We start from the raw sequence: 144,179 nt of genomic DNA on the forward strand, positions 1-144,179 counted from the left end.
TGTTTATTTGATGAGAATTGTAAAACATAAAGGTGTTCACCTCATCTCATGAGAATTTTAAAGCATAAAGGTGTTCACCTTATCTCATGAGACTTGTAAAGCATAAAGGTGTTCACCATATCTTTAATCTTTTAATCATGTCTTTAGCTATTAGGGCCTCCTATTACCTTAAATTCTTCATTTTCATACCAAAGGTGTGGAGCTCTGGGATTAGTCTATGTAAAAGACTCATGCACTGAACCTTCTTCCATACTTACTTTTTGGCTTTGCTTTTTGTCAAACAAAGCCTTTCAACACTTTCATAAAGCACTCCAAGTAAAAAAACCCTCTATAGACTTGCAAATTCTAATTCATGTGGCATGAGAAGGAGTGAATGCACCATGGATTCAAAGAAGTTTCTAGGGAAGTCTTCCTTGAGCATATGGAGTGTTGATTTGTGGTAATTGATGTCTATTAACTAAAATTTTTAACAATTAATGTTCTTATAGCAAATTTGTTATAAAAACGCTCAAATTGAATTAAAAATGGCTAAAAGTGGTAGAGGGGCTCAAAATACGAGTAAAACTTAAATCTAGCTTGTCTTTGTCCTTGAGTATGACACCTTTGTAGCCTAGTGGTACAATATAATATTTAAACATTCCTTGAACTAAAATGCAAAGATAGAAATATCAAGCCTATATACCTACCTGTAGCATATTATACAAGTTGCCCACTTAACTTTCCCTCCTCTGTGAAGCTTTTGAAAGTGAACGAGCATAGCTAGTAACAGAGTGTCAGAAATTGCTCTATATAGAGCTTGAAGGTGTTGAATGTGAAGAAGAAGATATGGATCATGGAAGGGGATGATTGGAAGAGACAACCAAGAGATCCATGGACACTAATAAACCACAACTTAGCACATGTAAAAGACACAATAGAAAAGCTTAAACTATGCTTTCAAAAGCTTTACAAAGGAGGGAAAGTTAAGTGGACAACTTGTAAAATATTCTACACTAACAAACACAACTTAGTACATGTAAAAGACACAATAGGAAAGCTTAAACTCTAAAATCGTGGTTTCACTCTTGCCACACTAGAGTCGTACTAATCTACAAGCATCTTGCTATGTGGCTTCAAGAAAGTGCAAGCAAAGTGAGCTCTGGCGCCCTACAAAAATTGTGGTGCCACTTTTGCCACTTGTGTGACTAGCATGGATGTTGCAAGCATTTTACCACGTGGCCTGGAAGACAGAGTGCCAGGAACGACGTTCGGATGGCTACAATGTTGCAAGCATTCCACCATCTGGCCTAGACAAAGTGTAAGTGACTAGTTGTGGGCGACGAAGTGCATGAGCATGGGCTCGATATAAGTCAAGGCCCCAAGGTGAGACCGGCGCATCATGAAGTGTGCATGATGATGATGATCATTCATTCTCAAAGGATGTTTGTTGACTAGGTAGTGCATGAAGAAGGCATGATGATGATGATGATGATGATGATGATTCTCAAAAGGATCATTCCCCTTTGCAAGAGCTTTCATGTCCCTTTGGCTTAAGAGAAAGAGCTTTCACTGCACTGCATTTGCTTCATCTCTCACTCTTGGCAGAGCAAAGCTTTGATTGCTTCTCATGGCCAGCGTCCTACACATGTAAACTTCTCTCTTCCCTTTCTTCGCCTTCAATTTCTGCTCTTCGTGGTCTCTTCCAGGGAATCAAACAAGCGGAATTCTCAAAATCTTCACCTTGATTGTTTCGATGCTGTTGCCTGGAACCCATTTTGAACCTCTGGTCGGCCGCTCTCTTTTCAAGGAGCGAGCATCTCATTTTGGGCACTTCCAGATCCTGTTTCGTCGTAAATACAACAAAGCAGATTTGGGTTTTGGCTGCTTGTACGCGGCGAGGCCGTCCCCCCTCTCCCTCTGTCAGATTGTACCCTTTTTGGGTCGATTTTTATCTTAATTGTAGTTTGCTTGTAATCGTACTTCTTTTGGAGCCTGGCTGATGTGGCAATGATCATTTTATGCTACCCAGACGCAGGTAAGAGCCTCGGATACAGAATGGACAGGAAGAAAAAACGTGACAAGTCTTTAGCTAACGGGGGTGAAGCGGACAGCACAGTCGGACAGGTTTGCGCTCTCTTCTCTTGCTTCGCTATGCTTGTTCGCCTTTGGATTGGTACGTCGTCTGAAGTCAGAGACTATTATGATATACGGTTTCGTCAGATGCAGTCTTAACTTTTGTAACCTGCAGTTTATGTGATAATGCTATGTAGCCCACTCTCTATGGCTTGAACCAGTGCCGCAAGTGACCTTTGCCACGACTGTTCATCTTGGTTCAAATTTCAGCGTACTTCTATGCATGTCCATCTGTATGCTAAAGGACTTGGAGACAAGTGAATGAGATATCTGACGTGCATCTAATCTGTCTTTCTTTTTCAGCTTGGAGATGCGCATCCGTGGCAAAGGGAAACTGAGCAGGGATATCCGAAAAAGCTTGCAACTGCTGGTGGCCCAAACTGTGACAATCCCCTCCAAACCCCTCATCCATCTTTGAATTGGTCATACACGCAACAGCAAACAGTTCAGCAAACATCACAGCAGTCTGCACATGCGTCCATGCCCCAACCTCATGTGCCGGTACAGCAGCAACCAACAGCACAGCAGGGATTCCAAGGGGGGACTCACCAACCATTGCCACAACCAGCAGCAGGGTTGCAGAATCCTGAATTTTCTGGACAGAGTTCAGGAGCAGGACACTTCCCTTTTCATCCGGGATCTGCAGACTATGGTGGTCCACAGGGCATAGGGGGTATGGCAGCACCTTACAACTACACGGGTGGGTTTGGGTTACCACCGCCCCCTTATTCAGGTATGGTTCTGCAATGTAGCCAAAATGCATTGCTCGGTAGTGCAGGCAGAAGCTTGCTGTATGGAAGAATAATACACTTGATATAGCTCAAGTCTTTTGCTGAAAGGATGCATGAGTTGGTTCTCATTATGAGCAGATTTTAGTAGCCTCTTTAGCATGCTTTCTGTGAGATGAAGAGTGTTTCGTCAGCCTTCTGTCATAAACACTTGCAGGGCTATGGGACCCAATGTCTTGGTGGGTGCATAATGCACATCATCAAGCTGTCTATCCATATTCACTTCCTGGGTATGGGAATGGCTATGCATACCCTCTTCCTCCTACCCCCCCGGGTGGGACGAGTCAGCGGGGTTTTATCAAGCCACCTCCTGGTCTCTCCCAAAAGCACCAACGACTTTGGGAGGCGCAGGTAACCTACATGTTTTCGATTTCTGTGTTCTGCTTTCTTTTTTTGCAGATTTGTTTTCTTTCCCATTTGAACTTTTCTAACAGTGAATGTTGTATGCCGATTCCTTGGCAGTCGATGGAAAATGTGCAGCTTTGGGCTACTGTTATGCAGCTTTGGGCTACTGTTGCTCGAGCAGAAGCCGAAATTTCTTGTCAGCGGGGGAAAATTCTTAAGATGGAGGGTGACTTTCAAACACTCAAGGCACATCATGACAGTTTAATGGAGGCATCAACAGTCGCAACCGCCCCGCAGCCTGCAAGGAAGGTAAGACGGAGGAAGCCTGCATTGGGTCCTATTGCAATTGTTGGCTTACCTGCTTCCCAACCCACTCCACTGAGAGCTCAAGGCAGAAAAGCAACTGGTTCAAAAGCAAGTGTTAATAAGGTTGACCTTGGAAAGAATGCAAAGGAATTTGAGCCACAAGAGAAAGAGAAGGCTGCATGTATAAGTAACATTCCAGAAGTACTGAACCGGGTCCCAGAGGATCAAGATGAGAAGAGTAGCTCACTAACAGTAGGTCTTACTAGAAGTGAATCTGGGGCTGAGAGAATCTCACTTAAATACACTCCAGAAGGACAAGGTGCAAGTCATGAGAATCACAGGCACAGTGGTGGAATTGATAATTTAGATTACAGTCGTTTAGATGAAAATAGCTGTTTTAGACCAAATCCACCTATACTAGTAGGAAAAGATAGCAATTGTGAGCAAAAGATGGATATGAAGGAGGCTCCTAGTGTTGGCTTTCTAAAAAGTGCAGGTAATGTGGATAAGCAGGCTGTGATTTCTGGTGATTCTACTTTCAGAAGTGAGACTTTAGGTATGAGTAGAAGAGATGATTGGTCTGGGGCTGATACTCCAAGAAACGCTATCCTCAGAGCCCAAATGCAGGCACATTATGACACTAATGGTGTGGGGAGGTCTAATGCAGTTAGCTCAGGGAAGAGCATCTCTGGTTGGCAATATCCTGGGGATGATGGCTCTGATGAGCAAGATGATGTGGTTGCCTCTGTACAAGATGAGGAGGCTGATGACGATGATGATGAGACCACCCTGGATGATGTGACTGGTGGAAAGGTAGGCAACTATATGGTAGTTGCCTCAACGACTGCAATGTCAAAAGAGATTACAGCTTTGAGTAGGTGGTAGAGCCATTTGGTTGTCTACATCTAATGGTTGCTCTCCAGAACCAAACAGTTTTGCTTGATAGGTTTCTTTTTTATTCACATACCTAGGAAAGTAGTTTTAAGTTATGACCAGCAAACGATGTGGTGCATTGCTTTCACCATGTAAGAAAGAAATATTCAACAGGAAATCAGACTTGAGCTCTCTAGGCTTAGAGGAAATACCTCCCTGCATGAGACTTTTGTTGGAGAATAAGAATAAAAGCCCTCGTGAGTTTCAGATAGACTGTATTTCATCAAATTGCAAGTTGTTTATACGCATTTTTTCCTTCAATGTTGGTCTTTTCTAGAGGAAGTGCTTTTTGAGGCTAGTTATTAGAGCCTGAACGTGGCAGAGTATCTTCTCATTCGCAACCGTCACAACTTACTTTTGTAAGCTTGTCAGTACAATTGGCAAGTCTCATCCAGTCCTGTGCATGGTTAGTTACAATTGGGCAGCCAGTTATTTCTGCAGACATGAATATACATTATTTGTACAATGGCATTGTGTGCCACAATAGTCCTATAGGGCCTTAACACAGGCGAATTGGGTTACTTAAGCATTTTTGAGATTCTACAATCTAGATCAAACCGTTCATTACTTGACGATGATCAAATGATCTGTTAGTAGTGCAGTACTGATAACACTCTTTGTCCAAAGCAGGCATAGTATAGACGTTTTGTTGGACAGTTAAAATAATCAAGCAGCCCAAGCATCCCCGTTTGTGTGCATCGCATCACTATGCCATAATTGTGTTTGTGAGTGTTGTGGCTCCCAAAACCTGACAAGCTAATGAAGTAAGTTATCTGCCTGCTGATGATTCAAGCCCTGAGTGTGCTGTAGATGATGTGATCCATTTGCGTTTGAAGAGCTGCATTCTGACAATTTGCTGGTACTGTGTTTTGACAGCTCAATGATATGCACTAGGTCATTTCAATGATATGCATTAGACAGTTTTCCTGTCATTGTGTAGGAGTTGGTAATTTAAATGATAACGCCATTTGGAGCATTGCCTCTTCTCAAGTATTCTGAATGCTTGGTTTGAGGATTGAGAGAGACATGATGTGGCATACACCATTATGATGTGACTTGTTGTCTACATGCAATGGGCACTTGCATGCCATGGATTGACAACAGTGTAGGAGGAAATGCAGACACAGGCACATAACTACTATGTGTATGCATGAATGATACATGTTTATTCTATATTGGAAATTCAACTTTTGTCTTGTAGAATTAGGATAGAATCCATGCTGGTCTTCCATGTTCGATTTTAGTTTTGCGTTATCAAGCTGATGGTTCATTTGGACGCCATGATATTGGGACCTATTGGTTTGGGTAATGCTTTCCAAAAACGACTTTTGAGATCATTGCCTTTGGTGTATAAACCTGTTTGGAGAAAATTGCTATGAATTTCAATATGAAATGAGCTTGGACAGCCCCAAAAGACCTTGAAAAAGTGTTGTGAAATAAATCTTTGCATGAACTTTGTAAGGATGAAACAAGATGGGGATCCCACTAAGGCCCTACCTTTTGGAATGTTATTGTAAGTATGCGAATGAGGTACCTTCTTGTTGGTTGGGGTTATCAAGGTTGCTCCATATATGGTTTAAATGAGAGTCGTAAGTTGCTGGTTCTTTGAATTCTAAGTTGAAGCGAATGTAGTCCATCATGGTTTGTAGATTTGTTGATTGTGGTGTTCTTTGAGAGGTATCTATGTTGCAGTCACCACACGACCTTGCTTTTAACAATGTGGCACAATCACAAGTCCCCACTTAGAGAAAATGTAAAGTAGCTCGAAAAATATTACAATATAATTTTGCAGTTCTTTTAGAAGGGAAATGAAAAGTGTAAATTGGAATGAAAGGAAAAGAGAAAAATCCCAAAAGGCAACAAGTTCTTTTAGAAGGGAAATGAAAAGTGTTAATTAGAATGAAAGGAAAAGAGAAAAATCCAAGCACAACCAAAAGGCAGCAGATTTGGCTACAACAAGATGCATAACTATACAACTACATGCAATGGTAAAACTCACACAAAACCAATGACTCAAATGAGAAGTGCTTAGCATCTACACTAGCAACTATACCTTACAACAAATGCAAGGCAATGCCTAGAACCACTGCTACAAGTGACCTATTAAGTCACACAACACAATACATTACTCTACAGTAATGCTCAATGCAACACAAGTTTAAGTAGAGAACGAGTAGCAATAGGGCAATTGAAGTAGCAAGATGATACCCTACACAAGTAATATACAACATGCAAGAATGACAAAAGTAAAAGACTTCCAGTACTAGAACGACCACTAGCTCATGTGATAGTAGTACTCTGACAAACCATAAGCTCAAACAATAGTACTAGATTGACATAGTACTAAGAAGAAGAAACGACGACGTACAAGTAAAGAGATGACTCAATGACAAGATAGCTAGAATCATTGCTATACTGCCTCCTTAGATTGCCTCTGTCATTGCCATCTCATCCATCTCTTCAGTTTTACTACACACACTTTCCTCTATACAAACCTAGCCAAATGATATAATTGCCATGTGGCAAATAGGGTAAAAGTAGGATAAGTCCATGGATAGGGTTAGGTCATGTGAATGAATATGATTAGGTCCCTTCATTAGTAGCTAGCCACTACCATGTCCGTAGACACATCATATGCCATGTCATTAAGTCGCATCAATAATGCCACATCAACATGCCATATCATTCGTGCACCTAAGCACACAATGCCACATAGGCACACTTTTGTAAGCAGCATGTAAATGAACACATTGCCATATAATCATATAGTGTCACATAGTGATAGATCATCATTTTGACCCTTGTTCTTGATCGAAGTTTTGCTAGCCATACTTTTTGATTCAAAAAGAATTCGCATGTGGTCCAAAAAGGAAAAGCCATCAATTTTTCAAGCTCTACATGTTCCGCACATCCCCATTCCAATTAGATATTGCCAATATGAAAGGTATTAAATTGGTAATACCTTTGCAAATCACATTATGCACCTCATCTATTGAGAGGTTTAATGGGGTGGAGATACACTATGCAAAGTACCTCACACATGGATACATGAGTAAGCATACACATCTTAAGCATGTCAAGGATTAATTCACATCAAGTCTATGTATGCCTAAAGAAGAAGTGCATGAGATGATCATTGCACATAACATGGCATCCATACAACGCATCAAAGGCACATAAGACAATCAAGAACAAGGCATCATGCAACAAGGAGCACATCAAATGATTTATCAAAGAGCCAAGAGTTAAGCCAAAGAGCAAAGTCCAAGAGCCAAGGGCCAAGAAATAGCCCATAAGAATATGGAAGAAACCAATAGCCGCGACAATAACATCAACAAAGTAGAAAGAAACAGCATGAAGCTAGCACCAAGAAGTCTTTATCAAGCAAATAAAATAAATCCAACACCAAGGGGTCTTGATTAAGCAAAGAGAAGAACTCCAAAAAAGCAATTTTCTTAAGCAAAGAAGCAATAAAAAAACCTTACCACCTTAGCCCATGGTTGTAAAAGGTCACCACATGAATAGAGCTAGTTTTCTTCTATTGGACCTAACATGTCGTGTAAAGAAACTCGTACTATGTACTTAGGTAACATGGAAGGGAAATAATCATTAATAGTAAACATTGTTGAAACGAATTCTCTTTCAATAAAAATGGTGACAATAAAAATTTGGAAAAGCATTGGTAAACCAGTAGCACTTGGCATGCCGTAAAATGACCTGCATTACGACACTTTTTTTAATAAAAAAAGCATCATTTAGCAATACTTTTATACTAAAATTTTGAATTGTTTCATGAATCCCTTGGCATTCTTTCCTCTCGATGTGAATTGCGACGAATCTATGATATCTTCTCCTAGCCAGCTAATCCCCATCTCATCATGGAACCTCCTTTGCATCTCCATTTGCTATTGGAGTGCAGCTTTTACCATCTTTTTCTTTTAGCTTGTAATTAATTTGATCATGAAGGCATGCCATTAAATTGGTAAAGTAACATCTTTTGGAGAAACCTATTATGAATCATTATGCATGTATCATTAGTAATACGATGACAATGATTGCTAAACTGAAATCTAAATACCTTAAATGAAAAAACAACGCATTATGCCATGCATTGACCTTGGTAAAGATGAGATGTTAGTGTGACCATCCATATGTCACTTCTAAGTTTAGGTTCAAAAGGTAAGCCCATATCTTTGACATAGGCATGCCATCATACGAGGGGGCTGATTGTAATTGCCTCATGATGCTCTCATCTATCCTCTCATCTTTGATGTTAGGAAAGCTATTCTCACTTGCATCCCTCGGATAGTATTTCTTCTTTTGCTCCAAGTGTGAAGTCTTGATGGTCAATTGACACTCAAACCAAGCATAGTTATAGAGCTCTTCATATGTGGGTTGAAGAGACAAACTCATATTTTTTTGCCAAGGGAAAATACATTGACACTGGTGTGGGGGTTAAAGGCCACTCTGCCTTAACCCCGGTTATGTACAATACTCAAACACACATATATATATGGATGACATAGATGATTAGGGTGTTCTGCACCCACCAAAACTTGTGTGGCTCTCTTCTGACTCTCCTTCTTTCTCACCCTCTTCCATTCCGCTTCCGTTGAGAGCACTCTCAACTGGTATCAGAGCACAGGTGGTCTATCTGATGTTTGTGGGTGGTCTAGTTGAGCCCGTATGTGTGTCTGGAGCTTGGAGTCTACTGCTACAGCTCTGTGGGAGGATGAAGCAAGCCTATGGGTGCTTGCTTGAGCTACCCAGGTGGTATTGGAACCTTATAGAAGCCTGCAAGTGGTTTTTGGAAGTCACTGAGTGTTTTTTTGCAAGCTTGTAGGTGGTTTTGGAGCATAAAAGACATTTTTTGCTAATTCCCCTGTTCTTTTTGACTACGATTGAGAGTCCGAAATGACTTGCAGAGGCAACCATTGCTTGCTTTTGGTGTCCATTGCATTTAAAGAGTTCGAAAACCCCTTCATTATTGTATTTGGGATCATTGCGTTGGATTTTTGACTCACTGTGTTTTCTACCGGTGTGTTGGAACTCAAGTTTGAAGCAACCATTCGCAGATCTATCAGTTCCAATGGACTTAGGAGGTCATAAAACTTCTATGTTGCTCATCATTTGCACTTCGGTGGAGTTTATGAACAGATCATTTTGCAAAAACGTTTTCTGTGTGTGGGACCCAGTGTTGGAACCACGGTTTTCGAAACCGTCTATTCCATTGTGTTCCGGAGGCCCAAAAATCACTACCTATTAGCTCTTGCATGATTTCACGGAGATTTGGAGAAGTTTCGTCTCTCTGAGACATCGAATCATCTATTTCTCTGTCAAAAATCCATTCGAAGGTTCAAACCTTTGATTTTTTGAGTATAGGTCAATTATTGCAAGGGTTGAGTCCCTGTTTCCCATTCATTGATTGGAATTTTGGAGTTCCAGCAGAAGAGAGATATTTGCAGATTGTCTTGCTGAGTCTAATTATGCAGTGATGCCCATGTTTTGAGGCATCTTAGGTCTTATTTTTAGTAGCGGTCATTGCTGTGGGGCCATGATTTTTTTGGATATACCTTATGCAGATCACTCTGGTTCCTTGTTGGACGCACTTATAGGCCCAGATTGCCTTGTGCGATGCTTTATTGATGGATGTTTAACACACAGATGCTATTTTATGTTGAGGTATAGCTTTGACACATTGTAGTTGAGGCACTGATAGTGCTATGCTCTCTTGGATGAGACATTATTGATGCTTATGCCTATGGATGGTGTTGATGCTTGAGGCATTTGGCACTGAGTTTGCCATTGTTTTTGTCATTGCAGGTTGACATTTTCTTTTGGGCTAGATTTACTCATATGGATGCATAGTATATGCACATGAGTTAGATGCATTTTGATGCTTTGAGCTTTGAGTTCTTTGGTGACATTACCCTCCATTATGGCAGACATATTTGGGTGCACCTGGTATTTGGTGTGATTCTTTCTTGCAGGCACTAGCATTTGGGATTTTGCTTTATTTGCATCATGGCATCCTCTTCCATGTCTAAAAAGGAGTTTTTAAGCATTAAAAAGTTTGATGGGACAAACTTTTGTCTGTGAAAGAACAGATAAGGGATGTGCTTATTCAAAAGAAGCAGATTAAACCCTTGGAAGGAATTGCAGATAAGTCAACAGCCATGTCTAAGGATGATTGGAATGAGTTGGATGTATTAGCAAAGTCTATTGTTAGACTTCACCTTGTAGAGTCAGTTTATTTCATAGTAGTAAATGAGCGGACTATGGAAGATTTGTGGAAGAAATTATGTGCCACTTATGAGAAGGAAACCGCCTCTAATAAAGTTTACCTCATGAAGAGGTTGTTTGAGCTGCAGATGGAGGGGGTCTCCATTGCTTCTCACTTGAATGAATTCAATATTATTTTCAGCCAGCTTCAGGCTCAGAAGATGAATTTCAATGCAGAGACTAAGGCGAGATTCCTCTTGTGTTCATTGCCATTCTCATGGGATACCTTCCATATAGGTGTCAATAACTCTCCACTTGGTGGAGTACTGAAGTTTGATGATGTTGTTGGTAGCTTGTTGGCCGAGGAGATTAGATGAAAGTCTATGGAAGGCAACAAGAAAGATATATACTTAAATGTGCAAAGGGACAAATCACAGTTTAGGGGGAAGCCCCAAGAAAGAGGGAAGACTCATAGCAAATCCAAGGCACATAACATTGAGTGTTACCATTGTGGCAAGAAGGGTCACATGAAAAAGGATTGCTACAAGCTAAAAACAGAGCAAAAGGATATGAAAAAGAATGCAAATTGGGGTGCAAATAAGAAGGAAGAGAGTCCAAGGAAGGACAAAGGAAAAAGTGAAGATTGAGGAGATCAATGTAGTCACTAATAATAGTGACAATGACATTCTCTTCATGTCTAGTCTACCTGCAGAGTTGCTTACCACTTCAGATGATGCATATTCCCAAGATTGGATTTTGGATTCTAGTGATTCATTCCATGTTACACCCCATAGGGAACGATTCTTCACTTATGATAGTGGAAAGACGGTTTGTGTGCATCTTGGAAATAACTATGCATGTGACATAGCGGGAGTAGGTGACATAAAGTATTCTTTTGCAAATGGGTCTACATTTGTTTTGAAAAATATGAGACATGTCTCATTTCAGCGGGTCAGCTAGATGATGTTGGTTTTCAGACCACCTTTGGCTTTTAGAGTTGGAAAATTTAGAAGGGCTCTATGGTTTGGGCAAGAGGTGCCAAGTGTGGGACATTGTATCCCTTACATGTATCTGGGGTGTCTAATCATGTTGTGCAATAACCAAGCAGCCAAGTACTCCTTTGTGGCATTGCCATTTGGGGCACATGAGCCAAAATGGAATGAAACTCTTATGTTGTTTGGATAATGTACCACATTTGAGTTTTTCTGACTTTGAATTTTGTGACCATTGTCTCGATGTGAAGCAGACTAAATCAGCCCATAAAAGAAGGGGAAGAAAGAGCTTGAAAAACTTGATTTGGTGCATTCAAACATATGTGTTCCCATGGCTACACGATCATTAGTAGGTGGGGCTAAATACTATGTGCCATTCATTGATGATGCAACTAGGAAATTGTGGGCTTATGCTATGGATCAAAAGAGCGATGTGTTCTAGGTACTTCACAAATGGCTAGCTTTGGTTGAAAATCAGTTAGGTAGAATGCTTAAATGCCTCCGGACTAACAATGGTGGAGGGTATCTCTCTCATGACTTTCAGCATTTCTGTGATACACATGGGATCAAGAGGGAGCTCACCTCCCCTCATACTCCAGAGCAAAATCCAGTTGCAGAAAAGATGAACCACACCATTCACAAAAGGTTGCAATGTATGTTTTCCAATGCAAATCTCTTTCTGGTGGTTTTTTGGGCTAAGACAATGAAGACTGCAGTGGATGTGATAAATATATCACTTAGTAAGAGTTTGGATGGTGGTATTCTTGAAGAAGCATGGAGTGGCAAGAAGCCCTCTTACTCTCATTTGTGGGAAATGCATCTTTTTGGGTTATGGTGAAAGTGGAGAGATGGGCTATTGTCTTTGGGATCTAGAAGCAAAGAAGATTATATGAAGCCATGATGTGGTATTCAATGAGAAGAAGAGGCATAAGACACCCATGAGGGATGTGGAAATAGGAGAATCACTTTCCAGGATGTGAATCCACTTGCATATGTTGGTAGATAGCAAGCTATCCATGCATTGAATGTGCAGGAGCCCCCAGGTACTCCCATAGCTACACAATCAAGTGTAGATGATGGATCATCTATTGGTGGAACTAATGAGCAAAATGTGGCCGATATGTAGGCGAGACAGCAAGCTGAAATGCCCTTGAGAAGATAAGCTAGAGTGTCTAGAAGAACGGCTAAGAGATTTGTTCCAGGGGCAGACTATGTGATGCTTATTGATTGTGGGGAGCCTTCTTGCTACACAGAGGCTATGATGCGCGAGGATCAATGCAAGTGGGAGTACGCTATGCAATCAAAGATGAGTTCACTCATGAAGAATAAGACTTGGGACTTTGTATCTTTGCCACATGAAAAGAAAGCATTGCCATGTAAATGGGTTTACAAGATGAAGGTCACAGGTGAAGATGTGCCAAAGTACAAGGCCCATTTGGTTGCTAAAGGATTCACGCAAGAGAAGGGTGTAGACTTTGATGAGATATTCTCTCTGGTTGTGAAGATGACCACACTTAGTGTGAGGGTTAGAGGTCAACGTGCCTTTAGCCTGATTATGTACAATACTTAAACACATATATAAATGAATGAAAAAGAAGATTAGGGTGTTCTGCACCCACCAAAACTTGTGTGGCTCTCTTTTTCTCTCTCTCCCTCTTCCGTTCTTGCTTCCGTTGAGAGCACTCTCAACTGGTATCAGAGCCAAGTTGATCTAGCTGAGCATGCGTGAATGCCTGGAAGCTCAGCAGCTCTGTGGGAGGAAGGAGAAGCTCTATGGGAAGCTTTGTGGGTGACTTTACTTGCATCCGAGTGTGTAGAGACCTTGGAGGAACCTTTGGAAAAGTCACTTTGGATTTGTGAAGTGGTTTTGAGAGCCTGTTAAGTGTTTTCAAAGAAAAAGTCGTTTTTTAAGATTTTCCCTGTTCTGTTCGACGACAGAGACTCCGTATTGACTTGTAGAGGCAATTATTGCTTGCTTTTGGTGTCCACTTCACTTCAGGAGCTTGGAAACACCTTCATTCTTGAATCTGGGATCATTTCATTGGATTTTTGACTCACTGTCTCAGTTCCTACGTTTTTCTGCCCGAGTATTGGAACTCAAGTTTGGAGTAACCATTTGCAGATCTGTCAGTTCTGGTGGACTTAGGAGTCCTAAAACTTTTATGTTGCTCATCATTCTCACTCTGATGGAGTTTACAAATAGTTCTATTTCCAAAAGCATTTTTCAGTCTGTGTGTTGGACCCAGTGACTGAGACCATAGTTTCCAAACCGTGTGTTCCATTGCATTTCGGATGCCCAAAAACCCCTACCTGTCAATTCTTGCACGATTCGGTGGAGTATTTTCAAAGTTATAGATCTCTGTGTATTGGATTTCGTCTCTCTGTTATGCATTTTTCATTCTAAGGTTTTGAAACCTTAGATTTATGACGCATGGTAGTGGATAAGTGTTGACTCCCATTTCTCACTCATCGGTTGGGATTTTGGAGCTCCAGTAGAAGAGAGATATTTGCAGATTTTCTTGCTGAGTCTGATTATGCAATGGCGCCCATGTTTTGAGGCATCTCAAGTTCTATTTTCAGTAGCGGTCATTTCCGTGAGACCATGATTTCTTGAGCATACCTTATGCAGATCACTCTAGTTGCAGTTTGAGCCATGTGCGCTCATTCGTGGTGTGCATTGGGTTGCAATGGATGATTTATAGGCCATTTGGATGCATTGCGATCTTTATTGGATGCGCTGATAGGACCAGATTGCCTTGTGGGATGCTATTTTTATGGACGCTTTGCACATGGATGCTATTTTATGCTGAGGGACAGCTTTGACACATTGCAGGTGATGCACTGATAGTGTTATGCTCTCTTGGATGAGATATTGGTAATGCATATGCCCATGGACGGTGTTTATGCTTAGAGCCATTTGGCACTTATTGGCATTTTGGATTGCCATTGCAGTTGGCATATTCTTTTGGGCCAGATTTGCTCATATGGATGCATAGTACATGCACATGAGTCAGATACATCTTTTGATGCTTTGAGCTTGAAGTTTTGGTGATATTTCACTCTATTGTGGCATACACATTTGGGTGCACCTAGTATTTGGTGTGATTCTCTCTTGCAGGCACTAGCATTTGGGATTTTGCTTTATTTGCATCATGGCATCCTCTTCCATGTTTGAAAAGGAGTTTTTCAACATTAAAAAGTTTGATGGGACAAACTTTTCTTTGTGGAAAGAACAGATAAGGGATGGGCTTATTCAAAAGAAGTAGATTAAACCCTTGGTAGGGATTGAAGCTAAGCCTGCAAATATGTCTGAGGATGATTGGAATGAGTTGGATGCATTAGCAAAGTCTACTATTAGACTTCATCTTGCAGAGTCAATTTATTTCACAGTAGTAAATGAGCAGACTACGGAAGATTTATGGAAGAAACTGTGTGCCACTTATGAGAAGGAAATTGCCTCTAATAAAGTTTACCTCATGAAGAGGTTGTTTGAGCTGCAGATGAAGGAAGGGGTCTCCATTGCTTCTCACTTGGATGAATTCAATATTATTTTCAGCCAGCTTTAGGCTCAAAAGATGAATTTTGATGCGAAGACTAAGGCAATATTTCTCTTATGTTCATTGCCATCCTCATGGGATACCTTCTGTACAGCTGTCAATAACTCTGCACCTGGTGGAGTACTGAAATTTGATGATGTTGTGGGTAGCTTGTTGGCCAAGGAGATTAGACGGAAGTCTATGGACAGCAACAAGTAGGATGCATCCTTAAATGTGCAAAGGGGCAGATCACAGTTCAGGGGGAAGTCCCAAGAAAGAGGAAAGTCTCGTAGCAAATCCAGGGCATGGAACATTGAGTGTTATCATTGTGGCAAGAAGGGCCATATGAAAAAGGATTGCTACAAGCTGAAAAGAGAGCAAAAGGATAAGAAAAAGAATGCAAATTGGGGTGCAAATTAGAAGGAAGAGAGTCCAAGGGAGGACAAAGGAAAAGTGAAGATCAAGGAGATCAATGCAGTCACACATGATAGTGACAATGACATTCTCTTCATGTCTAGTAAGTTTTCTTTTGCAAATGGGTCCGCATTTGTTTTAAAACATGTGAGACATGTGCCTAAGTTGACCAAGAGTCTTATTTTAGTGGGTCAGCTAGATGATGCTAGTTTTCACATCACTTTTGGCTTTTAGAGTTGGAAAATTCAGAAGGGCTCTATGCTTTTGGCCAGGGATGCCAAGTGTGGGACTTTGTATCGCTTACATGTATCAGGGGTGTTTGATGTTGTTGCAATAACCGAGCAGCCAAGCACTTCTTTATGCATATGAGCCGAAATGGGATGAAACTCTTATGCTGTTTGGGTTATGTACCGCATTTGAGTTTCTCTGATTTTGAATTTTGTGAGCACTATCTCTATGGGAAGCAGACTAAATCAGCCCATAAAAGAAGGGGAAAGAAAGAGTTTCAAAAGCCTGATTTGGTGCATTCAGACATATGTGGTCCCATGCCTACACGGTCATTAAGCGGGGCTAAATACTATGTGACATTCATTGATGATGCAACTAGGAAAGTGTGGGCTTATGCTATAGCTCGGAAGAGTGGTGTTCCACGTATTTCAAAAATGGCTGGCCTTGGTTGAGAATCAGTTAGGTAGAACGCCTAAATGCCTACGGACTGACAATGGTGGAGAGTATCTCTCTCATGACTTTCAGCATTTCTGTGATACATGTGGGATTAAGAGGGAGCTCACATCCCCTCGTACTCCAGAGCAAAATCCAGTTGCATAAAACATGAACTGTACCATTCAAGAAAGGTTGCAATGCATGCTTTCCAATGCAAGTCTTTCTGGTGGTTTTTGGGCTGAGGCAATAAGACTGCAGTGCATGTGATCAATAGATCACCTAGTAAGAATTTGGATAGTGGTATTCCTGAAGAGGCATGGAGTGGCAAGAAGCCCTCTTACTCTCATTTGCATATATTTGGGTGTGAGGCATATGCACATGTGCCAAAAGAGCTTCGAAAGAAGCTAGATCCTAAGTCTAGGAAATGCATCTTTCTGGGTTATGGTGAAAGTGGAGAGATGGGCTATCATCTCTGGGATCCAAAAGCAAAGAAGATCATACACAGCCATGATGTAGTCTTTAATGAGAAGAAGATGCATAAGGCACCCATGAGGGATGTGGAAATGAGAAGAATCACTTTCCAAGATGTGAATCCACCTGCATATGTTGATAGATAGGAAGCTGTCCATGCACCAAATGTGCAAGAAATTGTACCACCAAGTACTCCCACAAGTATACAATCAAGGGTAGATGATGGATCATATGTTTATCTCTTGGCTTGCATGTTTGCTTAGGTACATATACAACACATCATGGTACATGGATGACTCATATTTATCATTTTCAAGATTCACTGTCTTTAGACATTTTGCTTGCCCTTTATGTGGAGATAATTTTTTGGCAATCTTGAGGAGTCTAATAATCCTCTAGTCATGAAATCAGAGGATTGGTTGTGACTTTGGATAAATCGTCGCATCTTGACACCTCTACTCGACAGTCTAGTCTTCTGATTGGAAGCATTTGAACGTCATGTATCTTTTGGATCTGATGCATATATTCGAGAATGTGGCTAGAATTTTATGGAGGCATATGATTTGCGATAGAGGAAATTATGGCCAACAACAACAAATGGCAAGGGGATGTCACTGAAGGCACCATGGGTCCTTACCGAATTAGAGGGGAAATATGTGAAAAGAGTTATCTCTGTATGAAAACCACAATAGGGTATATGCATTCCTTGAAGGGTGCGTTTATTGCTACAAAGTGGAAACTTAGTGGTCTCAATGGGAATAAGCTATTGCATGTTTCCATATTTTGTTCAAGGCTTATGCTTACCTTTGAATTTATGTTAGGCTCATAATTATTGATATTCAATATAGCATTCGTGTACAACAGTATGTACTCCCATTTGATTTTGAGGCTATTTAACTAAAGATGTTAGAAATGATATCAATAATTAAGTGTTTTTGTGAGTTATGTGAGAGTATAATCTTATCCATGTAGAGGACTCTTGGTAATCCATTTCTTTTGAATGCAAGTGTATATCCTCAAAAGAATTAAAAAAAATTCTCCATTGAGCCAATGAGGATCCAAGCCACTTGAATGGTATGTTTTTTAGAAGACATTCCCAATGATTGTTATGGACATGCATTTAATTGTGCACTTATTTTGGATAAACTTATGCAAGATTGCACATAGTCGATGGATGTCTTTTAAAGAAAGATTCATGAAGGTATTGAAAGGGTATGTAAGGAAAAAAGCAAGAATAGAGGGTAGCATGGTTGAAGGATGGCTTGTGCAAGAATCAATGTTTTATGCTGTAACTAAACTTTTAGCAAATTGAATCCATCCATGCCTCGAATTTGGGATGATAGAGATGATTCAAGACTGGAGGGAGAGATTGCACAAGGGAAGGGGAAGCAAAGAGACATGGGTGTTTCCTTGGAATGGAAAACACCATTTGTTTGTACAATTATGGAGAAATGGATTGGAAGATATGAGGAGGCGACAACAAGAGGATGACATGAGGAATTTCAAGAAAAGAAACCATGGAGGACCTTATCCCCTAGAATTATCTATAATGCATGCTAAATGCACTATCGAATGGTTGGAGGGAGATCTCATGGAATTCTCCAAATGAATTTTAGGGAATTCCAAGTATTCATATTTGATGTTGTAGACGCCCTCGGTGCTACGCCGAGGAAAGATTTGAATGGTTTTTTGTCCATTGTCTCTACAAAATTTTGTACAGACATTTGTTCTACCTATGCATTGTGAGAAAGTAAGCACCTTTTATCATATGGATGCATTCTTTTATACAACCATGTGAGCCATGAACTTATGATGGACTGTTCTCTAAACACTTAGGCCCTTTTTCAACTTAATCACATCGACAATATGCGGTGGTATGTGATTCAAGTAGCACCTTGAAAATGCCATGTATTCGAAGACTGGAGGTGGAACACTCCATGCAAACAGAGAAATAGAGGACATGGAAGCTAGTATTTCTAATACGTCTCATACACAAGTTTTTGAGAATGAGGATACTTTGAGCTCATCCCAAGATTTCTTGGTGGATGACTATGACTTGGGAGATCTGCATTTGAATTCACAAGATGCATGGGACTTGGTTATGGATGATAGAGAATCATTTGACACTTCTTTGGACTAAATGGTGAATTACATCAAATATTTCCAAATGACCCATATTATACACATGAGCCACAATTTATCTTCCAAAAATCTACTTATGAATTCTACCCCCTACATTTATATAGATGCTTATGTTGCCAAAATATCGGTCCTTATTTCGACACCCATCAAAGCCAAAAATTATTTTGACATTTAATATGGTGTGTATCTTATGAAGGTTCCAAACAGAGCTAAAATGTGTATCCCAAAACATAGGCTAGATACATGGCAGGAAGAGAGAGAGAGAGAGAGAGAGAGAGAGAGAGAGAGAGAGTTGACCAATGAGTGTGCAAGGCATGGATTTGAGCTTGTGGTGATTTCACACAAGCATTAAAGTCCGATTGCCTCTATAATTTAACCATGGAATGTCCTATACAAAAGGAGCATTATTCAATTGATTGGCCTCCCAAGGGAAGTGCACTTTACTCTTTTGTCCATTGCACCATTCTTCTACCCATGTCTACCTTCCTCCTAACATATGTAATGGGGAGGTAGTGATGGAATGTGATGCATGAATATAGCTAAGTTAGAGGTCTAGTCCAATATTTTAAGCTCTGCTTGAGCACACCGTCACATGATGTTCGAAGATTTTTGGGGCTTTTCTTGGACCCTCTTTAATCATAGCATTGTTTTACTTTTGTTAAAAACAAGGTCAAATAGGCTCCCAAAGCGTAGATCAATGTGGCCCAAAACTTAAATTGTAGATATTGTCTTGGGTCAGATCGCAAACAACGCAGGGACGATGGCCCTAACATGCCCATTGTGCAAGCATAAAAAATTGGGTACTACCCACCAAGCTTAAGATGGTAAACTTGCCATTGCTTATTCACCTTTATTGCAAGCTGACCTCATGGATAAAGCTCCTCCTACATGCTTGAATCTTCACCTAACATCTCTTTTCACTAGATAACCTTCTTGACTAGATACATACAATATGAGTATACAGTGATCCCAATCGATCAAGTAGGTGGCACCACTTTAAACAATAGTAAGGTAGACATTAGTATGGACCAATGTTAGATTATTGAATCCATCACTTTCTCTAAGAAGGAAGGAAAACATTTATGGTAAGGTATGTGACTTTTGAGGAGCAACAAAATTGTTTAACAAGATAGTGATGTTGCAGCTTGTATAAACCAATAACATAGGAAGGTAAACAATTTATGGGCTATAGGGACAACTAATGCCTATATTAGGTGACGATCGATGTGTAGCTTGTATAAGGTAAACAATCTGCTATAGGGACAAATAATGGCTAAATTACATGGTGAGGTTGATGACCAATGTGCTTGGGTTGGGGAATGATATTACCGATGTTAAAGAGGAGTGTGCTAAGTGCATTGTTTTTTGGAATGCACTAGCCTTAGGCTTGATAGGATCATGCCACTCATGTTGATACAATTGCTATCAAACACTGAACTTCACACGTTTTCACATCGTGCCCTACATGCGAGTGCATAGATGATGTAAATGCCAATCTATACTGAGGCATCATCACAAAATTGGTTGTCGATTGCCGTAAGTCTTACTACCATGTATACCTCATGGTCATCGACTAGTGGAGTCATGTGGGTGTCTAATGAAGGCGTTTACACGTTGGGCGCCCAGTTTGGGCAACATGGGTGTGCCTTGAACTTGGTATCTTGTGATTCGAAGGGGCCCCAATATCGTAGGTAGTCAAGACCCCCTCCCCCCTCCGCCTACCCCTGCCCCCTTGCCCCTCCCTTCCACCGCGCTCCTGTGCCATCCCTCCCGCCCCCCCAAGTTGACAAATGGTCCAGACAAATGCGTTCGGCAATAGGAAGCTAGCTCCCTTGTCAATTCAGCTTTTTTTTAAAATTGGGCATACGCTTGGTGTGTAAGCACACACCGCCCACCCCTTTTCTTGCAACGGCGGGTATTAGGAGTGTGTATTCGGAGTGGCTTAGAGCCGTGGGTCAACCTTAAAAGTCTCCACCACACAAAATATCATGCCATTTGCGTGTGAACATATGTGAGGGTGAAATGAAGCAAATGTTCAAACGGAGAGGCACCAAGCCATATGGGTTCCAGAGGAGAAAGGGCTCCCCAGTGGCCTTTCCGGAGGTGAAGTGAGAACAAAGTCTTTGAGGGGCTTTCGTGTTGATCTCTTCTCTTTGGTTTTGTTGTTCTCTTGTTTCTTCCGATTGCTTTTGGATCACTATTCATCTCTCAATTTTGCGCATCGCAATCCTCCTTCCTCATCTCTGTAGGTTTTGGTTTGCCGTTCCGTCTTCATGCCTCTGCATCGCCGGATTTGGCTGCCTTGAACTGCACAAGGGGAATTTCGCAACCGGTACAATTTGACGCTGTGAAGCTGATATGGCTGAAGAGAAGCACAACCTCAAAAATCCATCCGTTAAGCGGATTCTCCAGGAATTGAAAGAAATGCAGAGTCATACCAGTGATGAATATATGAGTCTCCCGTTGGAGGTAATCTTCTCGGGCACACGAAATTTCGCTTTGTATGAGCATTACGATACTTTGTGATCGGGAACCTATAAACTCACTGTAATCCGACGAGTAGTTTTGCACAGTGCTTCGCATCTGACCGTGTCAACCGGCAGCAGTGGAGAATTGCATGGAATTAACAGCTCTGTGCTTATGGACATCTTCCAGGATAACATCTTCGAATGGCAATTTGCGATCCGTGGGCCCCAAGATTCAGAATTTGAAGGAGGTATTTATCATGGGCGCATCCAGCTGCCCCCTGAGTACCCCTTCAAACCCCCTGCATTCATGCTGCTTACGGTAATTTATGATAGCTTTCTGCTCTATCCGAAATTTAAACGCCAATTTAAGGCATTGTCGGCCGTCAACACGGTACCATTAAAAATTCCGCCAGCACAAAAATGGAGCCGTGATTGCAAGCATGCTAGCTAAAGTAGTTTGAATTGATATTAGGATTGTTCGCAGCGTCTGAAGCGGTCTTCGTAGGCATCCCTATTCGTATTTGGAGGAAAAAATCTTTGTTTTCTTTTATGACGTGCATATACTTCTGACTTGTGAGAATTCTGTAAAATTCTCGAATTCAGTCGGATCTCTCTCTATGTCTACGTTTTTCCATCGGGTTGCATAGGTTGCACTGTTGTTCATCCTTCTCTTTTCTACGAAGGAATACAAAGTCAAGCCATTTTCTATGTGAGGGCTACCCCTCACGTTTCTATCGGGATTATCTTGGTCTCTTGTGTGTAAGGGACGTACTTCTACATTCTTGTGGTACATGAAAACAGTGATTTGCAACTGTGGCTGCTCACATTGGTGGAATTCAAAGCTTTACGGTCTAGCAGATGCATAAATTGAAGTGCAAGAGCGTCATGTTAACGAATGTGACATATTCTTTATCAAACTCTTATTTGTTCAGGCTACATCCTGGCTAACAGCAGAACAGGAGCACTGGACATATCTGTTCCTCTAATTGTGTCTAACTGAGAGTGCACCTGTTCACTGGTGACATTCATCTGTACATGAAAGTATGCATTTTCTGTAAAGGCATACAGATGGACATCTGTGTGCACATAGACTTGTTTTCCTCGAGTGAAAGCACGCATTGACATCTGTATCCACATAGAGTCATGTTTATGTGAGTGGCTAGAGAAGGAACTTTCACTGGCTTCAGGTGGCTTAAGACCTTCTATGAATCTACGCTGTTGAAGGCTGCAAGGAAGCTTCTGCCATTGCTAAATAGAATAGCAACGGTTGAAAGATTGTACACTAATGGAGGAAGCAATGAGGATAGAGCATTCCAGATGAGCAATGAAACTTGAAAGAGCTATTCTCCCTTCTGGACAATTCCATCGAGTTATACAACTTTGCACAGCGATGGTGTATAACTCCCTGTGCTTTCTGCTTGTTGCCTTGTTTAATCAAATAAACTCAAAGAATACAAAATGCGTAAGCGAGTTCTCGTGCATAGTGGAAATTAGCAGAACTGAACTTGAAATTTAGTTTGATATAAGACAGTAATGGAAGCATTTACAAGGGTAACACACGAATGCTTTATGTAGGGGCTCCTATTCCCTCTCTTGCACTCATAACTGTGTCAATCAAAATCCCAGAAACATCACTCTTATGCAGTTGACTTCAAAACATTCTCTGGACTTCTTTAAAACTCTGAGGAGTCCGTTGCAATGTTGGAATCAGAGCTGTTTAAAGAGAAAAACGGGGCAGTAGATAGGGGGTTATGGCTGACTGAGTTTACTGATCAAGAGGGGAAGAAGAGGCAGAGGCAGGAGGGGTTGCACATTGCTTTAGAATGCATGGGCAAAAGTCCATGGGGAAGAAGAGGGCTCAAGCAAGGGGTTCAGGGAGGACAGTTCCATGAAATTGCAAGGTGGGAAACCTGCAAAGGAACGACCCTCCTTTTACAGCCCAAGGATGGGCTGGGCATCACCCCCAAAGTGGGGCGTGGATGCCAAGGAGGAATGCTTTGAGTCTAGAATCAGGAATTAGGTGAGTAGCCTGAGCCTTGATGGGTTTCTTTGCAAGTTTGCGTGGATCCATTGACTGGATGGACACTTGGTCCACGAGATGACGTGGGTGCCATATGCTCCAAGTGACCCTGCCACATGTCTAGAGGATGGTACATATGTTCACATGCTGCCTTGTGTACCTTGCCACCTCATGCCAAATGTACATTGTGACATGTCATAGGGCTGCCACATCAGCATGTTTGACATCATGCCACATTAACAAGATTCCCTGTGTCATGCCACATCAGCAAGCTGCCTAGCCATGTAACTTTGGGATTGTAAGTCAATATTCAATCTTGACTGGCTTTCAGTATTCCTGGACTTAAGGTCTACAAGAATGTCCCTATTTTAGTAGTTCTGTGGTAAATTTGTAAGCACGTGTCTTATGTATATCTGCAGTATCTTTTTAGGGAAACTTTTTCAGAGGCTCTTCTTGAGCAGAATAGTCTTTATGGTTGAGGTTTTCTATGTATTTTTAAAATATCATTTGTTGTTCAATAAAAGTGTTTTTATTTGGAGAGGTGACACTCCCTTATTTTTAAAATATCATTTTTCAATGAAAGTTTTTGTGTCCAGAGAGGTGACACTCCCTTTGGCCTTAACATTGAAGTTGTCCTCAACTTAGAGCCAAGTAAAATGTATATCTTTCACTAAAATACAAATTGAATCAACTTGGGGTCTGGGTTGTTCTCTTAAGCAATCTTGTTGATGTATATCTTTCACTAAAATACAAATCGAATCAACTTGGATTCTGGGTTGTTCTCTTAAGCAATCTACGTAAATTTCTTTTCTAGCAGTGCTATGAGTGGTCTGAGCTTTACAGTCAACAACATAGCCTGCTTAAATACATAATCTATGTGCACAAACTCAATCATTTACCAGAGGTTCGTGGGCTGTTTTCTTAAGCAATCTTGTTGATGTGTGCAAGAAGACCCAAATCACTCAACATAAATTCTTTAGCAGTGCTATGACTGATCTTTGGTAATTCAATCATGATTTTTGTGTAATATTCATAAAGGTTGTCAAGAATCATGCTGTTATGAGTTGCATACATATTTCACAATATCGATAGGTAAAACACCCTCTTAATGGTGGCTCTGAAGACATCCCACTGGACAATCTGCTTATATATAGAGTCCACTACAATTTCCCCCGTCATTTGAGATATAATGTGGCACATGCTACTATTGAATTCTCAAGAGTATGTGGATTGAAAGAAACTCTTCCATGTTTCAAGCCATCCCTCAAGTGCCTGTGCATCCTTGTTTGTTGACTTAACTAGTAAGGCAAAATGTGGGCCCATATTTTAAATTAGACTCTGCAACAATTGGATGGCGTGCCGGTGATGGTGCATATGTGATGCTCAAGGTCACCAACCTCTGCTGTGTGAGCTGAGAATCTCTTTCCATAATTTGGGTTTGTCGACTGTATCAACGTTTTTGATGTGTACCAACTTAAATTGATTCTCACTTGACATCTGCTTAGATTCGATTTCCTGTGCTGTAAGCCTAACAATTTCACTTAGAAATTGCGTTTAAAGTGTGATATAGTCTACTTTACCAAGAAAAAAGAAGATTAGCTTGTTTTAATAGTCTCTTAGAAAATCTTCTCCCATCCAACAACCTGGATGACGATCAGGAATCTCTGCTTCCTCCAGAGATCCTGAAAATTCTCTGGGGAACCCCTTCCCTCCTTGGCAGAACAGGTTTGCCTACAGAGGAAGTTTCCGAGCAAGAAGAGTTGCAGGATGAGGAGGAAGATGAAGATGAGTCGAGCATGTTACTCCTTAAAAGAACAGATGAATGTGTTGAGGGTGATTGAGGCTATTGTGGAAGATTACAAGCATGGAGTTCAACAGATGGAGCAGCGCGAGGCCATGCTTATCAAATATTCAAGAGCTCTTGCTAGCAGGAGACTCAAGGTCAGCATGCTCGCACCCACTAATGGAAGACAAGGTTCTGTGATGAAACCTTGAGGTATGCAGTGGCAGAGCAAGGGTGGATCCTCTGAGGTCAGTGTTAAAGTTTGGCATCTCATGGTGAGAGAGGGCATAATTGTGGGTGTGCCCACCTGGAGTGAGGAGTAGGGTTAGACCCATGGTCAGGGCTGAGTTGGGGCCTCATTTGGGCTCCCAACCAGGTCGGGTTACCTGATCTGACTGGTTGAGTTGACCTCACCTAACCCGCCTTGGTTGGGTCGGTCAGCCAACTTGCTGGTCGGCTCAGGGTTGACCTGAGAAGAAACAGGGGTCGGCTTGTGGAGAAGGCAGCAAGCCCCCCCCCCCCCCCCCAAATTCTGTAGTGGGCTGGTTTTCGCCAGGTGTGGAGTTTGGTCTAGTTCCATGGGACCCCCTTGTACGAGCAATGAGGACAAGCTCAATGGCACGAACTATGCCCGTTGGAAGCTCAATCTAAAGAGATTTGGTTCATACACAAGGGCCTTTGGGAGATAGTTCAAGGTTACTAAAGAAAGCCCGAACGTTCAAAGAGCTCTATTCGTTGGGATACTGCTCGAAAAGACGCCTTCCTGGAAGAGCTTTAGGATGGGAAGGACCGGGACTCAAAGGCACATTCAGCATTGGTCCAGATGATCACTAAGGAGGTTTGTCCAGCTGTCCTGGAAGAGCTTCAGGATGGGAAGGACTGGGACTCAAAGGCACATTCAGCATTGGTCCAGATGATCACTAAGGAGGTTTGTCCAGCTGTCCACAAACGTTGACAAGCGCATTCGAGGTATGGTCGAAATTGGAGGATCTTCATGCTAGGGGTTTGGCGATGCAAGCTATCACTTTGCAACAAGGACAGCTGTACAATCTTGAGGTCCCATAGGGAGTACCATACAGCCATTCTTGATGAAAGTTAAGGTCATCCATGACCAGCTTAAGGCTATGGGTGCTGCCCTCACCTCTCTCCAGTTGGTGGCCCTCATCCTTACCAAGCTTTCACCAAATTACGACATGGTTTCTCGAGCATTGCGGTGCTAGGTCATGATGAATCAGCTGAAATTTGAAGATCTATTCTCCCTTCTCATTGAAGAGGAGTCAGTCCTCTTGTCTCAGGGAAAGCTTCGGGTCACTACTATGAGTGGTGTTGAAGCACTTTTGATAGTGCACAGGAAAAAGTGGAGCAAGTGCCACAAATGTGGGAAGCAAGGACATTTGGCCAGAGATTGTCGGTCCAAAGGCAAAGCCAAGGACCAGGACTTGGAGTGCGACTCATCTTCCCAGTTAGGTGGCTCCAAGGCAGCAACTGTTGCCAAGGAACACCAGATAGTACCTGCCTTCTGACTTACCTCCACAGGTCGCAGCTAGAGAGGATATGTGGCTGGGTATGCGGGCTGATTACGGCCCCTATCAGTTGAAAGTGTGGCAAGCAAAGCAAAAGCTGTAGTGCACCAAATGTTTCGATGTTCGTGGCTTGATGGTGCAGAGTATGGACACGGTGTGTTCATGTGTTCATTGTTCGAGGTTCCTGTTTGTGATTTGTTGACTGGTGTGTCCCGACAGATTGTTATATTCCATTGGGAACTCAGTGCAGATGACTATCAAAGCCAAGGAAATCTCTTTTGCTGTTAGAGGTGGCATTCTGCTTCAAGGATCCAAGCTCTCAGGTGCTATCCCCAAGGTGAATCTAGTAGGCGCACTGTTGGAGGGTCCATGGTTGGATCTTCATCGGCTTGCTTCTTTGGATTGCTCTGCCACCATGATCTGTAGAGAGGGGTGTTAAGGTTTGGCATCTCATAGTGAGTGGGCTTATTTGTGGGTGTCCTGCTCGGAGTGAGGAGTACGATTAGAGGTATCCTGGCCCATGGTTAGGGCTGAGTTGGGGCCCATTTCGGCTCCCAACCAGGTTGGTTACCCGATCTGACTGGTGGGGTCAACCAACCTTGGTTGGGCGGGTCAACCGCCCCGCTGGTCTGTCCCTACCCTTGTTGGCCAACCAGGCTGGCTGGAGGCTGATGAAAGGCTCCCCCCCTCTCCACTTTGCAGAGTCGTTCTCCGGAGTCCCTTGGTTTTCTCCTCAGGCTGAGTTGTATTTCTTGAAATATTGCTATTGCCTCACTCCTGTGTCATTTTCTCTCGCTCTGCATGCTTCCGCACATTGTGCAGCTCAATGTGTATAATTCATTTGCAATTGACCTCAATGTACGTTTGGGATTGACTTCTCAGTGTTTATTTTGCACAATAGTCTTAATCAGCAATCCAATGAAATCTGCAACACTCACTTGCTTTACATCTGTGTTGTGGCCTGAATCGAATGTTTTGGAGATTGGTGCTACCAATGGTGTATGATATTTATTGGAATAATTGTCTGAAATTTTCTTTTAAGTGAGCTCAAGCGATTGTGCATGCCAATAGTGAATGCTCATAGAGGCAAGCAATTTGGGAGGCATATATATATATATATAGAGAGAGAGAGAGAGAGAGAGAGAGAGAGAGAGAGAGTATAGTAGGTCTTCGAAAGATTGAAGGGTCTATGAGACTGAAAGAAACCTGATACAATGAGCTGAAAGGGTGGAGCCTCTAATTGGGCATCATCACCCACAATGAATACAACATAATGAAATCTCAACAGATCTAATACATGAGAAATCTGGGTGGAAGCTCAAGGGGAGGTTGGTGATGAATGAGGCTGCAATGAATACAACATAATGAAATCACAACAGATCTAATACATGAGAAATCTGGGTGGAAGCTCAAGGGGAGGTTGGCGATGGATGAGGCTGTTATGACAAGAAACCTGTGATAGAGTGCTGACAATGGTCTGTGCGTGTGGTCCGCTGTGGTCTCCTAGCATCTGCCCTATGTCTGATGAGCCACTATTAACCCCATCAGTCGTGTCCCCAATCCAGTGAACATGGAGGGAGGATCCCCAAGTGTGATCTGTGCGACAACCCACTGTCGAGTCTGTGGTGTCCCCAGCTCTGGATCTTGGCCTCGCCGACTACCCCATGATCTGCTGGTCCATGTGATCTGGATGGAACAACTTCGTGAATCGTGATCATGCTCTGGGCAGAGTCTGTATCGTGACCCTGTCTCTGTATCCTGAGCAAGTGCGCTCTTTGTTTGACGATCTCATGAATGAAAGCGGCAAGGCATCTCTGATTTGGGTAAGAGAGGAAGCTGGCTTGAAACCATCTTTGAGTAGATAGTAATAACGACCTCGAATCTCATAGTAGATAGGGCATTGGAAAGCAAAATGCTCCTCTGACTTCATCTGATGGCAATGACACAGGGTGCATATGCGGCTGTCCCGAGGAAGGCCTTCAGCCCCCGTCCACTCTCAATATGAAATCAGTGCGATGAGACACGGAACTCTTTGATTGATCAAATATGGGAGTTGGATCTGGTGTATCCTGGGGGATCAACGCCTCCAATGAAATCCGTAAAAAGTGGTCCCTGTAGAAGTTGAGAGTCATTGGAAGCTCGCTGGGTGCCAATCAGTTCCTGAATGCATGTAGCTGTAGGAGGTCCTCTTGAATGACCTAGTTGACCTCGTGATATGTGAGTGGGACTGAAGGAGCCTCGTATACTAGAAAGGGGATAATATATCCATGGTAGTGCCAAACTCTCAAACCACCTGCATGTGTGCGGATACCAACATCTCTGGTCACCCTCAATTACTAAGTTCATGGAGGAAGATAGGGCCAGCCACGGTAGTCTACGTCTTCCTGAGGTGCAAGAGCCATACTTCCTAATTCGGTAGAGGTATGTGATGACTTGAAACGCTGAGAGAGAGAGAGAGAGAGAGAGAGAGAGAGAGTTTTGTGTGCTTGTTGAACTTATTTTTTCAACCAGCTGTTGCTGGATCTCGTTTGCATCGATTTGCGTAGAGAGAGAGAGAGAGAGAGAGAGGTTTGAATTCCTTGCTTTTATTGACAGCCCAATGGGAGATTTGAAACTCAAACAAAAATTTGTCTGAGCATATCTCAACACCACCCAGAACATTGGCAACCATCATGGAGTGGTCAGTAAATTAAAAACTTCAGCTCTAGCTACAAATCACACTTTTAATATGTTGAGAAATGCCCTGGATACTTGTGAGCTCTTAGAGTAACTTAAGTGCATTTTACTGACATCTGGTTCTTGATTTGTGACTCATTTTCTTGCCAAGGATAGAGCTTTTGTTAAGTGATGTTGGAACTTGATGGCTGCAGTCAGAACAGCATTGGTTGCTCTCATAGCTTTCATGCCCACAAAACCTGATGGAGCTATTGGCTCACTTGATTACACGAAAGAAGAAAGGAGTGCTCTTGCTGTCAAATCACGTGCTACACCGCCAAAATATGGCAATGCAGAGCGTCAACGTGTAATTGATGAGGTAAGGGTTGGTAAGAGAAGTCTGTTCCTGCCAAATTCTTTTATCCTTGACAATGATATTCTGTTCTCACAAAAGTGAAATTTCCTTTGTAGCTGCATTACCTGACTTGCCAACTTGTGCTTTAAGCTGAAATTGACTGTGCTCTTCAGATCCATGAACACATGTTGAGGAAGGCCCCACCTGTGCCTGATGGTTCCCTTACGTCTGCTCCTCCTGTTGAGGAGGAAGCAATAAAAGAGAAACCTGTTGTGGAGGATGCTATACTTCCAGATGTTACGCAAAGACCAGAAGACAGTTCTCATTTAGAGGGAGAGATTTGTTCAGAGATTGTACATAATGTTCAGAATCTGCATGCCGATACAAATACTGGGCCTCTAGCAGACAATTTCAATGTAGATTATAAGCTTACATCTAATATTCCTAGTGATCAGGAAGCTCCAATTGCTGTTCCCCTTATCAAAGACGCGTCTCAGCCAGTTGAACAGATGGAGCCTATTCCAAGACCTGTAGCCAGAATTCAACCTGCTGATGATCGGTTTCTGACAGTATTGGCAGTTGCATTGACTGTGGCCCTTGTGGCTGTTATTGTCAAAAAATTCATGAAGTCTTTTTGGTGGTTTGATGCTGGTAGCATTTGAGCTAGGAGGGTGTTGCTTTCTACTCATAAGTTCCAGTGCCCAGACTAGTGCCCCTCTACCCATCTAGAATAAAGCTTGCAAGATCAGTTGCTTCCAGCACATTCATTGAGATCTTTAAATTCATATCATGACTTCTTGTAAGCCATTGTGTCTTGGTATCTAGATAATTTCAATCCTGATTATAGATATTGAAGGTATAGTGTGTTGACTTTTTAATTATGTTTTTACCTTGTGTTCAGAATTGACACAGTAAGGGCCTTGCCAAATGGTAAACGAGCTTATGTGGTGACTGTTCTTGGGCAGTGGTTGTCAGAGTGCTCAGGTTTGTGACGTCTTGCGGTTAAGTAAACAAGGGTTCAATCTATAACGTTTTCAATGTTGGGCAATCAAGTGGGTGTGTAGGTGGACTATGGGGGTGGGCTGGGGTTTATGATTTAGTGGGTGTGTGGGGGTGTGTGCATGTGTGGGTGCAGGGGTGGTAGTGCATGAAGTGTGCATGTGAATGTGCTAATGGGTGTGGAAGAGAGAGAGAGAGAGAGAGAGAGAGAGAGAGAGAGAGGAGGGGGGGGAGGAGGGAGGGAGGGAAGGAGATGATGATGATGAATCGTTCTAACGTCCATTAGAGGTTGAATATGACTTATGGAACCAAAAGAATCATTACAAAAGGAAGATATGACAGAATCTATCTTGTTCAGCAGAGTATGCTGGACACTCTGGAAGGGCTTGCTGCTCGGTCTCAACTGATGCTTGGCTGTGGAGTAAGCAGAACCATTCCTCCCACGGTATCTAGTCCTGTCCCCCCATGTGCCAATGGCTTCTCTCACATCTGAATTAATGTAGGCATGTCCATACGGAAGCTATTATTCTGTGTGTCTACCTACGCACTGGGTATGTACTAGCTCAATCAAGCATGTGCCCACGATTTTGAAAAATGGGAAATTCCCATGTTGATAAATGGGAAATTCCCATTAGTTAGTTCCTCCCCCTCGAGGCACAAATGGACACAGTTAAGCTAACTTGAGGGCCTCCCAAATCATTAAAGTAAAATTAACCTATGATGAACATAAAAAATGTTACAACATCCCCTCTTGGCTTGTTCCTCTTTGCTTCCCTTACCTGTCCCAAGCTCTCAAACGATTCTCTAATTCCAGTTCCTTCCCCATCTCTTTTGCTCAACTACATGAGAGGAAGCGAGCATAGCCCTTGGGGTGGCACCTTCTACGCAATTGAACCTACCGGAGAGCACATGAACGTATCTTTTTAGCGCTCTGCCTCACCCCAAAAGTGTTGGATCTGTTGGCCCTCCCAAAGTTCAGCACCATGTTTCAGGTTCCAAGCGAGTGGTCAAGTTTAGGCCTCCTGTGAACAAGGCCCTCATTGAAGATCCGGAGGACGATGATGAACCCAAAGGCTAGCAGCTCTCTCCTCTCCTTCTCTCCTCCGCTCTATCCTCTTACTGGTATGGTCCTCTGCGTGTGGTAGAAGCATCGGTCTGGTCTCTATCGCCTCCCTCACTGTCGGCGTATACTCTCCTTTCTCCCTCTCCCTAGCTGCGGTGATCTCCACTGGCGTTGCTCTGACAGGGCTTGGTGGCGATGAGTGACTATGGCAAAAGGGCATGGCAGCTTGGCTATGGCGGCCGGTTAGGTTAGGTCGAGGTCACGTTACCGTGTAGGGTTAGGTTGGATTAATATTGTGTTAAATAGGCTAGTTAGGTTAAAGTGAAGTTAGGATACGTAGGCTAATTTAGCATTGGCATTACTGTTAGTACCTTAAGTATCATTTGATCAAGATTAGTGTGAATTTCAAAGAGATTAAATTCCATTTTTAGGATGTGATTTTGGTTTTGATTTTTAAAAAAATCTCGTCTTTGTAAGTGCGCCAATTGGAGTTTAGTGTGTTAGATATAGATTTTTGAAGGAAGGAGAGCTAGTATGCTATGTTGGATCTATCGGCCCTCCCAAAGTTTTTCATCTTGTTTCAGACTGCAAGCGAGTGGTTGAGTTTAGGCCTTCTATGAACAAGGCCCTTGTTGAAGATCTCGAGGAGGATGATGAACCTAAAGGCTAGTGGCTCTCTCCTCTCTTTCTCCTCCTCTGCTCTATCCTCCTACTCATGCCTATATCGCCCCCCTCCCTCTCCCTCCACTCTATATGTGGCAGTGGCAAGTCGTCCCTCATCTTCTTTCATCGGCCGTGCTCCTCCCTCCTCTATCTCTCCTTCCCCCCGCTATCTCTAAGGGCAGGTATGGTCCTCTACCTATGGTAGAAGCACTGGTCTGGCCTACATTGCCTCCCTCACGCTCGGTGTATCCTCTCCTTTCTCCCTAGGTGCGGCGACCTCCACTGGTGTCACTCTGACAGAGCTTGGTGGTGATGAGTGGCTATGGCAAAAGGGTAGGGCCGCTTCGCTATGGTGGTCGGTTAGGGTTAGGTCGAGGTCACGTTATGGTATAGGGTTAGGTTGGATTGATCTTGTGTTAGATAAGCTAGTTAGGTTAAAGTGAAGTTAGAATACGTAGGTTAATTTTGGCATTGGCATTACTGCTACTACCTTAAGTATTATTTGATCTAGATTAGTGTGAATTTCAAAGTTGTAGATTAAACTGAATTTTTAGCATGTGATTTTATTTTGATTAAAAAAAAGTATTGGCTTTGTAATTGTGCCATCGGAGTTTGGTAGTGTTAGATATAGAGTTTAGAAGGAAGAAAAGCTAGTAGTATGTTAGTCCACTACCTATGTACTAGGTAGGTGTTGGCTTAAGCAAAATATAACTATGTTTAGAGCCCGCGTTCAGTTAAAAGCTTGCCCTTATATAAGGGTTTATATTGTGTGTATAGTATTGGAACTCTGTTTTGTGCTCACTTCTCTCCCATGAGTTGAAGGATTTGCATTAATTCGAATAGGATGTCCTTCGGAGGGCTTTAATAATGATCTCAAAATCAGTGTCTAGTATTTCATCCACCTAGCTATAGGAGTATTGCTCTTGCTTTCGAGATTAGCTTGGTGAGGGAGCTTGTTGGTTGGCATGGCATGCCTTGCACCTTGTGGATTTATCTAACCACTCTTTCTATCCAAGGCTCAATGAGAAAAATGGGGAATACGGATCCCAAAGAAGTTGGTTTAGTATTGTTTTGGAAAATTTCCACCTTGTTCCAAGTGTCTTGTGAGAGCTCCCCAACCTCACCCCCATAGGTAACACTGGTGTGACAAGTGTATCAAACAAAGGCTTCTTGAGTCCCCTATATCATATGTTGGTTGGCCTATATGTGTTCTTAAAGCTGGTATTGGTACTACCGTGGCTCCATTCTTTTCTTTACATATCTATGCCACCTCTTATTAGTATTCAAAAGTGACAACCTCCAGCTGGTGCCATTGTAGAAATGTGATGGGTCGGTGTCCTTGTGATTCTTTACCAAGATGATCTTTGTCTATCCTAAATTCACTATAACCCATTATGTTGGAAAAGTTTCGAAGTCATTCTCTATTCCCATCATTCGTGTGAAGTAAGAGCATAATGGATGTTTGTCCAATCTTTGATTCAGAGATTCCCTATTGCTATGCATATTTGCTTGTCATTTGTTCCAATTACTCTATGCATAGGCCAAGGAGACCTTTGAAACCCCATCTTTCATCTTGACACGACATAGTACATGCTCATCTATTCCACTGGTGTTGCTAGTGTGGCTATCGCAACTGTGTTAGTGTTCAAAGGAGGTTGAGTAACAGCCTACCGAAGGAGAAAGCAGTTTTACAAATATGACCATATACTTGCTAATTTCCATTTGTTTTCAAAGGCATACCACTTGTGCCAGTCTGCCTCTATTCTTCTTTGCATGCATTTTGTGCCATTTGACTTGGAAGAAACCTCCAGCCTCAGGTATTAAAAAGTGAGCACGAATCAACTTGGATGCCCCCATAAGATGAGTATACATTGGGTGCCTCTATCTTTGTGAGTATTAAGTAAGATGATCTTTGTCGTCCCTACATTTATTGAAATCCTTCCACGGTGTGCATCTTCTTGAGAGCATTACATCATCCACGTATGTCAAATCATGCGCTCATAATCTCCTCTTTGTTCTAGATTTTTTATGCATAGACCAAACAAAGTGGGAGAGTGTAGGTAGCCTTGCTTGGCTTCAATGCCAATTGTGACGATGCTTGATGCCTCCTTTTTTATCTTGACATGCCTACATGTTCTTGAGGTAATTCCATTCCCTGGACCCCCATCCTCTTCCATATATTGAGTTTATTGACAACGTTAATGGCCTTCTCAAACCTTACAAAGCAATAGGTGGGGATGCATCCTACTAGTCAAGTCTCTTCCATGCGGAGTAGCGTCACCAAGAGATTGGTGGTATTGTGCTCCTTGCGAAAGCGCCCTAATTGGGCATGCTATGTTTTTTACATTAGGGATTGTGCAAGCACACTAATAGGAAGCACGAATGTGAGCTGACTAGTTTTCCCATATAACAAATAGTTTGATGAGAAGTGCAACACAACAAGATAGAAAGTGAAAGCTTCGAGGAACTTGATTGAACGAAGAAAGTATGAAGAGATGAAAACCCTCTCATCAAGGAAGACTCAAAAGTACAAGTTGGAGGTAGGACCTGTAAAGACCAACAAGTTTATTCGTTATCTGCATGGATCCTGGAAAGTACACAAACATAGACATTCAATGGTAGAGCAATCATTTGTGCATACAAAAGCCACTTATAAGACAACAGGATATGAATTAATGCCTAAAGTTTGTGGTAAGAGCTTGAATGCCTATTTTTCCTCTATGGATTATATAAATGAAGCATTACAACAACTAGAAAATTAAGGCAACTCAATTATGGGACCTCTATATTTGTGACTTGTTCAATGCAACCATGCATGAGAGTTGAATGAATATAGTAACAAGTCATATGGGTAATGATAGGACCAATATGGTTAGCTTGGATTGGCCAAGCTATCTCAGGCTGTCATGGAGGAAAATAAAGCAATTGGGTTGACGATTATCAAAAGAGGGTGAAGCTACAAGTTGGTCTTTACTAGCTTATGAAACTCCCCTTTGCCTCGCCAAATGGTATGATGTCACTTTGAATTTAATTGCTTCAACAACACATGCCATGTAACCACTATGGAGGGTTGTTTGTTCGCACAAGTCTTTCTAGTTGTGTAGCCTTTAGTTGAGATACCAAAGAGATCCACTATACAATGTCGTGTGTCTATGTGGCATGGTTGTAGTCCTCATTAGCATTATCCATTGACAATGACTTACCCAGATCTCCTTCGTCTTTAGCAAGACTTTTCTATGTTTGCCTTTATAGCATTGCCATCTAAAAAAGGCCTATCCCACCCGTGTTCTTTGGCATCTTTCTCCATCCTTCTTTAGGGAAGTGGCACTTGCCACTAGGTTAGAGAAAGAGTCATCATGGCTTACACTAGTCTGTTGTGTGTAGTATGATTATCAAGAGTGTGGTTGCAATAGCAGTTCAATAACAAAGTGGATCACCCAATAGAGGTATTTCAATCGAAATACACCCCATGTCGGCATTTAGTTCAACTACTTGCAATTTGTCAGATAATGTCTTGCAAGTGAAGCAACCTACTTCAACTCCTTCTATAATGTGCACTTGTTTTTGGCACCCAAACTAAGTGTGCCTCATAGTCATCATTTGATGTTCCAAGTAGATAATGAAGGGAGTATACCCATGAGATCCATTTGGCAATGAAATCAAGTCTCATCATGGTGTCCTCTAGGAAAACCTAGTCAACTCTATCATATGCCTTCTCAAAATTGGAAAGTAGGACTGCAATATCCTACTAATTGAGCTGTGCCCAATGTGTGACCTCCCAAAAAGTGAACACATTGTCCAAGATGCAACGATCATGGACAAAGACTATCTAAGTGGCTCGAATGATATCAAGAAGAAGGGGTCTAACGCATAGAGCCAAAGCCTTGCGAGGATCTTGTACACAATCTCAATAAGCGTAATGGGTCTCCAGTTCCTAATAATTGTCTTGTATCCCCCTTTTGGGATGAGACTAATAAGACCAATACACATGGGATTGCCTAAAGATCCAAGCTGAAGAGTCTCTAAGAAAGAAAACAAAAGTTGTGGTCTGATGATATCTCATAAGTTCTTTACTAAAAGAGACAAGCCATCCCCCCTGGTGGGGGGGAAGTTCTTGTAGTGCATGTGTCACCCTCTTGAAGAAATAGAGGGCAATCTAGTATCTTACACATATTGTCTGGAGTGACTTGTAGAACATGATCCCAAGCTCTATTGAATAGAGACTAGAATAGAAGTCATATGCTATCTCCATGAGATGATGGGAGTTTTGCTATAATACACCCACATCATCTCTAAGTATCCACAAGCTATTGAAAGTTTATCTCTATCCTTTAGCTTTGAAAAATTCTGTAGAGCATTTGTCACCCTTATGTACCAAGGAATTTTGTTTGCACATAGAAAGAACTGAGCTCTCCTACATTGAAACTCCTCCAATCTCTCCCATTCTATCAGTTGGCCTCTAAATTTGGCTTCCTTAGCATTGCTCTCACACACACACACACACACACACACACACACACACACACACACACACACACACACATGCACCCACACACACACACACACTCTCTCTCTCTCTCTCTCTCTCTCTCTCTCTCTCTGCTTTACTTTCTATTAGGCATTTTGAAACTTTATCACTTTCTACTTATCAAAATTTGTCACAATATTTTGATCACCACTTTCTACCACTTTTAAGCTCTTTTTTACACTTTTAACTACTACTATTGCTATTATTGCCTTGCCTGCTAATATTTTGATCTCTAGCTCTTTTGAACACTTTTAACTATAGTGCTATTGCTATTATTGTGCTGCCTATTAATTGCTACCTATTTTTAGCACTTCTAAGCACTTTTAAGTGACATTGCTATTATTTCCCATTGCCTTGCCTTTCGCTTGATACCACGTTTTAGGACTTCCAAGTATTAGACTATTATAAAATGGTCTTGTGCTACTAACCCCTACCACTTGGTAGTGTGAAGACTTTCTACCACTTTTGAGCAATTTTAAATGATGTTGCTATTGTTTCCCATTGGCTTGCCTATCATTGCTATTGGTTTGGTCATGATTTTCTATGCAAATTTTAGTCTTTAGTCTTGCTACATAAGATAAATATGTTTTGATTTGATGTCAATTTGTTACATGGTATTTTCAACGAAAAGACTCCCAGAAAGCCATCCCAATGCATGAAATCTTCCTTTCTACTTACGTATCAACACCCTCATTGACGTAGTTTGTGATGAAAAAATCCCCGAGAGAAATACTCATGGCAAAAGCATGGTTGAGGGTGAAAATTCCACCTCAAACCTGTGGTGGACTATAAGAAAAAAGGGGAGCTAATCCAGTCCTAGAGGAAGATAGTTCTCTTGTCACAGAGGCCATGTAGGAAGACCCCTACATGCTCAACCAAATGTCCATTAGAGTGTGTACAATGTTTGTCCAAATACTGGCCATTGCATGAGAAGGGTGGACTTGGGAGCCTTCATGTGCCTCTGTGCATTTGGAGCTTCATATGTGCCAAGCTAAAATGCTTGCTAAGAAGTATCCAGTGAGGCATATGCAATCATGCAAGGAGAATGGGGAGAATTAGCTACGTAGCATGACTCAATTAAGTGTTGTCAAACCATCAGAGCCCAAGAGGAGCCATGGCTCTCATAAAAGATATGATGCCCTAAAAGCGAGCGAAGCTTGTGAGCCCCAAGTCATGAGGAAGAGGGAGGGAACCTTTGCAAATCTTGCCCAATCTGCATGCAGGGACCAACGCCTCCGACTCCAACACTCGCCAAATCCACATACAACTCCGCTACAACCACTGCCCCCAACAATCCTCTACCCCGAATCCTCCCCTGAGATTCAATCACTCCCTTTCACTCCTCCACGCCACAACATGGCTAGATGCTGCTGTGACAATGATGGGGATATCGACCTTGATGCAGAGCCTGACAATTTCTTTAATCGAAGAAATAATAACACTCAAGGCAGGTACCCCTTGGGAAAACTAGAACTTCCCAAATATAATGGTAGGGGAGATCCAGCCTGATTCCTCTAGCATTTTGATGCCGCATGCCGAGCAAGTGGAGATCAATCCCATGAAACCAAGGTGGCTTGGTTTCCCATGGCCTTAACTGATGAAGTGTCTGAATGGTACCTAGACCTTCTAGTGGAAGAGCGCGCCACATGGGACCTACTGCAATTAGAATTTAAAAGACACTTTCAAACGGAGAGGCTACAAGATGATCCCGCTCTCCATCTAAGCAAGATCGAACAAGGCCGTCGAGAAGATGTATGCACGTACCTGGGTAAGATGAAAAGATTAATTACCAAATGTGACCCATGTCCCGATGCAAAGTACCTCACGGCCTGGTTCATTGCAGGACTAAGAAAGAAAATCCGAAAGGATATAAAAAAGATAAGCAGTTATGAAACATTCAGTGCTGCTCATGCGGCAGCCATTGACATCGAGGTGGCACGACCGACCGGTAGATCTAGTACACGAGATAAGCGCTCAAAAAAAGGCAAATCCAAGTCCACTGCCGAAACATCAAATGAAGATCGCCTAGAGGCCATGACCATGAAGATGAAAGAGGACATGATGCAGGCCATGGAACAAAAACTCCACTTGTCTCAGCCACCAACTTAGACATATCCATAGCGAGAAAATGTCTAGTGTCCACACTGCATGGCCAATCATTCAGCAAATGAGTGCCCGGTCCTAAGAGCTAGGATCACTGCACAAGCAAATCCACCACCAAGGTTGCGGTGCCATATCTACGTCGTCGGTAGCCATGATGAAAATAGTTGCATCTTCAACATGTGCAACAACCCACCTCGACCTCAATAATACCAAGCGGCATCCATGCCAGTGTACAGGCAACCAAAACTTGCACAAGCACCCCCAGCTCCGAGGCTAAATCCTGTTCTCATTCGGACATAAGTCCCACAACTTCTCAGGAATCCGAATCCATGACCATATCCAAGAGTACCAAATCCAGCTCCTCAGGCAGTCCCAATACACATCAATTACAGGCTGAGGAAGTAGACTCGTCATTTGAGTATGAAATAGAGTACCCAATGTACTATGTAGAAGGTGCAAAGGGCCTAATACCAGTTTATGCAAATCAAAGTACGTCCCAACACATATCGAGCACCAATGAAGTGCTACAGTTGTGGCAAAAATCACTGGATCGTAGAGTGCCCTCATCGTGGTAGCCCTACTACTTCCCAACCACTCTGCAAAGATTGTGGCATAGGACATGCTTGTATGGATTGTCCCATGAAAAATAAAGTCCCATAACAAACAGAGGTTAAGCGTGATGTCCCAATCGACGTCATTGGGGTGGACCATCAAAGTCTGGGTCCGGCAAGTGTAATATCAGAACCTGTAAATGTAATTACACACCAACAAAAAGAGACCACCAATGACCCTAAGATTCCAATCCAACCAAAGCGACTTCTTTAAAAGAAAGCACAAGTGCCTCCACCTCCGCCAACCAATGAGCAGCCGAGCTCATCCACATCAACTCCTGAGCCTCAAATAAAAGAAGCTCCATACCCAAATGCAGAGGTGGAGAAGGCTCATTTTCAAGCACTTCAACAATGGGTACAAAAGGAACAAGCTCAATTTGAGGTTGAGAAACAAGCTTAAGATCCGATCCATGACTTGGCCCCACAAAGTATTGATACTATACTCGAGCCTCTGTTCCAACAACAGACTCCACAACATAATGTACCGCCATGTCAACTTGAAGAAGCTGCACTTTTTAGCATCCTGAGTTGCCCTGTGTCAATTCCCATTAGAATCCTCCTACGGAATTGTCCCAATCTCTGGGAAAGTTTTAAAGGATGGATTGAACTCATAAATCCCCCTCCACCTATGAACAACATCGAAGATATCCCTATGCAGATGGGTGAGAGAGATGACATATGCAACATTACTATGCCTTTGATCCACAAGGCATATGATGAAGTCCAAGCCATAGCAGATGGTGGAGCAGGTGTAAATGTCCTATCAAAGGAGCTCTACAAAGAATGGGGTCTCCCACCAATGCAAAAGGCTAATTTCAACATACGCCTTGCCGATGATTCACGGGCTAAACCCTTGGGAATAGTAAATGGCGTGTCCACAAAGGTCGCAGTTGTCCACTTTTCCCTTCAATTCACAATCTTGGATCTCCCCAAAAAATCCTATCAAATCTTACTGGGACGTCCTTGGTTACAGGAAGCATCAGTCCTCCATGACTGGGGAACTAATAGACTGACAATCCAGAATTGCGACACCGCAGTCAAGGTGAATGTGGGGACAGGAGCTATAAAACCAATTGTGTCTAGAGCTTTGGATGACACATCTTCAGCAACAATCTCAAGCATGCTGTAGCGGGCGATTCACAAAGTAATGTAAATAATTGGATACAAACATTGGCAACCATCGACAACTGCCATTCATTAGACCCCATCTTCTTGCACATTGATGCTAAGGTGCTACAGGTAGATCCTCCACTCACACATGAAGAACCAATCGATCTAGAGGTGCCATTATTTATGGCTGACCTTGAGTGGGATAATGAACTTGAAGAAGGTACCCATACCAATGATGATTCAGATTTTCCTTGGGACCTTGAAATTGAGGCTAAGAATGCTGAAATTGAAGATCAAATCTTTGATAATGACAGCCATTCTGAATGCCCTAATGGCAGTTGAACTCCCAAAAGTTGAACCTCCAAAGTTGAATAGCAGAAGATCCTGCAAGAAAGCTAGAGGAAATCACAGAAAAGCCAAGGCCAAATACTTCAATGAATTCGAACGAGTCCAAACAAGGATCATCAAATTGTACCTTGCAAAGCTAGCTCCCTCAAAATTAGAATCACCGCCTCTTGGATGGTCCCCTGAGGGACTGGAAGGAGTATGCACAACAAATGAACCCTTACTTGAAAACACCTTACCAGTGGAAAAGTTACCCCACAACTCCCAACGTAAGAAGTTTTGGAAATATAAGCCATATGTGCAGATGAAGCTTGATCAAGAGACTTTAGAAAAAGAAAGTCAAAAAGAGCCTAACAAATTGGTAAATAAAACTATACCACCCAGTACACATGGCACATGTCAGGCTAGTTCAACACCATCAGAGGCCGATTTCGAGAAGTGCCAGAATACTTCAAGAATTACACAAGTGGCAATGCGCCAATAGCAATACCAAGACCACTAAGAGAATCTGAAGTTTAAGAAACCGATAGCATTGGAGAAACTCCAATCTATGAGGGACCGACAAAAACATGCACAATAAACCTCCCCTTGAAGGGAAGGAAGAAAAATTGGTTTTCATTGAGAAACAGCTTCGACAAGAAGATGAAACCAAACTCAAAGCACTCCTAATGTAATACCATGACTGCCTAGCATGGTCATACAAAGAGATGAAAGGAATTTCACCAGACGTGGCAGTACACACGATACCTATAAGGGAAGGTGCTCACCCTAAGGTATGTGGACCTTATCGCACAAATCCTAAATATGGCACCATGGTTTATGATGAGCTTAAAAAACTCCTAGATGTCGGATTCATCTACGAGATAGAGCACACTGATTGGGTTTCACCCATCGTCATTGTGCCTAAACACAACAAGAAGCTTAGAATATGCGTAAACTTAAAAAATGTGAATGCCACCACAATTAGGGATCACTATCCCCTACCCTTAACAAAAATAGTGTTGGAAAAGGTGGCAGGTTCAGAAATATATAGCATCTTGGATGGCTTCAATGGCTATAACCAAGTGTAAATTGCTCTTAAAGACTAATCAAAAACAACATTTGCTATAGAATGGGGTATTTTTGCATATAGAGTCATGCCATTCGGCCTTTGTAATGCCCCGGCCACATTCTAGTGAGTCATGTTCACAGCTTTCAAGTCATTTTTGAATAAGTTTTTACAGGTATTCTTGGATGATTTGTGCATCCATTCAAACAAAAACGACCACTTCAAATGTCTTGAAGCAGTACTAATCAAATGTAGGGAGTATGACATCTCCCTAAATCCAATAAAATGCCAGTTCATGGTCACCCACGGAGTTGTTTTGGGACACATCATCTCTCAACATGGGATTGCAACTGACATGGACAAAATCAAAATCATCATGGAATTGCCTCCTCCTACAAATTCCAAAGGTGTACAGGTCTTTATGGGACATGCCGGCTATTATAGAAGATTTATATTGTGGTATACCATGATAGCTAGACCACTTTACAAATTATTAGTGGAATTCTTATGGACCAAAGAGTGCGACCAAGCCTTTGAGCTTTTAAAGTGGCACCTAATCACAGCACCCATCCTTATATCTCTCAATTGGGATATTGATTTTCATGTTCATATTGATGGATCCAAGTATGCAATTGGGAGTGTGCTTTGTCAATCTGGTGAACATAAGAAAGACTACCCATTCTACTTCACCAGTCGACAACTCAATGATGCAGAGATCAACTATACTACCATAGAAAGAGAAGCCCTAGCAATGGTGTATAGTGTTAAGAAATTTCGGCACTATCTATTGGCAAATGATTTTGTCTTCTACACCGACCATCAAGCATTGCTTTATCTTATGAACTGTCCGTGTACAATAGGAAGAATAACCAGATCGCTCCTCTTGCTTCAAGAATTGAACTTCAAAATAGTGGTCTGCAAAGGTGCCCAACACTACATTGCCGATCACATGTCTTGTGTCAAGTCGAGAGAAGAACCCACTTGGGTAGAAGACGACTTACCAGATGCCATACTATTTCAAATAGATGCTATTCCAGAGTGGTGTGGAGATATCATTGGGTACTTGATGGCAGGAAGACCACCCCCAAAATGAAAGCAGTAGATGCCAAAAAATTGATCCTAAATTCTGCACCCTATCAACTCATTGCAAGGCAACTGTACAAGATGGGCAAGGACTAGATATTAAGAAGATGTGTAATGCATCATGAGATCATGCCAATCCTGAGTGAAGTCCATGAAGGCATTGTAGGCTACTAGTGGCCAACACTGTGGGTAGATGCCTATGAATATGTAAAAGGCTCTAATTTATGCCAACGGACTACTAAACCACAACACAAAGACTTCAATCCCCTAACAACAATTGTTGCATAAAAACCATTTGAAAAATGGGGGATTGACTATGTGGGTCCCATACATCTAGCAGTAAAAGGAACACAGGCACGCTACATCAATGTGGCCACTAATTACTTTATAAAATGGGCTGAAGCTAAAGCAATCAGAAAGGCAGATGCCAGAAGCACAACAAGATTCTTATATGAAAATGTGATCACCCAATTCGGATCCCCCATGGAAATTGTCAAATAGAGGCGCACATTTTGTCAATGAGGTAATCCAAGAACTCTTGTCTGGCTTCATGATAATCCATAGAAAAAGCACACCCTACTACCCCCAAGGGAATGGACAGGCCGAATCCACCAACAAAATAATATGCATTATCCTTACCAAGATAGTAGAACCACTACGTTTCTGATTGGGGCAGAGAAACTAAATGCAGCCTTATGGGCATACAGAACTGCACTCAAGGTCAGTACAGGGAACACACCTTTTCAATTGGTGTACGGCCTTGAAGCTGTGGTCCCACTAGAAATTGTAATACCAAGCCTACGCAAAGCAGTACAGAAATGCATGGGAGACCATGAATCCTTGAAAGAAAGACTCTATCAGTTGGAGAAGCATATAGAGACAAGACTGGTCACCTACCATGCCATGACAACAGAAAAACACAGAAGAAAGGCATCGTTTGACAGAAATCTTAAAGCTAAAGACATCAAGGAAGGCGACTTAGTCCTATTATACGATGCCAAAGTACACAAGGGGAAACTAAAATATCTAGGTCAAGGACCCTACCGAGTACGAAAGATGAATCCCATCGGAGCTATGCTACTAGAAACATTGGATGGAGTCCAATTCAACACAACAATAAACGAGAGCCAATTGAAGCGCTACTACATCAACACGCAAGCCATCCTCGACAAAAATGAAGATTTGGGAAACCAAGTCTTCCTTAGATTGTATCACGAGCACTCACTTGCATATGTACGTCTTCGCACATATACGTAGCATCAATCAATTTTAACCTAGGGCTCAGAAGTGATGCCTGAGTTCTAGTTGCCCTATGAAAATCCTAGCAACAAAATGTATATAGTTAGTCCCTACCTAGCTACAACTAGGTCACGTGCACTCACATGCTTTCGCTTAGACACATAGATGATTGCATGAATAATTGTACCACACACTTTCATTCCACACTCTCAAAGCATGTATAAAAATAAGATCTCTCACACACACACAGAAAGGTCATACCACCATGCCAACCAATCTAATGATCAATGGTACACCACATACACATGGATGCAGGTTCAAAAAAGATGCTGCCACTAAAGATTATCTTCACTTGTTTCAAATCCCATAAAAAATGCTAAATGGACTCCTTAGAGAAATGCAGCAAGGGCAATTAGGGGTTGATCTAACATTGTAGTCTTCCATGAATAAAAAGCCAAAAGAAAATAGTGATTATTTTGTTCCACTGAGACTTCAGAGTGTTCTCTCTATAAGTCTATACAAAATTTTAAAATTCTCCCAATGAATTTTAAAATTCTCCAGAGTGTGCTTGGTGGGTTTGCATCCCCTAAGACTAAGTTGAAACTTTCTAGCATTGCTAACTATGTAGTGAAAGAAAGGGAGGCTCTTTGAATGGTGCCTTGCATCAATCCACTCCTAGTCCCCAAAGCCACTCCTAGCCCCCAAAGTCCCATTGCAAATATTTTATGTAGGGATGCCTCCATAAAGCCAAACCCTCCATGAACTTAGGTAGATGTGATTCATGCTTGGATCTAGGTACCCCAACTCGAAGCTAAGAAACATTACTCCACATAACCCAAAACTTTGAGAGGCCCAAAAATAACATCCACATTTACTCCACAGAACCCAAAACTTTCACATGTCCAAAAAGAACGTCCACAAGGATATCCTCATCTCTGGTGGACTTGGGGGTGACTTGCCTTAAAATGGACATAAAAGGCCAGAGCATTCCCATCTAAACCTCATCAAAAGGCTATGACTTGGAGTAGAATACATGACCTCATAAGAGCCCGAGACAAACATGTCTACAATAGGGCCTGCCATTTTGCTACTAGAAACTAGTTCAAGGCTAGTGCTACATCAATTTGTTCGATTATTATTTCAATTCTTGTGAGGTGACTTACCAATTTAATCTTTTGGTCATCCAAAAGATTTTTGCAATCCTTCCAAGTGCCAACAAAGAAAGCGAATCGTCCCTCCAGTCGGGCCACTACATGTAATTAGATGTTCCAAGATGTTTGCCATGATCATCAAGTATGCTTTCATTCCACATGATAGACTATCTATAAATATCTTCTAGGGGAGAGGGAGAATCCTCCAAACATTAATTTCTGGAGCTGCCCCAAGCTTTCATGATGGTAGCCATGGAAATGAAGGTGCTTCACTACAAATTTGGATTAAGGTGTTGAGGCCCCTTAGGTTTTTCAAGCCATTTTGGCTAGACTAGTGTCTACCGAACCATCAAGTCCCCTCCACAAGAAGTTCTTTATTGACCTTTTGAGTTGAGTGATGCAACCCCTAGAGTGGCACAAGAAAGAATAAACGAACTTGGTTGTGGCTCCAGCAGTACCTAGTTAACAACTACCATCTAGATGCAAGGTCAAGTCTAGTTGAACTCCAAAAGAGGAGTTTTTGTTGATACTCTCAAGTCTAGTTGAACTCCAAAAGAGGAGTTTTTTTAATACTCTCAAACATAAGAGTAAATTGAAGGAGACCCATGCCAACCTGATAACCCAAATATTTGATAGAGACACCACTATAAACTCAAGTGAAACCTAATCAACCCCCCAAATTTGGGTCAATGTGGGGTGTCCTTGTTGTTAATCTAGAAGCAATTCCTCATCCATAGTCTTAGCGGAAGCCTTAGCCTGATGATGTCAGCCAAAGATCTCAAAAAGATGCTCATGGCTTCAGCCACAAGTAAGTACAAGAAATGTGGAAGAGGACATCCTTGTCGGACTCACCTCAAAATTTTTTATCTCTCTCTTCTCATGCCCCTATGATAAGCACTTGGCTTTGGGTTGATATGAATAATGAAGAAACCCCTTTGATCCAAGAATCTAGAAAACCAAAGCACAGAAAGGTGCCCTTTAAGAAACTCCAATCTACTTTTTCATGGCTTTTGAAGAATGGCTAACCTTTGGACACTTTGCATAGCCCACTATCAAGCCTGCCAAAGGGATAAAATATTATAAAAAATGCATCGGCCATGTAGAAAGCCCATTTGTGTATCATGAATAAGATATGGGAGAGGGCGCTACAATGGCAGACTAATAGCTTTTGCCAAGATATTATACAAAGTCCCCAATCAGGAAAAATTTTGCACCCTCCCTTTGGGGTGAGATGAATGAGACCCTCTATAAGTGAATCAAACATAGCACTAGAGTCCTAAATGCCCTACATGGCTAAAGCAACATGGTTCCCAATCATGTTTTAAAAAGAAATAAAGGAGAAGGGTTTCAATCCATCTAAGCCAACAACATTTTCCCTTGTGAAGGAAAAAATTAAATTTTGGGTTGGTAAAAGGTCCATCAAATGAGACTCTCATATCTAGTTTCACCAACACTAGAATAGCTTGTCAAACTCTATGTTTGACATCATTTCTAGCAAGTGTGTTAGAATTTATAGAAAGAAGGGAGCCATTATAATCAAAGGCAATACACAGAAGGCATCAGAATCAAAGTATAAAACCTTGTTAGAGTCAGGTAGCCAAGAAACACTTTCTCTACCATGGCTCGAGCCAAAAGTAGAGAAGCAATGTTTATTGACTCTTACTCCGATCTGAATCCAATGAGACCCCTATGCATGGAAGACATACTCTACTCTATGATATAAAAGAGCCTATGAATGATCCCTTGCTATATCAAGGCACTCCTAAATGCAAACATCTACGAGTCACATTTGCACTTCTCTCCACAGGGCTACTAACTCTTGTTGAAGGCCGGCAATAGAGTGATAAAAATCACTAATATCAATGATGGTTGGTTCCACAAGAAAAGGAGAAGGCACCCTATTTTGCATATGAGAGACCCAAATCCATAACACTACCTTTGTAAGTCTCTCCTCTACATACAAAGCATCTAGAATTCTAATAATGGTGGGAATAGTCCCTCAAGCAAGGCTTAAAAACCATCAAAACTATGAAAAAGTGATCCAAGGTGGAAACCCCTGGAGAAATGCAAACAAAGCCACATCTATCATCAACTTACATACATACATACATACATACATACATACATACATGCATGCATACACACACACACACACACACACACACACACATCATATAGTTGGACTACTCTAGCTCTACACATCATGGTTGTGAGGGGGGGAGTTCCCCACCAAGATCCACTTCTACTACAACCACTATCATTCTATCATTCTATAAATGATACATTAGCATCATATCAATATTATGGATAATGGAGTGCAAGGTTGGTAAAAAAACATATAGGCGGTGTATATAAACACCTTGATATTGAAACATAATTCCACTATAACTAATCCATTATCAGAATTCCAATTAGACAAAGAATAAACCAACATATACTGTCAGCCTAACATAAACTACTCTAGTATTGGAATCCCAAGAAAACCAAACAAAGAATACACCGACATATATTGTTAACCTAACATAAAGTATTCCACTATGAAAATTTCAAGAGAAGAAACCAAACCAAAAAATAAAACAACATATATCATCAATCTAATATAAAATACATGCTCAATGTAATTAATGGAGTCAATCCACGTTTTTTTTTTGTGGAAATAAAGTATTGATTAGGAAATTATTTCAAAAAGCAATATAAGCTTCTTAATGAACTAGGAAAGAGTCACTTTGGCATAGTCTCATAGATCTACACATGCTTTTTTCTACTTTCATATCCACATGTTGTCTCTAGACTTGAATTCATCACTTCCTTCTTATTGTTGTCATAGATTGTCAAGGGCTCTTGAAATCACATTGGGGGGGGAATTGTGATCTTTTGTGGTATTTTATGGTCCCTTTTTAGCCCATGCAAATGCAAATGCTATTGAGTCCACAAATTCCCAACAAGCAAGACCTTTCTTACTACTCATCCAATACTTATTCCAACACTTTGTATAAAACTTCCCAAAAACAATTTGTATAAACCTTGGCACGACTTGCATTTTTTCCTTTACATTTTGGTGCCCAATATCGCATTAAGACATTCTTGTGGTTCTTAGATGTCATATTCACAACAACATTGCTTTGAGCTATGCATAGCCAAGTTGGGTACATTGGCCCTATCGGTTTGTGGACAAGGACAATGGCACCCTTTTTAACATCAACATGGGCTGAAATACTTCCTTAGGTCTATTTTTGTAGGATAAGAATGGTGATTTTATCAAGTTCTTGTAGATCTAAGAAGTCATCACCAACATTCTCATTGATGTGAGCTATGTCATTTGCATGTACATGTTCATGGAAAAAAGTTTCCATCTATACTTCCATCTTGGACATTAGGTTTTTCTATCTCCTCAACTATTTTTCCCAATACTTGATCATAGGGCTGATATACTTACATGTGGTCCTTGCACATCTACTCACTGCTACCAATAATTTAGGTAATGCTTGATACCGTTTATCACCTCTAAGTGATTTTTGATGTATTCAAACATCAAGACCATATGTGGATCCCTTTTTGGCAAAAAATTGGGTTCCTCATGTATTTCAATGCCGCCTTCTTTGGGAGGCCACTCAATGGATTTTGGATGTATCTTATATTGCATGACTAGTATTTCATCTTGCACAAAGAGTATAAATTGAAGTTGCTTGGAGTGTCCCACTAATCCACCTGGCCATCCAATAAGTAACCATCAATGTATGCTCAATCTATGCTTTGAAACTTGGAACTTGTATTATAGGAGCTAACATATGGCATTGCTTAAAAACATTCATGAGATGTGAAAAGGGTAATGTTTGGCTAGTCCTCAATTTCTTAGAAAACCTACTTAATTTCACATCAATATCCTCATTTATACCTACCCTTAAGAATCCCGCTTAGACCATCTTGACTACTCTTCTAGAAGCAAAAATGAAAGATATGAAAATGTATACCAATTCTATCTAACTTCAACATTAAGTTTTCTTGGAGCCTCTTGAAGTTAGTAACTTTTTCATGCTCCATTGTTTTATTACTGTTACCAATTTTGGATCATGTAGGTGTCATCATGATTGGAGGAACAATGGTAATCAAGTGCCATTCAAGTCAATTCATTGAAAAATGTGTTGTTTGACCTCTTTGCATTACATTGTATGCAAGGTCTCTGTATTCATGCTTTTCACATCATTCTAAGTTTCTAAAGAACAAGAAAAGTGAACCAATTTGAAAATAGGTTAGATGGCCACAAGACAATAACAAAGTGTCCATAATGTCCCTATCCATGCCCATGACTTATCATGCCTATCAATGACACAGGTGATTGTGTTGATTTAATTGTTTCCTTTGAGCATACTATTGATACATTAGGGGAATTTTGGACTCAAAAAGGACCTCATAAGGAGTGGATTAGAAAAATAGATTAAGAGCTAACAAGGCCTATGGAGGTTTCCATCACCCCCATATGGGGACAAAAAGGTACATCTCCCTCAGCCCTTGGGGGTCCCAAAAAGTGTACCTTCCTCTCCCACTTGAGGCCCCCCCCACTTACTCAAAGTTGACTCTCTTTACACCCTTGTGGTGGTCCTCATCCCCAAAAAGTTACTCGTGGGTATGCTTCCTCCCAAAAAATTGATTTTTTTCAAAAGTTAAAAAAATGTCCCCAAACCCTTCCAAAACTTCCCCCAAACCAAACCTATGCACCCAAATCACTACCAACAACTAAATCCTACTCCTCCTTACCATAATCACCTCCCAACCTCTAAATCATCCTCTTTCTCACTGTAATCACTTTACAACCCCTAAATCCGATTTCTTCTTACCATTTTGTTTTCTTGTGATCCCAAACTTGCTTCCATTTATCTGATTCTACATTGTACTAATCTAAATCCAATTTCTTCTTACCATTTTGTTTTGTTGTAATCCCAAACTTTCTTCCATTGATCCTATTCTACATTGTTCTAAACTTAAATCTTTGATTCTTTGACTTCTGGTTTAGGAACCTATTTTTGATCTCCTCTCATGGTTCCATTAGAAGATCACACCAATAAGCCACGTGAAAAAGCACCTTGCACATTGAAGTTATACCAGAGTATGCTACAACTAGTCAATGCTATGGCCACATAATTGTTGACAACAATGAGACCCTAGATAAACTATGACAACAAGGAGCAAGGCATGTGGACTTGTGGAGTGTTGGTGGGTTTTATCGAATGGATCTTTTAAAAGGTTCTCCTCTTATGTTTGAAAATGTGACAAGTTTGATTCACAATATGTAGGAGATGGTCTTCAAAGCTTACTTGGCTATTGTAAATGCATCGACCATTCCAATGCTGAAGCACAATTTGCCAAAGTTCACTTGTGGAGGATGGAAAAAGAGATCAAAAGACTTAAAGACACCATGTGAAATCTCCATGAAAAACTCACCAAAAAACAAAAAAACTTGGCGATTCTGAACTTGCAAGATCAAGGTCACAAGAGACAATCACAAGGTTAATTGATGATAAAAATAAATTGTTAAAAGAGACTTTGTCTTTCCAACAACAACCTGCCACATTGACTAGGAGATTAGAAAAAATATCCTCTTGGTTACAAGCATAGGATCAAGCCTGTGTAACCAATGGAGAGCTTGGCATATGGTGCTGGAACAAGGAAATGAACAAATATGGAGAGAGGAAAGGAGAAGAATGGAGATGAGGAGAGAGGGAACAGCTAGAGAGCACACCACAAATGACTAATTGTACACTAGATTTAGTTGAAAATGTAGAATAGATACAAACCCTTTTAGGGTTAGGGTTAGGGTTAGGGTATCTAACCCTTTTCTTTATAGCACTCTATGTGCTAGTGCTATGTACAATATTGAACACATGATGTTGAGATGGTTTCTCAACAACTTCCCTCAAGATCAACATCATGAAGTAGGCCTTCGCTCAAGATGATGATTCTGGGGAATCAAAGAAGGATTGAGCATTACATTCCATCACACCCCGTTAATGGGAATGTCCTTCCTCTACATCAAATCAAGAGATTCTCAGTGTATCTCGAGGAGATCTTTGCCAGTGGTTTGGAAAAGATGTCTGCAACATTCTCTTTGGTATTACAATGATGCGTGATGTCACTAAGTAACACTCTTTCTTTGATGAAGTGCTCTCTGACATCAATGTGCTTTGTCCTGGAGTGATATACTGGATTCTTGGCCAATGCTACAATATATTGTTGTTGGCTTTGATTCATCAAAGTAATCTATTTTTTACAATAGTCTTCTAAGCCATATAGCCTCACATGCACTTGTTGTGAGTGCTCTATATTCTACTTCTATTGAGGACAAAGAAACAATGGGTTGCTTGTTTGATAACCATGATATAGCACCTTGACCAAGGAAAAAAACATATCCCTGTGTGGGTCTCCTGGTCACATGATCTCCGACATAGTCACTGTCATAGTATCCATGCAACCTTGGACGACTTCCTTTGTATTCTATTCCAAAATTTTTTGTACCTATGATGTATCTCAAGACTCTTTTGGCTGCATTCTAGTGAGAATGTTTTGGATTTGCCATAACTGTGCTAGTGAGCTTATTGAATAACAAATATCTGGCCATGTGATAGTCAGATATATATAAGAGATCCGATGAGCTGTTGTGAAGGTAAGTTGGTGTTTGTTATCAAATTAGATGAGTGTGAAGTTGTAAAAGGCCACAACTTGGAGAGGGCTAATATTACTTTAATGAACAAAGCCCTTAGACATGCCAAAGATAAGAAAGTTACAAAAAATGTTAGTGTGCAATCGAAAAGGCACATTTGGTGTCTTGTTGCATTTGAACTTTCTGAAGAGACACAATCATTCTTGAAATGGGACTTGGATAGATCTCCAATTCCAAGTGCCATTTTGATGCCCAGACCAAAGGAGAGTTGCTTCAAGTTGAAGGGTTTGGATCCTTCAAAGTTGAATGGAACATGGCAGGAGCCCTTAAAACATACAAATGTATGTTTGGAATGGAATTTAGTTCAAACGAAGCATTTTTGAATGCACTCACAACAAATTTAAGCGAGTAATGACATGAGCACAGAACAACGTAGAGCAAAAGGGCAAATAAAAAGAGTTGCAAAAGATGTGATGAATGACATCATAGATGATGATGCTAACAAACACATGTATTGGAGCAAGGGAGTAATGAGTTGTGATCAAGATGCTACACCCAATAGAGATGAAATTGATTAAAATTGGCATCCAATTTTAAACATCCCATTATAAAGAGTGCATTGTTGTGTGTTGCATGCTGAGATGCGACTCATTTATATGTTGCACATTGTATATGTATGGAACATGAAACCAGAAGAGAGGGCAGCATCATGTGTAGCAAGGGTTGAAGCTCTTCTCTTGAGCATGGGTCTACATGGAGGGAATGTAAAGCTATAAAAAGACATATAACTCTCAAGAAATCAGGAAATCTTCCAAACAAAGTGTCCATGGGAGGCTCAAAGGCACGACAAGTTTTGTCCAATCATTGAAAAACTTGACTAAATATGCATTGGAATTATTGGAAAGAGTTATGTGATTGTACCACCAATTTGGAAGCTAATCCTCATGTGTGAACCCTGAGAGTACGTGTTTGGAAAGCGTTGGACAACATGGTGAAGATATTGAGAAAGCCTTTCATAGATGATGAGGATTTACAACTATATAAAGTCATTGTGAAAGAGTTCATTGAAGCCATGGTCAAAGGATGGGGCGAATCACACATTGCTCATTACATGGTTTGTTTGGTCGTCACTTTTTCCAAAATTCATTTCTTAGGTGTTTACCTCATGTTCCTTTCTTATGGATGTAGCACTTTTTTATGCTCAGGGTCCATAGTAATGCTCTTTGTGAGATGTTTGATTGGTTTTATCATGGTATAATTGGGTCATGCTATGCAAGGAAAAAGCCTTGTGAACAAATTTATAGCCCAACCGGTTTGTCAGACTCAAATGAGTAAAAAAAGGAGTTTATGGAAATTTTTGCAAGCTTTCCAAAAACATGAAAGGTGGTTAGCAACCAAAAGTTGTGTGGGAAAGCATTGGATTGCCGAACAAACTATACATTGATGTTAATATGAACCTTAATTTAATATTTATTATAGTGTTTTCAAGACACATTTTGGCTCATTTTTCTACTTTAAAGAAGCGTTACATTCAACCAATAATGTTTGATTTGTGCATCATTCTCTTTTTACAATCATGTATATTCAAATAATAATCTTTGATTCATGCACTAGAGTAATAAAATGTTCAACATGGGACTATAATTATCAAAATCTTTTGAGACAAGTTTTTGATTGTTTTGAGAAGAACGCGGGGGGGGGGGGGGGGGGGGGGGGGGGGGGGGGGGGGGGGTAATGATGATACTTCAAATAAATGAGCCCTATATAAAGGTCAACATCTTCATTACCAGAATACCATAAAACTCTCATTTCTTCAAGTCTATAGCCCTACCACCACCCACATGGCAAGGAGAAAGCAATCCATAAAACTTTTATATAAAAGAACTGGACGCTCAATCCCCAATGAGATATACAAGAAAATATCGAGGAATGACAAAAGAGGAGACAACAAGAGGAGGAGGAGGAGGATAAAATAGTCACAAACGATGAAAAGGAGCAATGGGAATCATCAAACCCTCACGGTCCTCTAATGGTGATGCAAATCGAGAAGATCGATGAGGGCTCTACACGCACCTTGACATGGCTAGTTGTAGCTAATATGTCTATTTTGTATAGATTATGAGTTCTTTTAGCATTTTGTGTAGTTGATCTTGCTACCTTATACATTCATGTTCCCTCCAAGAAGTTTTCATAATGCATCTTGCATTACATGTTCATGCCCCTTCGAGGGTTCTTTTTATATGTATCTGGTTACTAATTTATGCTGACTTATGGTGGGGTGGAATGGGGGTAACAAAGCCGCATTTGCTCTACCCTCAAAAAGGAGATTACACTGCATCAACATTTGTGTTGATGTCTGAAGCATATAGGAATGGATATACCAAGATGATTTCATACTTGTAGTTATACCGATGCTGCCACACTTATACAAAAATTTGTTTCTTCATGAATTCCGTTAGGGTTGGTGTTGGAAACTACCCAATAGTATGTAGTGATGGACTATTTTTTGAATTCCGCATTGGTTTCTTGTTCGTCTCATCTCCTAGCTTGCCTACATTCTACTCTTGCAATGCCTCTCCCTATCACTTCACCTACGTCAATCCCTCTCCCACAATGTTCTTCTCCCTCACAAACACCCTATGTGACTTGTGCAATTGTGGAAGAGGCATCTCACTTTCCACTCTCAAGGAAATACGCTATGTGAATCTCCCTGTGCCTCTTTGGCTCCCCCCCCCTACAAAAAAAGAAAAAAACACAAACATAGACACACACTATAAAGTGCATGAAGTTAAAGAAGGTGATAGAATTGAACTCGTGACATATTAAAACATCAAGTGTAGCTACGAAGTATGTGTTACTTTTGGTCAACCACGTTGTAAAAATTCAAGACTACTAGTCGTCAACAAATGTAACACGCATATACAAACGAAAAGTTCAATTCTTTTCTTTACCTATAAAATCGTGAAAACAACCCTCCATAAGAGAGAGACAATGTGTGTGTGTGTGTGTGTGTGTGGGTTTTTCATTTCTTCAGAGTCAGATTCCCATCCTTGAGAGATTACATACTGAAACTAATATTACCCTGCGCAGAGAAGTTAAAGCACCAGCTAACCTTTTTGGAAGACCTTCTTTCACTTCGTTTTCTTGAATTTCCTGCTCTCTTCATCGTAGCTGATTTTCAAATCTCCTCCGTCGCTGAGCTCATCAGTGTCGACCTTAATCCGAAGATCCTCGTCCGTCCCATCAGCCCGTCTCCGAAAAATTCCCATACTGTAAAAGGTGCAGGGAATTTGCAGATCTAGCTCCTTGCTCTTGTTAGGAGGCAGCAACAACCGATCCTGTCTATAAACGTAACGGCTCTTCTCCTTCAGGACGATGGTTTCACCTGTTTCGTTGCAAACGATGGTTAGCTTAGTCTGGCTTCTTTGGGTTCCTGGTGGGCGGGGCTTGGATTGAGAGCTCGGGTTTCCACCACACAAGCACCAATTTAAGATGCGCATCCTGGGAGCCTCAATAACTCTGGAGAATCAAACCAGTAAGCTCAACGCGTTAGGCGAAAAGGTGTGACGACTAGATCACAGAAGAGCTCGGCAAGAAATGGGAAGAATTACCAGCCAAGCTGAGAAGTCTGGACCTCGCAAGAAAAGAGAAGAGTCACGGGAAGCTTCCGCTACGTCTCGCACCAGCTTCCTCGTTGTTCGCAGTCAAGGGTGGTGTCAACTTGACTTAACCTCAGCCTTATCCATCTTAGTCAAGTCAAGATGTCCTAGTTAGGCATGGTGACAGCCACTTATCGCTCTCACTATTGTGCATCCATCTGGTGCACCCTCAGATTTGCAGAATTTCCCGACACCAGGTCCGCCCAGATTAAATTTGGGCCGTTGGATGTTGGCGCTTTCATACAAGGAAAGTACTTGCTACTGTCAAAGGCCCACTGTCGCAGAATTGCAGAACTGCGGCCCACTATTGCAGAATTGCAGAACTGACAAGGACTATTGTCCTCCCTCATCCCTCTACGCCGGGGAAGGGTCTCTGCAATTAGACTTTCTTTGGTCAAAAAGTATGCATAATTTGGCGAGCGAGGCCGCTTGCTAAATTCTACAGACTTTCCTTCTAGGAAAGTCGTTCGGCAGACCCTTCCCCTATACATGAGTTTCCTCCAAACCTTTTCCTCCACCCCACAAAAGTTCATGGCGTGTACTTCCCTCATACAAGGGCCCTCCCACACCCACATTGTGCGCTTGATGGCACCAACAATCCCATATTGGACACCGATGATATTAGCTCAAATATGGGGAAACCCTAATTCCCACAAAATGAAACATAGTCACTTTTATTTGGATTGAAATCCAATACGTTGGATTCGTTGCGAGGGTTTAACACTATTTTCCAAGTGGTGAAATAATTGACCCAATGCCTAGAACCTTGGTAGTGCCTTGCTTATGTTGGCCATTTGGAGCCTACATTGTAGCATTCAACAAAGGCCTACTAACCATGATGAGAGCTTTGGCCCAATGGCCAAAACATTTGTTGGTTTTACTAATGTAATCGAATGTGTGTAAAAAATATTTGTTGTTTTCATATTGGACTATGCGGCCACCAACTTTAAAAGCCAAAGCGATGTTGCATCAAGAAGATTCATTAAAGTAAATAAGACTTAGAGATGACACTTCATTTGGTAGAGGGGTATATCAAAGTAATACCAAACATATATGTTTATGTGTAAACGATGTATAATATCGATCTGTATAATAGGACATGTTTCATTATTGTAGAGCTTTGAAATCCATCAAATAACTATGTTGTTTTAAAAACATCTTTCTTTTCAAATGTTTCAAATGGGTTGCAATATCAATATTTGCAAATTGTGTACATAAAGATACACTCCATCGTGTCAAGCCTTGACTTGCTTGGCATTTTAGGTTCATTCGGTACTATTGTTGTGTGACCAGCTTGGCATTTGGGATAAGAGGGATCTGATGCTGACAGACTTCCAGGGGTACACCTTGAAATTCGTGTGACTCCAGGCAAAAACATCCTTGTATTAAAGGGAGTTGATCACCAAGTAAGTATGCATTGATAACAACTAAGCATGGATCTGCTTTAGTTCCCACATTAAGCTCCTATGTTGCTTTTGGGATCAGGCATTCTAGAAATCAATACGCAATGTAAATAGGACTATGGTCAGTCCAATATGCCTAAGTTGTTCCACTATAACTGTTGGTAATTGGTGCGTTGTCCAGATATGATCAATTTGAGGCCCATAGATGGTTGTTGGGTCTTTGTTTACTAAAGTTATATGATGTTGTTCCATAAGATTTGCTATTTGCATTTGCTTTGAGAATGTTCAAGCAAGTTGATGTTGAAATCTCCTAAAGCAAAAGTTGGGGCTAGATGGATTTGTAAGCAATACTTGTGCTAGGTGCTCTAAGAAAGTGTGAAGGTGACATGCCTCGGCTTGATATATTGAATAAACATGGATTGCCTTGAATTTGGTTGGAAATGTATTGTAATCATTTCCAGGGACTATAAACGTTTTATGTGAGGATAAGGAAAGCCTACATTTGCATAAGAGCGATGTACCCATTCCCTTGAATGTCGTGATTGTAGCAAACTTTTGTTTGTGTATAGTTCTACTAGATGTGTGGTCCTAGTTTCTAATTATATTCTATTTATATATTCTACTGGATTGTAGCAAAATTTTGTTTCTTTACATATTCTGCGAGATGTGTGGTCCTAGTTTTAGTGAGATAGAGTTAAGTCAGATGCTTGGAGATTATAATATGCATTTAAATCGATTGCATGTAATTGCAATGTGAACATGTGTTCAATGTTTGTAAGATAATATGTGTTTTACTCTAATTTTCAAGATGAGGTACATTGAATTGCCAAGCTGCAGTTGTAAGAAGTCTTTGCATTTCTATAGCAACAGTTGAGCCTACGTGGAAGTGAGTATTGTTTAAGGGTGTTATGAGGTAAAGATTTTCTTTGGCACATACTCTTGAAAATGTTGTATACGTGATGTCGTGTTGTGGCCTACCGATGGGGTCAAAGAATAGTGATTCTAATGTTGAACCCTATGCATGATGCATTGTTCTCGTCGATGCTGGTTGGATTGGATACTGTGTACGTATGACAACATGGCTTGTATTATGTCCTACTTGGATTTCTTTTGTAATTGAAATTATAGTAGTCCATTGTTGGTCGATATGATCCTTGTATAAGTGCTGGGTTTGTTGCCATGTTTGTGCTCCAATGTTGGGGTTTGAAAATTGTATCCAAACAATTGCAAGTGAATTAGAAGTTGTCATTGCTTTAAATCAACCATTGGCTCCATTTACAAGACCATCAGATGTGTTGTAGTTTCCAACACATTGCTCAATGACCATGCCTATTTTTAGTCTTATTTCTTTGTGGAGGCTTAGCAATGTTATTAAGATCATTTAAAAGGGATAATGAATGAGGAAAATTGCTATTTTTCCTGTCTATAGCTAGGAAAATGTAAACATCAATGTCAATATGATGGAATAAATATTTGTTGTGTGCACATACCGGTTTGTTGTACAGAATAAGTAAGTCAACGTCAAGTATAGCAACAACTTGTGGTAGCATACAGAGTTGATTGCACTAATGTATTATGGGTGCTGCATGTTTGTTTTGAATTTGTTTAGGATGCTAGTGAAGAAGAAATCATCTTGGTGCTTAATGGTGTTGAGTTGGTAACCTCTTTCCTGAAACTTTGCTTTAAAGGGTTTTGTTCTTGGAATACCCATTTATCATATGTAGGAGGCAATTGGTATAAGTCACGTATTATTATGACATCCAAACTACCGAATGGTAAATTATGAACATTTTATAGTCTTCTATTGATAAAGTTCAACATTCTCTCACCAATTAGTGATATCTCATCTAGGACTATTGTCCGTCCTTTGTGAGTTTGTCTAATCTTTTGGTAGCTAACTCATGCATGTCTTTGCAATTTACCGGTATACCTAATGTTGAATGTAGTGTTGCATCGTTTATGCTGTATGTAGCTCTTCTTGTGTATGCCATTTTCAATATTTTCACCTTCAATAGATCCGAATTGGGTCTTTTGTTATACCAATGCAATAGTTCTTGATTGAGAGCACATACGATAGTTGTTTTACAGGTTTCAACTCCTTCTATTAGGAATATGTAGATGGGCTTGTTAAAGTTGTTCTTTTTTTTCCACATCATGTCGTCAAATACATGTCGGATTTGTGTTCTCATTGTGAGGACAAAAAGAAACTTCTCCCAGAAGGGATGGCTTGCAATGTGAGTTACTACCATATCAAGATAGGAGTGATTAGTAGATGCCTCTAGAATGCCTACGTGTGCTATTTTGAGTTTTAGTTATAGATATAGAATGTTTACTTATGGCTGTACATAATTATCATGTGGCAATATCCCATATACAAAATGTTCTCTTGGTTGGACTACTACATGTCATGTGTAGAAGCATTAACAAATTTATGCCCAGGTGTAGTACTATAGAAACAAATCTAGTAGTATATAAACACCCGGGACTTCGTTAAAATCATCTTGGAAAAAGCATGCTATTGTTTGCATTACAAATCCAACAATGATCCTTCTCCCTTTTCTCTCTCCTCTTTCCTCTTCTCTATGTGGCTACCTTTTGTTACACCAAGGCTATTTCCTCTCTTTAGTTCATTGTGCTTCCTAGTAGTAGTGGCCTTTCTCAATGTAATGCACATGCTCCCATGGAACTAAAGCCATTCCTAGCCTTACTACAAGAGCACTTGACCATACATACAAACCAACTTGTTTGTAACAAAGAGGAAAAAGGACTAAGCTAGAGAGGGATAGTTTTTTCTCTTGACATCGCTTATCTAATCTGCACTCCTCTCTCTCTCTCTCTCTCTCTCTCTCGGGATATATTTGGGGCATCAGCCCATAGGAAGGAGATGAGGAGAAATAGTGGGATACAGGGCTTAAGAGGAGCGGCTGTCCTTTTCATATCACACTTGAGACCACTTATATCTGTGACCACACTTGAGACCACTTATATCTGTGATTAGGAGAGAGGAGCATGCATGACACATGTGGGTTTGGGTTTAGCTACCAAATCACGGTGTGTTACTTCACCTCAGACACATCATCTTATGCACGTGAAGTCACTACCAAGGGACAAAGTCCATATGATACTATTCATGATGACATCACGGAGTTGTCTAGACAAGGGCATACCCTCCTTCTTGGTGACTTGAGGTGATTGGATCCTTTCGTGGAGGGGATCCTATTCTTGGTTGGGGGATCTTATCGGCGGAGGGGAAGCCACCCATTGCCATTATAGATTCAAATGTCAGGCACACTTATGCATGCTTTCTTTATGATGTCCTAGGAACATTATATTGGAGAATTTGGGAATCTCCCAAGTCCCACTTTCAAGTAAGGGGTTATGATTTGACCATGTGGCCAAAATTTAAACCCTTATTTGAAAGTGGAACTTGGGAGGATTCCCTAATATGGTGTTTAGGATGGATTCCATTTTCAAGTAATGGGTTTAGATTTGACCATGTGGCCAAATCTTAGTAATGGGTTCAGATTCGGCCATGTGGCCAAATCTTAACCATATTGGAAATTCCCAAACAATTTAAAAATTCCCAAATTCCCTAATATAGTGTTTAGGTCAGATGCCACCTGATGTGTCCTCTTTGCCCAGGCCCACTACATGTCACTTGTTCGCTGCAGAGAATGTACATGCTGCCCTTCTCCGACTTCATAACCGGCGAACACCAAATCATGAGGGGCTCTGCACTAAGCACTTCGCACATCAGAAGATCCTACTCTAGTTCTAGCACAACCATCTTGTATGCCACAGCTTCCCACCTACCTAGAGTGCTACCACCATTGTACCATACACAAGACAGGACATCCCATGGACACTAGGAACTACCATCCTCTTATGATTGGCCACATTCTGGCGAAGATATATGGATCAATACTAGAGAGGGAGATCATCAACCACACAGAGGGTCATGGGCAATGGGCTCTTGGGCAGGTAGGTTTTCGGAGACAACACTCCTTGGATCACATCTTCACCTTGAGGGTTATCATTAAGGAGGCGAAGTCGAGGCATCAGAAAGTCTATACTTGTTTTGTAGACTGTCGAAAGGTCTTCGACACTATTTTGCGTTCTCGCTTGATCAAGGAGATTAGAACCACAGCTCATTTGTACCAAGTTTTCCACATTATTGCCACCTATTGTTGCCATATCATCACCTGACCCTGGTCAACTTGACCTTGGGTTAATGAACCAGATCTAGGTTATTGAGTCTCACCATGGTTGGGTCAACATGACCTTGGGTTAGGTCAATCACTGCCACATCATCACTACTCCACAGGCATAATCCCTACTAGGCACAGTCACTACATGTGACCCCCTGACTGCCACATCATCATTAAGCATGTTTGCACTCCTGGAAGAATGTGAGGGTGCTCCAAAAAGGAAAAATGATTGCATGATACGTTCTTTGAATGAAGCAGTTGTAGGAGCTTCTTGTTGCTTGTATAAGGGAGAACAATGCACACATAGATCACTGATGATGTGGTAGTGATGACATGGCATAGGTGATGTGGATTGCTGACGTGGTAGATTGCTGATGTGGCAGATAGGATGACAAGGTGATGATGTGGTAGCCGGCTACCACGTGTCAGAATGTTGACCAAACTACTCTATGGTGGGGGAAATCTTTGAACATTTCTAGGAACTCGTCTTTCTCACTTGGAGTGAGGTCTGGGGAAAGCATAGATTCAAGGTGTTGAGGACTAGCTATTACCTTTTTTGCAGATGGCGGGGTCGGAGATACCCCCATCATGTAAACTTCCTCCTCTGAGGACTCCCTTAACACTAGTGACCCCTCTTTTTTTAATTGATTATATTTGCCTGTATTAAATTTGTTGCATCTCTCAATATATGGCTTTATTCTAATTAATTTTGCCTTCCTTGCTTATTTCTTTCACATTTTATCTAGAACCATTATTGCTTAGTAAAAATAGGTAAATTTCTTTCTTCTAACTTGTCTTTGTACACCTTTATGTAAACATTTGTGATAATGTTTAGCTTTACCTAACATTAAATTCTATAATATCACTCTATCTTTTTTAGTGATGTAAAAAATCCTAGATGTCATCTTATGACCATTTAATTAATCTTTGTTGTCAATTAAGTTTGATAGTGTATGTGGATTTTTTCTAAGGGTGTTGGATACCCTCCTTGTTGACTAATCCTTTGTATTTATTTTGAGGGGTGTGGTTTAACCCCCTTAGTTTTTTGTTCCTTTATTAGAATTCGTTAGAATGTAAGACCCCACTCTTTTATAAGGGGCCCTTTTATAACCTTTTTGTCCCCTCCTAATGTTTAATCCCTTGGCCCCTATCCCAATGGCCTTACTTAATTTAAGCAATCAATGATCATTTTCAATATATTATGCAATTCTTTGAAAAAATTTTCCCTGATTAAATCAAGTGATTTATTCTAATTTATTTATTATTTTCAATTACTTTAGTTAAATTGCTTAAATTCAATCTTTTACTTATGGGAGTGGATCACCCCCCTTCAATTGCGTATGGTATTTTTTACTTGTGAATCTAGATGATTGTCTATGTTCCTAGGTAAAGCAATAACATGCCAGGGGTTACAGGCATTACCTGGCTACCCATTTGAAATGATGATGTGCTAACACCTCGTTTTTCTTGGATGGTGGCAAGGTAAGTGGACCCTGACCTTGGAACTTGGACTACCTGACGGATTCGACACTTTTTGTACCAATTTTATGTGCACCCATAAAATGGAAAATGTATTATCCACCCTTATTTAAGCATCGTGTGCCATGTTGTTCATAAGTTTTATTTTTTTAAACACACACACAACTCTCTCTCTCTCTCTCTCTCTCTCTCTCTCTCTCCCCCCCCCTCTCGCTCTCACTGTGAATGTGTGTGTGTGTGTATCCAGATGCATACACCATCGGACATGTCCTCTATGCCCTAGCCCACCACTTGTCACTTGTTTACCACATAGAATGTGCGGGCTACACTTTGTCGACTACATAAACGAAAAGCATAGGATCATGAGGGTCTATGGAATGAGCACTTTGCACAAGGTCAGGAGGTCCTAGCTCTGGTCTTAGCACACATGTTCAACTGGGCTATTTGTCATGGCTTCCCACCCACTTGGAGTACCACCACTATTGCACCAATACATAAAGCCGATGACCCTATCGAGACTAGAAATTATTGCACTCTCATGATTGCTAGGGATTGACCATACTCTGGCCAAGATTTATGGATCAATTCTAGAGAGGGAGCTCACTAGTCATATAGAGGCTCAAGGGCAGCAAGCACTAGGATAGGCAGGATTCTAGAAGCAACATTCTACATTGGATCACATATTCAATTTGAGAGCTATCATTGAGGAGGCGAGATCTAGACCCTAAAAATTCTACACATGTTTTGTAGACTTTTGAAAGGCTTTTGACATGGTCCCGCATTCCCACATGGTCTAGAGACTATAGGAGATTCAGATTCCAGAGACACTGATTTGGGGGGTGGTGAGCTTATATAAGTCATGTTCGAGACAGGGTATGTGCTCTAGGGAGTCTATTGGATTAGATCAAGAGCACGATTGGAGTGAAGCAGGGTTGTCCACTCTCACCGACCCTCTTCAGACTCTACATCGATGAGATCACATCTTTCATGGATCGTCGAGGAGGCGAGGGTTCACTCTTAGGTGACCTCATGATATAGATATTGTTATATGCTGATGACATAGTCCTCATATCATCTTCGCAAAAGGGATGCAAAAACATCTAGAGGCACTAGAGGTGTTTTGCAGAGAGAGAGACTTGACCTCACATGCGATGACTCATTGATTTAGCTTCAATATCATGATGAGCTAGTGGAGATAGTGTAGTCCTACACATATCTTGGGGCAGTCTTCAGGCAGTCTTCACAGGACCCCTTTTCATGATGACCCATGCAGCCTAGGCATGACTCACACAAGGATGGGGTGCTTAGGCCCGACTAGAGAGAAAGTGCTTCTAGGCACACTTTCAGGACCTACCAATGAAAAGCTAGCTCTTTGACACACTAGTATGACCAACGGTCATGTATGCAACACCCTTCTAGGGATGTGACTTATTGAAACCCGAATGGAGGAAATTTGAGCGGCTACAGGTGACTATGGGATCCAAGATGTTTCAAAGTAAGCCCTCAATTACATATGAGATAGTACAAGAAGAGTTTGCCATGACTCCCCTATAGATTGATGCCATCTTACTCATAGTGACTTTCATCCCTAGAGTTTGGGACTAGCCTCAATGGAGATTGCCAAGACTAGCCTTGGAGTCATCCAAATGACTAGCAGTTGAGCAGACACATGGTATGCATGGATATCCACATGGGTTAATAGGCACGGTGGACAAGCTCCCTCCTATTGTCTCTGTGCCAACATGGACTTAGGCAGCACAGAATGTGTGTGTAGAGTAGCGGCAAAGCTCCACTTGTACTTGCATAAGGCTAGGAATAAATCTTTCTTAGGAATCCTCAATATGCAAGTTCTACTTGCAACTCCTACATGCATGTTCTACATGCAAGTCCTACATGTGATTCCTACATGCATGTTCTACTTGCAAGTCCTACATGATGCAAGTCCTACATGCGATTCCTACATGCATGTTCTACATGCGAGTTCGACATGCAACATGCAGCATGCAACTCCTACATGCAACATGGACTTAGGTACCATAGAATGTGTGTGTAGAGTAGCGGCAAAGCTCCGCTTGTACTTGCATAAGGCCAGGAATAATCTCTCTATAGAATGTGTGTGTAGAGTAGCGGCAAAGCTCCGCTTGTACTTGCATAAGGCCAGGAATAATCTCTCTTAGGAATCCTCCCCCCTCTCCACCCCGCCCCTGACCCCCCCATCTCCACACCCCCTCGACTCCAACCCCTCACAGCCCCACTCCATTTGCCACCGCCCCTAACCCCTCCCCCTCAACCTATCCTACCTATCCTAAGGGGCCTGGGGCCTTAGAGTCCCCTGCTCTGCATAGCCTACCCATTAGGAAAAAAGGGAGCTCATTTTGGGGCCTTTAGGCCAAAATGAAAAATAGCTCTCAACCAATGGGCATAGAGCCAACGTAACGTGGGGAAATTATGAAAAATTTGAATTGTATCTGGATTGTTAGAGCAAGAAAGAATATTTAATTCATGTACAACTATCAATAACAAATAAAAAATTTGGTTGAGCTACTGACACGATTCTACTATATGACAATGTCTCATTTAAAATACATCACCAACTGAAATGTGCTTTCTCTCCCAAACTACTCTCCCCTCCCAAATTACTCTTCTCGCTCTCTCTCTCTCTCTCCCTCCCTCTCCCTCTCCCTCTCCCTCCTTCTCTCTCTCTCTCCCTCCTCCTCTCTCTCTCTCTCTCTCTCTCTCTCTCTCTCTCTCTCTCTCTCTCTCTCTCTCTCTCTCTCTCTCAGTTGCCTCCTCGTATATATTCCTTCAACTTGTAGATTGGATTTCCTTCCACAAGTTTTGGGTGGCGATGGCAAACCAGAATCTAATCTATGCTTGTGCAAAACTGTGTGTTTATCAAAATGTTGTAGACTAGAATATAACTTTTGCAAGTTTTTCATGGGTATAGCAAACCATTGACAGGACCTCGCTCTTTGAGAAGCTTTCTTTCTCAAAATATCAAGGAGAAAGGTACAACATCGAGCTCTTTGCTTTTTTAATCTCTCTTTTTGAGATTTAAGATGTGAAAGTGTTAAGTTGGACAATATTCTTTCAATTTTTGGTTAATAAGAGTGTATTTATAAAGATGCTGTAGAATGGAATATAAATTTTGAAAGTTTTTCATGGGGATAACAACACAATGATTGGTCTTACTTTTTAAAGAAGCTTTGTTGATCATAACATTGAAGTGCAAGGTACGAGAACGATGCCATTTCTTTATCAATCTCTCTTTGATAATATTCTTAAAGTTTTGAATAAGAAGATCATGCTTATGCAAGACTAGAGTATAATGTGTGCTTTTTTATATGTCCATTGAGTTTTTAGGTGTTCGAGTAAAAGTTTGGAACCTAGTCTCAATGGCATGCATCAATAATCAAAACCGTTCTTGTGCCAAATGTCGTGTTGATCAGACTATCGAGGACGAAGCTATAGTAGTGAGCTCCCTCACTCATCGACCTCTTTCCTATATATCTTCCATCAATGTTCCCAACAAGGTTACTGTGGATGGCTCTTGGCAAAGTTTGGCTGTATCAAAAGGAAGTTGGGTGCTCATAGAACCAAATATGAGGAAGAAGCCACATTCAAGTAATCTCTTTTTGGCATCTTGGAAGGGTAGGGTGAAAGATTTTAGAACCAAGGAGGGGATGAAATCAATAAAGGAAATATTTGTTCAACATGTATACATGCATAGAGAGCTTGTGTTGCAAGAGAATGATCCAACTCATCTTCCACAACATAGACCAAATTGTAAGTGACTTCATTGAGAATTTATATTTCATAACAGAGAATTTCCTGAACCTCAATGTCTTTATTTTTATTTTCATATATATATCCATCTTATGAATAGTGGCAGCCCGTCGAATGCATTTTAGGATTCATGGATGTGCTACATGACTCCATAGGAGAGTTGCAATATCAATGCAGATCAGAAGCATAGTTAGTTGAGTCAGGAGTCTTTTTCTATGATCATTTTTACCAACTATGGGACAAAGCCAACACACATGGTGTGTTGAAGAAACTAGCTCTCCCAGCATGGAATACCATTGATTGGCCAATTCCTCATGGTGTTGTAATAGAGTCATATAGAGCCAGGTCATTTTCAGTAGTACAACAATCCTTACGGCCATGGATTTCTAGTAGAATCAACAAAATAACTATTTGCATACCAATAACAGTCTTTGTAGATCTATTCAATAAATTTTCTATCAAGATTTGCAAGACGATGCTCACTTATAATGCAAATGGTGCTGAAAGAATTCCTGACTTCTTGGATTATGGTTGGGACATGATAACATCCAACCAAGTATACTGTGAGGTTGTGCACAGCTCCATTAAACTTAAGTACATGATTGCCAATCAAAATATCATATTAACATTTTACTATAAATGCAGTAGAATGATTGGGAACCAATTGGTTCCAATGGATCAAGATTTGAACTCTTTTGGTCCTAAGAAAGCACTGGATATCACCATTAATGAGAATGACAATTTATTAGGAGTTATATCACTCAAATGGTGTTGCACACTCGCTCAATTATGCCAAGACATTCAGGTAGAGATAGAGGGTAGTGTCCCAGAAAGATTCTCATTCATTTTGAATAATAAGAAGGTAAACAAAGGGTTGAATATGACTCAATGTTTTTTATTTATTCTTGAACGAATCATTGATTAACACTACATGTTGATAGCTATTGCAATGAAGGAAAAGGAGAATTTTGTGTAGAGATATCCCAAATGGAATTATTGAGATAATTCAAAATTCATGATTACATGTATAAATGATGATTTACATAGTATACAATTGTGAGGCAACAGATAAATTATACATTATAATGTCAAACAAACTGATGATTCTCAGACAATCACTGCCGTTCAAGTGATGGTGGATGCTATGAAGAGTTGGCATCCAATGCCTATGATGATCCTATGAAGAAGGTTGACCAAGGAGCTTCTGTTGAAAATTTTCCTCGTCCACCACCTTCTCTTCCATGTTCTGATCTCGCCTTTGCTCTAGTAGTTGAACCTTTCTAGGCTCGTATTGTTGGAGTCGGAGAAGCTCTACAATAGGTTTGGCTCTAAAGTTACAGCCATAATCAGCATTGTAACTATATTTTTTATCATTTACAAACAACAATGTAGAATCAGTTTCTTTGGTATTGTAACAATTTGTCATTAAAAGTTTGTAATAGATACATCTATATTCATGAGTCAAGTCTCTCTCTCTCTCTCTCTCTCTCTCTCTCTCTCTCTCTCGCTCGCTTTGAAGTAGTTAAAGGATTTTCAAGTCCAAGCTTAGTAAATGGATGGGGAAGGGGCTCACGATCCTCAGGTCCAAGCTCAGTAGTTTGAGGGGCTAGATGAGGGTCCTCATGTCCAAGTTCATGTCCAAGTTACACAGGCATTTGAGGTTGGGCCTTAGGATCCTTTAGTCCTATCAAAGGGTCCTCATCCTGCTTTGGAGTGAGGTCCTCCATCAATTTTGAGCTTTGTCCCTCATCTAATGTCTTCGAGCTTTCCTCCTCCTTGCTTTTCTCTTGTGGTAACGAGGAGGCATATTGAAGGACATCTACGATCATCCTAGCTCTGAAGTTTAACACAAATTGATCATCATAGCTTTCTTTTGTCATCCAGAGAAACACAAACAAAACTTTAGTTTCAAGTTTTGTGTTAAGATTTTTGCAATGTATACATTTTAAATGCACCAATAATGGTACTTATGAGAAGTGCTATATCTCCTGACAAATAAGCCTCCAAAACATACTTGGTGTTTATAAGGACCCTCCATCCACAAGAGTGGGCACCGTATTGTTGTGGTGTTTGTGAACCATCCAGTCGCTTGTAAGACAAAAATTATTCTAATTAATTTTAAAAAAGTAATGAGAGGGCAAAGGATTTTATGTCTTATGTCCAAGTGCAACGATTCAATTGCACCCAACTTGGAAATCGATTGCAAAAGATAGTCTCTTCAGACCACTACAAGTTGCATAGGTGAGTGTGAATAACTTTCTACAAAATAAATAATTTGTTATTTTAAAAAATTACAATACTTATTTCAGGCATTGCAAATTCACTTACAGATCGATCTCTCGATGAGTATGTGTAACTAAATTAAAGCAAAAGCATCCTTTTGATGGCAAACGTATTATAGCTAAACTCCAACGTCAACTTCATTTGACAAATGCTGTAAAGATTAGCATTTGTGGATTGAAAATAACAATCTAGCTCCTTCTACAATGTACTTGCTAATCACTGCCTATCATGTCTAAGGAAGACTAGAAAGCTTCCTTGAAAGGGTTTATATACACATTAAAAATTTGTTTTGCGGTTTCATGGAATACAATGATTTGCATCATTCATGTGCAAGTTTGAATCTCACCATGGGCAAGTTGGTCCTTTGCAGGGTCCTCTAGGGCTAGCTCATGTAGAGCAAGGCTAGGGCCAATCAAGGTAGAAAAGGGGCATAGAAAAGCCAACAGCCAAGCTCTATCTGTCTCTATCTTTGTATGTCTATCTCTCTCCCTCTCTGTCTCTCTCTCTCTCTCTCTCTCTGTGTCTCTCAGTTCTTTCCCTCTCTCTCTCTCTCTCTTTCTCTCTCTCTCTCTCTTAGTTCTACATGTGCATAACTTTAAAGCTCTCTATGGGCAAGTCGGAGAAGATTTGCAAGGTCCTCTAGGGGCGAGCTCATGTAGAATAAGGTGCCCCAAAAAGTCCTTATAGTTGGTCGTTCTAATCCACTCTTATGTAGCATGCATTCTAAGAAGGTAGAACATACATTCCCCCCCCCTTCTCTCTCTCTCTCTCTCTCTCTCTCTCTCTCCCCCCATCATCACCTTGAAACTTTACAAAAAGAAGCTACACTCGATTATGCATTGGCCCAAAATGCATACAATCTATCAAGTGATTGATAATTGGTATGCACAGCCAAGATTCCTGTCATTCTCTTAGTTCTCGATCTATCTCTTAGTTCTCTTTCCCTCTCTCACTTCTCTCTCTCTCTCTCTCTGTCAGTTCTCTGTCTGTTTGTTTGTTGTCAGTTCACTGTCAGTTTGTCTCTCCATATGCATCGGCACATTTCTCTACTCACAGGGGACAATCCTAGGCACATTATTAACACAACAGTCCCTACCACAATATAGCATCTCTAACCCTCCTAGCACACATACATCAACACTGGCACTTGCAGCAGCAAAGGCACCCATTCCACCTCTTGCCAAATCTGCATGCAACTACGCTCCTGGCGAATGCCTCTGACAACCCTCTGTCCTGAATTCCCCCCTTGAAATTCAGCAAATCCCTTTGACTCCTCCACAACACAACATGGCTACATGACATCGTGATGATGGGGACCTTAAACTCAAAGCAGAGGGGAACAATTTATTTAACCCTCACAAAACAATTTTTGCAATAATATTAACAATCAAAGCAGGCACCCCTTGGGCAAAATCAAACTCACCAAGTACAATGGTAGGGGTGATCCAGCCCGATTCCTCCAGCATTTTGATGCCACATGCCAAGGTGGTGGAAATCAATCCAATGAAAACAAGTTCGCATGGTTCCACATGGCCTTAACAGAAGAAGCCTCAGAATGGTACCTAGACCTCCTAGTGGAAAAAAGAGCCACATGGGATCTGCTACAAACAGAATTCAAGAGGCACTTTCAAACACAAAGACTACAAGATGATCCTGCTCTCCAACTAAGCAAGCTCTAACAAGGTCAGTGAAGAAGATGTACGCACGTACCTGGCAAGATGAAATGCTTAATTGCCAAATGTGACCCACTATTTAGAGTTGTGGCCCGCCATGAGCACATAGATTAAAGGCTCAGGTATGGTATAGGAAAGAATTAAAGTAGCCACCCTAGGATGTGGACTACAAGATGTAAATATGTGGATTGAGGATATCCACCAGGATAGATGTGGATCAAAGGATCCCACAAGTCTCCCACAAGTGTTGACTATTCAAAGGGCACTTTCTATAAGAATCCTATCATGTATTGTTAAGAACACACATTGCAATAGAGGAATGCACATTCACTCAAGATTTTGTTTATGAGTCCAAGAAGCTAATCTATCTTGGAGCCTAATTGACTTGAGGTACATGTCATGAGCATTCTCTTCATCTTATCTCCACACAGATTCCAACCACCTTAGAGCGCTCCATAGATCTTGAGGCGCACATGTTTTCTCATGGTATCAGAGCTTGGGTCTAGTCTGCTAGATTAATTGTAGGCTTGCCTTAGGAGCACATGTTTTCTCCTAGGTTAGTTTTAGTTTTAGATTGAGAGAATTCCGTCCATTCATCCATTGAATGAAAATTCCATCCATTCTTATTGTGAGAAAGAGGCTAAGCATTGAGAGAGAAATAGAGGAGATATTCTTTGAGTTGATTGTTCTCATACGTTGAGAGCATTTTAGGGGTCATTCTTTCCTAAGTCTGAGAGAGAGTGACGTTTTTTGAAAAGACCTTTGAAAGAGATAGAGAAATAGGTCTCTAGTAACTAGCAGCCTGACCTTCTGGTAGATGCAAAGCAAGAGCATAAACAAACCTTGATGTCTACAATGAGCACTTCAAGCAACAAAAGAAGCACCACTCTCAACAAATGACTCGCCTCAATGTCTTCTTCAACGAGCTCCTGCTTTGCGACACCGCCACATCACCATAGATGCTCTAGTAGACTCGGTTGCTTGGCTCTCCATCCCGCAATGAAGAATAGTGCCCTCTACAGCTCCTACTATGGCTCCCGCAAAACGGTTGACAATCTGCATGCAACATCAGCCAAACTCCATTGAAGACTTCCACTGCACGAATGACTAGACCGTGACTCCTTCTGCCTCATCGAGTGCACAAATGGGTCTACAATAGCCTGAATGACCTCTTGCTCTACAAGCCTTGCAGTTCAGCAATGCTCCAGTGAAAGTCCTCCCCAACGACAGCTAGCATCGAAGCTTAACAAAGGCCTCAAGCCTCACGAGCTTCAGCACCAATGCTGTCTCCAAAGCCTCATGAGCTTCACAACCATCTTCACAGCTCCTCTGTAGCCTCAAATTTCAAGTGCTTCCATGAAGTGATTCCATATCTCCCATGCTCTCAACGGCAGAAGCTCTAGCCAGCTCCTCTAGCACGCATGGCCTTGTTGGCCTAATCCACGGCTACAGCAGACCTCAGCCCATGGGAACCCACGAATTGGTCACTCAGACACCTTTATGCAATGCATGAGCCATTGCTCCACCCCCTGCTATGACTCTTTGTCCACTGAACAAAAGCTTTGCACATAGCTAGGCTAACTCCGTTAGGGTTAGTTATGCCACATCAGCATGCACAATCAACAGTGCCTTCTAAGCACACAGCCTCTTGTTAAGCACATTTTGAATTCTACATGTGAATCCCTATGCCACATCATCAAGGCCCCTCTTCTTCACAGAATCTTTGACAAGCCGTAACTTCCAATCCAAGAAGAATTTACATGCACTCTTAAAAGGAAAAGTGATCGTCTTTTCAAGCTCTACGCGCTTGTTAGATCAAAATCATTGTTAGCAATTATACACTACCAATATTGAAAGAAATCAATTGGCAAGACTCTTGCAACAAATGGAAAAGCAATGCATGAACGCAAAAAGCAAGTCAGAAGCACAAGTGCATGAGATGACCATAGCACAAAACATGGCATCCACACATAAAGCATTAAGGCACAACAAAGCATCATGCATCAAGATACGTTAAGCAAAGAAGACAATGACATCAACAACATGTATTGAGACACAACAACCTTGCCACCTTCAGCCCATATGTTTGTAAATCAAACCTGACCACCTGAGAATAGCCATGTAAGCATCCAAGGGAGGATTTGATCTTGTAACTCACATTTGACCACCTTGCAATAGCCAAAGGATCATGGCACCAAGGGGAGGTGTTGAGAGTTGTGGTGCCATGAGGACATAGATTAAAGGCTAAGGTATGCCATAGGAAAGAATTAAAGTAGCCACCTTAGGATGTGGACTACAAGATGTGGAGATGTGGATTGAGGATATCCACAAGGAGAGATGTGGATCAGAGGATCCCACAAGTGTTGGCTATTCAAAGAGAACTCTCTATAAGAGGCCTATCATGTATTGTTAAGATTCTTCTCTCTACTATCTCAGAGGACCTCAGCAATTCCCTCCCCTACACCGACAGCTGGACGTACTGCCCAGCCATCGCCTCGTGCCCCTTTGACTGAGGGGTCATCACCTGCGCATGCCTCTCATAAGGAAAGAAAGAGTAGGAGGGGCAGCTTATGTTGTGCTGACTCGGGAGATGTAGACGAGTCAGCACACTCACATCCCTATAGGTCTCCACTTGGTCCAAAGACACAGTATCAGTCAGGTCCCTTGCCCTCTCCTACTCCCACTGCTACTCCTCGCTCCGGAAACGCTTGCACAGCTTCCACTCCTTCTGACTCTGCTACCATCAGTTCTCCTTACTCATCAGGGGATCTCTCCTATCAAATCACGGCTACCGGAGAGATAATAGAAGATAGAAAGGGCAAAGTAGTGATGGCCACCATGAGGCGGTTGATGAGCCATCACTTCAAGAGCGGCATTGCTACCAATTGGTGGTATCAAGATGACCAAAAGAAGCAAGCGGTCATCGATGAATTAAAACAAAAATACCCTAACCCACCAAATTGGGAGTTTAATGAGAATTATATGCGAGAGCACATGGGTTTGGTCTTGAAGCATCATAGATCAACCTTGCGTACTTCCATCACAAAGGGGTTGGCTAAACCCAGCTAGGCAGACAAAGCTGATTGGAAGTTCTTCAAGAAGCAGAATAGGGACCATACCAAAATGTTTGAGGGTCAGAGGAGGGCTACGAAGAGACAGCTGGACATCGTAGGTACTTCGCACTTTGGTGTAGGCAAATGGTTGGCATTCGAGGCAACCGTGGTAAGTCTACTTATTCTCATTTAATGTATTGTTCTATTTGTTTTACTACATATAATATTACATGCACTTTAGCTAACTCTAACTCTCGTAAATTGGATCCACAGCAAGCTGCGATGGGTCGTCTTCCTACAGATGCAGAGATGCGACACGCATTTCGCATAGGAACAAAGTCGTGGTTTATTGAGCAAGAGGCAATGGGAGCGATGGTCGATTGGGTTGAGGTGGCTGCTCGCACGGTATAAGTCTACTTCTACTTGTAATCTCACTTTTTAAATTGTTTTATTCTTTAAGTTCCAATCTAATTTTCAATTTATATGGTTCACTCTTAGGGTCAAAGCTCAAGCATCCCATTACCGAAGGCGAGCGATCACCAGGGCCAGGGATCAGACGCATGTGACGAGGATCATGGAGAAGGCGCAGCTCACGAGGACCAAGGATCAGGCCAATAAGATGAGGACGAGGACAAGGATGACAAGGACGATTCGAATGAGTAGTAGTAGTAGTAGTAGCAGTTTGCATTTTCTTCGCCATGTATGTTATTTTTGTATATCCGCTCGTTTGAGCAATTTTGTATCACCCTTTCGAAAGGGTAATTTTGTAACAAACAATGTTGTATATGTTCGACATGTATATGCTTTTGTTGCTCGATCATTCCATTTGAGCGATTTTGTATCACCCTTTTTGCAAGGGAAATTTTGTTATAAAAAACTTTTTTTTGTAATTACAAAAAACAAAGCATTAGTGGGGCAAAACAGAGCTTGCTATGGCCCTGTTTAGCCCCACTAATGCTTTTTTTTTAGTTCTGTTAATCGTCGCTATATAGCGATGTTTACTAGTGTCGCTATATAGTGACAATTATCAGTGTCGCTATATAGCGACGTTTAACAACGTCGCTATATAGCGACGGTTCTTTTTTGATGCTTTTAACGACTTTAATAACGACGTTTGCGCCCGTTTTAAAAAAAATTAATGTAAAAAGCGTCGGTATTTTCGCCGAAAAAGGGCCTATGTCTTGTAGTGTTTGAGATGCTTGGTGAAGGTAATCTGACTGTGGGAATTGAAAAGTATCATAGTGACGTATCAGGCATCGATATCATCCACTTAATAAAATGGCCCATTGCACAAATAACCTTTTTAGATGGAACTTCATTAAGAATCGATGATACCATGAATTTTCCAAGTGGTTCTGAGCAAAAGCACATGGAAGATGAGGACCCAAATATAAAATCCACAAAAAAGAGGCGTTACTGCATGATAAAGAGGAAATCTAAAAAACATGGCATGCCATTAGCATCATCTAGACTCACAAGGGATGCAGGCACAAAAGTATCTATGATTGATTGTTGTAAACAAAATTGTTGTCAATTTGCCGATCGTCAAATGATATCCAAAATATGCATAGAGTATTGGGGCCAAAGTTTGGAGGCTCGCACCAATTATGTGTATGACACTCTTGGGGTTGCTTGCCAAAAAGATGACAACGGGAGTTCAAATATGTCTTTTCATTGAATGGTATTCAAGTTTGTTGTAGAGCATGGTATGAAATGCATGGTATTCCAAAAACAACATTTTATCGATACATGGACCAATTTGAAATCGGTATACGAAGGTGCATGCATGGTAATAAAGGAATCATGCGGAGAGGTTGGGACCACATAGAACTGGGTAGAGCATAATCTAAGATTTTGTGGATAACAATTCTGAGTGTATGCCACGCAAAAGTAGAACACTTCAGGATGGATCTAGGGAAACACGGTTGGTGATACCGGATGTATACAAGCAGGTTGATATTCTCTATGAGGTTAACATCATGGAGTTAAAGCATCGTTTGGGTTGTAAGGAGATGTCAACTTCCACATTCAACCGCATATGGAACTCTGAATTCAAGCATGTAACTTTGTCAAAAACAAGTGAATTCTCTAAGTGTGGTTTATGCAGTACAATCAAGGCTCAGCTTGTAATGACAAAATGCCAAAATGAACGTAATAAGTTGATGGAAGATAGAAGAAAGCACATGTTACAACAAAAAAGTTGTAGAAATGTGTACTACACATGGTGCAGATTTTCTGAAATGTATCCTCAAACATACTTGTGCATTATTCATGACAAGATGGACCAAAAGAAGATAGCCATCCCTATGTTATGCAATCATTCAAAGGACACAGACAAATCCTTTCAGCTCCCAGTGGCTTTGACTGGCACAATAACACATGGACATGGTCAAGGACATTATGGTCACTTTTCTTTATCCTTGTGGTTGTTGGATCCTAACTTCACAATTGGTTTGACATTGGCTTTGTGTTTGAGGAATCTTGAAAGATTTGATAACCATGCACTTGAAGATTTGGTACATGATGGGATGCCAAGGTCTGACAATGATGTACTAAATGCACTAACCTCAAGAGAAGCATTGGATTCTCACTATGTTTCTAATGACAAGCAACAACTTCATCTTGGAGTAGTGGGTGGAACATTCAAAGACCTTGGACTTGGAAGTTTCCATCAAGAAAATTCTTATAAGAAACTACCCAAACACCTATTGTTGTAGTTGGATAATTGTGGTTCTGGAAACAAGAATAGGTACTTGTTTGCATACCTATCATTACTTGTTGCTCGAGGGATTTTCAAGTCAATTCAATTGGGATTCTTGATGGTTGGGCATACACATGAGGATATTGATACAATGTTTAGCAGGTTTTCAAAGAGGTTAAGAACTAGCCAAACATTGACATTTGCACATCTCATGGATACTTTTAGACAATGTGAGGAGTCTTCTCCAACGCCATTTTTGGTAACGGAAGTCCCTGATTTCAAGAGCTATGTTGATGGATGCCTATGCGATGGGCAAGATGCCTTAGTGGGACACTCAAAGCCTCTCCAATTTCAGTTCTTTATGCAAAATGGAGTTCCTATCATGCAATATAAAGTGCATCCACGATCATTAGATTGGCAACCAAGTGAAGGTGGCATTGAGTTGTGGAAGAGACATCCGGATGGTCATCCAATGCTACCAAGTGGAGAGCCACCTTGCATACCCATGTTCGAGTATGTGAAGGATCACTCAGATGTGATAGTTGGTATCAAGGAGTATGTATGCTATTGGGAAAAATGGGCGCACCTACAAGGTCCAGAAGCATCTTTCACAAAGTTTTACAAGTCGGTAGTGAAGTACTGGAAGAACATGATTGATGAGCTTAATAAACCAAACAATAGTGTAGAGGGCATGTATGAGAGATTTTGGCCAAAGACACAATATATTTATTGTGTGCAAGTAGTTGATAATGAAATGATGAGTTTCAAGGAATTGAAGAGTTGAATGATCACTACTGTGGACCTCAAAGGAAAAAGCCAAAACAATCATTTGACCCATTGGTTGATGTACAAAAAGGACATTTTCTTTTGGTTCAACCAGTAGAAAAAATTTACCCAATTTGGCTAGGCATTGCTCAAACTGATGTACAGAAGGATAATAAATCTAAAAATTTCAAGAAGGTTTTCATACAATATTGGGCACCTATATGCAAAAGACGCAATGCACAAATCGAGGAGGTGCATGCAGATTGTTGGAACAATGTGCAATAAAGGTGATCCTCCATGTTGGGAATTTGTTGATGGTATTGAATGGTCATGGGTTCCAAAAGGTAATGTCTCAAAGAAGGTTTCCTCGAAGAGCAGCAACCTCCCCATCAAGGTGAAGATACCAACCATTGCACGCAAGCGAGCTTTATCCAGTTTGTCTCATGGAACAGATTCTGACTCCAATGCTGACTCCACAATGGAGTGAAGGTACTTGAAAAGCATGACTTTTTTTTTCTTGCACAATGATAATTTAATTGAATACTAACAAATATTTGGAAGGTATGACATTGATCTTTTTTCTTTATCTTTTTTTTGCAGACCATTCCTTTGTGGTTGCAAGTTCTGCACACTCGACAAAATATCAAGGACTAGTGTTGCATTCTTACTTTTTCTCCAACTAAACTAAAATGGTGTTTTTGAACACCGCCTTTTTTCGAGAAGAGGCAAAAAATGCTTGGTTGAACTCGAACATATGATGCTTTTTTCTCGGCTAATGCAAAACATGCACACTCCAAATTGTGAGTTTCATATACATGGCCAAATCCAGGGAGAAAGTCAATGGAGTACACTCAATGCATTGTAATTGCAACCCCTCAAAAAATACCATGCATTGGTCGAAACCTCAACATTTGACATTTTATTTATGTCGATGCAAACCATGCACATTTGCCAGATTTGGATGGACTGCCAAATCTATGGGAAAAATCAATGAAAAACATTGAATGTTACATAATTACAACCCCTCAAACATTCCCAAATTATCAGGATTTTCCCAAATTCTCTAATATGGTGTTCTAGCTGAGTGAAGCAGTCATATCCAAGGACGGATAAATGGCGAATTATTGCTTTAAAACTGAAGTTATATAGAAAAGCCAAATGTATAGTCAGCCCCTAAAGTTATATACCTGGGTAGTATACAACCAAGTTTTACTCTTCTACATTTCAAAAAGAGACCACCATCGTATCTAAGTATGGATAAATACAAAGACAATTTACTACTTTTTTTTTCAAAGAAGACAATTTACTACTTAACTCAAGTTCTATTGAAAAGCCAACCATATTAGAGGGGTGGTCAACCCCTAAAAAAGTTTTAGGTAATATATATCCAAGATTCCAAGAGATCAACTTTGAGATCTTTGAAGGACTTTATATTTACGCAAGGATTCTAGGACAAGGGCTTGACACTTTGCATAGTCAGAGCCTTCAGCAACATACTTCGGAAACTGTGGGTTCTTATAAACTATAGTATTGAAGGCCTTCCCATAGTTCCTCCTCCAATATGACCATCTTATGAATGACACTCTTGGGAAATCTATGTTCCTCTTCCAAGTGATCAATCTCATCTGCGACAATCTTGGGTTGTCGAGGGACCCCTTGCAAAATGGCTTCATCAAGCTCAGGACAAGCGGCAGGAAAAATGTCATTGCCTCTATGGCTTTCCATCTCTGTTCCTCTGTTGTTGTTCCTTCACTCGAGACCTGTCGGGTTATTCACTAGTTTGCTCTCTTGCTATCCAAGCTATAATTGTTCACATATTCTAATCTATCAAATCAAGCCGTCTTGACATGCTCAACGATGTAATCTAGTGAGATATTTGCCATCTTTGAAGACCTGTGTACTCTCGGGGGGGTCACTATGTATAAACCATCTATACCACATGCGTTCAAGGCATATTTCTAAAATCCCTTATCTGTGTAAATTTTTCATTAATAAAATGTACCCCTTTTCTATACAAATCTGTAAGTTTTTTCCAAAACTATTTTAAATAGTCCCTTATGTATATTTATTTCTGTAAATTTTAGGAATAAAAAATATCCTTTTGTTGAACTCACGTGATAGGGTTACATATGATGAGTGACCCCCCCGAGTGTGTACTGATAGATTCCCCACACATTACATTGATGAATATGACAGGTTAATTGCATGATAGTTAAGGCTAGAGGAGGTAGGCACTGGCTAGAGGTAGTAGGCACTAGTGGCAACGAAATGCATTTTTGTTGGTTTAGGATTAACTACAACCCCCACAAAATATAACCTTTAGTAAATTCTAAAAATCCACTGCGCTTGTTTCAGTAAATCCCAATCAATAAATCCCAAACAACGGAAAATGTAAATCCCAAAGAGTATACTAATCCCAAACAACCACTGAGCTTGTTTTAGTGACAATGACTACACATGAGGGACATCTAATTCATAGGTTCAGATTAGCATTCGATTGAAATCAGACTGTAATAACAATGATTGTGCATGAGGGACCATCTAATTCACAGGCTCACATTAGCATTGAGTCGGAATCAGACTGCAATAACAATGACTTTGCATGGGGGACCATCTATTCACAAGTTTAGATTAGCATTCAGGCGGTTTATCAGGCTGTAATAACAATAGTTTAGAATGAGAACTATCGTTATTACAGCCTGATGAACCGACTCAATGCTAATTTGATGTCTTGTTTTGATCTTGCCTTTCTTCAGTTGACTGTAATAACAATGACTTTGCATGAGGGGCCATCTAGTTCACAAGCACCTAGATTAGCATTGAGTCAAAATCAGACTGTAATAATAATGACTTTTCATGAGGGACCATCTAATTTGCACAGTCAGATTAGCATTAATCTGGAGATAGACTATAAGAACATATGAGACTGTCAGAATTTTTTAATGACCAAGAAATTCTCCCACGGCAACCATCTAATGCACGTCATGGTTGATCAGCTATGCTAGGCTGGGCTACCAGCAAAGCTGGGTGTATGTGCCACCGCTCCTCCCCCCTCATCCCATTGAATTATTATGATCTTGGCTCTGATGATCGCGAAATTCTCCCATGGCAACCATCTAATCGATCGTCATGGCTAGGCAATGATGTAAATGATCACCTAGGCTAGGCTAGGCTACCAGCAAGCTGGGTGCATGTGCCACCACTCCTCCCCCCTCATCCCATTGAATTATCATGATCTTGGCTCCGATGACCTAGAAATTCTTCCATGGCAGCCATCTAATCACACGTCATGGCTAAACGATGATGTAAATAACTGCCTACACTAGGCTGGGCTACCAGCAAAATCTAGCGGGTGGATTGTGAGCTCTTAGCAGCGATAAGCACCCAGAGGTACACAAAATCACATAAGAAATGAAGGGGAAAAGAATGGGAGGGTGGCAAGTCTAGCTATATAAAGGCCTTGAGGGCAGAGAAATAATTCACCGCACCTACAAAAATTTCTCCTACCCCCTTCCACGCTCTCTCCAAGCCCCCTTTTACCCCTATGATGAATCTTTTGTTGCAACCTCAATGCCCCTTCATAATGCTACCCAAGTCATGGGATCCATTGTTTACCTTGGATCTCCACCCTGCAACACTCCACCAACCATAGCCATGACTAAGGGAGTTACAGGATGGGGAGCCAAGGGAAACGGGTCGTCGTTGTTCCGTTAGGCACTGGCAGAGAACTAAACTTGGTGATGAGACTCTCGTAATTGAGCACAACCTTCAACACTAGGGAAGGAGAACTCAACTTGGTGATAAGCTGTAACACACTGAGAGCATGCATCAGTGTACTGGAGCTCAACACCAAATTAAGTTCCTTGTCTACTATCGAATGTTGTGCTCGATTGAGCTCATCGCCAAGTTGAGTTCTCTTTGCCAGTGTCTTGAAAGAAGTTGCTATGAAGAAGTCAAGTCCTTGAAAGGCTTGAAAGAAAAATCTCATCATGTGATTACATTTGCATAGCACTAACACATATAGAGTGCTATAAGGGAACGGGTTAGATGCCCTCATCCTAACCCTAAAAGGTTTTGTATATATTCTACATTTTTAACTAAATCTAGTGTACAGTTACTCATTTGTGGTGTGCTCTCTAGCCATGCCATCTCTCCACTCTTCGATGTAACACTATTATCACAAAAACTATCGGATATAATTTCTTTTGTTTCAATTTCAATGTAGTACCATTATTGCCAAAACTATTGTTTCTATTACTTCGGTAGTGAAAGTGGCTTTAAAGAAGAACAAATGGCATATTTTTTCCCTCGTTTACATTTTACTGCAACCATAGGGATTGTTCATGCACAAGAAATTGTTGAAAAAACTATTGTTACTATAGTGAAAATGGTTCACAAATGCGCTCATTTACTATAGTTAAAATTGTTCACAAATGCTTTCATTTAGGATTTATTGCGACTAGTGCGATTGCAGCACAAGCAATTGTTGGAAAAGGACTAAAATAGCTTTAAAATAGGACTACAATTTCCTTAGCTTGGAACTAAAATAGCACCAAAATAGCTCCAAGAACTAGCAAAAATTGTTGCACAAAGATTAGGAGGACTAAAACAGCTTCAAATTAGGAGTATATTTTCCTTGGTTTAGAACTATTATAACTCCAATAGCCAGCATGGTGGTTTAGAACTATAATAACTCCAATAACCAATGCAGTGGTTGCAAGGAAACTTCAAAATAGGAGTATATTCTCCTTGGTTTAGAACTATAATAACTCCAATAACTAGCGCGGTGGTTTAGAACTATGATAACTCCAAGAACAACTGCGGTGGTTGCAAGGAAACTATCAAAAATTGCAAATGTATACATTTTCCTTAGCTTGGAACTCGAAGAACATGTGCAGTGGTTGAGAAATTGTTGCAAGGAGTAATACGACTAAAATATCTCCAAAATAACACTATTTTCATTGGTTTAGAACTAAAATAGCTCCAACATCTAGCGCATTGGTGATCAGCTCTAACACACTGAGATCATGCGTCAATGTGTTAGAGCTCACCACCATATTGAGTTCCCTGTCTGTTGTCGAATGTTGTGCTCGATTGAGCTCACCACCAAGTTAAGTTCCCTTCGCCAAGGCCTTGAAAGAAGCTGCTATGAAAAAGGTTATTTCAATTATGAGGTGCTCGTATTGTCCCCTGCATACGAGGAGTTTTAGGTCAAAATTAAAAGAAAGTCCAACCTACGATAGCACTATGAGGTGCTCATATTGTCCCCTGCCAACAAGGCACCAAGTCAAAAGTGTAAGAAAGTGCTAACAAGGGCAAAAAGTGACACCCAGTCCTGCTACAGTGGTGATGTTGACAAGTGCTAAAAGTGTTTAAAGAAGTGTCACAAAGACAAAGTGCTAGCATCTTTGTACGTAATCTATTTTGTTAAATGTTTGCTTCGGATGTAAGTTATTTTGTTTCAATTTCGATGTAATACTATTATCACAAAAACTATCGGATGTAATTTCTTTTATTTCAATTTCAATGGAGTACCATTATCGCCAAAACTATTGTTGTTGTTACTTCGGTAGTGAAAGTGGCTCTAAAGAAGAATAAATGGCAAATTTTTGCCCTCGTTACATTTTACTCCAATTGTAGGGATCGTTGCACAAGAAATTGTTGAAAAAACTGTTATTACTATAGTGAAAATGGTTCACAAATGCCCTCATTTACTGTAGTTAAAATGGTTCACAAATGCTCTCATTTAGGATTTACTGTAACAAGTGCAATCGGTGCGATTGCAACATAAGGAATTGTTGGAAAAGGACTAAAATAGCTTTAAAATAGGACTACATTTTCCTTAGCTTGGAACTAAAATAGCACTAAAATAGCTCCAAGAACTAGCAGAAATTATTGCACAAAGATTAGTAGGACTAAAACATCTTCAAATTAGGAGTATATTTTCCTTGGTTTAGAACTATTATAACTCTAATAGCCAGCGTGGCGGTTTAGAACTATAATAACTTCAATAACCAACACAATGGTTGCAAGGAAACTTCAAAATAGGAGTATATTCTCCTTGGTTTAGAATTATAATAACTCCAATAACTAGCGCGGTGGTTTAGAACTATGATAACTCTAATAACAAGTGCGGTGGTTGCAAGGAAACTATAAAAAATTGTAAATGTATACATTTTCCTTAGCTTGGAACTAAAATAGCTCAAAGAACGTGTGCGGTGGTTGAGAAATTGTTGCACAAGGAGCAATACGACTAAAATATCTCCAAAATAACACTATTTTCATTGGTTTAGAACTAAAATAGCTCCAACATCTAGCACTGTGGTGATCAACTCTAACACAGTGAGATCATGCGTCAGTGTGTTGGAGCTCACCACCATATTGAGTTCCCTATCCGTTGTCGAATGTTGTGCTCGATTGAGCTCACCACCAAGTTAAGTTCCTATCTCCAATGCCTTGAAAGAAGTTGCTATGAAAAAGGTTATTTCAATTACGAGGTGCTTGTATTGTTCCCTGCATACGAGGAGGTTTGGGTCAAAATGAAAAGAAAGTCCAACCTATGATAGCACTATGAGGTGCTCGTATTGTCCCCTGCCAACAAGGCACCAGGTCAAAAGTGTAAGAAAGTGCTAACAAGGGCAAAAAGTGACACCCAGTCCTACCACAATGGTGGTGTTGACAAGTGCTAAAAGTGTTTAAAGAAGTGTCACAAAGACAAAGTGCTAGCATCTTTGTATGTAATCTATTTTGTTAAATGTTTGCTTCGGATGTAAGTTATTTTGTTTTAATTTCGATGTAATACTATTATCGCAAAAACTATCGGATGTAATTTCTTTTGTTTAAATTTCAATGTAGTACCATTATCGCCAAAACTATTGTTGTTACTTTGGTAGTGAAAGTGGCTCTAAAGAAGAACAAATGGCATATTCTTGCCCTCGTTTACATTTTACTGCAACCATAGGGATCGTTGCACAAGAAATTGTTGAAAATTTTATTGTTACTATAGTGAAAATGGTTCACAAATGTCCTCATTTACTATAGTGAAAATGGTTCACAAATGCTCTCATTTAGGATTTACTGCAACCAGTGCAGCAGAAGAAATTGTTGCAAATGGACTAACATTAGGGGAGAATTGGGGTCTCAAAAGGGCCTCATAAGGAATGGATTAAGAAATGGATTAGTCCTAATGAAAGGGCCAAGGTAGGTCCCAAAAAGTCCTAACCTGGGGCATCACGTAGAGGGTTAAGCCAAGAAGTGACCCCACCTCTTACACAATTCTTACTCCTAGGTGGGAACCAAAAAATTCAAAATTCAAAATTCAAATTTTGAATTCCCTCCCTCCTTCTCTCTCCTCCCTCCCTCCCTCCCCCTTTTCCCTCCCCCTCCCTCACTCCCCCTCCTCACTCCCTCCTCCCCCTCCCTCCTCCTCCCCCTCCCTCCCTCTCCTCCCCTCCCCCTCCCCCTCCTCACTCCCTCCTCCCCCTTCCTCCTCCCCCTCCCTCCCTCCCTCCTCCATGCCTGCTCCTCTTGCCCTCCCCCTCCCTCCCTCCTCCATGCCTGCTCCTCCTCCCCTCCCCCTCCCTCCTCCTCTACCGCTGCTCCTCTTCCCCCCTCCCTCTTGCTACTCCCTCCTCCCTCCCTCCTCCTCCACGCCTACTCCTCCTCACCCTCCACACTTGCTGGTCTACCCCCCTTTCCTCCTCTTCAACTACTGGTCCTCCCTCCCCATCCCTCCTCCTCCTCGCCCTCCCTCTTCCTGCGTGCTGCTCCTTCAAGCTTGCATCTCCACACCTTCTCCTTCTCTACACTCCTTTAGTCATTGCACCATTCGAGGATGTCTCCAACAAGCACCATGTTCACTTAGAGTTGGAGGCTGAATATGCAAGCACACGTTGTCTAGGATTGAGGGGAGCTTCCAAAATCCACAGTCTTCGTTCGCAAGGAAAGAAGCATCTCAACCTTTGGGTAGAAGGATCCTTGTATCCTTTTGATCCTGCCAACCAAAAGAGCCCTTCTTTCCATACAATGCATGAGCTAGTTCGGTTTGTTGGAAATGGACATGTGGGGTTGCTTGGTTATTGCAATTGGTTAAACAATGCTCAGTCAATAGCTATGCAAGCAAGCGAGATGCGTAGAGCCCAAGCAGAGATGCTAGCACATTTAGGAAATAGCACCATTGTTACAATGCATAACTCTATGCACGATCTTCAAAGGAAGAGCCAGGATCTTCATGATAAAGCCAAAGCATTGGACTTGGAGCGAAATGCATTGGACTTGGAGTGACATAAATTAGAAGAGTCACTCTATAAGCTAGCTGAGTCCAAAAAAGGCTTGGAAAGGTCTATATACAATCAAGTTCAACGAGCCGTGGAGAAGGAATGAGAAAAGGCAGAAGAATGAGTGCAAAAGATGAAAGAAACATCTTTGGGATTGAAGGAGAGGAAAAGAAGGTACTTACATAACATGGATGCATTGGCACCCACTGGTGGTGCTAGAAAGAGGAGAGTCTGGGCTACAAGTTTGGTTATCAAATGTTCCAATAAGATTACATGCTTTTGTGCTACACTATTTGTGGCTAAGTTTTTATTGTGTTCTTCTTTAGGAACTTCATGGAAGGTGTGATGGGAAGAACAAACGGGGATGATATTGACTGTTCATATGCTCTAGCTAGTTTATTGAAGTCAAGCATATTATCATAACCGGTCAAAGATTAACGAATAAACTGGCTATTTAATTATCCCATCAGATATTCAAGTATCTCGTCGGGCAATTTTATTCCCGGTGAGCTATCGCAACAACTCGACAGGCCTCACCAGGAGATGACTAAGTCCCGGTGGGCTTTCTTAATACATAATATAAACATCCCCATATTTGGAGAAGCGTGTAGAGACAGCTCCTTGGGCAGCACACCCTTGCTAAGGCTTGGTTGTTCATTGTTCTTAGAACTAAGCTCTGAAATGATTTGTTGATAGGGGTGATTTGTCCTACTCTTGGGCTGTGTTGGTCCTTGATACAGACATTTCTTTAGAGTGTTGATGAGACCTAGCTTATTACACGGATTGGGCTATTTGTCCTTTGTTAGGCAAGGGTAGTCCATGATACGTATCATTGCAAGGACCTTCGACACTCAGTTTGTTAATTGTAAAGTTTGTGTTTAGGTATTTCTCACTATTGTGTTGTTATTTTTTCAATCATGTGTATCTTGTATCGTTAGGCTTGTGTTGCAGTCTGCGTGCATGTATTTTTCAATAATAATTTTTATATAGGACCACATGTGAAGACAATAGAGAGGCTTTCAAATTATACATTGGTAACTCCAAAGAGAAGATTATTGACTGCCACTAGGTCTCACGTATGCAAAAGCTTATGTTTTTTTAATTTTGCAATGTTTTTATTATTTAGAGTATATGTAAGTGCTATTGCCTATTGGTTTTGTAAAATGTTAGTTTAGTATTTCATTGTTGCATGTTCATACTCTAAACTTTATGGAATATGAGTTAATTGCTTAAATGTGTTCATGGAAAATTATGTGATAAAGGTTGATGTAAAAGATGTAGAATTCTTAGTCATTATTACAAGTTAGAAGTTATTGACTCTCGTGAGGGATTTGTGATAATTAGGCCTTATACTAGAACAAAGGAGTCAATGGAAGATGGTACAGATCCTAGTTTAGTGCAAATCAGTCAGCCATGCTCATCACAAGGCTCTAGATGACAAGCAACGGTTACAGAGTCTAATCCTAGTCAAAAAATGCAAAGCAAAAAGTTGCTTGGCCCCTGAGTGGCAATTTGTTGATGACTTAAATGGCAAGTATTACAACTGGGTGTGCAAATACTATAAAGTGTAGAAGAGTGGTGGAGCCCCACATATTAGAGATCACTTCTTTGGCACTAATCTCAAGTCAATAGGAAAATGCACCTATCTTGATAGGCAAAGACTGGCTACAAGGCTTAGGGAAGAAATAGCTAAGGAAGAAAAGAAGAAAAGGTGTCGAGGAACAAGGCTTGATACTGCTTTTGCATGCACAAACACATCACGTGATAATGTGGCTAGTGGGATGCACATTGATGTAGACAGAATAGATCTGGAAATAGAGACCGAATCAAATGTTTCACATGCCAATATACATGTCACTAAAAGGATGCATGAAAATAAAAATCCGAGTTCATCTCAAACACCTTCTTCAATGATGAGGCAGACATCCTTGTAGTTTTCGAGGATTGTCATTGTCTATGGTAGACAAGCAACAATGGAATGATGCATGGAAGAAGATTGGTGAATTCGGTCCTTGTTTCACTCCTCCATCCAATACCAAGAATTCTTTGCTAGACAAATTCTATGAAGAGGTGAAAGAGAGAGCCAACCGAGTAGTCTTAAATAATCTTGATCTTTCGGGATGTACAATTGTGAGTGACGGTTGGTCAAATGTACAACGTCACCCTCTCATCAACATAATGGTTGTCTCACCTCGTGGCGAACACTTTTTAAGAGCTGTTGATAGCTCTGGTCAAATTAAGACGGGCACTTACATAGCACAAGTTATTCCTAATGTTATTAATAGTGTGGGAGTAGCAAATGTGGTACAAGTGGTGATGGAAAATGCAAAAAATTATCAAGCTATAGGTAAAGAAATTCATAGGATTTACCCACGTCTATATGCTACTGGTTGCAATACCCATAGCTTGAATTTGGTTCTGTAGGATTGGTACAAGAGTGATGATACACAGTGGTTCAAGGAGCCTATTAAAGATGCTCGCAGAATAGCAAAATTTATACTTAATAGACAACGAGTCCTTGACATATTTCGACCACCTATGAATTCAATGTTAAAGCTACCGGTAGAAACAAGATTTGCTATGCACTTTTATATTCTTGAGGCTTTGTTGAAAAACAAAGATCCTATTAAAGAGACATTCTCATGCACCCTCTATAGAAGGTGGGAGGAGGTTCAAAAAGAGAGTGCACGAAATAAGAGTGCTGAGATGAAAAAATTAGTTGAGAAAGACTTGTTTTGGAAGAATGTGGGAGATGCAGAGGAGATGCATACCATGTAATTGATGGGATATCTCAAGGTGTATGCCTCAGGCACACCTTGGTTTCTATGTGTGAGTGCTAGAGGCACAGTTAGGTGCCCACAAGCACAGTTAGGTGGTGGAGAGCCACATAGGATGATTGAGAGAATCTAGGAGCAGATTGAGGAGATGATTGTGGAGCTCTGAAGTCATCAGTGATGTCAGTGAGCATGTATGAGGTGCCTACTTAAGGACCTCACTCTTCTTCATTCCATAATGCAAGTATTCTGATTTTGTGTCCACTCTTTCCTTTCCTTTCAGTTTACCAAGATGGTATTAGAGCCCTTTGATCCCCCTTGAGCCCATTTCTACCACATCATCTTCTTCTTCTTCATCTTCTTCTTCCCCATTTTCCTCCTTCTTCCCAAAATCTTTGAGAGCTTGGTTCTCTGCCTACAAATGACCATTGCCCAAAACCTCTGAGCTGTAAACTCCTCTAGTATGGACGAACTTCCACTTGCAAGCAATTGAAAAAAAAAACGTCTCTGTTGGCTGCCATTCTCCAAATAGCGCATTTTTTCGCCATTCTTCTATTGCTCAAAACTCCCTGCCTGCTATGCCATTGCTTAAGCCCTCTTAGGAGTAGATGGGCGACCTCAAGACGAAGATTTTGAGTCATTTTTCAGCTCATTTGGTTTAGTAACGAAGGAGAAATCATCAAAACTTAGGTTTAGCCTGCAGCAACTCCCTCGGGCAATAGCACGCGCCATTTCGTCCAACCTCTGTGCTGGATCCTCTCTGGTATATGAGCTTTCTTTTGCTTCAAAAAGCCCTCTTTTCCTTGCTTTGAAGAGTGAGCTACAAGCCCTCCAAGTTCAGCCTTTTGGTTTTGACAGTTTTGGATAAGTTTTTGAAGATGATGCTACATAAAATGCTACTCTAGCACTTCTGAGTTTTTGAAGTTTTCAATAGCATCAGTACAAGTGTGGCTTCAGTTTTTCTTTGAATTGCTAGACCTCGTTTTGATTGGAAAGTATTCATTTTAGCCACCTCTATGAAGCATGTAAGAAGAAGCATCATTGATTGAATATTGGTCACTAGTCTTTGCTACATCAAGTGCTTATATTTTGGAAGCCTTTCAGTTATTTTTTGCCTTGTAAGAGAGAAAGACACTGCCCAATATCTGGGTTAGACCCTCTCATGGCTACCCTATTAAATCTAGAGAAGTTCAATGGAAAGGGCTTCCACACATGGCAGATGAAGGTGAAATTTGCATTGATGAGGGAGAACCTCTGGGGACTTGTCAAACCAACTCCAACCGCTTCTTCTACAGCCTCCAATGCTGGAGAATCCTCAACTCCGACATGCCCGAAAAGGGATCCCGCTAGAGAGGAGAAAGCATATGGTATCATTGCTCTTGCTTTAGGAGATGATTATATTCACCACATCTCTGACTTAGAGTCTCCTTCAGAAGCTTGGCAGAAGCTTGACATGATTTTTGGTGCTAGCTCTCACATCTCTAAATTATCACTTAAAATCTCTTTCTTTGAATTGAAGATGGTTAGTGGCACTACTTTGGCAGCTCATGTCAACTATATGCGGAGTGTTATGACTCAATTAGCTTCTATCAACTCTCCTACTACTCCAGATGATGCTATGGCAGTGTTACTTAAGAGTATGCCTGAAGATTATGATCACATAGTTACCACTTTGAAAAATCTTCCTAATCCTAATCTTGAAGGTATTATCTCTGCTCTCCAAGAAGAAGAAAGGCATATGGAGCTCAGGAAAGGCAATGACACTGTTTATGCTGTAAAAGTCCAGAAGGGCAAGTATACCCCTTACAATCACTGTGGAAAGACAAATCACCTTTCAAAGGACTGCTTCAAAATTAACCCATGCAAACACTGTGGCAAGAACAACCATCATGAGAAGTTTTGCAGAGCCAAATCAAAGACAGAAAATGCAAATCTACTTTCAGTTGATGAGCCTCCACAAGATGAGGCATCCTTTGAAGATTATGGATTTTAAATCATCTCTATGCTCCAGATCTCTCTTTTTATGTCAAGGTACTTAGCCTGGATAGTCCTCCAAAATGAATGAAATAAACTATTGTGTTTTGTGTGTTTTGTAAACACCTCTGGTCACCTTATGATGTAGGCCATGTGTATGTTTTACTCCATGGTACCTCCTGCAGACATTGTGTGCATGTACATGCAGGGGAGATAACCATTGGAAGGTCTTTTTGTATCCCTTTTGTTTACATTACACCCATGGGAACCCTTGCTAGCATGAGAACCTAGCCATAGATTTATCCTTGACCACCATGAGATGGCATGAGAAACTATGAGACTAGATGTATCCTTGACATAGCCTGAGGCATTCCCTTGAGGGGGGGTTTGATGGGATATCTCAAGGTGTATGCCTCAGGCACACCTTGGTTTCTATGTGTGAGTGCTAGAGGCACAGTTAGGTGCCCACAAGCACAGTTAGGTGGTGGAGAGCCACATAGGATGATTGAGAGAATCTAGGAGCAGATTGAGGAGATGATTGTGGAGCTTTGAAGTCATCAGTGATGTCAGTGAGCATGTATGAGGTGCCTACTTAAGGACCTCACTCTTCTTCATTCCATAATGCAAGTATTATGAGTTTGTGTCCACTCTTTCCTTTCCTTTCAGTTTACCAATAGTAATGATGCCTGTGATGTATGCTATCACAGCTCTTGACACAAAAATGCCTAATGTGGGAAAGGTATGGATGACTTGGTGGGGTGTGCAACAGAGCCTGCAAGACTCAGAAATACTGAAAGAATCGGTTGTGTCCACATGGAGAATAATACCATACACTAGGAGAAAATGCAATGTGCTGTTGAAATATTTCCATCGAAGGTGGGTATCTGCCCATAATCAATGACACCTACTCTGGGACAGTGGTCTCTCGTAAAGTCCAGAACAATATTTTCAGCATGTAGATCGCAATGCACGATCCCTATCGTATGAGCAACAGACAATCCACAAGGGCGTACACAATTGAGGGAATACGGTCTAGAAACCCCTGTAATCTAGCCATGTCATTAGCTTCAATCTTTTGGATCCTCCCCTGGGTTTCTGATCACTCCTCCTTGCTTCAGCTTGAGATGTGCATGCCTATATGTACCTTTGCGAAAAGGTAATTGCATCATCATATTCCCTAGGGTACTGCCATTGAAATATGGAAAGATAGTTACCCATGGAGTCTCGCCTGTCTTTCCTATGCAACGGACAAGACAAGGGTGTAGTCTTTGCATCCCTTGTTCAATGTCAAAAGCCTCAAATTGTTTCCCTATGGACCTTGCTGAGTATTTCTTTGCATAGTATGTTAGATGACTAGGAAAGTAAGAAACACCAGCAAACTGGACCTTGTGACAAGCTCCGTATGCACCCTTCCCAATCTCTTCTTGCCATACTATAGCATTATATGGCACTACAATGATCACCATACACTCATTGTTTCTTGTCGTCCGTTGCAAGTGTCCAGACCCCCCCTGTATCACCTGATGATGCTCCTACAACACCTGTCTCCTCTCGCCACCTCTACTAGATTCATCTAATGCTTTGTGCTGATGTTTTCTCAACAACAACTGCGACTCAATGTCCTTTGTTCTCTTGCCCCTACGCTTCTCCTCTGCCCGTTGAGCATCCCATAAAGATATTCTTTCCATATCTTCAACTGGTCGTTGGAGTCCTAGGTCAGTGACACACTTAGTGACATTTCCAATGACACCGAGACACATGTGTTTGACCACTTCTGGGTGCCATAATCTTGCCTCTGTCAAATTTCCTTTTCCCTCTCCTTGAAGTCGCATCTTTGCCACACGCAGTATTGCATGAGTGAAGTCATTGAGTGATGCAGCATTCTGAATGGTTCTCTCGATAGTAGTCAGCAACATGCGACTAATCTCATTGACTAGCTCCAACCTCATCACATCCCTTCTCTCATCTCTCCCGTAACTGACATCACCCATTTTGCATACAAGACCAATTGACAATGAGACAAAGAGCATGCTTCTTGATAACAAAATTGTTGTAGGTGAGAAAACAAGGATGTCAAAACATAAGCATAGTAAACACGTACACATACACTCCATAAAAATTAAAACATGTACACATTACAAAGCCTGCAGAGAGAGAAGTTAGTTGGTCACATCATTCTTTAAAGAAGAAAACATAAGTGAGTTCATTTTGCATGCACGTGAGCATCAAGCATAAATTGCTCATGTAGATGTATGTAGATGGAATGTGCATTGTCTGACGTCACTACAGTGCAAGCACGAGAATGAGAATGCAAGGAGAGATGACACAAGTGCCGAACAAACGACAAAGTGCCGAGCTCTCGCGTAGAGATGAACCTAGTGTAATGACACAGACGGCCGAATAAACGACCAAGTGTAAAAATCCTACATAACTTAAACAAACCCTACATAACTCCCCACTGCCCAAAAACGACACACACGGCCGACTAAACGACCAAGTGTCGAGTCCACTTCTACCCAATAGTGCACACTTCTAAGAACAACATACATAGTTGAATAAACGACCAAGTGCCAAACTATACCTATTACCTAGATATTGGTGGGAAAGGAAGGTGTTACGTCTCAATGACACACACGGCCGAAAAGACAACCAAGTGCCGAGGAGAGTAACATACCTATGTGAACGACCCATCTTGCCGAATGAATGACAAAGGGCCGACAACTAGGTACCATATATATGGCCTACTATTTTACTAGTTATAGTATTTTGGAACGACCTGATATGTCAAAAGTATAACATCAGGCCGAACATTTTTACATTAACTACCTAAACTAGTGAGATGACTCATTATGTTGAATAAACGACATAGAGCCAAATCAAAACTCTGAAATTGAAATTCAAAATAACATAATGATAAAGGTTTAAATTTTACCTGAAGGCTGAAGGCTATAGGGGACAAGTAGGTTGTAGGGAGATGAATGTGAGGGAGCCCGTCATGGGCCCGTCATATATAATAAATAGCCCATCGGGCTTTTTGATTATCCCAATGGGCCTCGACAAGCTTTTGAGTTTTCCCGCCGGGGCCGACGGGAAAAGTATATTTCCAGACGGCGGGCCCCAGTGAGATTTTGCCAAATCCCGCGGGGGTTTTTGCAAGTTATCAGGTCACTGCACACCAGCTTGTTACCAAGCTCTTAATAACGTGATGATGTGAAGTTGTTATTAACAAATGTTTTTAATGCAAAAAAGGCCCGTGATTATGTAACTACTTGAACCCTGCATGATATAGTGCCATGTGTTGAGCTCTGCGCTATTCACCATGATAAGATTGTGTCTCATTATTACGCCATTGCGACAATCATGATGGTGAGGGCAAGTCCGTGCAAAATTCAAAATCTCACCCACCAACGCATCATCACGACCCCAAAATGGCCCCGAAAATAGTTTCACGATTGGCTACACCCAAGCAAACGTTGACCCATTCTCAACTCCGACTTTGGAGACAACAAGGACAACAACAAAGCAAGATACAAAAGTAAAAGCTAGTGTTGAAAACGAAACTAACACATTTAACTTGATGTGTCAAATTCTTCATGGCTCACAGGCTGCCAATCTTGCTCTTTGATTATAGGATAGGTTGATGGGTATTCCAAACCCGTAGGATCGCTAGTGTTAATGGAATACAAAACTTCATTCTTTGGTGGCTTGATAACAGAGAACTAAACTAATTGTGCATTGCTAAAACGAGTTATTGAATATATTATCACGAAAGGACCAAATACACTCCTCTCTCCTTGCTTAAAGGAAAAGAAGGAAATAAATACAACATTGCACTTAGAAAAGTAGTAATGGAAACATGATGGGAAGGATAGATAATAGTCGAAATTGTATTCATTAGATAAGCTACTACAAGAACATCACATTGCATAATCTACACCTCAGGCTGTCTCTTACATTGTTGCTATATCTAACTTTGCGGTTGTTATTTGAGTTACAACTTCTAACCATTAAGACTCTTGACCATTCTGATACTAAAGTGGGGTTACTTATTTTATCCCTTAACAACCTTGTAATCTAAGTATTACAATGAACTTGATCATGATGAAACTATTGCTGTTGATATAGAAGACGGTACAGTTGCAGAGTACTAGAGTGCATGTACAAATTTTGGAATATGTAGCTATACCAAAAGTTTGAATTTTTGGGAATATCCTTGTACAAAAAAATTGCACAACTTTTCCTCTTTTAAGATAGCCTTTACAACCTCTACTACTTGAGGTAGAAGATTTAATCAATGCACCTCCATGAGAGATATATCTCAATGCAAGATGATCTCACCAAAGATGAGAAGAGCTCACTGAAACTTTGAGAGGTCCATACAAGATTTGAAGGTTGGATCCATGGTTGGAACTCTTTCTCAAGAGAACCTCTTAGACATCCATTCTAGATTACAAAAGTGGTAGAAATTCAAAGTCTATGCAAGGGCAAGTGACTTCCATTGTTGTATAATGGTTTAGGAATACACATGCTAATCTATTGAAAGGGAAATATGTGCATGAACAAGTTGCATGTCAAAAGAGAAAAGGAAAAGATGGGCTATCCAGATCTGGCCACGATTTTGTATGCTTAATCTTAAAGAAGCAGACGTACATGTTTATGATTTTCAACTTACAAATGATGAATGCCTAAGGAAGAAGGCATAGGCATTCTCTTTGAGAAGGCTTGATCCTATGCCTCACATCTTATTGGCTTCTCCTCTAGACTCATGAGGTTTCAAATTAAAGGAGCATTAGGCTTTCACAGGATGAAGAGGATGCTGGATCATCCACTTCATCATCCAATTAGCCTTTCATTAGAAAATTAGGCTTTCATAGGAATGAAGAGAATCTTCTTGTTGATAGTGCCGAGGCAGATGGATCATCCACTTTGTCATCTAATTATCACAATGAACTTGATCATGATGAAACTATTGGTGTTCATATCATAGAGGGTACACTCGGAGAGTAAGAGAGTGCATGCACATTTTTTGGATAATGTAGCTATACCAAAAGTTCAACTTTTGGTATAGCTAAATATTCATTGTACAAAAATTGTGCAACTTTTTAAATGATGTTAGTAAACCATAAGGACTATATATTGTATTTTTCACAATGACATAAGTGTCAACAATATTCAAAATTGTTATGGAAAGCACGTCAAATTTTTTTCAAAATTATATGAAAAGTAATGTTAAATTTTGGGCTCTTTTTTGTATCCTTTTTCTTCTATAATGATACTATGCAACAGTCTTTTTTATTGATGATAGAAAAAGTCTCAAATTTTTTCTTTTAAAAATGAATATTCCATGTAGTCCTTAGTTGTGCGCAATGTTGCCTGCTTTATTCACAATAGTGTTTATAGATGATGAGATGACATTCATACATGTATCTCACATGTTTTAAAGTTGGGTAGATATGAGAGTTTTGAATTTTATGTGCTTATAAAAGTTATTTAAATGATGTCATTATTATTTATATTTTTAGTTTTGATATTGCTATGATTGGAAGGAACTATTCAAGAAAACCTTGACAACATATTTTGAATAAAGGGATACTTTCTATCTCCTTTCTATGTATTTGTAACTTGTAGTTGCTACATTGAACACCACAATGGAGAAGACAATGAAAAAAATGCACATTTTACAAACGGCCTTTATCTTGATATACTTAAGAAGCCATCTTTAATAAAGAGAAAGGTGCATGCCCGTCATGTCATGCGATTTTCTCTTTATGGTGAGAAAATGAATATGCAAGTGGATCAATCATTACAACTTTACAAGTTTGTTAGTAATGCTCATTTATAATATCCAATTAAGTCAAAGTTGTGATCTAAAGATGTGATCTTATCTAGCCCTTTAAAGATGAATTCATATTGAACATTTTATACCACAAGATGCTACCATCTTATGAAGTACACATTTGACTTCATGGTAACTGAATAATTTCCCACAATAGAATGTCATACCGCCTACAAAGGATTTCAAGGATGTTGATTTTTTAAAAATATATCCTAAGATGCGATCATATAACTGCAATGGTGGGAAGTATCATCTTTATCAATACTATGATCCTATCATAGTTCCTAATATGGTTGTCATTCACAAGGTTTTCATGAAGGCCTATGTGCAATCGATTATGATACCTATTTTTTGTATAAAAGTAATTATAAGATTGTAGGATGGCTACATATGTTCATGGACTGTGTGTGTGCACGCACGCGCGTGGAATATAACACCTAATTTTCGTATAAAAGTAATTATAAGACTGTAGGATGGCTACATATGTTCATGGACTATGTGTGTGTGTGTTATGCGTGCGCTTACATGTGCATGTGCATGCGTGCATCTCTCTCTCTCTCTCTTATTGTCATTTGTTGGAATTTGAATGTGATACTGTGTGTGTGTGTGTGTCTCTCTCTCTCTCTCTCTCTCTCTCTTTCTCTCTCTCTCTCTCTCTCTCTCTCTCTCTCTCATTGTAGTTGTTTTAATGTGATACTTCCCATAATATACATAACATATGCATTCTTAAACTACCTCATATGCGCGCCCTCCCTCCCTCCCTCCCTCGCCCCCCTCTCTTTCTCTCTCTCTCTCTCTCATTGTAGTTGTTTTAATGTGATACTTCCCATAATATACATAGCATATGCATTCTTAAACTACCTCATATGCCCGCCCTCCCTCGCTCGCTCCCTCCCCCCCACCCCCTCTCTCTCTCTCATTTGTTTGAATGTGTTACTTCCCATATGTAGTCTTATAATTACCTAATGATAGAATGGTAATCAATTCAAAGTAAACGCTTTGAGGTTAAAAGACTAAAAGATGCATGTGGATCAAGTGACTTTAGTGCAAGCATCTTAATATGAAAAGAATAAATGTTGCTCATTTAGAGATCGTCTCACAAGAACAATGTAAAAGGTACATGAGCATGACACGCCACTCTATTTTTTAGCTTCTACCAAAACTGAAAGGACATTGTTGTGTGCTAGATTTATTATCACTTACATACTTGAAATCTGTAAAATCACTATTGTGAGTTCTTTGATTGGTGTGTAACACGTGTGTTACATTCTCATCGGTGTCATACATGGGCCCAAAGTGAGAGTGAGGTTGTCAAAGCATTAATCTTTAGACCATCTCAGTGTTGCTCAATTAAATATTAAAGCTCCCCTTCCAAGACAATTCTCTTGTCGAGAAAATGAGCAAGCTTATTTAGTCTTATCGAGGAGAAACATCAGGGTGAAGAATATTGGCCTTGGTGAGGTTGAAAGCAAGCGTCATGCATTGAGGCTGGAGCCATCTAGTGGATAGCAATGAAAAAGGGGTGTGGTGAGAATGAGGGAACCCACTATGGGGAAAGGTCACGCACCAGGTAATGATAACAAAAGGAAAAGGTGTGGAAAGCAAGGGAGGCATGAGCCCTCGGAGGGAGTGCCTCTGTAGCATCAAAAGAGAGGACTTGAGAGGGAGGCCGGAAAGCGAGAAGAGGAGAATGAAGGAGTGCCGTTTGTTCTCGAGATGGGCGAGCAAAGTAGTGGGTTATGAGAGGCAAAGGAGAGTGAGGTCGAATAGGGTTGTTAAAACAGAAATATAGAATAATAATAAAAGGGTACAAAAGGGTGGGTGATACAGGCTCGATTTTCAGGGATATTCTCATATAAAATTTTTTAATGGGAGTGGAAACTGAAAGAGAGGGGGGGGGGGTAAATGAAAAATTCGGTAGTGGGGGGTATAATTAAGAAAATGGGGTACAAAAGGCGGGGGACCAGAGGGGCTCAAAATTTGCTGGTTAAAGAATGATGAGTGTCGTGTGCACCTGGGCAGGGGAACTGGAGTAATAAGTTTGAACTTCTGAACAGTAATGCAGACGTGGGCCAGCCCTACACAAAATCCAGCTAAAGAGTGCAGGACACGTTAGCGCCCGGCGGGCCAAAAAGATCATCTGTACTGCCAGCGTGGAAGCCTCTCACCCTGTCGACAGGCGACACCTGTCCAGAATGGACACGTGGCACACTACAAGACGGCCAAAGTTCGAACCTCTGGTTCCTGACTTGTTTCATTATTGGCTAACTCCAGTCAGGGACCGTGTCCAGTATTTCAGACATTCGTTCGCCCTTTCATTTAACGAACCCGATCACCCTATCTCTCGCTCGCTTTGAAGCCTCCCCCCCCGCATCCCCATGCTCTGACCGTCCTCGCCTGCTTCTTCATCATCTATCATCAATCATCGCGCCGCTCAGAGCTCAGCCCCCCCTCAGCCTTTCGCACGGCCGCTCTGATCGTCCTCGCTTGCGCCTCCTCTCGCCATCGTCCTCAGTCCGACCCATTCAGTGCTCTGTCCTGTAGACTGCCGTGCCCCTAGACTTTCGAATCGCGCCTCCAGCTTTTCCAGCTAGTGTTAAGCTAGTTCGCCAATGCCATCATCTGCAAACCCCACGCCACCTGCGTCCCTCCCACCCGACACGCCCAGCTAGGCTCCACAGTCCGGCTCAGTCGACGACGCTGTGCTCCCGTGGAGGTGCGGGCCGTCGGGTGGTCTATTTCAGCTGGAAATTGGAATAGAAGGATCGCGCAGTTGAGTGAGCGTAGACGAGCAGCGCACTAGGGGTTGAAAATGGGCGAAAAGGGTTCGGCCGTTTTTGACTAGGAGGGAACAGGAGCGGACCGCTTTTAAACGGGGTGGCTGGCGGCAGGTTTGCGATCTGGGTCGTCGGAGAGATTGCGAGTAAAGACGGGGGTGAGGGTGAGGAAAGGGATGGAGCGCAGAGTTGTGGAGGGGGGGGAAGATGAGGGTGAGGGTCTTAATAGACATGAATGAATGAGTGAATGCGGAGCGCTGTGGAGAGGATGGGGGAGGGGCGCGGGGACCATAATAAGTAGCGGGAGCAGGCGTGGTGTGTGTGCAGAGTGAGACGGGTGGTTGTGTGGTCGTTGTAGAGGAGTTGTGAGTTGAAGCAGGCGGAGCTGGGAGAGGTAGTGGTGAGAGAGCGAGGCGCCAAGCTAGAGGCGGCGAGAAAGGGATCGGTGCAGGGGAGAGAATTTAGCGAAGCGGGAGTGCAACGGGGTGGGTGAGAGCGAGGCGAAGAGAAAGGGTAGTGTGCAGTGCGAGGTCGTTGTAGGGGAGCGGAGGTGAAGCAGGCGGAGCAGGGGTGAGAGCGAGGCAAGCTAGGCGGGGAGCGAGGCGGCGAGAGAGGATAGTGCAGGGAAGCGAATTACTGAGGTGCGACGGGGAGACTGAGGGGAAGAGAGAATTGAACGAGGCGAAGCTGCTGAAGTGCAAACCGGGCACTGAGTGAGGAGGAGCACGATGAACTCGTGAGCACGAAGCGAAGGTTGCAAAGCAGCAAGAGCGGACGGATAGTGTGTGAAGGATTTGGGCGGGAGGCGGAAGCGGCGGAGGAGAAGAGCAGAGATGGCGATGGGGGTGGTGGGGGTGCTAGTGCTAGTGATGGCGGCAGGGGTGGCGGCGGCGGGGGGGAGCGAGGCGGAGATGCAAGCGCTGCTGGAAATCAAGGCGGAGCTTTTGGACGCAGGAAGAAAGCTCCAAGACTGGCAAGAAGCAGTGGGCGGCGGAGGAGGCGGCGGCGGCGGCGATGAGCGGCCGCCGCCGCCGCCATGGTGCTCGTGGCACGGCGTAGAATGCAACGCCTCCGGAACCGTCGTAGGCCTCGACCTTTCCGGCCTCAATTTAAGCGGCACTATCTCCGACTCCATCCAACTCCTCTCCAACCTCGCCAATCTCAATATCTCCAACAACCAATTTGGCGGCGACCTCCCCCTCTCCTTCACAAATCTCACTCGCCTCCAATTGCTCGACATCAGCCGTAATTCCTTCAACGGCACCATTCCGTCCGGTTTCTTCCGTCTCAAATCCCTCCTCAACTTCACCGCTTACAGCAACTCCTTCACCGGTCCTCTCCCCGGCGAGTTCGTCCATCTCCCTCTTCTTCAGCACTTCGACCTCGGCGGTAGCTACTTCTCCGGTAGCATTCCGTCCGAATACGGCGCCCTCGCCGCCGTCCAGTACCTCGACCTCTCGGGTAACTCCCTCAACGGCACCATCCCGCCGCAGCTGGGCGCCCTTCCGTCCATCCGCTTGCTCAAAATCGGGTGGAACAACTATAGCGGCGGCATCCCGGCGGAGCTCGGCAACCTTTCCGCCACCCTTGAGGTGCTCGACCTCGCTGGAGCTCAGCTCTCCGGTCCCATTCCTCCCGAACTTGGCAAACTCTCCCGCCTCACCACCCTCTTCCTCTACCAAAACAAGCTCGATGGTCCTCTTCCTCCTGAGCTCGGCAACCTCTCCAGCCTCATGTCCTTCGACGTCTCCCAGAACAACCTCCATGGCCCCCTCCCTCCTTCCCTCGGCCGCCTCCACAACCTCACCTTGCTCAGCCTCATGTATAACTCCCTCACCGGCCACATTCCCCCCTCCATCGCCGAGCTTCCCTTCCTCACCACCTTCCTCATCTGGAATAACTCCTTCTCTGGTTCGCTCCCCCAACAGCTCGGTCTTTCCTCCCCTTTGCTCTGGTTCGATGTCTCCGCCAACCAGTTCTCGGGTCCTATTCCCCCTCATCTCTGCGCCGGTGGTAAGCTCTTCAAGCTTATGCTTTTCTCCAACAGCTTCTCCGGACCCATCCCCGATAGCCTTGCCAGTTGCCAAGCTCTCTGGCGTCTCAGAATCGAGGATAATCAGCTCACCGGCTCCATTCCAGCGGGCTTCGGCTCCCTGAAGAATTTCACGTACCTTGATGTTTCGCAGAATCGCCTCACCGGTGTCCTTCCAGCCGATCTCATGACGGCACCTGTTCTGCAGTTCCTGGACGTTTCAAACAACCCCCTTAATTGCACCTTTCCCCCTGCAATTTGGAAGATGAAGAGTCTTCAGAAGCTGTATGCCTCGTATTCTGATATCAATGGAGAAATTTCGGGGGTCAACCAATGCCCTCCTCTCATTACGCTCGATCTGTCGGGAAACCATCTACACGGAAATATATCTTCTGGGCTCGGCCTTTGTCAGAAGCTTAATCTTCTCAACCTTACGAACAATCAGTTGGGCGGCGAGATTCCTACCGATCTCGCCAGTCTACCTGTGCTCTCCACCTTGGACCTCTCCCATAATAGTTTAAGAGGCGCGATTCCATCCAATTTTCAAAATGCTACAGCCCTGGAGACTTTCGACGTCTCATACAACAATCTTTCGGGTCCTGTTCCGCCGGCTGGGCTTTTTAAGATCATCAATCCAGGCTATCTAGCCGGCAATAAGGGCCTTTGTGGTGGTGTTTTAGCTGCTTGCCCGACATCCGGAAGCTCGACCGCGAACCCTGCTGGCTCGGGGAAGAGGAATTTTGGACCCATGGCATGGGTGGTCGGAGCCATTTTTGCAATGACGCTAGTCATTTTCCTGGCTGGGTTCCGGTGTTTCTACAAGCAGTATAGATGGTATATTTGCAGCAAGCTGAGGCCGGAAGGCGAAGAGGGTGCCTGGAAGCTCACAGCCTTCCAGAGATTGAGCTTCACAGCGGACGACATTGTGCAATGTCTCACTACCAACCACATAATTGGCATGGGGGCTGCCGGGACTGTCTACAGGGCAGACGTGCCAAGCGGGGAGGTTGTGGCCGTGAAGAAACTATGGAGGAGTCAGAAAGACGTCGAGTATAATGGGCAGCAAATATTGGGAGAAGTTGACGTTCTTGGAAGCGTGAGACATCGAAACATAGTGAGGCTTCTGGGATGCTGCTCGAGTAGTGAGACCACTCTTCTGCTGTACGAGTACATGCCGAACGGTAGTTTGGGCGATCTTCTACACGGTAACAAAGAAGCGAACGTTCTGGCCGATTGGATGACGAGGTACAAGATCGCCATGGGAGTGGCACAAGGCCTGTGTTATCTCCACCACGACTGTTTTCCAGTTGTTGTTCACAGGGACGTAAAGTCGAACAACATTCTACTCGACTCAAACATGGAGGCGAGGGTGGCGGACTTTGGGGTTGCAAAGCTGATAGAAACGACGGAATCGATGTCTGTGATTGCCGGCTCGTATGGATACATCGCTCCAGGTAAAGCCAAGAATCGTTCTGAGACTGATGCAACGTCTGAATTTTTGTTATATTTAAAGTCATTCGGCTCATTGTTAGGATTGTTACGCATCATGTGTACGTGAAAGAAGCTGACGATGAGCGTGGGTGTGTGGCAGAATATGCCTACACGATGCAGGTGGACGAGAAGAGCGACATATACAGTTTCGGGGTGGTGCTGTTGGAGCTATTGACGGGGAAGAGGCCGATAGAGCCAGAGTTCGGGGATTCAGCAAACATAGTGGAGTGGGTGAGGGAGAAGATACAGACGAGCGAAGGGCTGGGGGAGGTATTGGATTCGAGCATAGGGGCAACGTTGAGCTGGGTAAGGGAGGAGATGACATTGGTGTTGAGGGTGGCATTGCTATGCACAAGCAAAGGACCAGTAGACAGACCCTCTATGAGGGACGTAGTTACTATGCTCTCTGAAGCCAAACCTCGCCGTAAGAATATCCATGATTCCGGCTCCCGTGTTTCAAGCCTTGGTCGTATCCCTTAATTAATATGTCCCTTATCCCTCCTTTCATATCAACACTCTCCCCAAAACAACACCCAGTCCTTGGCTTTCTCCTACATGTAAAGATTTTTGCTCTCCCCGTGCTACATGCTTTGTTGTATCCTTACTCCCCCCGCTCTACACTAGTAAAGTATTATATGTGGTGTGGGTGGCTGCACCCACCATACGTCCTTCCCATCTTTTTCTTTCTATATCATCTCTCCCTCCTTGGCTTTACTACTCGACTTTTAATTGGAACTATCAATGGAGTCCACTATCAATAGTAAAAAGATTGTCTTTAATATTATCTGGTCTTCTTCGGATTCTTCCCTCCTTGCTTTATTTGGGGGTCATTTTCATCCCATGTGCCACTCAATTAATGCTACTTTTTGATGAGGTGCCTTATTGGATGGTTCGAGAGATGCTTTTTTGATGTTGCACTAGTTGGGTGTTCAAATTGATTGATTATAGGGTGAGTCAAAAGATGATATGGTACTTTACATGTTCATAAATATTTAGAGTTGGTCGGTGCCAAGCTTGTTGGTTAACATGGTAGAAGCTAGAGTGAATTTTTATGTTCTATAGAGAGATGTTGGCCTAGAAGGGGGAGAGGAGCAAATAAAGGGTGAAGAACCTTCTTATTGAAGCTTTTGAAAGATGGGAATTTTGCATCACTAAACTTTGAATGAGGTACAAAAAAATTTTGAAGCTTTCGAAAGATGGGAATTTTTGCATCACTAAACTTTGAATGAGGTACAAAAAATTTCAATGTGCCAAATTCTCAAGAGCTCCACTTACAATCTCTAAGAACTAACATAGGAAATTGTCCATCAAACAAGTTGCTTTCTTGGCATTGTGCATAATGCCATCTCTAATTACATCTCAATTTCATTTACTAGAAATTATTTCTTTAATATGAAACTAGGTTACGATGTGCCTCTAGTATTTCACAAATTAAGATTTTGTTTTAACATTTTTCCCCCAAAGCTCGCTTGGGACATAGTTTGAAAGATTTACACTCATGTTTTTATCTAGAACATTCTTGTTGGGAAAATGCTTAGCTATATTTGTCTAGGATTATCATGATATACATACTAAGTTAGCTATAAAGGAGCTAGCAATTTCCATAAAGGTGTCATGTGTGCCATATTAAGTCATGTATTCTTCGTGTTATTTCTTTAAAATCAAAATTAGTTTTTAACTTGTGATTGTAGGTATAAAACGTGATCCTAGGTATAAACATTCTTTCTTATCTTTTTTGTTGCAAGGTTTCCTAGTATAGCTTCTAGCAAGCATGCTCCACATTACAAGTTATGTATTAAAAAATTATGCCTACTTGTGGAATGTCTAGGTCCTCCTTCATAAGGTGTATGTTTCTTTGAAATCTCTCTAGGTTATGAGTCAAATCAATGGAAGGATAGCTATAGGTGGAGACTTGAGAGATTGATTTTGAAGAGTGGCTTTGCAATTTGTTGTGGTCATGTAAAGATATAGGACTTGGGAAGAGTGAATTGTCATTTAGTTGAATATAATAAAATGTGGGACTTGGGAAGAGTGAACTGTCATTTAGTTGAATATAATAAAATAACACCTATTTTATTAATTTTAGACTTTTTGTGTTGTTTTTGGACAAAGTCCAAAAATCCTTCCCAAATGAAAACTTTACTTTGTGAAAATATCCTTCCTAAATCAAAATTTTACTTTTTGAAAATATTCTTCCCAAATCAAAAGTTCACTTTGTGGCAATATCATATTCACATAAAAATATTGTTTTTTCAATCTATACTTTTGCACCAACATGCAAGAATTTGAAATAATCCTATATTAGAAATTCTAGCTATATCTAAGTTAATTGTTAATTTAATTATTTTTAATATTTTTCCTTGACGTTTTTTCTTGACGTGATAAATTTATAAATCCATGAAAGGAGACTTAAATATTTCATGAAAATAACATTGTCACTCGCAATATGCACAAAATTTTTAAAACTTTTAATAAATAGAAAGACATGATGCCATAAGACCCAAGTTTTGTATTGAACCAAAGAGGTATAATAGCAATTATAGCTATTATTATATGATTACATTGAGAGATGTTGCTCTCAGCTAGAGTCTTTATATCCAAAATGATATAGATTGAACATATGTTTATAATTTAAATTGTTGCTCTTAAAGAGTCTCAATTTGTGCCATTTGCATAATTTGACTCCCCATTGTCTTATTGCTCAATGTCACGAGAGTCCCTTGCCAGGTGCCATTTGCATAGTTTGACTCCCACTTGTTTTGCCAAGCCTTGCCCCTTGGGTGCATTGACTCCCCATTGTCTTATTGCTCAATGCGATAGTCCCTTGTTAGGTGCCATCTGCATTAACTCCCTATTGTCTTGCCAAGCCTTGACCCTTGGGTGACATCCAGTGTAAAATACAGGTGCCATCTGCATTAACTCCCACAAGTTATCTTGCTAAGCCTTGTCCCTTGGGTGCATTGACTCCCCATTGTCTTATTGCTCAATGTGATAGTCCCTTGCCAGGTGCCATCTGCATTAACTCCCTATTGTCTTGGCAAGCCTTGACCCTTGGGTGACATCCAGTGCATATTTTGACTCTCATTTGACATAGGAGGTGATGACTCTGATTATAATTGTCTTGGATTGGCTTCTTGCCTAGTACCCAAATAAAATCCTTCAATGGACTTCAATACAAAGCTTTAATCATGGACATTCTTCATTTGTGTTGTCTCCTTCTACTTCCTCCATAACACTATATTAGAGAATTTGGGAAAATCCCAATTCCCACGAAATAAAATATAGTCACTTCAAAAGTAAAATTTGATGTTTTTTATTGAAACATTAGCTCCATTGAGGACCCAAGTTTCAATTATGTTGGGGGAGACTAAACCATGCACAATACTTTCCCAATTCCTAGAAACCCAAGCAAAAATCTTCCGTATGTTGCTATGGCAAAAGGCCTTAATAGATGTGAACATGGCTCCATGGCCAAAACATTTGTTGATTTGCTAGTGAAAGAAAGATGTTTGTTGTTTCGTATACATCGAAACCACAAACAAAAGCCAATTTATAGATGTTGCATTAGGAAGATTCATTGGAGTAAATTAAATTGGAGTATTGATATATGCAATAGGATTGTTATAGATCTTTGACATCCATCATAGTGGTCTTCAAAAACAAAAATAAACTTGCAACAACTGTCAATTTTTATTTGGTATATTAGATGTATCAAATTAATGTCAAATGCATATGTTTCTATGTTGATAAATTGCAGTATTGACATATGCAATAGGATTATGGTAGAGCTTTGACATCCATCATATAAATGTGGTGTTCAAAAACACCGTTCCATCACAATAGAGCTCATGAAACTCTCCATCACAATAGAGCTCATGAAACTCAGAGACATGGTCTTGATAAAAACCTTTTTTTTAATTTCTTTCTTGTACTAAATATAATCAAAACCATTGACACATAGCCAATTTTGCACCACATCGTTTAACATAAATAACAATTCCATACTAGTATTCATACTCACAAAGTAGCTCATCATCGAAGGAGATATCCTTTATGGTTTGCATAGTAATGTAGCCATGGGCACTCAAATTTCCTTGTGACTTCTGAGCCCAAGGTGGTAGTTTAGGGATGTATACAAATATAACATTTGTTCTTTCTTTATAATACATTGAGCTATTTATATATCCAGCAATGTTTCCATACAATACATCTCCCACAATACATTTCACATCTGTCAATGGCTCAATGAATGGATCTTCAAACATTCCATAAGTCTTCATCCTTGGAAAAAACTTGAGGAGAGATCTCCAAGTATCATAATCATACTTTGGACCATTATATACCATCAAATCTTGTTTTTTCTTGATGCTCATATGTACAAAAAGACCATATCCTGCCCCAGGTATTGTTGATTTCTTTACTTCATAATGGATGCCATTCATTTCGAACACATGCTCAATGGGTATGGGCAATTTATGTTTCCATAAGCCATTGGATGCAGGATCAAAATTTGTAATAAGATAGCTCTTCAACTTTTCAGGACAATCTGCAACACCTATCATATGTTTAAAATCAAAGAATCATTCTTTTAGTGGAGGAATACAAACTCACATCATAAAGCACATAGCATTTTTTGGACAAGGTACTAACTCAATGTCTATTAATTCTTTCACAAAACAAATTGAAACATAATGTTTTGCAAATCAGATCTAAATAAAGTTCAAATATAAATCAGAATGTAGGTACAAATGTTTTAGTTGAGCATTTGTGTTTGCAACTCTAATTAACAAGATCACTCACATTCCCTAAGGGTTGTCTATGCAATAAAATCGAATCAAGTTGGCTAAGAATGCCCTTGCAGCATCGGCAGTGATTCCCCTTTCCTTGCATCCAAGAACCATAGCAAAGCGTTTTGCCTCACTATCTTTCAATGGCCCCATTTTGGCAATTTTTCCTAGCATGCATTCTTCCTCTTCATTCAATGTAACATGATGAGCATGCACCATACTTCTTGTAGTAGGACAAGTCCCTCTCACTCTAGTTTTGGTTATAGGTGAAGTAATACCTTTCTCTGTGTCTTTTTTTGAACTACGAGTAGACATATGAGATTCGACATTCATCCTTTCGAGAACTTCTTTGTTTTTTTCTTTGAATTCAAGGATCACTGGTTGAAAATAATAGAACATATCATGCCCTTCGACAATCGGAGCTTGACCAAATCTGTTAGAAGAGATGGCACTGTGCACATCTACTGCATCATCTAGCATCTGTAGGTATGGTAATAACTCATGAAGCAAAATAGAATCACCACAATCTATATTAAATTTTGTAGGGAAAATGCAATTTTCTGTTGGATTAACACAACCCGTGTAAGGCGAAACATCAATGAACACTGTTCTTGCTGGTTTGCATTCCTCTTTAAAACAACACCACACTCTCATTAATGGTTTAAACTCCGCTTCCACATTCATCCTATCTGGTCGAATGATTCTACTCTTTGTATGCTTGTGGCATGCCATCGCACCCCAAACCATGAAGAAATGTAACTTTCTGTTAACATGATGCTCCAAAGTGTCCAGCATGTGTTGCACCATGGCCTTTTCTCCTCCAGTGGACCAAATGCCAACATGGTAGTGATCGAGCAACCATTGTAGAAACTCTAAACACCCAGGACGGAGAACAAGCCAATGCTTCCCATTGTGCAAGCTCATATGCTTATTTGACTTCGAAAAACAATGCTCGAGCAATAACCCTTTCAAATCTATTATCACTGCTAGTCTTATTTTTGTTATCACCTCTTTTGACATTATTTCTGAGGGTGACATTATGTCTTCTCCTTTACCTTCTAAGATATCTTCCTGCACCTTGGCTTCATACAATGACATTGCATCTTCTCCTTTACCTTCTAAGCTTGCATTCACATTTGTCAATGGAACATTAACTGCAGACATTGCATCCTCAACATTTTTAATCAACCATGTTGAGCTTGGAACTTGCATGCTAATGTTCAAATTAGGCACATAATGAATCATTGGATCAGGTGTCACATGTACAGGCAATGCTTCTAGCGATGAGAAATTGAGATGGCCAATATCTGTTGATAAACAAGGAAATGAAATTCATAAGTAGAAACAAACTGAAGAGATTGAGATGGAAAACCAAATTGTCAAACTTTAGGTTGTGTGCTCTCAATGCAATTTGTTTGTGTGAAAGCATTCATGTTTTTCTTTTTCAAAACAAAATTGGAATACTAAAAGAAAGAAAGCATTCATGTTCATATGCTTAGTATACCCCCTAAAGTTGTTGAATTTATACCCTTTCAAGTTATTTTAATCCCCAAAACTACAGATCCTTACAATGCCAAAAACCTTTGCGTAATAGATAGAGTGGAGTCCAACATTATCTAGCATTGCCCGAGTGTTCCCACTAAGAAAATATTTGGCCAAGCAGCCAAAACATATTTGAGCATTCATATGAAGTGAATACGGATAGAAACAACAATTTACACTAATTCATTCATCACAATCAAGACTCAACACACTTTTTAACATTTATGAACTCATAAATCAATTTGGATGTGTATCACACTCCGAAGGTATTACAACATGCAAACACATCTTTTCATGAAATATAGAAAATTAAACATATTCAAGAATACATATGAATGTTTGAATTATGGCAATGAGATAGAAGAAATTTCCAAGAAATATTAAAAGATCTTTGGAACAAAATTAATACATCATATAGAGAATATAGCAAGATAACATATGGAAAACACGAACACCATATAAAAGGACAATTTCAAGGACCTGTTGCTTCCTCTTCTGTTTCCCAAAACTTTGAAGCGTGTTTTTGTAAATGCTCACGCTGCTCTTCATTGAACGGTTGAAGCTCTTTTTGTCCTAGTATGGTATCAATTTCTTTATCCCCTCCACCTTCAATTGTATCATCTTCTTTTGGCACCCCCTCTATTGCCAATATTGGTTCTTGCAAGCTAGCCCATTGTCGAATTTCATGATTACTGTAAGCATACGTGCAACATATACTTTCAACCTTTGCCAACTCCTCATAAGTCTCAACAACTGAAACAACACGCCTCTTACAAGAAAGAGACTCTATTGCAGCAAGCCCCTCAGAGAACAAGTCCAATACATACTCATCTTCTCGACAGAAACCCATGATCATGTCTTTCATGATACTTGAACGTTTTCTTTTCAAGGACAATTCAATGTCAAATTCATCATCATCATCCTCATCACCTGATTCTTCTGCACCACTTGATTTTTCATATTTTTCATCTGCAACATATATCGATGGCTTACATTGTGCATTGGTATAGCGCTCAATATCGTTGAAATGCTTTTCCTTGCTTACCAGTACACAGGCAATTAAGCCATCCATAGATCCAGTGACAAATATATCTGCAGTTTCAAAATTAAGGCAACCGAAGTGTATTTTATATTGTCCGCATGTCTTATTTAATGCATTCTTCAAACAAGATACATGATCCATGGTCAAGAACACCACAAGAAGGAATTGCATTGGGGGAGAAGCGATTGTCATCAAGCTTTTCAATAAACACTCAAAGCGATCCTCATTCCAATTTCTACTTCAGCTTGGTCCATACATTACATCCAAAAAGGCAACCCCTATTGCCATTGGCTCTTGGTACACATTATGTATAAATTCCATTCCCTCCATGTTTGAACCGACTGTGTAGAACCTCCAAGGCCGGGTGGAATTCGGTCCATGACTTGCACCTTCACTTTGTCCCATAATCCACCTCAGATACCCCTTTGCAGCATCAGGCAATGGTGGAGTTTCCTTGCCCTGTTGAAGCTTCACTTTTAACCATGAGTCAGAGCAACCACGAATCCGATGATACAATTCTGGAGTAATTTTGAAATGTAATCTGCACTCATCCCAATTTTTTAACATTAAAGAAGGCCGTTCTGCGGATATAAACATATAAAGTTCTTCTTGTAGTGCAGCATCTCTCTTGATCTGCATAGCTCGTCCTTCAATATCAAGAATCATGGCATCAGTCTTTGTTTTAGCTATGACTACTCTACCTTCCTTAATGTCATTTTGAATTTGACCAAGTTGATCATCACTCAATCCACACAAGCATCTAAACATTGAGACTGTGGGTTGCCTACGGCATTTTCCATCTTGTGAATATTTTCCTGCAATGTAATCCTCAAGGATGGAGATCCAACCATCATAAATGGCATCGCTTGTGATTATCATATGTACATCCTTCGTGGCAAAGCTATTGCCCAATGTTACCTTGCCAGTGTCAATGAAAGCCTGCAAAATATATGAATCCATTAGAATGCAATAATTACGAAAACTGACTTGTAAAAAATGATTTATAATAAAAAGCTATACTTACATCCCAATTCTCACGATCTGGATGTCCTTTTGCAAGCCCTTGTTGTGCTTTCTTGGGTCTGTTAAAGAGAATCCATTGTCCCCTCACCTGCTTAAGTATATCAATGTATGGAGATTGTCTCAAGATATTTTGAGACTCCAGGTTTGCCATCTTTGATATCTCCACACAAAAGCGTGCGGGACAATTCACTACAATCCTCGCCTGGCGGGTGCGGTAGTAGTTCTTTCTTTGGGCCATGCTATTATCATCATTAGATGTGAATATTTTAGCAGCATATATTGAATGTTGTCCAGATAGTATCCAGTAGTGGCACTTGGTTAAATCCTTTTTATCTACCCTTTCCAGGGGCTGCTTTGTTTCAGGATTGAAAGGCATTAAATCCGCTACAGCAGTAGGAGGCCTAGAGTTATAACCGAAGTCTGCAGCAAGCTTCTCCACATGCTCTTTGTTCAACCCTCTATATACATAGCTTGGAGGAGCTTTTTGACATCTTGTAACTGGAATTGAAAATGTTGCATGCAACCCAAATGGGTAGTATTTTTCATATTCCACCAAGCCTGATGGTTTCTTTTGCCCTTTTTTTCCTATGACCTTTCCACTTGGCTCCAATTCACTACCACTGCTTCTTTTCACAACTGCTAGCATACCCTCTGGAGGTGTTCCTTCTTGTGGTACATCAACTATAGTTAGCTTTCCTTTCTTTGCCCCTTCTCCGCTACCACCTGGCGCTTGAACCATAGCCAATTTTCCTTTCTTTGTTCCTTCCCCACTCTCTTCCCCACTCCTACGCTTCTTTAATGTTGCTGAAACTTTGCGATATGATTCAATGATTGTTGTCACTGTGTCAATTTCATTTCCATCAATTGATTGAACACTTATCCAGCCTCTTGAGTGCATGTTATCATCTACATCAGACTTCATACGAGATGCTTCATAATCGCTGGGATCCAAGAGAAACTTCTTATTTTGATTTATAATGATCAACAATCCAATATCTCCCTCTTTTCCAACCACATCTTCAGTGATTTGATGTACCGATCCAACACAAGTGTATGCACTTTTATTAGGTAACAAAACAAATAAGTGAACTCGTGTCAATTGTGCTCCCTCAATACTATATATGTCAAAGTACCAAGGTATGCTTTTTTCTGCAAATCCACTTACAACTTTCTCAACCTTCTTCACATTTGTGTCTTTCCTGTAAAAAAACCCAAGCAATATACAAACTATCATCTTTATAATCTTTAATGTTAGACAAAACACATTATCGATAAACATATCTGAAATAGAATCTAGAATTGACACTAGACATAGTAGTAGATTTGGAAAGCACTAGATTCTAGGGAGATTTGGCCGCACTAGGGAGATTTGGCCGTGTGGCCAAATCTTATGGGCTTCTTTTAAAACACTGGAAGGGGAGGTTTGGATGTGTGGCCAAATCATATGGGCTTCTTTCAAAGCACTAAAGTTTGGGGAGATTTGGCCTTGTGTCCAGATCTTGTGGGCTTCTTTCAAAGCACTAGGGTCTGGAGAGATTTGGCTGTGCAACCAAATCTTGCTAGGTTCTTTCAAATCAGTCAAATCTTTCTAGCTTCTTTTAAATCACTTGGGTTTAGGGAGATTTGGCTATGCGGCCAAATCTTGCTAGCTTGTTTCTAATCAGGAGGGTCTATGGAGATTTGGTCGTGCGGCCAAATCTTTTCAAAGCACCAGGGTTTGGGGAGATTTGTGTGCGGTCAAATCTTGCTAGCTTCTTTCCAATCACAAGGATCCATGGAGATTTGGCCGTGCGGCCAATTCTTTTCAAAGCACCAGGTTTAGGGAGATTTGGCCGTGCGGCCAATTCTTTTCAAAGCACCAGGTTTATGGAGATTTGGCCGTGCAGCCAAATCTTTTCAAAGCACCAGGTTTGGGGAGAGAGATTTGGCCGTGCAGCCAAATCTTGCTACAAATCTTTTCAAAGCACCAGGTTTAGGGAGAGAGATTTGGCCGTGCGGCCAAATCTTGCTAGCTTCTTTCTAATCACGATGGTCTATGGAGATTTGGCCGTGCAGCCAAATCTTTTCAAAGCACCAGGTTTTGGTGAGATTTGTGTGTGGTCAAATCTTGCTAGCTTCTTTCTAATCATAAGGGTCTATGGAGATTTGGCTGTGCGGCCAATTCTTTTCAAAGCACAGGTTTAGGAAGATTTGGCCATGCAGCCAAATCTTTTCAAAGCGCCAGGTCTGGGGAGATTTGGCCGTGCAGCCAAATCTTTTCAAAGCACCAAGTTTTCAAAGCACTAAGGTTTGGGGAGATTTGGCTACGATGCGAAATCTTTCTAGCTTTTTATAAGTCACGAGGGTTTAGGGAGATTTGACTATGCGGCTAGCTTCTTTCTCATCACAAGGGTCTAGGAAGATTTGGCCGTGCGGCCAAATCTTTTCAAAGCAGCAGGATTTGGGGAGATTTGGTTGTGATGCCAAATCTTTCTAGCTTCTTTTAAATCACCTAGGTCTAAGGAGATTTGGCCATGCGGCCAAATCTTGCTAGCTTCTTTCTAATCATGAGGGTCTAGGGAGATTTGGCCATGCGACCAAATCTTGCTATCTTCTTTCTAATCACGAGTGTTGAGGAAGATTTGGTTGTGCGGCCAATTCTTTTCAAAGCACCAGGTTTAGGGAGATTTGGCATTGCGGCCAATTCTTTTCAAAGCACCAGGTTTAGGGAGATTTGGCTACGATGCGAAATCTTTCTAGCTTTTTATAAGTCACGAGGGTTTAGGGAGATTTGACTATGCAGCTAGCTTCTTTCTCATCACAAGGGTCTAGGGAGATTTGGCCGTGCGGCCAAATCAAATCTTTTCAAAGCAGCAGGATTTGGGGAGATTTGGTTGTGATGCCAAATCTTTCTAGCTTCTTTTAAATCACCTAGGTCTAAGGAGATTTGGCCATGCGGCCAAATCTTGCTAGCTTCTTTCTAATCATGAGGGTCTAGGGAGATTTGGCCATGCGGCCAAATCTTGCTATCTTCTTTCTAATCACGAGTGTTGAGGAAGATTTGGTTGTGTGGCCAAATCTTTTCAAAGCAGCAAGGTTTAGGAAGATTTAGTTGTGATGCCAAATCTTTATAGCTTCTTTGAAATCACCAAGGTCTAGGGAGATTTGGCCGTACGGCCAAATCTTGTATGTTTTGAAAGAAGCCAGAAGATTTGGGTGCATGGCCAAATCTCCCCATTTAAAATTTAAAATTCAAATCTTAAGATTCGAATTTCAAATCTGAAGAATTCAAAATCTTAGATTCAAAATTCAAAATTCAAAATTCAAAATTCAAAATTCAAAATCTTAGATACAAAATTCAAATTTCAAATTTGAAGATCTGAAAGTCAAATCATATACTAAAGACCCTACTTTCAAATCACACTTCGAGATTCCTACTTTTACAAGAGTCTTTCTTTCAAATCGTGGTGTTCTGAAATGGAGAAAATGGAGAACATGCATGAATTAGGTACACTTTCGATTTCTTGCGTTTTCTTACTTGGATGATTGAGTAGCCATTGTTGTTTGTGAGCTTGTGCTGTTTGGATTTCGTCAAGATGAGATCTCGTTTTGAAAGAGTGGCCTGCTGAGGGTTATGAAGAAGAAATAGATTTGTCCTTTGTGCCTACCCAAGGAACGTCGTCCAGCAAAGGAAACCTGTCACTGAAGGCAAGAGCAGGCCGAAACTGTGCGGAGGAAGAAGAAACACTTCGAAGCAGTGCTCCGCAAGAAGAAATAGGCCAAAAATAGGGTCGTGGGGGGAAGGAGCAAGAAGAAGCAGGCCGAAAACTATGTTGTGGGAGGAAGGAACACCGTCGCGGAGGGAAGGGGCAGCGTGGAGCAGTGTCGCGGAGGGGAGGAGCAACGTGGAAGTCGTGGAGGAGAAAGGAAGTCGTGGAGGAGAAACAGCATCGCGGAGGTCGCGGAGGGGAGGAGCAGCGCCGAGGGTCACCGCGGAGTCGAGGAAGGAAGTTGTGGAGGGCAGAGGAGCAGCGTCGAGGGCCGGGAAGAAAGGAAGAGGTCGTCGAGGAAGTCGTCGAGCGGAGGATAGAGGAGCAGCATCGAGGGCCGGGGAGAAAAGTCGTCGAGGAAGTCGTCGAGCGGAGGGTAGAGGAGCATGAGCGTTGAGTACCAGGGAGAAAGAAGACGTCATCGAGCGGTGGCGCGGAGAGAAAGAAGACGTCGAGCGGTGGCGCGAATGGGAGGAAGGAACTCTGCGTCGAGGAGAAAAAGTCGCGGCGGAGAAGAAGAAGAAGAAAAAGTATGCCCAAAGAAAGAAAGCCAAAAAAAAGCATAGGTTGGGGGGAAGGAGCAATCCACCCAAAAGCATGAAGAGCACAAAAAAAAAAAAAAAAAAAGAAAAAAGAAAAAAAAAAAGACCTCTTTCTAATCCAACTATTGTGTGTGGAATCTATGGAGAGTTGAATTGGTAATGGAAGTTTAAAACCTACATAGTTAAGTACACATTGTTAGGAACAAACTGGGATGGGGAGCCTCCCGGGACCTCTCATTTTGACATAATTTTGAACTTTTTTGCTTGCAATTAGCTAGACAAGGGTGGAGGAGTGTTTTCCAAGAACTACCCCATCTAAGACGTTGTCCTAAAGCTCTCAAACTACCTTACATACACATTGGACATCTAGGAAGGGAGAGAACAAGGTGAGCCTAGCACTTGATCCCCCATGAAGACAAATTCAATTCCTTCTCATAGGTTTACTTTTTATGCTTAGTTTAAAAGGTTTGTTTAGCTTTGCCTTTTAAAGTTTTGGTTTTTTTAAAGTTTTACATTTTCTAGTTTGCTTTTAAAGTAATAGTATGATTTTAAAGTGTAATAGCGTGAATCATGACGATTTTTTTGAAAGTAGGATCTCTAGATTTGAATTTCAAAATTTGAAACTTGACGCTTGAAATTTGAATTTTTTATTTTAAATTTTGAATTTTGAATTTTGAACTTTAAATTTTAAATTTTAAAATCTGGATTTTCAATTTTTAAATTTAACGTTTGAAGATTTGTCCATGTGGCCAAATCTTCCTAGTGATTTGAAAGAAGATTTGGCCATGTGGCCAAATCTTCCTAGTGATTTGAAAGAAGCTAGAAAAATTTGGTAGCACGGCAAAATCTTCCCAAACCCTAATGCTTTGAAAGATTTGGCCACATGGCCAAATCTCCCAGAACCTGGTGATTTGAAAGAAGCATGCAAGAGGAGGTTGCACGGCCAAAACTCTCCATACCCTAGTGCTTTGAAAGAAGCCTAGAAGATTTGGACACACGACCAAATCTCCCCAAGTTTGAAAGAATGCCACAAACAAATCTTCTCAGTGCTTTGAAAGAAGTCACCAAGGTCTCGAAGGATTTGGCCGTGCATCCAAATCTTGCTAGCTTCTTTGAAAGCACCAAGGTCTGAGCAGATTTGGCCGTGTGGCCAAATCTTATTGCTTCTTTCAAAGCACTACTGTCTTAGGAGATTTGGCCATGTGGCCAAATCTTGTTGTCTCTTTTCAAAGCACCAGGGTCTGGGGAGATTTGACCATGTCGCCAAATCTTGTGGGCTTCTTTCAAAGCACCAAGGTCTAAGTAGATTTGGATGTGTGGATGAATCTTGATGGCTTCTTGAAAGCACCAGCGTCTTGGGAGATTTGGTTGTGTGGACAAATCTTGCTATCTCCCTTTCAAAGCACCATGGTTTGTGAAGATTTGGCCATGTAGCCAAATTTTGCTGCCTACAATTCAAAGCACCAAGGTTTAGGAAGATTTGGTCTTGCAATGAAATCTTGTAAAGCATTTTCATCCTAAGTCACACCATCAGATATCAATATTGAACTATAACAAATGCTATGTACTATGCAGGTGCCACATTGAAAGTGGGGGTTAAAGTCAACTTGCTTGTCAGTGGAAAGATTGTTGCCATTGGGACAATATTCTCTACATCACATGATGACATGTGCCAAGGTGTGCCCTTGGGAGAAAACAATGTATCGGTGGCGATCGATATTTGTATGGATGAAAGTGCACTTCTTCCATTTCCTACAATGGATGCATTCTTAGTCTATGAGGCTTTGGGTAGTGTTGTTCGTTGGAAAGCACGATCAATGAGTTGTGTGGACAATGTCAATGGAGCTATTGTACCAATGAATGATATAACATCAGATACCATTGACGTTGAACCTCTATGTGAATATGATGAGTTTTCCATTCGAGCATCATGGAAGGACAAGAAAGTCTTAATATGGGATGAGCAGAAAACCAAGAGCATTGCAGAGGGTGTTGTTTTGTATGTCTACCCATTTGAACCTATAAATTTTGAGATGCTTGGTGAAGGTAATCTAGGTGTGGGAATTGAAAAGTATCATAGTGATGTATCAGGCATCGATACCATCCACTTAATAAAATGGCCCATTGCACAAATAACCTTTTTAGATGGAACTTCATTAAGAATCGATGACACCATGAATTCTTCAAGTGGTTCTGGGAAAAAGCACATGGAAGATGAGGACCCAATGGAAAAATCCACAAAAAAGAGGCGTTACTGCATGATAAAGAGAAAAGCTAAAAAACATGATATGCCATTAGCATCATCTAGACTCACAAGGGATGCAGTCATAAAAGTATCTATGATTGATTGTTGTAAACAAAATTGTTGTCAATTTGCCGATCGTCAAATGATATCCAAATTACGCATAGAGTATTGGGGCCAAAGTTTGGAGGCTCGCACCAATTATGTATATGACACTCTTGGGGTTGCTTGTCAAAAAGATGACAATGGGCAGTTCAAATATGTCTTTTCATTGAATGGTATTCAAGTTTGTTGTAGAGCATGGTATGAAATGCATGGTATTCCAAAAACAACATTTTATCGATGCAGGGAGCAATTTGAAATTGGTATACGAACGTGCATACATGGTAATAAAGGAATCGTGCGAAGAGGTTGGGACCACACAGAACTGGGTAGAGCCATAATCCAAGATTTTGTGGATAACAATTCTGAGCGTATGCCACACAAAAGTAGAACACTTCAGGATGGATCAAGGGAAACACAGTTGGTGATACCGGATGTATACAAGCAGGTTGATATTCTCTATGAAGTTAACATGCAATTAAAGCATAGTTTGGGTTGTAAGGAGATGTCAACTTCCACATTCAACCGCATATGGAACTCTGTATTCAAGCATGTAACTTTGTCAAAAACAAGTGAATTCTCTAAGTGTGGTTTATGTAGTGCAATCAAGGCTCAGCTTGCAGCGACAAAATGCCAAAATGAACGTAATAAGTTGATGGAAGATAGAAGAAAACACATGTTACAACAAAAAAGTTGTAGAAATGTGTACTACACTTGGCGCAGATTTTTTGAAATGTATCCTCAGACATACTTATGCATTATCCATGATAAGATGGACCAAAAGAAGACAGCCATCCCTAGATTACGCAATCGTTCAAAGGACACAGACAAGTCCTTTCAGCTCCCAGTGGCTTTGACTGGCATGATAACACATGGACATGGTCAAGGACGTTATGGTCACTTTTCTTTATCCTTGTGGCCATCGGATCCTAACTTCACAATTGGTTCATTGGCTTTGTGTTTGAGAAATCTTGAAAGACTTGATAACCATGCACTTGGAGATTTGGTACATGATGGGATGCCAAGGTTTGACAACGCTCTGCTAAATGCACTAACCTCAAGAGAAGCATTGGATTCTCACTATGTTTCTAATGGCAAGCAACAACTTCATCTTGGAGCAGTGGGTGGAACATTCAAAGACCTTGGACTTGGAAGTTCCCATCAAGAAAATCCTTATAAGAAACTACCCGAACACCTATTGTTGCAGTTGGATAATTGTGGTTCTGAAAACAAGAATAGGTACTTGTTTGCATACCTATCATTACTTGTTGCTCGAGGGATTTTTAAGTCAATTCAATTGGGATTCTTGATGGTTGGGCATACACATGAGGATATTGATGCAATGTTTAGCAGGTTTTCAGAGAGGTTAAGAACTAGCCAAACATTGACATTTGCACATCTCATGGATACTTTTAGACAATGTGAGGAGTCTTCTCCAACGCCATTTTTGGTAACGGAAGTCCCTGATTTCAAGAGCTATGTTGATGGATGCCTATACGATGGGAAAGATTCTTTAGTGGGACACTCAAAGCCTCTCCAATTTCGGTTCTTTATGCGAAATGAGGTTCCTATCATGCAATATAAAGTGCATCCACGATCATTAGATTGGCAACCAAGTGAAGGTGGCATTGAGTTGTGGAAGAGACATCCGGATGGTCATCCAATGCTACCAAGTGGAGAGCCACCTTATGTAACCATGTTCAAGTATGATAAGCAACTAGCATGGAGCACAATGCAAACATGAGTACATTCTTATTTTCTCGCCAGCAATTATTAGTTTGTATTCTCAAAGCTGGTGGTAGGCGACCTTTTTCTGCATGTACATTGCGAATTGCCTTCATAATAGATGTTACAACTTGATTGCTATCATGTAGATGCAAGGAATCAATCCATATATTTGCAAAGAACTTAATTCCATGCACTAACACTCCACATAGATGTGTCTTTAGAAAGTGCTTTCCTTGTAATTTAGGTGGAGTGGCAACAAAGCGAGGCAATGTTGTTGTATTCTGATCCATGCCATCTACAATAAGGCACATGTAGTCATGGGGATGCGAAATAGCTTGCTCCTTCCAAAATGCATATTTTTGTCTAGAATGTCGAATAAGGTCATGATGAGATTTTCAGTTTTTTTTGTATAATTCCCTTTGATTTGGACATGTTGCACTCTCAATCGCTCGCTTTAAATCATCACAGACATTGCACTTTGACATTTTTTGCCTCCTTGGGATTTTAACATATCCAAAGTTCTTCTTCCAAAGAGTATACAAAGTATGAGAAGAAGCTATGGCATCCCGTCTTTGCCTTTGCTTTTCTGCAATAGAGTCAAATACTTCGAGCTTTGTCAAGCCCATTGGAAGGTGCATTTCAGTGATCGCATCACCGTTAGGGAGTTTGGTAGATATATGGGGTTGAGGTAAAGCATTTTCATGTATGAAGTCTTGCAAAATTGCTGCTGCCCTGACAGTTGAGATTCTTGATTTGGACCTTCCTCTATTACCGTGAATGCTAAATTTGTTGCCGCCCTTTGCCTTGGTGACTAAATCCCAATATGTACCATGGGATAATCCAGTAATATTGCGATATGCCTTAAATTGCAAATCCTTTTTCCATTTACGAGAGGTTTTACCTTTTGTCTTGAACTTAGCCTTTTATTGCCATTCTGAAGAAAGCAAGAGAGACTTGTGAGAAGGTATTCATTTCTTTTGCTTCCTCTTCTTTGCCACACGTGTCCTCTACATTCCCTGATGTCTGCAAGATCAATGAAGCGCATACATCTTCGCTTGCAACATAGATATCCCAATGCATTTAACATGTTCTCCTCCTTCATTACTCTCTTCCTCTTTGGTTGCTTTTGTGGATCTGCCTGGATTCGCTTTCTCTTCATGCATATGTATGACCGTTTTCGTTCCTCGTGCACGTTGTTATTTGTATTTATGCACTTCTTCTCCTCACATTTGTTTGTAACCAAGCATCCATGATTGGTCGTTGCATCCTTGTCCATATCACAATCAAAGTTAAATATTGAATAATCCTCTGTTGATCTCATCCTCGTTTTTAACATACTCTTAGGACCATTCAATGAATTCAATATTCTACGAGAGTATTGAGAACCTTGAAACTCTTCCACTCCTGAGAGAACATCACTCATTGGGACATCTTGCATGGCTTTCACAAATCCACAAGCTTGATTGACACCAGGTTTGTTAATATGCATGAACTCATCCACACTTGACAAGACATCGCTATTGAAACCTTTGCCCTTCTCACTGTGCAAGAATTCATCCACCCCAGATAAGGCTTCGCTTCTAAAATCATTTTGTTTCTCGGAACCAATGAACTCATCCACTCCAGATAAGATGTCACTTCTATAATTGAGTATATTGAAATCATCCACATTTGAAGTGATAGAGCCTGGCACATGGGCACGCTTTTTAGGTCCTTTGATATTGTAGTATACCTTGTCTTTATCATTGAAAACCACGTGCCTCTTTCTCATGTTTAAAAATTGCATGCTCCATCTCATATTCTTGCCTACCTCATAGTAGGGATCACATAAGGATGTTATGTTATCAACCATACCATCATCAGTGACTTTTAGAATCCTCATCTGTGCAAATGACCATTGCTCCACTTGTTCAAATCCCAATACTTCACCTTCTGCTACAGTCTTATCTTCGCCAAGTCTTCGAAAGTGGCAAACTGAATTGGGATCACTATCATGAATTGTAGCAAATGCAACTACTTCTCTTTTGCTACATAAAATCACATCCATCCCTGGAACAAAATCTATAGCCATCTCCTTTGTGAGAGTCCTTCGCAAGCGAGCTGCAGTAGTAACAATTACATAAATATTAGTCTCTTTTTAATAATCTACTCATTTATTATAATTTTTAATTAGTACTTAATTTATTGGTGGGAGAAGTTATCCGATCAAGTACTCATCAGATGGACATGCCAAGTTATCCTTTGCATGGTCGATCGAGCATTAAATACTATTTTTGCTCTAGTGTCATGCACATCCGTAAAAAACCACAAGCCTGCTAGGTATGTTATCCAATCAAGCACTTATGGGATGCGTGTGCCACTTTGCCTGTAAGTCAATTCCAACTAGTTAAAGGTGTGTGCAAAGTATTGTGCCCATCGGATATGCTTTGCATTGTCGATCAAGCATAAAACACCGTTTTTGCCTTAGTGTCATGCATAACCATGAAAAAACATGGTCCTAAGTGTGTTAATCAAACAAGTACTTATTGGATGGGGGCTCCACTTTTCACGCAAGTCCGTTTCAACTAGGTTGAGATGCGTGCAAAGTATTGTCACCATCGGATATGCTCTGCATTGTCGATTACACATTATACAACGTTCTTCCCGTAGTGATATGCACATCTGCAAAAAAACATGTCCTTAGGTATATTATGTAACCAAGTACTACTTATCGGATGGGTGTGCCTCTTTGACAAAATTTCAATACCACCTAGGTTAAGGGGTAGGAAAAATATTTTTCCCATCGGATATGCTTTGCATGGTCGATCGAGCATTAAATACTATTTTTGCTCGTGTCATGCACATCCGTAAAAAAAACACGCTGCTAGGTGTGTTATCCGATCAAGTACTTATGCGATGGGAATGCCACTTTGCATGTAAGTCAATTCCACCTGGTTGAAGGTGTGTGTAAAGTATTGTGCCCATCAGATATGCTTTGCATTGTGGATCAAGCATAAAACACCGTTTTTGCCTTAGTGTCATGCACAACCATGAAAAAACACGGTCCTAGGTGTGTTATTCGAACAAGTACTTATCGGATGGGGGCTCCACTTTGCATACAATTCCATTTCAACTACGTTGAGGTGCGTGCAAAGTATTGTCACCATCGGATATGCTTTGCATGGTTGATCACGCCTTATACACCATTTTTTCTTTAGTGATATGCACATCCACAAAAAAACACGCCCTTAGGTGTGTTATCTGACCAAGTACTTATCGGATGGGTGTGCCTCTTTGAGAACATTTCAATACCACCTAGGTTGAGGCATAAAAAAAGTGTTGTGCCCATCAGATATCCTTTGCATGATCAATCGAGCAATAAATACTATTTTTGCTCTAGTGTCATGCACATCCGTAAAAAAACACGCTGCTAGGTCTGTTGTCCGATTAAGCACTTATGGGATGGGAGTGAAACTTTGCATGTAAGGCAATTCCACCTAGTTGAAGCAGTGTGCAAAGTATTGTGCCCATCGGATATGCTTTGCATTGTCGATCAAGCATAAAATACCGTTTTTGCCTTAGTGTCATGCACAACCATATAAAAACACGGTCCTAAGTGTGTTAATCAAACAAGTACTTATCGGATCGGGGCTCTAGTTTGCACACAAGTCCGTTTCAACTAGGTTCAGATGCGTGCAAAGTATTGTCACCATCGGATATGCTCTGCATGGTCAATTACACATTATACAACGTTTTTCCCTTAGTGATATGCACATCCGCAAAAAAACATGCCCTTAGGTATGTTATCTGACCAAGTACTTATCGGATGGGTGTGCCTCTTTGAGAACATTTCAATACCACCTAGGTTAAGGTGTAGGAAAAGTATTGTGCCCATCGGATATTCTTTGCATGGTCGATCGAGCATTAAATACCATTTTTACCTTAGTGTCATGCACATCCGTAAAAAAACACACTGCTAGGTGTGTTATCCGATCAAGTACTTATGCGATGGGAATGCCACTCTGCATGTAAGTCAATTCCACCTAGTTGAAGGTATGTGCAAAGTATTGTGCCCATCGGATATGCTTTGCATTGTCGATCAAGCATAAAACACTGTTTTTGCCTTTGTGTCATGCACAACCATATAAAAACACGGCCGTAGGTGTGTTATTCAAATAAGTACTTATTGGATGGGGGCTCCACTTTGCACGCAAGTCTATTTCAACTACGTTGAGGTGCGTGCAAAGTATTGTCACCATCGGATATGCTTTGCATGGTCGATCAGGCATTATACACCATTTTTTCCCTAGTGATATGGACATCCGCAAAAAAGCACGCCATTAGGTGTGTTATCTAACCAAAAACTTATCGGATGGGTGTGCCTCATTGAGAAAATTTCAATACCACCTAGGTTGAGGTGTACGAAACTGTTGTGCCCATCGGATATCCTTTGCATGGTCGATCGAGCATTAATTACTATTTTTACTGTAGTGTCATGCACATCCGTAAAAAAACACGCTGCTACGTATGTTATCCGATCAAGGACTTATGGGATGGGCGTGCCACTTTGCATGTAAGTCAATTCCACCTAGTTGAAGGTCTGTGCAAAGTATTGTGACCATCGGATATGCGTTGCATTGTCGATCAAGCATAAAACACTGTTTTTGCCTTAGTATCATGCACAACCATGAAAAAACACGGTCCTAGGTGTGTTATTCAAACAAGTACTTATCGAATGGCGGCTCCGCTTTGCACACAAGTCCATTTCAACTAGGTTGAGGTGTGTGCAAAGTATTGTCACCGTCGGATATGATTTGCATGGTCGATCACGCATTATACACCGTTTTTTCCCTAGTGGTATGCACATCCGCAAAAAAACACGCCCTTAGGTGTGTTATCTGACCAAGTACTTATCGGGTGGGTGTGCCTCTTTGAGAACATTTCAATACCACCTAGGTTGCGGTGTAGGAAAAGTACTGTGCCCATCGGATATTCTTTGCATGGTCGATCCAGCATTAAATACTATTTTTGCTCTAGTGTCATGCACATCCGTAAAAAAACCACGTTGCTAGGTATGTTATCCGATCAAGAACTTATGGGATGGGTGTTCCACTTTGCATGTAATTCAATTCCACCTATTTGAAGGTGTGTGCAAAGTATTGTGCCCATCGGATATGCTTTTCATTGTCGATCAAGCATAAAACACCGTTCTTGCCTTAGTGTCATGCACAACCATGAAAAAACACGGTCCTAAGTGTGTTAATCAAACAAGTACTTATCGGATGGGGGCTCCACTTTGCACGCAAGTCAGTTTTAACTAGGTTGAGATGCATGCAAAGTATTGTCACCATCGAATATGCTCTGCATGGTCGATTATCCATTATACAACGTTTTTCCCGTAGTGATATGCACATCCGTAAAAAAACATGCCCTTAGGTATGTTATCTGACCAAGTACTGATCGGATGGGTGTGCCTCTTTGAGAACATTTCAATACCACCTAGGTTGAGGTATAGGAAAAGTATTGTGCCCATCGTATATGCTTTGCATGTTCGATCGAGTATTAAATACTATTTTTGCCTTAGTGTCATGCACATCCGTAAAAAACACGCTGCTAGGTGTGTTATCCGATCAAGCACTTATGCGATGGGAATGCCACTTTGCATGTGAGTCAATTCCACCTAGTTGAAGGTGTGTGCAAAGTATTGTGCCCATCGGATATGCTTTGCATTGTAGATCAAGCATAAAATACCGTTTTTGCCTTAGTTTCATGCACAACCATGAAAAAACACGGTCCTAAGTGTGTTAATTAAACAAGTACTTATTGGATGGGGGCTCCACTTTGCGCAAAGTATTGTCACCATCGGATATGCTTTGCATGGTCGATCACGCATTGTACACCATTTTTTCCCTAGTGATATGGACATCCACAAAAAAACACGCCCTTAGGTGTGTTATCTGACCAAGTACTTATCGGATGGGTATCCCTCTTTGAGAACATTTCAATACCACCTAGGTTGAGGCGTACGAAAAGTTTTGTGCCCATCGGATATCCTTTGCATGGTCGATCGAGCATTAAATACTATTTTTGCTCTAGTGTCATGCACATCCGTAAAAAAACAAGCTGCTAGGTATGTTATCTGATCAAGCACTTATCGGATGGGCGTGCCACTTTGCATGTAAGTCGATTCCACCTAGTTGAAGGTGTGTGCAAAGTATTGTGCCCATCGGATATGCTTTGCATTGTCGATCAAGCATAAAACATCGTTTTTGCCTTAGTGTCATGCACAACCATGAAAAAACACGGTCCTAGGTGTGTTATTCAAACAAGTACTTATCGGATAGGGGCTCCACTTTGCATGCAAGTTTGTTTCAACTATGTTGAGGTGTGTGCAAAGTATTCTCACCATCAGATGTGATTTGCATGGTCGATCACGCATTATACACCATTTTTTCCCTAGTGGTATGCACATCTGCAAAAAAACACACCCTTAGATGTGTTATCTGACCAAGTACTTATTGGATGGGTGTGCCTCTTTGAGAACATTTCAATACCACCTAGGTTGAGGTGTACGAAAAGTGTTGTGCCCATCGGATATCCTTTGCATGGTCGATCGAGCATTAAATACTATTTTTGCTCTAGTGTCATGCACATCCATAAAAAAACATGCTGCTAGGTAGTATTGTCACCATCGGATATGCTTTGCATGGTCGATCATGCATTATACACCATTTTTTCCCTAGTGATATGCACATCCGCAAAAAAACACGCCCTTAGGTGTGTTATTTGACCAAGTACTTATCGGATGGGTGTGCCTCTTTGAGAACATTTCAATACCACCTAGGTTGAGGTGTACGAAAAGTGTTGTGCCCATCGGATATCCTTTGCATGGTCGATCGAGCATTAAATACTATTTTTGATCTAGTGTCATGCACATCCGTAAAAAAACACGTTGCTAGGTATGTTATCCAATCAAGCACTCATGGGATGGGCATGCCACTTTGCATGTAAGTCAATTCCACCTAGTTGAAGGTGTGTGCAAAGTATTGTGCCCATCGGATATGCTTTGCATTGTCGATCAAGCATAAAACACCGTTTTTGCCTTAGTGTCATGCACAACCATGAAAAAACACGGTCCTAAGTGTGTTAATCAAACAAGTACTTATCGGATGGGGGTTCCAGTTTGCATGCAAGTCCGTTTCAATTATGTTGAGGTGTGTGCAAAGTACTGTCACCATCAGATATGATTTGCATGGTCGATCACGTTTTATACACCGTTTTTTCTCTAGTGGTATGCACATCCGCAAAAAAACACGCCCTTAGGTGTGCTATCTGACCAAGTACTTATCAGATGGTGTGACTCTTTGAGAACATTTCAATACCACCTAGGTTGCGGTGTAGGAAAAGTATTGTGCCCATCGGATATGCTTTGCATGGTCGATCGAGCATTAAATACCATTTTTGCCTTAGTGTCATGCACATCCGTAAAAAAACACGCTGCTAGGTGTGTTATCTGATCAAGTACTTATGCGATGGGAATGCCACTTTGCATGTAAGTCAATTCCACCTAGTTGAAGGTGTGTGCAAAGTATTGTGCCCATCGGATATGCTTTGCATTGTCGATCAAGCATAAAACACCGTTTTTGCCTTTGTGTCATGCACAACCATATAAAAACACGGCCGTAGGTGTGTTATTCAAATAAGTACTTATCGGATGGGGGCTCCACTTTGCACCCAAGTCCGTTTCAACTAGGTTGAGGTGCGTGCAAAGTATTGTCACCATCGGATATGCTTTGCATGGTCGATCACGCATTATACACTATTTTATCCCTAGTGATATGGACATCTGCAAAAAAACACGCCATTAGGTGTGTTATCTAACCAAGTACTTATCGGATGGATGTGCCTCATTGAGAACATTTCAATACCACCTAGGTTGACACGTACGAAAAGTGTTGTGCCCATCGGATATGATTTGCATGGTCGATCACGCATTATACACCGTTTTTTCCCTAGTGGTATGCACATCCGTAAAAAAACACGCCCTTAGGTATGTTATCTGACCAAGTACTTATCGGATGGGTGTGCCTCTTTGAGAACATTTCAATACCACCTAGGTTGAGGTGTACGAAAAGTATTGTGCCCATCGGATATGCTTTGCATGGTCGTTCGAGCATTAAATACTATTTTTGCTCTAGTGTCATGCACATCCGTAGAAAAACACGCTGCTAGGTGTGTTATCCAATCAAGCACTTATGCGATGGGCGTGCCACTTTGCATGTATGTCAATTCCACCTAGTTGAAGGTGTGTGCAAAGTATTGTGCCCATCGGATATGCTTTGCATTGTCGATCAAGCATAAAACACAGTTTTTGCCTTAGTGTCATGCACAACCATATAAAAACACGGCCGTAGGAACTATTCAAATAAGTACTTATCGGATGGGGGCTCCACTTTGCACCCAAGTCCGTTTTAACTACGTTGAGATGCGTGCAAAGTAAATTCACCATTGGATATGCTTTGCATGGTCGATCATGCATTATACACCATTTTTTCCCTAGTGATATGGACATCCGCAAAAAAACACGCCATTAGGTGTGTTATCTAACCCAGTACTTATCAGATGGGTGTGCCTCTTTGAGAACATTTTAATACCACCTAGGTTGATGTGTATGAAAAGTGTTGTGCCCATCGGATATCCTTTGCATGGTCGATCGAGCATTAAATAGTATTTTTGCTCTAGTGTCATGCACATTCGTAAAAAAACACGCTGCTAGGTATGTTATCCGATCAAGCACTTAAGGGTGGGCGTGCCACTTTTCATGTAAGTCAATTCCACCTAGTTAAAGGTGTGTGCAAAGTATTGTGCCCATCAGATATGCTTTGCATTGTCGATCAAGCATAAAACACTGTTTTTGCCTTAGTGTCATGCACAACCACGAAAAAACACGGTCCTAGGTGTGTTATTCAAACTAGTACTTATCGGATGGGGACTCCACTTTGCACGCAAGTCCGTTTCAACTACGTTGAGGTGCGTGCAAAGTATTTTCACCATCGGAGATGATTTGCATGGTTGATCATGCATTATACACCATTTTTTCCCTAGTGATATGCACATCCGCAAAAAAACACGCCCTTAGGTGTGTTATCTGACCAAGTACTTATCGGATGGGTGTGCCTCTTTGAGAACATTTCAATTCCACCTAGGTTGAGGTGTACGAAAAGTTGTGCGCCCATCGGATATCCTTTGCATGGTCGATCGAGCATTAAATACTAGTTTTGCTCTAGTGTCATGCACATCTGGAAAAAAACACGCTGCTAGGTATGTTATCCGATCAAGCACTTATGGGATGGGCGTGCCACTTTACATGTAAGTTGATTCCACCTAGTTGAAGGTGTGTGCAAAGAATTGTGCCCATCGGATATGCTTTGCATTGTCGATCAAGCATAAAACACCGTTTTTGCCTTAGTGTCATGCACAACCATGAAAAAACACGGTCCTAGGTGTGTTATTCAAACAAGTACTCGGATGGGGGCTCGAGTTTGCACGCAAGTCTGTTTCAACTAGGTTGAGATGCGTCCAAAGTATTGTCACCATCGGATATGCTTTGCATGGTTGATCATGGATTATACACCATTTTTTCCCTAGTGATATGCACATCCGCAAAGAAACACGCCATTAGGTGTGTTATCTGACCAAGTACTTATCAGATGGGTGTGCCTCATTGAGAACATTTCAATACCACCTAGGTTGAGGTGTACGAAAAGTGTTGTGCCCATCGAATATCCTTTGCATGGTCGATCGAGCATTAAATACTATTTTTGCTCTAGTGTCATGCACATCCGTAAAAAAACACGCAGCTAGGTATGTTATCCGATCAAGCACTTATGGGATGGGCGTGCCACTTTGCATGTAAGTCAATTCCACCTAGTTGAAGGTGTGTGCAAAGTATTGTGTCCATCGGATATGCTTTGCATTGTTGCTCAAGCCTAAAACACCGTTTTTGCCTTAGTGTCATGCACAACAATGAAAAAACACGGTCCTAAGTGTGTTATTCAAACAAGTACTTATCGGATGGGGGCTCCACTTTGTACATAAGTCCGTTTCAACTACGTTGAGGTGCGTACAAAGTATTGTCACCATCGGATATGATTTGCATGGTCGATCACGCATTATACACCGTTTTTGGCCTTGGTGTGATGTACAACCGTAAAAAAACACGGTCGTAGGTGTGTTATTCAAATTAGTACTTATCAGATGGGGACTCCACTTTGTACGCAAGTTGGTTTCAACTACATTGAGGTGCGTGCAAAGTATTGTCACCATCGGATATGCTTTGCATGGTCGATCACACATTATACACCATTTTTTCCCTAGTGATATGGACATCCACAAAAAAACACACCATTAGGTGTGTGATCTGACCAAGTACTTATCGGATGGGTGTGCCTCATTGACAACATTTCAATACCACCTAGGTTGAGGCGTACAAAAAGTGTTGTGCCCATCGGATATCCTTTGCATGGTCGATCGAGCATTAAATACTATTTTTGCTCTAGTGTCATGCACATCCGTAAAAAAACACGCTGCTAGGTATGTTATCCGATCAAGCACTTATGGGATGGGCGTTCCACTTTGCATGTAAGTTTATTCCACCTAGTTGAAGGTGTGTGCAAAGTATTGTGCCCATCGGATATGCTTTGCATTGTCGATCAAGCATAAAACACCGTTTTTGCCTTAGTGTCATGCATAACCATGAAAAAACACGGTCCTAGGTGTGTTATTCAAACAAGTACTTATCGGATGGGGGCTCCACTTTGCGCACAAGTCCGCTTACCATGATGGAGAATTTGCTACCGGCAGGTTGGGAGGTCACCTTGTGCAGGATGGGATATTTATTTGAGGATCTCCTCAAAAAAGGCAACTCCACAAATATTATTGAAAATAAGCATTTCATGGCTTATTTTAAGCTTCAAGCAGATCTAACCACAGGCTATGAAAAAGAGATAGACCACAAGGACACCGATGACATGGATGATTACCTTGAAGATCATAATGTCCCAGTTGATGATGATGAAAAGATGGACTTACATGACCCATTCAGAGAGATGTTGGTGGATGAAGACAAACATGATGATGCCTTCTTTGATAATTATGGCTCGCAGGGTTATGAAAAAAGGCCACTACGACAATACTTAGTGGTATGAACTCTCTATTTCTCAACTAAATACAATTTTTTAAATAAGATTTAAATTCAAAGATAATGAATCTAATCTCTCATATTTGTTTACAGGAAATAGCGGGAGAAGAAATGGATGAAGTCAATACGGAGGCACTCCCTTCTACTTCAACAATGCAACCACCTCTAAATTTGATTGAATAATCAAATTTAGCTGCATTAGATAAAATGGAGAGCTCATTTGAAGTTAGGATCGTTTTGAAACGAGAACCTCAGTATTTGAGCTTTGGTAGAGAGGAGGTTTCAATCCTCTCCAATCCTTTAAAAGAGGTTAATGACAATGTTATCTTGGCCATTCTCAAGTAACGTTTGTTTATTTGTTGCTACTTCAATGAGCTAACATTTGTTTATTTATTCGCAATGTAGTTATATATCAGTTTCCTAGTGCAGAATGCAAATCAATTCTATGAGCTAACGTTTGTTTATTTCTTGGTGCAGTGTAGTTATTTCTCAGCTTCCTAGTGCAGTGCAGCATCGTGTCTACATGCTCGATGCTCTCCTTTCTTCTATTCTTAGCTCTCCTCAAAAGACTATAGAAGATGTTTGTACCTGGTTAAGCCCTTTGAATTTAGATGGGGTGCGAGTCATCTTAATGCCTTATCATGAGGCGTAAGTATCAACTCTAACCTTATTTTTACTATTTCTTTGGCAAGTTTGTGTAAAACAATAATCATTTTTATTCTGGTCGTGTAGCTCACATTGGACTCTGATCTTCTGGGACCTTGAACTCAACCGTTTGTGGTTTGTGAATTCAATGGAAGGCTATCATGCCAACTCCCCAAGGTAATTATTCTCTTAATATTTTTGATACTTTCTTATTTTGTATCTTATGATCATGACATATTAATATATTTAATATGTCATGATGGACAGTGCTGCATATCGGCTAGTATCTGTTGTCAGAACAACCACGGAGCAACAAGATCAAGTAGAATTCAAAAGACGTCTGCCAGTGGAGCAAAAAGATGGACACAGCTATGGGTGGAGAGTTGCCTACAACTGCATGTTGTTTCTTAGAGAGATTTTTGATTGGAGTTATCAGTCAAAATGGAATCATATACAGAAGCCGATCTGCTAGCATTTCGGGCTGAGAGTATTCAGCGTCTACTTACTACCATTGGGAAACAACCTGAAAATATGACTACATTGTAGCATGTATAAAACCTTATCTTTATACTTGTATGCTTGTTCAAGCCTTTAATTGGGATGTGTAAATCTCATAACTTTTTTATATTTTCCTCCAAGAGGAGAAGAGACTGAGTCTAATGAAAGCATGCTATCTTTATACTTCTATGATTATTTAAACCTTTATTTTTATTTGGGATGTGTAAATCTCATAACTTTTTAAATTTTTCCTCCAAGAGGAGGAGAGACTCACTCTAATGAAAGCATGTATGAAACCTTACTTTTTAAATTTTTGCTCCAAGCGGAGGAGAGACTCACTCTAATGAAAGCATGTATGAAACCTTATCTGCTTGTTTAAGCCTTTATTTGGGATGTGTACATCGCATAACTTTTTTATATTTTTATAGCAGAAGGAGGATGTAGAAGACATAGCAAGTGAAGAAGAATACGATGTAGACTACTCTCTCAATAAGATGAGTCATGAAAATATGAATCTATTGGAGCAGATTGGAAGTTCATTCACCGCTATGTTGTTAATTCGACAACAACCTAATTTTTTTTAATTTGGTGAAGAAGAGATTTTAATCCTCTTGAATCCTAAGAAAGAGGTTAATGTCAAAGTCATTACAACCATCCTTAGGTTTGATGTAGCCTTTTCCTTCGCTTTATACTTTGATTATTTTGATTAAACCCAAGAAGCTAATACTTTTTTTTTAAATATAGTAATGTTGTAGCGAATTTTCCGCAAAATATACAAAGCGTTTCATATATGCTCGATCCTCGTATTTCAGAAGTGCTTAGCAACAAAGAAGAAACCATAGAGGATGTTTGCAAGTGGTTGAAGCACGTTCCTATGAATGATGCACGAGTTATTTTTACAGCATATTATGAGAAGTAAGCATCAAACCCTACTTGTTTTTTCTATTGCATTGCTAGAATTGTCTCAAACACAGTAATTATTCTTTATTGATAATGCAGCTCACATTGGAGTCTAGTAGTCGTGGACATCCTTGCGAAGAAGTGCTTCTTTGCCAACTCAATGACATCTGTCCATGGCAATGTGTTAGAGTAAGTATAGACTACACTTGTTGTCACTTCTTGACATGTATATTGATATGCAATGCACATATTCACTGATGTTATATGTTTTGATGTGCAGATCAGCTTGAAAGTTAGTAGGTGCTATCGACAAAGTAATGCGGCAATGTGACTTGGCACAACAAATAGAGTATATAACATGTCAGGTATCACATCAAGAGAATAGCCACATCTATAATTGTGGATAGAGGGTGGGCTACAATTGCTTTTTGGTACTTGGTCAAATTTTTGAGATACAAAATGACACCACACTGTCAACATATACGGATTTGCATCTCTATGCATTTATAACATGTACCATTCGAGCAATCATTAAGGGCGACATTATGGACCCTCCCACAAGGCAAATAGATAATGGCTCAGAGGAGTGCGAAATGAATGCCGTCAAAGAGTCAAAGGGGATAGAAGAACTCAACTCTACAAACATGGCTTCATTGGAAGAATTGGGAAGCTCTTTTAATGTTAGGGTTATGATTCAACATAGACCTCAGTATCTTGAGTTTGGGGGAGAGGAGATTTCAATCCTCTCTAGAGCTTCAAATGAGGTCAATAACAACGTTATGATGGCCATTCTCAGGTTTGATACAAAATTTTTCTCTGCTTGATAATTCAATATTTTGATTAAATCTAATAAGCTAATATTCATTTATTTTTTGGTGCAGTATAGTTATCTCACGATTTGGTAGAGCCGTACAAAACTATGTGTATATGTTGGATTCCCTCCTTTCTCCTATACTTAGCGATAGCAGAAAGACAATAGCTGATGTTTGTAAATGGTTACAGCCTTTACATTTAATTGGCGTGCGAGTCCTATTTATGGCATATCATGAGATGTAAGTATCATGGCAACCTTTATTTTCATCTTATACTGGCAACATTGTGTTAAATAATAATGGTTCTTAATTATTCGTGTAGGGAACATTGGAGTCTGGTAGTTTGGGACCTTGAAGACAACTATTGTTGGTTTGTTAACTCGATTGCAGGCTTTCATGGCTCAGTGCAAACATAAGTATTCTATTAATCTGTAGTTACTTCTATATTATGTACCTTATGTAATAGACACACTAAGTTTTTTTAATATGTCATGATGAGCAGGTCGATTGAGAAGTTGGTATCTGCTATCAGAGAAACAGGACAGTATAAAGACTCAGTAGACTTCCAAAAGCGTTTAGTAGTAGAGCAGGAAGATGGGCATAGTTGTGGGTGGAGAGTTGCCTCTACAACTGCATGTTGATTTTCAACGAAATTTTCTCACGTAAGCCACAGATCTTATCGGAAGACTCTTTGGAGCTCAAATATTCAGAGGAGGATATACAATTGTTTAGGGCTGAAATCATTCGAGACCTAAATGCTGCCATTAGAATACAACGTGCAACTGAAGCACTATCAGAGCTTGCATTTAAGGAAGAGGAGACTGAGTCTACTGTGAAAGCACTGCACACTATAGAAGTGCCACAGCCTCCGCTTGCATTTAAGGAAGAGGATACTGAGTCTACTCCGAAAGCACTACATACTACAGAAGAAGTAGAGACTGAGTGTACATCTAGAGCACCACAGCCTCCATTGGAAGCATCAAAAGAGTTGCCACAGTCTCCACTAGAAGCATCAGAAGAGTTGTGATGCATGTATGATGTTGTGTTTGTAGTTTTTGTTGATTATACACCAATTTGTGACTTATTACTTAAGTGGCATTTACTGATGATATTTATATAATTATTTCATGCACACAATTTTATGATATGAATGTGTGATGATGTGATTATTTGGAAATAAATCCTTGTGTGATGAGAATTTTGATATGAATATGTGATGATGTACTATTTGTAATATATTTCTTCATGCACACAATTTTATGATATGAATGTGTGATGCTGTGATTATTTGGAAATAAATCCTTGTGTGATGAGAATTTTGATATGAATATGTGATGATGTAATATTTGTAATATATTTCACTCGCAAGTATCAATTCCCAATGCTCCACTCACTTAAAGTACAGCATTCCCATTGCTCTGCAAAATTTTATTCAGTTGGACAGTCTCCACTCACTTAAAGTAGAGCATTCCCAATGCTTCTCTCACTTTATTCCAACCCTTATCCTTATCATAGCAAACACATCGTGCCTTAGTGCACTTGTATTCTTCCATCCTAGTCTCCACTCACTTAAAGTAGAGCATTCCCAATGCTTCTCTCACTTTATTCCAACCCTTATCCTTATCATAGCGAACACATCGTGCCTTAGTGCACTTGTATTCTTCCATCCTAGTCCTTCCACAAATGCTCTCTTATTTCTTACATCCTAGTCCTTCTGATTAACTTGTATTCGTCTTTCACTTTACATCTTCCCTCACTTTCTATCCCTTCAAGACACTCTCTTATTTCTTACATCCTAGTCCTTCTAATTAACTTGTATTCGTCTTATCTCTCTCTCTCTCTCTCTCTCACTTGTAATATATTTCACTCGCAAGTATCAATTCCCAATGCTCCACTCACTTAAAGTACAACATTCCCAATGCTCCGCAAAATTTTATTCAGTTGGACAATCTCCACTCACTTAAAGTAGAGCATTACCAATGCTTCTCTCACTTTATTCCAACCCTTATCCTTATCATAGTGAACACATCGTGCCTCTCACTTTATTCCAACCCTTATCCTTATCATAGTGAACACATCGTGCCTTAGTGCACTTGTATTCTTCCATCCTAGTCCTTTCACAAACACTCTCTTATTTCTTACATCCTAGTCCTTCTCAGTAACTTGTATTCTTCTATCCTAGTCCTTCCACAAACACTCTCTTCTTTCATCCATCCTGATAACTTGTATTCTTCTGTCCTAGTTCTTCCACAAACACTCTCTTCTTTCATCCATCCTAGTGCTTCTCATTAACTTGTATTCTTCCATCCTAGTCCTTCCACAAACACTCTCTTCTTTCTTCCATCATAGTCCATCTCCCTTTCTTTATCATCTCCCCACCCATGGATGTCCTTGGCATTGTCGAAGACGTGGAGTTCGGAATTAACAGTCTCAAAGAATGGATTGGTGACCAAGGAGCACAGAGAGAGGCTAGAATTCGGCAAGGTTCTCCTTTGACACACATGGAGAGAGAGGAATTTGATGCACAAAGGCACGCAGAGAGGGAGGAGACTCTCAAGATAGCAGAGAGTGAAAGACTTTTAAGACGTATGATAAAAGCACGACAAGATCTCTTAGACTTCTTAATTAAGCTTTGTTATCACAGCTCTCGTCATGGGCGATTTGATGCGGATGCTGAGAGAACAATAAGAGCCTCTTAGAGAAATTATAAAGAAACAATTTGTGATTGCTTAAATTTCTTCTTTGCATGTAATTATGTTGAGGATACAGTTGTGGAGGCAGTGAAAGATTGGGTTGTTGAGAAGATAAGAGAGACCAATGATGAGATCTTCTAGACTTTGGGTGATTAAGAAGATAAGAGAGACTGTATTAAGGTGTTTTTTGACACCATATGGCTTTGAGTTATATGATCTACTTCTTGTACAAATGTGATGTGCTCTTTTTGAAATGTACTCTAGTTTTAATAACATGTCACGCCATTTTTTCTAATTTGATTTTTTAAAATCTTACTTTTTGTCTCTTTTAGCAATGTGATGTCCTCTATTTTTAATGTACTCTAGTTTTAATAACATCTCACGTCATTTTTTCTAATTTGATTTTTTAAAATCTTCCTTTTTGACTCAATGTTTTGTTTTATAAGAGCCTCTTTTTTTAAAATGTTTTATCCAAAATTATGTCACAAAATGAATTTGGACAGTGCACGAGTCCAAAATTAATGAAATAGGTGTTAAATATGAATTCTCATCAAATGTGATAGTTGATGCCCATTTGAATTATTGGTCCTACAAATTTATCACTTACAAGTGTGATGATGGGGATGGAGATTGTAATATTTTTGAAAGTTTCTTTTCTCTAGAAAGATGGGAATTCGGGAAGGTCTGATTTTCAAAAATCATACTTGGTGGAATGTAGAGGCCCTCCTTCATAAGGTGTATTTTCAAAATAATACTTGGTGGAATGTAGAGGCCCTCCGTAAGGGACAAAGGGAGTGAGGGTGAGAGGGAGAGAGAGGTAAGAGACAAGGGGGAGAGAGAGAGAGAGAGACAGAGAGGGAGACAAAAATCAAAAATCATACTTGGTGGAATGTAGAGGCCCTCCTTCATAAGGTGTGTTTTCAAAACTCATACTCGTGGAATGTAGAGGCCCTCCACAAGGGACAAAGGAAGTGAGGGTGAGAGGGGGAGAGAGGTAAGAGACAAGGGGGAGAGAGAGAGAGAGAGACAGAGAGGGAGACAGAGAGAGTGTGTGTGTGTGGAGAGGAGAGAAACACAATGAGGGAGGTCAGGCTTCTTGAAGAAGTGGTAATGCATCTTACGAGCATGTAAATGAGCCTTACATGCCACATTAAAACAAGAAAAATGAAGTACATTGAATGAGGATTGTTTAATAGATTCGGTTGCTTTTGTTAGGCTCTTCTTAAAAAACAAAAAAAAAAACAAAACATGCCACATTGACAAGGGGTTGGTTAGCCCTTGGAAAAAGACCGTATACAATTGGACAAAAAATGGGTAGGCTACTTAGAGCCTACATTGTAGGTTGTAGAGAACTCATGAGCTACTATCTTGAGGTTAGGTGAACCCCTACATCCAACAAAGCATGACTAACTACTTGGTCTTTTCCATGTAGGATTTTGTTGTAGTCCTTGATATTTACCCTTAACTAGTGTCATGATAGTCGAGTCCCTAAAACCTAAGTGCATTTTGTTGAAACACTACTTTATTACGAACTTCTTGGGCCAGCATGTGCCCAAGGTGGAAGAGAGGCTTGATGTATCACCTAAAAGAACTCTTTGCCAATTCGAATCGATGTAGAACCTTGCCATCAAGACAAAAGCATGGATAGATTCCTCCACATGCTCCAAATTTCCCTTGACACAACATAATTCCCCATAATATGCCAGAATGGTTGTGTATTTCTCTTGTATTCCCACACAACGGGTAGACTAGGCTCACCAAGATCCATTTCATCGGGAGCGATTGATGCAACACCTTCCATAGGAGAAACCGAGCCTTCCTATCACACAATATTACTAGATTTATCAAAACTTGAGTTTCCACCATGATGGGCCTCACCTCAATGACCATTTTTGGTTTGATTCTGGGGTTGATGATTTTGGCAAATATCTTAGGCAAGCAAGTCTTCCCTAGTTGCACAACTGGTTCACCCTTGCCTCTAGGGAACTACACATGCATGCATGTTTATAAAAAAGCTTTGGAAAAGCTAGCTCCTTACAATTTTTATCTTTGAGATACTCAAGGGAGAGTATCTCTCTAATAGAGTGACAACTATCAGTTTGTGTGAGTGAGATTTGAAAAAAAGGGGGGAAATGTAAAAATAATACTATGTTGCCAGGCCAAAACAAAGTCTAAAAATACCGCCTGCAAAGCATGGTGTTTCATGTAGGAATAATTAATTCAAAAAAGTGAAAAGGGAGATCCATAACATAGGATTTTAGAACCCGCTCCATGATAGCATGAAGTAGGTTTGACTGACCCTATATAGAGGTAAAAGCACTTACAAAAAACTCCAAGTGGGAGCCAATCCAGCACGGCTCCCATCCCACATATCTAACCATGTTTTGATCCCTTTTCAATATAGACTCTTGGATCTTAGCAAGTCGTGGAGCGCAAAATCATCCCCTTAGCCAAGCTCCACTGGATGCTTTCCTTGAGGTATCACCTTTAAGGCTGTTTTGTCCTTTCCAGGCCAATTGGTCAATACATTGCTTCCAAGCAGCCACAAGCCTAGAACCCAGCACCTGGAGGGAGATATAATAGGTCTAGATAGGAGCCAATGCCCCGACTCTTCTTGTTCTTGATGAAAGCCTTAACCATCTCTTCGCAAGGTGAATTGCCTTCAAAAAGTTGTGGAAGCCACTTACCGATCAAGGATCACTTTTAAGAGAAATGTTAAGAGAGGCCAACCTACCTAATTATTTGGGAGCTTGTAAGGATTCCCACAGTTTTCTTGCTCCCACCTTTAGCCAACAAGAACGTGTGCAACAATCTTTTGATTTCTAGCCACGGTGCTTTCTAAAAGTTTCATACTAATGAAACATCCATTGTGGAGGCTTGCAAGACCATGCTGGATTATGATAGCTTGGCGTTCCATCCCAAAAAAATACATGCCACATTCTCATCTTATATTTTACTTTCTCCTTGAACCTTTCAAAGCTTGCCTAGTTGTAATCCCTAGGTCGAGCGGTGCTACCAAGTATTCTCCCCTATGACCCACCTGCACTTGGAGATATATCATCCAATCTAGTGGGGAATGCTTTCAATTCTCAGCATGAAAGTTTTGGGCCAACGGCACTGTAATCTAGCAACTCTAAAAGATTATTAATGCTCGATCTATCCTTCACGAAGAAAAATACGATGATGTCAGTGAATAGCTAATCTGGCAACTACTTTCGCAAGGGGAGGGACACCCCTTTAATTGACTTGCTTCCATGCCTTGCTTAAGCATATTGATCAAGTGCACAATTTTGATGGTGAAGAGGAGTGGCACCAATAACCCAGACATTCTTTTAAAATAACTAAATTTATGGAAAAAATACATCTTACTTTAAAACCCAAAAATTTCCAATATTGGAAAAAGAGTTCTTAACCTATCATTTGGAAAAGATGTCAAATTACAAAGAAGAGAAAACTCTTCTATTCAACTAGTAAAGTCCTTGGACCTTTTGCTTTAAAATATCAATTTTTTTCGGTGCTTAATTGGCCAAAAGTTTTTAACTCAAATCCATACTCAAGAATTTCTCCAGGTTGCAATTTAAACATTCTACACATTGATGAATTCCACTTGAAATAACAACAATGCCCTCAAGTATAAGTTTTGTACCAATACATGTTTCCAAACAGTGTGTTGTACATAACATGCTATCCATAAACCTATAAGAATGCATTGTCTTTAAAAAAGACTTTCTTTTATACAATGTTAATTAGTCCAATATTGTTTGAATTTAAGCATATTTTAATATTAACATAAGTAGTTATATGGGGTTCATGTCCATAGAAGAGGTTTGTTGAATGTAAAGGCATTTTTAGACTTAAATATTAACTAAAGATATTTATCATTTTATATTATTTGAATCAACTCGCTTTATTTTGATTTAATGGTCAATGATCTTTAGAAAGTAGTGAGGTTTTAAGTTTATCAAATTACTTTATTTCAATCTAGCCATTTCTAATGTGAACTTGGATTCTAGAATTCAAAATTTTGTGACGGAATTGATATTCTTGCAGATCGAGTGAAATTTCCATCCAAAACAAGGGGGAGAAAAAGTGATCCAAAACGGGTGAAATATGACTTTTGTACAATGAAATTCTTAGTGCCAAAAAATCCCGCCGATAAAAACCAAAAATAAAATAAAAAATCACGGCGCCCATGGAAAATTTTTCATTTGATGGAGATTTTCATCAATGGAAATTTTTTCCATCACCAAAATCAAGATTCTAGTGGATTTTGGAATCCCAAATTTCATTGACAGGCTGGGATTGTGTTGACGAAAATTAAAATGTGACAAATTTCAATCGGTCGATGAAATTTGGAATTCCAAAATCCACTTGGATTTTAGAATCTCAATTTTGATGATGGAAAAAAATTTTGTTAACAGAAAATTTCCATTGGACAGAAATTTTTCCATCGATGAAATTTTTTGACAATTTCTTTTTTCATTTGGGATTTTTCACCACTAAGAATTTCATTGTATAAAAGTGATATTTCACTCGTTTTAGACCAAGTCTTTTCTCTCTTTTTTTGAATGAAAATTTCATGCCGTCAACACGATATCAATCTGTCACGAAATTTCAAATTCTAGAATCCAATTTCACATCATTATTTTCAAACCACTTAGAATTTAACTATTATTAAGTAGAACTTAAACTTTTGATTAGATCAAATGAAGTAAATGATGAATCTCAAAACTTAACTATCATTTAAATATTGACCATTAGGTCAAAATTGAAACATTTGATCCAAATGCTGATAGATTGTATTACATGCTTGTCTAAAATTTGGTTATTTAGATAATTTAGTTAAATTTATCTAATTCTAGAGTCATTTTTAGTTCCTAATTCAATTCTTGGGATGAACTACAATGATTGAGATGATGATCCTCTCCTCCATGCCCCCCATCTCTCTCTCTCTCTCTCTCTCTCACACACACACACACACACAATAATTTTGATTAGTAGATGTATCTCACGCACATAGACACTTATTTTTTTATACACACACACTCAGACATACACACACACAAACACACATACACACACACACACACACACACACACACACGTGTATACTTGCCCAACTATGAATTACTCTTTTATGTATCCCTCATGAAATATCCCCTTTACACTCTCTTGGTATGTGCAAATTAAATTTAACTAATTAAAATACTAAGAAACACAGTAATTTCAACCATCAAGTTGGTCAACAACTAATGTCTGTTCAACCACATTGGTGTTTGAGCTGAACCAACCACGGTTACATGACGTTCCAACCACTGGGTTGGTTTAGCAAAATAACAATATATTGTTGTTCTGTTGTGAAATATATTGCTGTTACTTTCTATTCAACCACACTGGTTCAGGCAATCACATAATTGGTGTTTGAGATGACCCAACCACGATTGCATGATGTTCCAACCACCAGGCTGGTTTAGGACAGTCACATTAAGTCCAAGCTAGCCTGGTTCTAGTGTTTAAGCTGAACGAGCCACACAATTGCATGATATTCCAACCACCGGGTTGGTTTAAGACAATCACATTAAGTCCAAGCCAGCCTAGTACACTATTCCAAAGCTCAATCACAAACAACCACCGGGCTGGTTTAGGCAACCACTAATCTATGTTGTATCAAAAAATGAAACAAGTAAACTATCCCAAAGCTCGATCACAAACAACCACCGAGATGGTTTAGGAAACCATTGACCTACGTTGTATCAAGCATGTGTATGATGTGCTCGTCAAACATCTTTCATCACGTTTGCTTTCTATAGATGTCCTTGTTATTTAAAGAAACTCTCGAGAGATGCACAAAGAGTGGAAGCAATGCCTGATCATCTCGATCTGAGTATTTTAAATATGTGCTTCAACAGAATGCAAGAAAATGAGAGACAGCCTAAGTGCAGAAGTCATTGCAATAGTGGTGACGTTTTGGCACAAAAATACAAGGTGTTGGTAGGGTTGTCACTCTATGAACTTTAGGGTGCAGGCTTGTGAAGACTTGAGACTGGTATTTACCTGAATGGCCTGATGTTGCTTCCTCGAATGCTGCCACCAATCGTGACATCACATCTCCATTTCTTTGCTCTGATGGTAATGATCAAATGCATGCATCTGCAACAACTACTTCCTGCTGTTCCTTGTGCCCTGACGAAGCTTTTCAGATTTTCTATCTCGCAGCCTCTATTTGCTTCTTTTGCAATCCATGGCGAGTTGCATGTTGCCATGGCAACGATTAGTGAAAGACGACAATGCCAAACCAAAATAGAGAGAAGCTAGCTTGTGAGGCAAGCAAAAGAATAGAAGATAACTTACCCGAAAGAAGACAATGGCAAACCAAAGTCGGTGCAAGGTCACGTCGAGGTATGTGCAGGTTGCAGGGCATTTGCAGGGCGGGGGGAGGTTGCAGGTACTTAATCTTTCAAGATTTGATGGGTGGGAGGTGTGAAAATTCATAATTCGTGGGAGTAGTAAAATTTCAGCCGTCAATTTTACCCCCTCTGACGGTACACATCAGTAGAATTGGGAGAGAATTGGACATCCCAAAGAAGTGCAATGTGGCCTAAAATGCTCCAAAACACAAATAGGCTAGAAAGGGCACACTATTGGGTTTGATGTTGTGTATTATTAAATGCAATGACCTTTGGCATGATTATGAGCCATATAGCAAGCAAGCACATGGAAAAATAAACAATTCAAAATTGTAAATAGTGTTGGATTTATTACAATGTCTTTTCACATGCACAAATTGCACTTTTCCAACTTCTTCCATTTTAGGGTGAATCTAGATACCAATACCAACAACTATATATGTTTTAAGACCACCATGCAGTAGTCCCACTAGTTTGGATTCCAAATTTTCAATCCGTTTTGGTTTTTAACAAATCAAAAAAAAGTTATGGAGCGTGCGCTCAAATGGGTATGCATCACTTTAGCACAACATTGGAGGCCCATTAACCCATGCCTAATGTTCTCATTTAGGTGTGTCCTTGGGTTGAGGAGAAGTCATGCAGTGTACTTTTGAATGAGGTTGCATGTATGTATAGAACAAAATTTTGATCTTTTTGAATAAATTGCTATATCCTATAGTCTTTAGGATGCATGCTTCACATGCAAGATAGTACTTGTAATGCTTTAATGGTCTCGTTCCAAATCATTATTCCATAATTTTTTGCTCTCATGTTCAAGTTTGGAATGTGTACTACAACTTGAAGACAAAGTTTGCTGAATTCCATTGAGCAATGCATAAGTTATGGGTCATCAAAGATACCTATATACAGAAAAGTCCTTGAACCTCACCAAAAATGGCTACACCCAAGCAAACAATGACCCAAATGCATGCCTTGAGATATAGGGTTCTCATCTTGGTTGTTTGTAGACATTCATTCTTTTGTATAACATTGCCATTCCAAGAACGTTAATGTACTCAATCCAAATGAATTGGCATTATACCTGAGTTGGAACTCGTTCAAGATTGTCAAAGCCCTTCATCTTTCAAAAACATTGGATTGAGGGAATCTCGTCTCTTGGACTGAATTTTCTACTCTACAATCATGAATGTGGTGTGCCGATGACCGCATTGTCTCACAAAAGGTGTGATCCAAACGGTGACATGGGGAGAAACTGAGCTCGAAAGCCCAAAGGATGAATCAACGGGATCCCACGATTTCTAGCATTCTTGGAGAAAACCAAGCTAATCCAACAAGAATCAATCGTCGACTGCCATTTGACCTCCTTCAAACAAATGAAGGGGATGTAGATAAACTTCCACTAGATTTTAAGGACCTTGAAGACCCTGGGATGAAGTAGCAGCTGATTTTAAACAAGTAGCAAGAGATATAGTCACAAATAGTAGCAGTAGCGATAGAGAAGAAGAATTAGATGAAGATTTAAAAAAAAAAAGATGATCCCGACGAATATTCCCAAGAAAAAGAAGAATACTCGGACGAAGACTCCGAAGCAAGATAACAAAATTTTGACAAAAGATCTAAAGACAAGAAGCAAATTCGGACAAAAGGTCTGAACAAAAAGAAGCAAATTCGGTCAAAAGATCTGAATAAAAAGAAACAAATTCGTAAAAAGGATCCGAACAAAAAGAAGCAAATTTGGACAAGATATTCGAGCAATGAAGTAAATCAAATTTGGTCATAGAATCTGATCAAA

The 144,179-nt window shown here is 40.8% G+C and overlaps 4 protein-coding genes across 5 annotated transcripts; 3 read left to right on the forward strand and 1 right to left on the reverse strand.

Annotated features, from left to right (window-relative positions):
* The first annotated feature begins 1,455 nt into the window (after positions 1-1,455).
* Positions 1,456-4,695, forward strand: LOC147883935 (uncharacterized). Its single transcript, XM_087398802.1, has 5 exons — positions 1,456-1,626; positions 2,009-2,103; positions 2,416-2,845; positions 3,058-3,251; positions 3,363-4,695. The coding sequence occupies exons 2-5, from the start codon at positions 2,035-2,037 to the stop codon at positions 4,434-4,436; spliced, it is 1,767 nt and encodes a 588-aa protein (XP_087254928.1). The 5' UTR covers positions 1,456-1,626; positions 2,009-2,034; the 3' UTR covers positions 4,437-4,695.
* Positions 4,696-21,055: 16,360 nt separating this feature from the next.
* Positions 21,056-30,589, forward strand: LOC147883936 (ubiquitin-conjugating enzyme E2 32-like). The gene is made up of 5 exons (XM_087398695.1): positions 21,056-21,393; positions 21,580-21,711; positions 29,314-29,398; positions 29,589-29,752; positions 29,902-30,589. Exons 1-5 carry the CDS (start codon positions 21,283-21,285, stop codon positions 30,388-30,390), a joined length of 981 nt encoding a protein of 326 aa, XP_087254821.1. The 5' UTR covers positions 21,056-21,282; the 3' UTR covers positions 30,391-30,589.
* Positions 22,328-55,978, reverse strand: LOC147883937 (uncharacterized). Of its 2 annotated transcripts, XM_087398697.1 has the most exons (3): positions 55,938-55,978; positions 55,439-55,845; positions 48,740-49,379 (listed from the first exon to the last, which is right to left on the reverse strand). In XM_087398697.1, the coding sequence occupies exon 2, from the start codon at positions 55,824-55,826 to the stop codon at positions 55,458-55,460; it is 369 nt and encodes a 122-aa protein (XP_087254823.1). In that variant the 5' UTR covers positions 55,827-55,845; positions 55,938-55,978; the 3' UTR covers positions 48,740-49,379; positions 55,439-55,457. The 2 variants fall into 2 exon arrangements, with proteins under 2 accessions (XP_087254824.1, XP_087254823.1); XM_087398698.1 differs by lacking the exons at positions 48,740-49,379; positions 55,938-55,978 and adding an exon at positions 22,328-22,517 and having other exon boundaries at positions 55,439-55,922.
* Positions 55,979-99,571: 43,593 nt separating this feature from the next.
* Positions 99,572-103,280, forward strand: LOC147883938 (uncharacterized). The gene is made up of 2 exons (XM_087398064.1): positions 99,572-102,459; positions 102,597-103,280. Exons 1-2 carry the CDS (start codon positions 99,807-99,809, stop codon positions 102,974-102,976), a joined length of 3,033 nt encoding a protein of 1,010 aa, XP_087254190.1. The 5' UTR covers positions 99,572-99,806; the 3' UTR covers positions 102,977-103,280.
* Positions 103,281-144,179: the final 40,899 nt, after the last annotated feature.

Source organism: Dipteris shenzhenensis, chromosome 27, assembly GCF_047967505.1.
Source record: "Dipteris shenzhenensis isolate YYH24624 ecotype China chromosome 27, Dip_SZ_1.0, whole genome shotgun sequence".
Taxonomy (NCBI): Eukaryota; Viridiplantae; Streptophyta; class Polypodiopsida; order Gleicheniales; family Dipteridaceae; genus Dipteris; species Dipteris shenzhenensis.

What these genes read in the sequence shown, in the direction of transcription:
- LOC147883937 (XM_087398698.1), bottom strand. Translation starts at nt 55,826, where the DNA reads ATGCGCATCTTAAATTGGTGCTTGTGTGGTGGAAACCCGAGCTCTCAA.
- LOC147883938 (XM_087398064.1), top strand. Translation starts at nt 99,807, where the DNA reads ATGGCGATGGGGGTGGTGGGGGTGCTAGTGCTAGTGATGGCGGCAGGG. An exon ending in GTATGGATACATCGCTCCAG is followed by an intron (nt 102,460 to 102,596) that starts GTAAAGCCAAGA and finishes GGTGTGTGGCAG; the next exon opens with AATATGCCTACACGATGCAG.
- LOC147883936 (XM_087398695.1), top strand. Translation starts at nt 21,283, where the DNA reads ATGGCTGAAGAGAAGCACAACCTCAAAAATCCATCCGTTAAGCGGATT. An exon ending in TTGGCAACCATCATGGAGTG is followed by an intron (nt 29,399 to 29,588) that starts GTCAGTAAATTA and finishes TGATGGCTGCAG; the next exon opens with TCAGAACAGCATTGGTTGCT. An exon ending in GTCAACGTGTAATTGATGAG is followed by an intron (nt 29,753 to 29,901) that starts GTAAGGGTTGGT and finishes TGTGCTCTTCAG; the next exon opens with ATCCATGAACACATGTTGAG.
- LOC147883935 (XM_087398802.1), top strand. Translation starts at nt 2,035, where the DNA reads ATGGACAGGAAGAAAAAACGTGACAAGTCTTTAGCTAACGGGGGTGAA. An exon ending in CGGACAGCACAGTCGGACAG is followed by an intron (nt 2,104 to 2,415) that starts GTTTGCGCTCTC and finishes TTTCTTTTTCAG; the next exon opens with CTTGGAGATGCGCATCCGTG. An exon ending in AACGACTTTGGGAGGCGCAG is followed by an intron (nt 3,252 to 3,362) that starts GTAACCTACATG and finishes ATTCCTTGGCAG; the next exon opens with TCGATGGAAAATGTGCAGCT.